This window comes from Lissotriton vulgaris, chromosome 1_1 (assembly GCF_964263255.1).
Source record: "Lissotriton vulgaris chromosome 1_1, aLisVul1.2, whole genome shotgun sequence".
NCBI lineage: Eukaryota > Metazoa > Chordata > Amphibia > Caudata > Salamandridae > Lissotriton > Lissotriton vulgaris.
Genome location: NC_141685.1, coordinates 485,752,274 through 485,896,452, shown reverse-complemented (window position 1 = coordinate 485,896,452; position 144,179 = coordinate 485,752,274). Strand labels below are relative to the sequence as shown.

Sequence of the window (144,179 nt, the reverse complement as noted above, 5' to 3'; positions counted from 1 at the left end):
TGACATACAAAGAACAAAATATTGGCAAGGCCATACAGGCTCATTACATGTTGGTCTTTAATTGTGGGTCCACACTAATATTCGAGATAAACTCAAGGCTAAACTGGACTAAAATCTACAAAACTAAAAATGAATAATTCACATTCAAGCTAAGAATTATGTTGAAAGTCTTGTAAACTTCCACAAATGTCTAGGCTGTATTGCGAATACTTGTGGCCTATTTTATCAGAAAATAGATGATGGTTGTGATATATTGCAAAAAACACAGTTGATGGACAGAATGTAGAACAATGTCATACATTCACCCCAGTACAAGGATCTGGGCCTAAATCCATCGTTTTTTTGCACTCCACACCACCCTGGGTTAGACACTGGCTATATACAAATCAGCTCTGACCCTGTGCCTCATGGGAACAGTCCAGTCCGAACTACCAAGCCATGTCTTTCCCAGACCTGAATCAAGCATCCAAGGACCGGTTTCTGGCTATCAGCCTTCATCAGCCTCGATAGCTTGACTCCAGTGGTGTGGAGAGCCTGGGACTCACGTCTGAGTATACCCAGCACACTCGGGGTGAAAATTGCAAAAAACACAGTTGATGGACAGAATGTAGAACAATGTCATACATTCACCCCACTACAAGGATCTGGGCCTAAATCCATCGGTTTTTTTTTGCACTCCACACCACCCTGGGTTAGACACTGGCTATATGCAAATCAGCTCTGACCCTGTGCCTCATGGGAACAGTCCAGTCCGAACTACCAAGCCATGTCTTTCCCAGACCGGAATCAAGCATCCAAGGAGCGGTTTCTGGCTATCAGCCTTCATCAGCCTGGATAGCTTGACTCTAGGGGTGTGGAGAGCCTGGGACTCACGTCTGTCCATCACCACCCCCTGTTGTTTAATTATTTTGTCCACCATAAGCGTGGAAGGTAATACTCAGACTTGAGTCCCTTGCTCATTGCACCATCAGGATTCAAGCAAGCCGGGCCGAAGACGGCTGAAATGCCAGAAACCGGTCCCCGGAAGCTTGTTTCCTTCCCAGTGAAGGAATTGGCTTGGTAGTTTAGTTTGCCCTGTTCCCATGATACACTGGGCCAGGGACAGACTAATTTGCATATAGCCAGGTTCTGAGCTGGGATGGTGCAGTGAGCTAAAAAACGGTGTTGGATTAAGCCCTGATCTCTTGACTGGGTGAGAGTATTCTGCTTAATTAAGAAACTCTGTCCATCACCACCCCCTGTTGTTTAATTATTTTGTCCACCATAAGCGTGGAAGGGTATACTCATACGTGAGTCCCTTGCTCATTGCACCATCAGGATTCAAGCAAATCGGGCCGAAGAAGGCTGAAATGCCAGAAACCGGTCCCCGGAAGCTTGTTTCCTTCCCAGTGAAAGAATTGGCTTGGTAGTTTGGTTTGCCCTGTTCCCATGATACACTGGGCCAGGGACAGACTAATTTGCATATAGCCAGGTTCTGAGCTGGGATGGTGCAGTGAGCTAAAAAACGGTGTTGGATTAAGCCCTGATCTCTTGACTGGGTGAGAGTATTCTGCTTAATTCAGAAACTCTGTCCATCACCACCCCTTGTTATTAATTATTTTGTCCACCATAAGCGTGGAAGGGTATACTCAGAAGTGAGTCCCTTGCTCATTGCACCATCAGGATTCAAGCAAGCCGGGCCGAAGACGGCTGAAATGCCAGAAACCGGTCCCCGGAAGTTTGTTTCCTTCCCAGTGAAAGAATTGGCTTGGTAGTTTGGTTTGCCCTGTTCCCATGATACACTGGGCCAGGGACAGACTAATTTGCATATAGCCAGGTTCTGAGCTGGGATGGTGCAGTGAGCTAAAAAACGGTGTTGGATTAAGCCCTGATCTCTTGACTGGGTGAGAGTATTCTGCCTAATTCAGAAACTCTGTCCATCACCACCCCCTGTTGTTTAATTATTTTGTCCACCATAAGCGTGGAAGGGTATACTCAGACATGAGTCCCTTGCTCATTGCACCATCAGGATTCAAGCAAGCCGGGCCGAAGACGGCCGAAATGCCAGAAACCGGTCCCCGGAAGCTTGTTTCCTTCCCAGTAAAAGAATTGGCTTGGTAGTTTGGTTTGCCCTGTTCCCATGATACACTGGGCCAGGGACAGACTAATTTGCATATAGCCAGGTTCTGAGCTGGGATGGTGCAGTGAGCTAAAAAAACGGTGTTGGATTAAGCCCTGATCTCTTGACTGGGTGAGAGTATTCTGCTTAATTCAGAAACTCTGTCCATCACCACCCCCTGTTGTTTAATTATTTTGTCCACCATAAGCGTGGAAGGATATACTCAGACGTGAGTCCCTTGCTCATTGCACCATCAGGATTCAAGCAAGTCGGGCCGAAGACGGCTGAAATGCCAGAAACCGGTCCCCGGAAGCTTGTTTCCTTCCCAGTGAAAGAATTGGCTTGGTAGTTTGGTTTGCCCTGTTCCCATGATACACTGGGCCAGGGACAGACTAATTTGCATATAGCCAGGTTCTGAGCTGGGATGGTGCAGTGAGCTAAAAAACGGTGTTGGATTAAGCCCTGATCTCTTGACTGGGTGAGAGTATTCTGCCTAATTCAGAAACTCTGTCCATCACCACCCCCTGTTGTTTAATTATTTTGTCCACCATAAGCGAGGAAGGGTATACTCAGACATGAGTCCCTTGCTCATTGCACCATCAGGATTCAAGCAAGCCGGGCCGAAGACGGCTGAAATGCCAGAAACCGGTCCCCGGAAGCTTGTTTCCTTCCCAGTGAAAGAATTGGCTTGGTAGTTTGGTTTGCCCTGTTCCCATGATACACTGGGCCAGGGACAGACTAATTTGCATATAGCCAGGTTCTGAGCTGGGATGGTGCAGTGAGCTAAAAAACGGTGTTGGATTAAGCCCTGATCTCTTGACTCGGTGAGAGTATTCTGCTTAATTCAGAAACTCTGTCCATCACCACCCCCTGTTGTTTAATTATTTTGTCCACCATAAGCGTGGAAGGGTATACTCAGATGTGAGTCCCTTGCTCATTGCACCATCAGGATTCAAGCAAGCCGGGCCGAAGACGGCTGAAATGCCAGAAACCAGTCCCCGGAAGCTTGTTTCCTTCCCAGTGAAAGAATTTGTTTGGTAGTTTGGTTTGCCCTGTTCCCATGATACACTGGGCCAGGGACAGACTAATTTGCATATAGCCAGGTTCTGAGCTGGGATGGTGCAGTGAGCTAAAAAACGGTGTTGGATTAAGCCCTGATCTCTTGACTGGGTGAGAGTATTCTGCTTAATTCAGAAACTCTGTCCATCACCACCCCCTGTTGTTTAATTAGGTTGTGATATATTAACAAGATTGGAATGCTAGAGCATTTATAGAAGTTAATGTCTAATATGCCCAAATATAGATGGATACATTACCCCTTCTCCGATGTTCCCTGTCCCAGTTCTACCTACATGAGGAGTTCCCGCCACCTGAGACAGGCACCCTCCAAACCTTAAGGAAAGTAAATGAAGTTTACGGGTAAGCAACAAAACATAAATGCATGCATTGACAGCATTATGAGAATGAACAACTAATATAGAGCTGCACATATACTACTAAATTTAATACATGATTTGTCTTGGGAAGACCAATTAAGTATGTGCCATCAGATTGTGGACAGAAGCTGAGGAAAACAAGCATTTACAAATTCAGTTTGTGTGACTTGACCAATCTAGCTCCAATCAGGACTTTGTCTAACACTCTGGCAAAGACGTGCCTGTTTTGCCTCTGACTCCAAACATTCTGTACTATTCCCACTCTTGTGCCCCACACCCCACATGCACACAAAGTAACTATTGATATGACTTCTGTTATTCTTCAAGCACTGCTAGTACTGCATCGGTCTGTTTTCTTGTAGATGTTGGAAAGTGGATTATTAGTAGGGATAAGTAGGGATTCACCACTAGTAATAAGGCCACAATCAGAATAAAAGGACTAGTCAAGGTCTCAATAAATTAATCCCTTGCTCAACCCTTGGTAGTCGGCTGCGAGCAGGCAGGCTTAACTTAGGAGACGTGGCGAATGTTTAAAGATTAAAAGTGAAACTAAAGCTTAGAAGAAAATAGCGCTCAAAGGGTTAAGAAAAGGTTGTGCTGGACCGGGAGAAAGTCCAGAGTTCAGGCCACGCACAATATAACATGTTTACCCTTACTTCCAGAAGTGTTTCTTGATGCAGAAAAAGGGTCAACAGCACGAGCCAAATGCTTAGATCCCACAATGCACCTTGTCAACATATGGAGCTTTTTACAATAGTTGCCCCAAACTTCTGGAACTTCTTCCTAAAGTTCCTCTTGGATTCCAAAGTGTAGTGTCCATAACACAAATCTAAGGGTCTAGAAGATCTGAGATGGTCCTTGGGATGTTGGTACTACGTTTCCGAGAATGCACCTGACCAGTCCTCTGGATGCCTTCTAACTGGGATCTTCTTGGTGGAGATGGTGCAGGTGGAGCTTTTTTTAACCTAGAAGACAGGGAGTCCACTCCTTCACTTCTTCACTTCTTGAATGCTGTATTTCCAGGTGTGCAGCAGTTGCAGTCATTCAGAGAACAATCCTCTGGTGTACAGGTCAGGGTTCCAGCAGCGCCGTCCTTCTGCTCCTTGTAGTTTCAGGCAGGGATCTCTTGTAGCTCTTTTGTATTTATTGCTTTCAAGGAGTCCCTCCTTCATCCTTTTTAAACAAGGCAAAGTCCTCGGGACAGTAGTTCCAAAGTGAGCAGCAGGTGTAGTCCTTACGTGTGTAGCCCTCTTGGGTGCAGACCAGGGGTTCCAGCAAGGCAGTCCTCCTTCTCTTGAATATTCCAGGCAGGGATCTGAATTGCTGGGCAAAGCTACCATATTTATTCACAGTTCCTGGGCGTCAAACAATGGGGCACCCATGACCAATGGGATGCAGGGTGCCACCAAGGTGTATGACCACTTCCTCCAAAGTATGACACATTCCCGACCCAGAAAGCACTATTCTTTCAAAATCCAAAATGGAGAAGCTCTCTCCTGGATGGCTAAATGCCAACCCACATGTTTTGCTAAGTTTCCCAAATACTCCCCTTCTATCCCCTTAATTAATCTAATTACTGGGTGCCTGTCTAGCTGGGGGTGCATCAGGTGGGGATGAGCCTCTGCTACCCAAAACTGTCATTCCCTCTTTGAAGACCACTTTTGGCTACTCCACCCCCATCCTGCATTTTGCTCCGTAGCTCGCAGTTTTCCTCCCACAGGAAAACTTTTGTCTCTAGTCAGGCCACTTTGCACCTCGTTAAGACAACTTGTTTCAGCAGAGGCTGGCAGAGGCTGACCAATCAGAGCAGAGCTGCTGGATTTTTGCTTACAGAAATGAAAGTTCTATAATTTATTTTCTGTGATAGTTATATTACATCTAATAGCTGCAAGTTGTTGGATTTAATCTATCATTGCGATACTTTGAAGTATATTTTTAGCTCCTTTCTTTCGATAGTTACACTTTAGTAAAGTGTTCCCATTTTAGCCTTGGCTCCATTCTGCTACAATGGAGAAAACGAAATTGACAGTTTTTTCCTCACTTTTATAATGTCTCAGCTTATAGTTACAAAGCACGCTACACTTGGGGCACCCAGGGAGACCTCAAGGGTGACATACTTAAAAATAAGGTAATTTGAGACTTTGGAAGTATCTTTGATTCCAAAGTCGAATTTGCATACCATTTAAGTTTAAAAGCAGCCTGCAAGCAGGGCTGGCTTTAAAATTGACAGCAGGCACCACAGTAGTGCACATTTAAGTAAGTACATTATGGGGCTTATTACAATCTTGGGAGGAATGTCTCTGCCCAACACCGTCTCTGACTTGGGTCTGACTGACTTGTGGTTGGCCGTTCCAACCGACTTGCGGTCAGCGGTTCCAACCATCGCATTTCCATTGTTCCCTATGGGAGCTTGTGTTACACCTGAGAACCAGCCGTAACACAGGCTCCCTTTGGGGAAATGGGGTATGTGTGTAAAACCCTGCACCATGTTGCAGGAACCCCAAGGTGCATGCCACACAGTGCAGGTTGTCACAGGTGGGAACCCTAGGTACCCACTCGGCCACAAACGGTAAGCCGTGGGGACCGGGGGCCTTGACAGGGACCTCGGAAGTCACTAACTTGCCATTTGTAGGTCTATTGCCTCCCCACCCCCAACTGCAGCTTACTACATAACGAGAAGTCATCGGTCTCTAAATCTTGTTTCCATTACTTATGAATTCTCAGTCAACGTTTTTCTTTTCTACCCCGCACGGATGATCAGTGCATTTATTCACTGTGTATTAATTCTGAAAATTCAGTCTACTGACGTTTGCTGAAAGAGAGCTTTGTAAGGCTAATGAAAATCTAAAATGTAATGGCTAGGACATTGCCTCGCACTAAGACACTAAGAAATTTTTTTCACGTATCAGGGGTGCAATTGCACTCACTAGGGCTGCCCATTCACAAGCTTCTTATTTCGAAACAGGGTGTAAGACCCACTGGGTTTATTAAGATAAGGAACGAACCAAAGGTTTTGATCAGCAAGTTTGCGTTTTTATCACCCAAATGCAGCATTAAGTTCTGCTTCTAAACTCCTGCTTACAGCACAGTTTTGCTGAACTTTCAATGTGAAGATCTAGCAATAAATTGGGCAATTTAAATTCTTCCAAAAGCTATGACCTAGGACTTTTTCTCCTTGTGTTAATCTTGATTAGCTCATGGACTTGGTGTTTGCGTAGGTTAGCAGCTGTACCCTGCAAAATTGGATTGGGCCCAGAGAGGTGAACATTGCCCCTAATAAATAACTTAATACTCAAAATACTGATAATTTCTTCATGGAGCCTGACATTCCTGCTTCTTACAGACTTATTCTGAAAAGGGGGTGGTGATGAACAGAGTGTCTGAATTAAGCAGACCACTCTTACCCAGTCCAAAGATCAGGGCTTGATCCATCACCGTTATTTATCTCACTGCACCATCCCAGCTCAGAACCTGGCTATATGCAAATCAGTCTGTCCCTGGCCCAGTGCATCATGGGAACAGGACAGACTAAACTACCAAGCCAATTCTTCACCAGAAAGGAGACAAGCTACCGGGGACCGGTTTTTAGCATTTCAGCCGTCTTCGGCCCGGCTTGCTTGAATCCTGATGGTGCAGTGAGAAAGGGACTCATGTCTGAGTATACCCTGCCACACCTATAATGGCCAAAAACGATTCAGAAAAGGGGGTGGTGATGAACAGAGTGTCTGAATTAAGCAGACCACTCTTACCCAGTCCAAAGATCAGGGCTTGATCCATCACCGTTATTTATCTCACTGCACCATCGCAGCTCAGAACCTGGCTATATGCAAATCAGTCTGTCCCTGGCCCAGTGCATCATGGGAACAGGACAGACTAAACTACCAAGCCAATTCTTCACCAGAAAGGAGACAAGCTACCGGGGACCGGTTTTTGGCATTTCAGCCGTCTTCGGCCCGGCTTGCTTGAATCCTGATGGTGCAGTGAGAAAGGGACTCATGTCTGAGTATACCCTGCCACACCTATAGTGGCCAAAAACGATTCAGAAAAGGGGGTGGTGATGAACAGAGTGTCTGAATTAAGCAGACCACTCTTACCCAGTCCAAAGATCAGGGCTTGATCCATCACCGTTATTTATCTCACTGCACCATCCCAGCTCAGAACCTGGCTATATGCAAATCAGTCTGTCCCTGGCCCAGTGCATCATGGGAACAGGGCAGACCAAACTACCAAGCCAATTCTTATACTGGGAAGGAAACAAGCTTCCGGGGACCGGTTTCTGGCATTTCAGCCGTCTTCGGCCCGGCTTGCTTGAATCCTGATGGTGCAATGAGCAAGGGACTCACATCTGAGTATACCCTTCCACGCTTATGGTGGACAAAAACGATTCTGAAAAGGGGGTGGTGATGAACAGAGTGTCTGAATTAAGCAGACCACTCTTACCCAGTCCAAAGATCAGGGCTTGATCCATCACCGTTTAGCTCACTGCACCATCCCAGCTCAGAACCTGGCTATATGCAAATTAGTCTGACCCTGGCCCAGTGCATCATGGGAACAGGGCAGACCAAAGTACCAAGCCAATTCTTATACTGGGAAGGAAACAAGCTTCCGGGGACCGGTTTCTGGCATTTCAGCCGTCTTCGGCCCGGCTTGCTTGAATCCTGATGGTGCAATGAGCAAGGGACTCACATCTGAGTATACCCTGAGTTTAGTCTGCCCTGTTCCCATGATGCACTGGGCCAGGGACAGACTGATTTGCATATAGCCAGGTTCTGAGCTGGGATGGTGCAGTGAGATAAATAACGGTGATGGATCAAGCCCTGATCTTTGGACTGGGTAAGAGTGGTCTGCTTAATTCAGACACTCTGTTCATCACCACCCCCCTTTTCTGAATCGTTTTTGGCCACTATAGGTGTGGCAGGGTATACTCAGACATGAGTCCCTTTCTCACTGCACCATCAGGATTTAAGCAAGCCGGTCCGAAGACGGCTGAAATGCCAGAAACCGGTCCCCGGTAGCTTGTCTCCTTTCTGGTGAAGGTAGTTTAGTCTGCCCTGTTCCCATGATGTACTGGGCCAGGGACAGACTGATTTGCATATAGCCAGGTTCTGAGCTGGGATGGTGCAGTGAGATAAATAACGATGTTGGATTAAGCCCTGATCTCTTGACTGGGTGAGATTATTCTGCTTAATTCAGAAACTCTGTCCATCACCACCCCCTGTTGTTTAATTATTTTGTCCACCATAAGCGTGGAAGGGTATACTCAGACGTGAGTCCCTTGCTCATTGCACCATCAGGATTCAAGCAAGCCGGGCCGAAGACGGCTGAAATGCCAGAAACCGGTCCCCGGAAGCGTGTTTCCTTCCCAGTGAAAGAATTGGCTTGGTAGTTTGGTTTGCCCTGTTCCCATGATACACTGGGCCAGGGACAGACTAATTTGCATATAGCCAGGTTCTGAGCTGGGATGGTGCAGTGAGCTAAAAAACGGTGTTGGATTAAGCCCTGATCTCTTGACTGGGTGAGAGTATTCTGCTTAATTCAGAAACTCTGTCCATCACCACCCCCTGTTGTTTAATTAGGTTGTGATATATTAACAAGATTGGAATGCTAGAGCATTTATAGAAGTTAATGTCTAATATGCCCAAATATAGATGGATACATTACCCCTTCTCCGATGTTCCCTGTCCCAGTTCTACCTACATGAGGAGTCCCCGCCACCTGAGACAGGCACCCTCCAAACCTTAAGGAAAGTAAATGAAGGTTACGGGTAAGCAACAAAACATAAATGCATTCATTGACAGCATTATCAGAATGAACAACTAATATAGAGCTGCACATAATACATGATTTGTCTTGGGAAGACCAATTAAGTATGTGCCATCAGATTGTGGACAGAAGCTGAGGAAAACAAGCATTTACAAATTCAGTTTGTGTGACTTGACCAATCTAGCTCCAATCAAGACTTTGTCTAACACTCTGGCAAAGACGTGCCTGTTTTGCCTCTGACTCCAAACATTCTGTACTATTCCCACTCTTGTGCCCGACACCCCACATGCACACAAAGTAACTATTGATATGACTTCTGTTATTCTTCAAACACTGCTAGTACTGCATCGGTCTGTTTTCTTGTAGATGTTGGAAAGTGGATTATTAGTAGGGATAAGTAGGGATTCACCACTAGTAATAAGGCCACAATCAGAATAAAAGGACTAGTCAAGGTCTCAATAAATTATTCCCTTGCTCAACCCTTGGTAGTCGGCTGCGAGCAGGCAGGCTTAACTTAGGAGACGTGACGAATGTTTAAAGATTAAAAGTGAAACTAAAGCTTAGAAGAAAATAGCGCTCAAAGGGTTAAGAAAAGGTTGTGCTGGACCGGGAGAAAGTCCAGAGTTCAGGCCACGCACAATATAACATGTTTACCCTTACTTCCAGAAGTGTTTCTTGATGCAGGAAAAGGGTCAACAGCACGAGCCAAATGTTTAGATTCCACAATGCACCTTGTCAACATATGGAGCTTTTTACAATAGTTGCCCCAAACTTCTGGAACTTCTTCCTAAAGTTCCTCTTGGATTCCAAAGTGTAGTGTCCATAACACAAATCTAAGGGTCTAGAAGATCTGAGATGGTCCTTGGGATGTTGGTACTACGTTTCCGAGAATGCACCTGACCAGTCCTCTGGATGCCTTCTAACTGGGATCTTCTTGGTGGAGATGGTGCAGGTGGAGCTTTTTTTAACCTAGAAGACAGGGAGTCCACTCCTTCACTTCTTCACTTCTTGAATGCTGTATTTCCAGGTGTGCAGCAGTTGCAGTCATTCAGAGAACAATCCTCTGGTGTACAGGTCAGGGTTCCAGCAGCGCCGTCCTTCTGCTCCTTGTAGTTTCAGGCAGGGATCTCTTGTAGCTCTTTTGTATTTATTGCTTTCAAGGAGTCCCTCCTTCATCCTTTTTAAACAAGGCAAAGTCCTCGGGACAGTAGTTCCAAAGTGAGCAGCAGGTGTAGTCCTTACGTGTGTAGCCCTCTTGGGTGCAGACCAGGGGTTCCAGCAAGGCAGTCCTCCTTCTCTTGAATATTCCAGGCAGGGATCTGAATTGCTGGGCAAAGCTACCATATTTATTCACAGTTCCTGGGCGTCAAACAATGGGGCACCCATGACCAATGGGATGCAGGGTGCCACCAAGGTGTATGACCACTTCCTCCAAAGTATGACACATTTCCGACCCAGAAAGCACTATTCTTTCAAAATCCAAAATGGAGAAGCTCTCTCCTGGATGGCTAAATGCCAACCCACATGTTTTGCTAAGTATCTCAAATACTCCCCTTCTATCCCCTTAATTAATCTAATTACTGGGCGCCTGTCTAGCTGGGGGTGCATCAGGTGGGGATGAGCTTCTGCTACCCAAAACTGTCATTCCCTCTTTGAAGACCACTTTTGGCTACTCCACCCCCATCCTGCATTTTGCTCTGTAGCTCGCAGTTTTCCTCCCACAGGAAAACTTTTGTCTCTAGTCAGGCCACTTTGCATCTCGTTAAGACAACTTGTTTCAGCAGAGGCTGACCAATCAGAGCAGAGCTGCTGGATTTTTGCTTACAGAAATGAAAGTTCTATAATTTATTTTCTGTGATAGTTATATTACATCTAATAGCTGCAAGTTGTTGGATTTAATCCATCATTGCGATACTTTGAAGTATATTTTTAGCTCCTTTCTTTCGATAGTTACAATTTAATAAAGTGTTCCCATTTTAGCCTTGGCTCCATTCTGCTACAATGGAGAAAACGAAATTGACAGTTTTTTCCTCACTTTTATAATGTCTCAGCTTATAGTTACAAAGCACGCTACACTTGGGGCACCCAGGGAGACCTCAAGGGTGACATACTTAAAAATAAGGTAATTTGAGACTTTGGAAGTATCTTTGATTCCAAAGTCGAATTTGCATACCATTTAAGTTTAAAAGCAGCCTTCAAGCAGGACTGGCTTTAAAATTGACAGCAGGCACCACAGTAGTGCACATTTAAGTAAGTACATTATGGGGCTTATTACAATCTTGGGAGGAATGTCTCTGCCCAACACCGTCTCTGACTTGGGTCTGACTGACTTGTGGTTGGCGGTTCCAACCGACTTGCGGTCAGCGGTTCCAACCATCGCATTTCCATTGTTCCCTATGGGAGCTTGTGTTACACCTGAGAACCAGCCGTAACACAGGCTCCCTTTGGGGAAATGGGGTATGTGTGTAAAACCCTGCACCATGTTGCAGGAACCCCAAGGTGCATGCCACACAGTGCAGGTTGTCACAGGTGGGAACCCTAGGTACCCACTCAGCCACAAACGGTAGGCCGCGGGGGACCGGGGGCCTTGACAGGGGCCTCAGAAGTCACTAACTTGCCATTTGTAGGTCTATTGCCTCCCCACCCCCAACTGCAGCTTACTACATAACGAGGAGTCATCGGTCTCTAAATCTTGTTTCCATTACTTATGAATTCTCAGACAACGTTTTTCTTTTCTACCCCGCACGGATGATCAGTGCATTTATTCACTGTGTATTAATTCTGAAAATTCAGTCTACTGACGTTTGCTGAAAGAGAGCTTTGTGAGGCTAATGAAAATTTAAAATGTAATGGCTAGGACATTGCCTCGCACTAAGACACTAAGAAATTTTTTTCACGTATCAGGGGTGCAATTGCACTCACTAGGGCTGCCCATTCACAAGCTTCTTATTTCGAAACAGGGTGTAAGACCAAGTGGGTTTATTATGATAAGGAACGAACCAAAGGTTTTGATCAGCAAGTTTGCGTTTTTATCACCCAAATGAAGCATTAAGTTCTGCTTCTAAACTCCTACTTACAGCACAGTTTTGGTGAACTTTCAATGTGAAGATCTAGCAATAAATTGGGCAATTTAAATTCTTCCAAAAGCATTGACCTAGGACTTTTTCTCCTTGTGTTAATCTTGATTAGCTCATGGACTTGGTGTTTGCGTAGGTTAGCAGCTGTACCCTGCAAAATTTGATTGGGCCCAGAGAGGTGAACATTGCCCCTAATAAATAACTTAATACTCAAAATACTGATAATTTCTTCATGGAGCCTGACATTCCTGCTTCTTACAGACTTATTCTGAAAAGGGGGTGGTGATGAACAGAGTGTCTGAATTAAGCAGACCACTCTTACCCATTCCAAAGATCAGGGCTTGATCCATCACCGTTATTTATCTCACTGCACCATCCCAGCTCAGAACCTGGCTATATGCAAATCAGTCTGTCCCTGGCCCAGTGCATCATGGGAACAGGGCAGACTAAACTACCAAGCCAATTCTTCACCAGAAAGGAGACAAGCTACCGGGGACCGGTTTCTGGCATATCAGCCGTCTTCGGCCCGGCTTGCTTGAATCCTGATGGTGCAGTGAGAAAGGGACTCATGTCTGAGTATACTCTGCCACACCTATAGTGGCCAAAAACGATTCAGAAAAGGGGGTGGTGATGAACAGAGTGTCTGAATTAAGCAGACCACTCTTACCCAGTCCAAAGATCAGGGCTTGATCCATCACCGTTATTTATCTCACTGCACCATCCCAGCTCAAACCCTGGCTATATGCAAATCAGTCTGTCCCTGGCCCAGTGCATCATGGGAACAGGGCAGACCAAACTACCAAGCCAATTCTTATACTGGGAAGGAAACAGGCTTCCGGGGACCGGTTTCTGGCATTTCAGCCGTCTTCGGCCCGGCTTGCTTGAATCCTGATGGTGCAATGAGCAAGGGACTCACATCTGAGTATACCCTTCCACGCTTATGGTGGACAAAAATGATTCTGAAAAGGGGGTGGTGATGAACAGAGTGTCTGAATTAAGCAGACCACTTTTACCCAGTCCAAAGATCATGGCTTGATCCATCACCGTTTTTTAGCTCACTGCACCATCCCAGCTCAGAACCTGGCTATATGCAAATTAGTTTGACCCTGGCCCAGTGCATCATGGGAACAGGGTAGACCAAACTACCAAGCCAATTCTTATACTGGGAAGGAAACAAGCTTGCGGAGACCGGTTTCTGGCATTTCAGCCGTCTTCGGCTCGGCTTGCTTGAATCCTGAAGGTGCAATGAGCAAGGGACTCACATCTGAGTATACCCTGAGTTTAGTCTGCCCTGTTCCCATGATGCACTGGGCCAGGGACAGACTGATTTGCATATAGCCAGGTTCTGAACTGGGATGGTGCAGTGAGATAAATAACGGTGATGGATCAAGCCCTGATCTTTGGACTGGGTAAGAGTGGTCTGCTTAATTCAGACGCTCTGTTCATCACCACCCCCCTTTTCTGAATCGTTTTTGGCCACTATAGGTGTGGCAGGGTATACTCAGACATGAGTCCCTTTCTCACTGCACCATCAGGATTCAAGCAATCCGGGCCGAAGACGGCTGAAATGCCAGAAACCGGTCCCCGGTAGCTTGTCTCCTTTCTGGTGAAGAATTGGCTTGGTAGTTTAGTCTGCCCTGTTCCCATGATGCACTGGGCCAGGGACAAACTGATTTGCATATAGCCAGGTTCTGAGCTGGGATGGTGCAGTGAGATAAATATTGGTGATGGATCAAGCCCTGATCTTTGAACTGGGTAAGAGTGGTCTGCTTAATTCAGACACTCTGTTCATCACCACCCCCTTTTCTGAATCATTTTTGGCCACTATAGGTGTGGCAGGGTATACTCAGACATGAGTGTGGCTCACTGGTTAGAGGCGGCAGACCCGAGAGCAGAGGACGGCCCGGGACCAGGGTTCGATTCCCGGCGCGGCAGGTTTCTGGACCAGGGTCAGCGGACTCGATAATTCTCGCCTCGGTGCCCACTCTGATCAGCGATCACACTCGGCAACTCTGGGCACTAGCTTGCCTCATCTTCACTAACAGCCCCACCAGACCGCCGGGGATGCCTGGTCTCACCCTGGAGATACCCATTAAGGGACCATCTCTCAGGTAAGCCAGGAAGGGTTTCGCAGCGGTCGAAGCGCCTTGGGACCCTACGGGTAAGTAGTGCGCTATATAAATGCCTATACATTACATTACATTACATACACTGCACCATCAGGATTCAAGCAAGCCGGGCCGAAGACGGCTGAAATGCCAGAATCCGGTCCCCGGTAGCTTGTCTCCTTTCTGGTGAAGAATTGGCTTGGTAGTTTAGTCTGCCCTGTTCCCATGATGCACTGGGCTCGGGACAGACTGATTTGCATATAGCCAGGTTCTGAGCTGGGATGGTGCAGTGAGATAAATAACGGTGATGGATCAAGCCCTGATCTTTGGACTGGGTAAGAGTGGTCTGCTTAATTCAGACACTCTGTTCATCACCACCCCCTTTTCTGAATCATTTTTGGCCACTATAGGTGTGGCAGGGTATACTCAGACATGAGTCCCTTTCTCACTGCACCATCAGGATTCAAGCAAGCCGGGCTGAAGACGGCTGAAATGCCAGGAACCGGTCCCCGGTAGCTTGTCTCCTTTCTGGTGAAGAATTGGCTTGGTAGTTTAGTCTGCCCTGTTCCCATGATGCACTGGGCCAGGGACAGACTGATTTGCATATAGCCAGGTTCTGAGCTGAGATGGTGCAGTGAGATAAATAACGGTGATGGATCAAGCCCTGATGTTTGGACTGGGTAAGAGTGGTCTGCTTAATTCAGACACTCTGTTCATCACCACCCCCTTTTCTGAATCGTTTTTGGCCACTATAGGTGTGGCAGGGTATACTCAGACATGAGTCCCTTTCTCACTGCACCATCAGGATTCAAGCAAGCCGGTCCGAAGACGGCTGAAATGCCAGAAACCAGTCCCCGGTAGCTTGTCTCCTTTCTGGTGAAGAATTGGCTTGGTAGTTTAGTCTGCCCTGTTCCCATGATGCACTGGGCCAGGGACAGACTGATTTGCATATAGCTAGGTTCTGAGCTGGGATGGTGCAGTGAGATAAATAACGGTGATGGATCAAGCCCTGATCTTTGGACTGGGTAAGAGTGGTCTGCTTAATTCAGACACTCTGTTCATCACCACCCCCTTTTCTGAATCGTTTTTGGCCACTATAGGTGTGGCAGGGTATACTCAGACATGAGTCCCTTTCTCACTGCACCATCAGGATTCAAGCAAGCCGGGCCGAAGACGGCTGAAATGCCAGAAACCGGTCCCCGGTAGCTTGTCTCCTTTCTGGTGAAGAATTGGCTTGGTAGTTTAGTCTGCCCTGTTCCCATGATGCACTGGGCCAGGGACAGACTGATTTGCATATAGCCAGGTTCTGAGCTGGGATGGTGCAGTGAGATAAATAACGGTGATGGATCAAGCCCTGATCTTTGGACTGGGTAAGAGTGGTCTGCTTAATTCAGACACTCTGTCCATCACCACCCTTTTTTCTGAATCGTTTTTGGCCACTATAGGTGTGGCAGGGTATACTCAGACATGAGTCCCTTTCTCACTGCACCATCCGGATTCAAGCAAGCCGGGCCGAAGACGGCTGAAATGCCAGAAACCGGTCCCCGGTAGCTTGTCTCCTTTCTGGTGAAGAATTGGCTTGGTAGTTTAGTCTGCCCTGTTCCCATGATGCACTGGGCCAGGGACAGACTGATTTGCATATAGCCAGGTTCTGAGCTGAGATGGTGCAGTGAGATAAATAACGGTGATGGATCAAGCCCTGATCTTTGGACTGGGTAAGAGTGGTCTGCTTAATTCAGACACTCTGTTCATCACCACCCCCTTTTCTGAATCTTACAGACTTAGCCATCCACAACACTTCTACATTGCAGCCCCACCAAACACCCATTTTGAGGTCTATGAACTCCCAGCCCTTTGTACACCAATGCAGGAAATCTACGCAATCAGCTAATGTTTTGCCTTTTTTCGCAGGACCAATTTTTAATGGTTTTAGTGCACGAAACCCCTGTTGCATCTGCTCCCCCTTTAACTGTGGTTCAATTGAATCATTACTAATTGGCATATTTACATTGCCTTTAGGTCCCATTCACTAAAATGGCAGCGCAAACATGACTTCAGGCCTACCCTGTTTACCCTGACTGCTGCAGTGTAAAACCTGGAATGAGTTCTGTCAAAATAACCTTTTTGACAGCAGAAAAACTTCCTTTCAAATATTAATGTCAACCCTATGTATGCCTCGCAGCCCACATAGCAGGAGGGTTGGTATTTATAGGTAGGACATGTTGAACTTTAAAGTTGATGTGTCTGTACTGTGATTAGCACCCAAAGTTATTTTCATTGTAAGAAAGCTCTGGCTGGCCCATAGAAGCAAGATTAAATATTAATTCTGCTGTCCTTGGATTTGGACCAGCTAGAAGTGTGATTAAACTTCTCTTTTTTAATATGTAATCATTTTAATATTTATATCTATTTTTAATACTTAATGCGAAGTCAGATCTCATAAATATTCATGAAAACTAACTTTTAGAAAGTTAACTGTTCTGTGCGGAAGCTCTCAAGTAGTAGCCATTGGGTGATAGCCCCGATGAGATGTGAAAACTGCGCCCAAAGTAGAGACAATGGATTGGGAATGGAGAGGTCTTATCCTTTCCTCTGCCATGAAGATCATTTGGGATGTACTCAGGGACTTAATTTACTTCTAAGGACCTACCGTGTCACAAGCAAATGAGAGGTGACACCTGGAAAGGCCCCATTTAGTCCTCCCAGTCATGCAGACACAAAACACATTGGGGGTAAAGCTGCACCTAGAACTGGTTGGAAATGACCACAGAGCGGAGGACTCATTGCCCTGGTCACACCTCTGGTTGGGCACAAAGGCTCTGCATAAGGGGATCCCATCTTAGATTTTGAGAGTGAGGGGCACTGCGGACATTTTTGTAGTAGGGCAAACAGGAACTGCTTCAAAAGTGGGAAGGGCAACCCCAGGGAACATTTACCACATTGATCAGAGAGATGCTAGCTAGTAGAACCCCCCCCAGCTAGTGTCAGAGATAAATGTTGCATCCCCAGGAACCCTCTTCAGAACCCTTTCTGGAACTGCGGGGAATAGAACAATGAATCTGCAATCTGTGACCTGGGAGGAGCCCTAAAAGACTGGACCTGCTCCTAAACGCGGGACAAAGAAGTGGACTCCTATGTGACTACAGGTCTACAAAAAGCTGCAAGAGGCCTTTTCCTGTAGTTTGCAGCCGATTAGTATCATTGGGATAAAACCTGAACCCTGTTGGGGGCCTCTGCTAGAGTGTTGACCCCAAAGTGCTGTTCCTCATGTCTTGGGGCACTAAGCTTTGTTTAACTGGGCTTCTCCTACACTTGAAAGCCAGAGATTTAAAAATTATTTGTACTTCCAGACCACCTTAGGTCCAAGACAAACCCCCCCCCCCCTCCCCCTCCCCCTCCCCCAGCCTATCCTACCAAGGCATACCCTCGCTGGGCTAACAAATCGGATTTCTCTCATTCAGAGCTTTGCAATAGCAGCAAATTCCATTTAGCGGATCCTCTGCAAGGAGATATCTGAAACTCCATGTCAGACACACAGAGCAGCCTTGCCACACTGAAGGATTCTGAGCTTCCAAAAAAGACTAAGTCCAAAGGAACTCCCTGGGTGTGAATTTTGAATTTCTCCTAATCAGAGCTTTTCCCACCAAAACCAACAGCTTCACTGGTCCCTCACACAATTCCTCTGTGACTTTGTGAAGACCTTCTCAAATACAACCTGCTTCCTGAAGGATTTTGACTTAGAGAAGAAATGCTAAGTCCCAACATAAAACATTTTACCAGGCCAAACCTGGGTTGTGTATCCACTCCACGGCTTGGCCTCAAATCATGCATAGGTTTGATTCTACCATGATCACTGGCTACCATTTACACTTAGCGCTTTTTGGTGCCATGTGTACTTAAAACCTAAAAATTCATACCAGTTACTCTCCTCATTGAATTTTAGTCATTTTAGTGTCCTCTTAGTTATTAAATGTTACTCTATGTTTCTAATTCTGTTTGGGTTTGTAATTCATACTTTGCATGATACCCCACGTTAAGCCTGTCCAGTCTATGCCAGGTTGTTAAACCCAGGTTAATTTAGTGACTTTGAGAGTTCACCCTGACAAGAGTTGCAAATACTCCTTCAGGTGGGTAATTTCTCACCTCAAATAATAATTCAATTTCTTACAATTGAGTTCGGACCCAGGTGCCTGAATAAACCACCACCACAGCAAACAGGATGAATTCCATCTGTGGTTAGTACACATGAATTATTCTAGCTTATTTTATGTGCGTTCAATGCTGTCATATCATCTGAGGTTGATGCATTTAATGACTCTTACTAATTCAACACATGGGGGCACAGAAGGAAGTAAAGTGACTTTAGAAATGGGTTAAAGGGAGAGAAAGCGTTGTTTATAAGCAAACATGGACATTTAATATGAAAACATACCTTTTTACTGGAATCTACATATTCTGTACTTATGAAACTGGTATAAAAGTCTACTCTCTTGGGCCTTCAGTTAGAGTTGCTTGCTAATCCAGGACATTTCACTCCAAAGCACTCAGAGCATGACTCCAACTGGGAGGAGTGATATTACCTCTGGGGTTTTTTAGCCCACTAAATGTGGAAAAACGTGATAACTGTATTTTAGTTTCTTCTGCATTCATCTGTTGACAGTCATCCACCATTGCATTCATATTTTTGCAATACATTTTAGCGGTACTACTTATGATCTGCATTTAAAGCACACACGTGTTGTTATACTGTTGCTACGTTTTTCTGCCACCACCAGGGAACTCTTAATAAATGCTAATGTGATGAGGTGATTGGGACGCGTCTGGGGATCCGGCAGCCACAATAGTTATCTTTCTTTACATGTCAACGTAACATTATCTGGCATGTGCCAACCTCCTTCGAACCATATAGGTCGCACTCATAAAATGGTTCAAATATGTTAACATCAGTAGCATCACAAATATTCAACATCTAAGTTCATTCACCTTTATCATAGAGCAAACAGGCATACTTGTCATGGGGCCTGGTTGCAACAATTCCCACTAATTTAGTCTACTATGCAGAACGTTTTTCTAACAAGGAGCAAACTTGATATTTTGTCATAATTTGATCAATCAAGTTCTTAATTTGGACTCAATCTGTGGCGAGGAATCAAAGGAAATAGCTGTGCAATACGTCCATTGATCACATTGTGTAGAAATAAGTAGGAATGACTGCTAAACTTCATAAGGTTTTGTAAGGCACAGGAGCAGAAAATGTCAGGACCATATTACTGTTCTTTAAAAAAAATCTCGCTTCTTCCAGCTATGAATCTCTAAGTAGAGAAACAAAGTGGCAGCTGGTAGCACCTGCTAGCGAAGCCACCTGATTTACAGACAGAGCTGTAAGTGTTTCAGACAGCTTAAGATCAAATATGTTAGATGGTATGCCTGGTATGCCATGCTAAGACTAGGGTTTAGTGTTGCTTCCAAAGGCAAAAAAAAGCACGCTGGGATATTAGACAAAATCTTACAGGGCTCATCTGACAGATGGTCATCCACCTTTGATGGCGTGACAGAGTATATGAGGAGAAAACCCACTCTTTGGAATATGAAAACGCATATGAACAGGTGGTGGACGGCAGCAAAACAACTGTAATCACCAAGAATGTTGTAGTACAAATATTTGTACTCAAAACAAACAACCCCTCATAAGGAAAGCCTTTTTATATTCCGACATGTGTAGTAACTCCAGATACTGCACATACCGAAATGATGATTTTTGCAGCAAATAATGCACCTCTGCAATTTTCCCCAAGGTACATTTCAGCAGATCAAACCTGGTTGGCAGAGATATGCATACTGTCCAATCAGGAAACACCACTCTAGTGAGGGTAAGCTAGATACACACTAAAAGATAACCTGTGGTCACTCTCTGGTAGTTTGGACAGAGCAGGCAGGCTCATCTAAAGAGGCAATGTGTAAAGTACTTGTGCAATCCACATTTACACAATAACACAATGACAAAAATTCAATAAGTAGAACCAGAGGTTATGAATTTTTAAAGAATAAACCAGAAATAGTGCTTAGAAGTCAATAGCACTAAAAGGTTACTTGAGGTCATGCTAGACCAAGGTAAATCCAAAATTCAGACTGACCGCGATTGAGGCAAGGTCAGTTTTAGGAATCAGACAAATCCCGTTGATAAAGTTCCTTGGATGGAGAAAAGCGTCGACGTCGAATACTCGAGCGAGGAGTTGTCGCGTCGCCATCGATTCCGTGAATGGAGGAGAGTGTTGTCGCCGATCCGCACCGTTGATGGAATCTTTGTAGAGAAACACCTGTACGATGCAGGCACCATTTTGTGGTCAAGCTGCCCCGTCTGTCGTGGTACAGCCGCACCAGCTATCAGTCGCAGTCGCTGCGTCAGCAATGAAGGGCGATGCATCAGTTGCAATGGATAAAAAGCTGCTGCTGTGTCAATGTCAATGTAGGAAAAGTTGCAAAAACCCAGTTCAGTGGCCCAGGGCTAGAGAGGGCACCTCATGCAAGGGTAGGATTCACAGCTGGCAGAGTCCAGCAGCACCAACAGAATTGAAATAAGTCATTTATGGCCCTTAGACTTCAGAAAATAGGAGGCAAGCCAGTAAGCTCTTGGAGTCAATCTGGGTTCAAGTGAGATGGGTCCAGTTCTATTCCTCAGCAGGGCAGAAATCAGCAGGACGCAGTTCAGCTCAGCACAGCAGTGAAGTAGTTTCTTAGAACAGTCAGTCAAGGGTTGTGGCAATCGTAGTAGCATAGCAGCCTTTACTCCTATTAGATTTTTTTCACAGGTCCAGTAGTGTACAGATTTGGTAAGGTCAGATGACTTCTACCAAAATGTGCCTTTAAAATGAGGGGGTTACTTCAAAGGAACTCTTTGAAGTGCACACGTCCCCTTCATCCCAGCCCTGTCTACCAGGCTATCTGTGGAGGGTAATTAGTCCTTTGTGTGGGGACAGGACACAGCCTATTCAGACGTGCCAGCCCCCTCTCCCCTTTCTGCCTGGAAAAGCTATCAGAATGCAGAGGAGTTGCACCCACCTTTCCCGAGTTTGTTGCTGTCTGTCGGGAATGCACACAGCGTAGCTGTCACCCAACCCAGACGTGCATTGGAGACAGGCTGCAGGCACATAAAGCTAAGTGAAGAGCAGAGAAACGTCCACTTTCTAAATGTGGAATTTCTAAAGTAGTAATGTTAAATCCAACTTTACCACTAAATAGGATTTCTCATTACTATTGCAAAGATATGAAACATGATGTAGCTACTCTTTTCTAATCAGGCATTACAGCTTAAGAGTGTTTTAAGTAATTCCTAATGCTAGCCTATGAGAGGAGTAGGCCTCACAGTAGTGAAAAACTAATGTAGCTGTTTGTCGCTACCATCACACATGAATGTTATTTGGGAGTAGTCAGGTGTCACAGCTGTGACCTCTAGCTTGCTCTCCGTTACTCCTGGCACTTTCTTTGCAACCCCTGGCCTCAGAGTAGGCAAAGCTTTCATCCCATTGAGGCCAGGGGTCGCAAAGGAAGTGCCAGGAGTAGCAGGGAACAAGCTTGAAGTCACAGCTATAGCCCCGGACTACTCCAAAATGACGTTCATGCCAGTGATGGAGCAATGATTCAAGAAAACTAAACTTGCTCGAAACAAAACCTTCATTAACTTTTACTAACCATTAAAAGTTGTAGATGAGACAAAACTAATATACACCAAACACCCACAGGTGGGAAGAAAGCTTTACGCATGCTTAATTAATGTGGAAGAATGTGCAACGCGACTAAAACTGCTTTAATTTGTCAAACCGTTTTGCGCATGTGCAAACTAGAATTACGTAGAGATAACGTGACTAACTTGCTTTTGGAGGGAAATCTTTGCGCATGCGCAAGAAGGACTAACATGTGGTCCTGCAGAACCGCATGCCTGGCATCTGTTTACCTGAACTAAAAAGAAAGCCTCTTACGTTAATGCTCTTGCCAAGAATAATAATAACATGGAATAGGGTAGAAGTGGGTGGTGAACAGTGAGAATTATATATTTGAGAATATAACATCTGTTTATGATTCTTTTATCAATAGTGTACATTTGGGCCTGTTTCGCATATGACAGGGAGAGAAAGTGGAATCGAATGACAATGATTTATGCATGCTCAGTAGACTTGGAATATGACCCAATGACCAAAGAAATGAACTGCTGCCAAATATCAAGGACAGAAGACATAGGAACGTCAAGACGTGTATGCCTCGTCTGTGGAGACTGCATTGAAATTGTTATTAAAAGGTGCAACAATATATGAATGTGAAAGAAAGCAAAGCATGAATGAGCTAAAGGGGAAGGGTTTGCGAAACAAAGGTACCTTAATAAAAAAAATTAATATGTCAGCATACTGTGATGAAAACTCCCTTAGGCCTGTCCAATCATATGCCATATTTCATTAATATTTGCAACTATTGAGGGTGGAACATGCAGAAATAAAAACTATATCAAGAGTGACTTTAGAATGGTAAGGAGGTTGGTGATGCGATTGCCAAGCCAAGAGAAGCTTGCTGCTGCTGGGTGGGAGACTGGGAAGCTGGGTTGAGCAAGATCAAGAAAAGAGAGGAGAGAGCAGTGTGGGACCATTCAGATTCGGATGCAGTCTGATTAGATTAGAATATTCCGGAAGAACATAGAGGAGGGAGAGAGTGCAAGAAAGGGATACGCCGTGGTACGTCAGGTTTGTAGAGAAGTCTAGTAAGTATCTGTTCTGTTCTGATCCAGTCCTATAGTCTTTGTCTACTGATTCTAACTCAGGGGACCCCACCATTCCTTTTGCCAGAGGGGTGGCCTTCATTATTTCCAATAAGTAAATATTATTCTGACTCATAATTTGCATATTTCTTTGCAAATGTATTTTTGCCTCTGAGCGTTTTTTGTCTCCCAATCAATCCACTCCTTTTGCATTGATTTATTGAATGAGTTTGTGACATTTGCTGTATCTGCTAAATGATTTATCTCTCCCATGTGAAAATGATGGCATTTGCACTGTGAATTTGTATTGAAAGAGCGTTCATCTTTATGTCTGAAATTTAGATAAAACTTATGAATCTTACCCAGAGTCTGTGGTTATTTCACTAAGTTATATGAATTAGTTAGAAAACTGTTAATATCAACTAACTCAACTAATGGTCTATCGACCAGGGGAAAGAGTTTTGATCTGTGAAAGATTAGTTAGGCTATATATTTTGTTTAGAAAATGTTAAGATTACTAAAAACAAACTAATTGACATCCAAATGAATTATAAAAATTGACCCCAGTGGGTTCCGGGGAAAAGTGATAAAAAGAAATTGGGTAAATGTGTATTGGCAAAGTTGAATTGTGAGTGTTTATCCCTGGCGCGCTCGCTGGATCACCAGTACATGTAAAACTTAACAATACATGTCCTAACGTTTAGTTACATAGCGCCCTGCCCATAGATCTACCTAGGGTCAACCATAGCTGGGACCTATGTCTAATAAAAGGAGAGTTTAAGGCTTGCAAAGTGGTTTTCAATGTCAAGTCTAAGGTGCAGTAAACTGCAAACACAGGCTTTGCAATGGCAGGCCTAAAGCAGGTTTGAATGGCTACTTGTGTGAGTGGCTCAACCAGTATTAAAGGCCCACAAGTAGAATTTAGATTACAGACCCTGGTTGTATGATATACCACTTTACAAGCAACTAACAAGTAAACTAAATATGCTGATCAGGTATACACCAATGTCACCATGTTTAGGGAAGAAGCACATGCACTTTAGCATTGGTTAGAAGTGGTAAAGCGCTCAGAGTCCTAAGGCGAACAAAAAGATGAAGCAAAAAGTGGAGTTAAACAGGCAAAATGTTGGGGGAAGACTACCCTAAGGATGAGATCTACCCAACCTCTAGGGAGTTCTCATCACTAAGGCGGAAAAACCTAGATTGACCATCAACATTGCTGTGGTCTACCACTGGTCTTTGTTCCAACCTTAAGACCATACCTTGAAGGGAAATGGACTCCCTCCCGCTGAAGGTGTTCTCATCACTAAGGCGAAAAAATCTAAACAGACCATCAACATTGGCGTGTTCTGAACCAGTGCGGTGTTCCACTAAAAATTCCATTGCCTGTAGGGAGATGAACTAACTCAACAGTTTTGTATTCTCACCCCGCATTTGCATGAGCCACCTGACGGGCCTTTGGCCAGTCTGAATCAGGAAGTGAGTGTCAAACAGGTATGGCCTCAACTTCTTCAGTGCCCAGACAACAGCAGAAGCTTCTCTATCCATAGAACTCCACCATCGTTCTATGGGGAGTAGCCTCCAGGCGATGAAGGCTACAGGTTGGTCAATACCCTCTTCATTTAGCTGTGATAACACTGCCTCTATGCCATGTTCTGAGGCATCTGATTGAATGATGAACTCCTTGGAGAAGCCAGGGGCCTTGAGCAGAGGAGGAGCTGTGCGCATCGCATGCTTCAGGGAGTCAAATGCAGTTTGGCATGCCTTTGTCCAAATCACATTTCTGGGCTGCTTCTTAGAAGTCAGCTCTGTCAAGGGGGAAATACTGGTGCCATATCCCTTGACTCACCTGCTGTAATACTCAGTCAGGCCCAAAAATGCTCTGACCTCAGACCTCAGTCTGGGATAGTCTCTATCTTGGCTTGGAGGGACTATACCCTACTCCTGCCGACCAGATGTCCTGAGACTAGACCCCTGCCCTATCTGGCACTTACTGGCTTTGATAGTCAAGCCTGCCTGTTGCAAAGCTCAAGCACCCCCTGGAGGTGAAAAGGGTGGTCCTTCCAACTTCTACTGAAGACAGCTATGTCATTCAGATAGGCAGCTGAGGATGGCCTCCATACCAGCAAGTCACTGGTTCACCAACCTCTGGAAGGTGGCAGGTGCATTCTTGAGTCCAAGGAGCATCACACGAAGTTAGAAGTGGCCCTCTGGAGTGGAAAAGGCAGACCTCTCCTTGGCATCCTCTGTTAGGGCGATCTGTCAGTACCCTGATGTAAGATCAAAGGAGCTTAAGTACTGGGCAGGCCCTAACCAGTCAAGGTGCTCATCAGCCTGGGAGATGGGATGAGCATCAGTCTTTGTCCCATCATGTAGCCCTCTATAATACATGTAGAACCTCAGGTGTGGTGCCCACTGGGGCAGCTATTGGTGCTAGAGAACCACAGGACTGGACAAGGGGCTACTGGAGGGTTCCATCAACCCCAGTTCCGGCATCTTAGAGACTTCACTCTTGATGCTGGCTCTCACCTTATCCAAGGAACTTTAAGAGTTATTATCAAGAGGAAGGCTGCCCCCTGTGTCAACATCATGGGTACACAGGGGGGTAGTCCCAGGAGTAAGGGAGAAAAGAGAGGAGTACTGCTCCAACATATTGTGACAGTCTCTCTGCTGTTCAGAACTTACAGCGGGGGAAAAAATGACTCCTTCCACAGACCCATCCTTCTTCTTGCATTCCAAGAGGTCAGGGAGAGGTTCACTTTCTTCTTTGTCTTCTCATTCTGAGACAACAGTATGGTGAGCTCAGACCTCTTAAAGTGGGGTTTGAGGTGATTGATGTGAAGCACCCTGAGGGGTTCATGGAGTTCTCAAGGTCCACCAGGTAGGTGGCCTAACCCTTCTCAATCACCTCATATGGCCAAGTCCAGTGGTCCGGGAGAGCCCTGGGTTCCACAGATTCCATTACCCACACTTTCCACCAAGGCTGTAATTCCACAGTGATAGACCTTTGGTCATACCACTTTTTCATTACAGCCTGGCTGGCTTCCCAGTTGTCAGCATCTTGGTTCCACAAATTAGCCATCTGGCTTCTGAAGGCTAGAATGTAGCTCACTACATCCGGGGGAGCCTTCCTGGGAGTTTGCTCCAACCGCTCCTTCATCAGACTCAGAGGTCCTCTAAAAAGGTGCCCGTACAGAAGATCATAGGGGTTGAATTCCACATTCGTCTGTGGTATCCTCCTGTAGTCAAACAACAGTCATGGTAGGGTAATGTCCCACCTATTCCTCAGTACCTCAAGTAGGCCTTTATTAATGCGTTTCAGGGCCTTGTTGAATCTCTCAACAGGCCCATTGGTTTGTGGATGGTAAAGAGTGGAGAAATTGTAGATTACATTGACTGCATGTATTCAGGCATGAAGTTTGTATCCCTGTCAAATACATCTTCCTTGGGGAAACACACTTGGGGAAAAATCCCTATCAGGACCTTTGCCACTGAAGGTGCAGTCATTGTCATCAGTGGGATTGTCTCTGGGTACCTAGTGGCATGATCCATCAGAGCCAGGATACATCTGTTGCCTTGTGCAGTCTGCACAATGTGGATGCCTACCCACTAAAGGGTATGCCAATGACTGGCAAGTGATTAATGAGCTTTCAACCTCTGTCTTGTCTCCCGACTGTCATCGCAGGTTACACAGGTCCAGTAAAAGGAAGTCCTGCCAGGGGAATCTCGTGAGCCATCTCCAGAAGAAGGCCCTGTAGCATCGGAGGACCACCAGAGCCATTGCCGTCCAACGCAGGTGTCTTAGGCTCCCTGTAAGGGAGGTTGTCCTCCCAGTAAATGTGATAACTTCCAGAGAGATCATCTGCTGCTTGGGCTTCATCCTGTTCCTCAAGGGTTGGACACTCCCTCTGGACCTTTTACATGCCAACCAGCAAGTGTAGGCAGGGAACCAAGGGAAGCAGTGCCCTCTTCCGTGGGCTCTGGGGTGGACACTGCAGGAGCCACATCCACCTCAATGGGAATACATTCAGGGACTGGTTTACCACGCCCTCTGCCTTTCCTCTTTTTTAGCAGCTGGCTGGGCCATTGTTCAAGGCTGTAGCCCTTTTCAACTCCCATCTTGGGCATCTATGGACCTTGCTGTTGCACAGATCCATTAAGCTAATTTCAACATCTCCACGTGAGACTTGAGCTCCACTTCTTTCCAGTTAGTCTGCTCCAGGCTATTACCCAACAAACAGTCCACAGGCATGGCAGGGTTCACAGCAACTTTCAGGAGCTCTGTAAACCCTCCCCCCACTCAAAGGGAACAAGGGCCACTCAACAGTGACCCTCTCTGTTTTTGGAACTACCTGCTCTGGGGATACCAGCTGACTCCTTACCATAGTCATGCTGGCTCCTGTATCCCTTAGACCCTCAACACATTGCCCATTGATGATGACCCATTGCCTATACTTAGTAGTTTTTAAGATCAAATGGATCTTAGGAACCATCTCACTGTCACCAGGGCACACTAGGGTAACCCCACCTAACCCTCCCCCATTAACTGTGACAAACTTCTCCCCAGCACTAAACTAGCCACCCCTGAATTCCTTCCCCCTGTTGGAGGCGGTGCTCTTTTTGTAAACTTGGGATCCCCTTGTAATGTCCATACTCATAGCACTTAATGGGTTTGGCTACTGACCTTCGTCAGGTTAGTTATGAGGGCCTTTAGAGAACCCGCTTTATCTCCCCCTCCTTTTTCTGATGGGAAACCTGACCACCCTTTTGGGAGCCCCCTCCAGAGGCACTCTAGTGCTGACACAGATGACCGCCTACTCAGCAAGTTTCCTAGTGTCAGTTAACTTGCTATCCACCAGGTGTTGGTGCAGCTCTGGAAACAAAATATCAAGCATGTGCGCCTTCAAAATCAAGTTGTACAGCCCTGAATAATCATCAACCTTGCTGCCCCTCACCTAGCCCTTCGGTGCCTTGCTGGCTTAATTCAAGAACTACACCCATGTTTGTGAAGAGATCTTGTGGCTGCCCCTGAATCGGAGGAGCCTATACTTCTCAGGGGTCAGTCCAAACATGCTGACTCAGATGGCTTTCATTGCAGTGTAGTATGTCTGGTCCTCTACTTCAGTTTTAAGGAGTGTATCCTTCCCCATCTTGGGCATATACCTCCACAAACTACCACCTGAGAACTCCTCTGGAATCCAGTGCACTTTCAGAGCCACTTCATAGACTGGTAACCGTTTGTCTATGTCATCCCTAGCCATGTACCTGGGCACCAAATCTTTTGGGATCCTGACTCTGGACTCACCAGTGGACACTGCAGATTTGGTGTCACCATTGAAGTTGCTGGACCAATCTCCCAGGGCTCTGATGTCGAGCTCTCTCATGTTGAGCTCATGGGACATTTCCTCTCCTCTATGGCCAGCATTTTCTACTCTAGAGCTTGCTCTCTTTCAATTTTAGCAAGGCCTGCTCCATCTCTAGCTTAGCACGCCCCTGCTCCAATTTCAATTTGGCAACCTCTAGCTTCAGTTTTCTCTCCTCCCACTTGTCCACCTGCTCCTTTGGGGATCGGTTCCTTGAAGACACACTGCTGCCTAGTCTGCTCTAGTCCTGGGAGGATGCTACCCCCCACATCAATAGTCTGCATGTCAAGACCTCAATATTAATCCTGCTCCAATTCCTCCTTCTCAGACTCTGACCCCTCCACCTCATTCTCTTTTTCTAGGTGGGCTGCTGCCCATGCGATCAAGGCTTTCTGAACCTCTGCCTTCTTGGCACTTCCCTGATGGAACACTCTTCTTTTCTGGCAGGACCCTCTCAGCTGGGCCACTGGATATGTCTCCAGGTTGGCCAGCTCGAATTCCATATTGCCAGGTAGGACCACAGACATTGTAGAGAAAATCAGTATGGGGCAACAGGGCTTTTGGAAAAATCAAAGATGTCAATCAGGGAGAATTGAAAAAGATTTGACTTTGTCTTAAGTATAGATTTGCAGTGAGCACTGAACTACTATATGGTACAGCACAAAAACAAGTCGTATCCTCACCGCTGAACACCAGTATGCACCCTGTCCAGGCAGGAACCACCACTCTAGTCATTTAAGCTAGATATAAACTAAAAAATAACCTGTATTCACCCTCTAGTAGCTTGGCACAGAGCAGGCAGGTTTATCTAAAGCGGCAATGTGTTATGTATTTATGCAACACACACAGTAACACAATGAAAATACCACACAAAAACTCCAAGGTTTAGAATAATGGAGAATACTTTTATGAAAAAATCAAGAACAAAACGTCAGAAATCCAATATGTAGTCGGAGTTAAGAATTCTTAAAGAATAAACCAAAAAATAGTGCTTAGAAGTCAGTAGTGCTAAAAGGTTACTTGAGGTGGCGCGATAGGTCAGGCAGACCGAGATGATGGGCAGGCCGGCTACAGGACTCAGACAGGTTCCGCTGAGAAAGTACCTTGGATAGAGCACAGCATCGATGTTGAGGACTCAAGCCGAGGTGTGGTGTGAAGGGCCGGCGTCATCGTCGATCCCTTGGATGGAGGACAGTGTCAGCACCGATCCGCACTGTCGATGGAAGGTTAGTCGACGAACCCCTGTACGATGCAGACACTGTGTCGTCATTGAGCTGTGCTGTCCATCGTTATCGAGCCACGCTGGCTGTAGAGTCGGGATAGTTGAGCAGCCGCTGCTGCGCTGTGTAGGTTCCGATTAGTGCAAAGCCGCTGCTGCTTCAACGCCAATGTAGGAAAAGCTGCAAAAAACCACTTCAGAGCCCAGCAGCGGAGGGACACCTTAAGCAAAGGTAGACCTCACAGATGTCAGAGTCCAACAGCACCAGCATAATTGCAGGAAGTCTTTTATGGCCCAGGGACTTCAGGAAACAGGAGGCAAGCCAGCAAGCCTTTGGAGTTACTCTGGGTTCAAGTGAGATGGGTCCAGGCCTTGTACTCAGCAGGGCAGAGATCAGTAGGCAGCAGGGCAGTGAAGCAGTTTCTTAGAACAGTCAGTCAAACAGAGTGCCAATCCTTGTAGCACATAAGTCCTTACTCCTGGCAGAGTTCTTTACGGGTCGAGTTGTGAACTGATTTGGTAGAGTCAGAGCCCCAGCACTTAAACCAAATGTGCCTTTGAAGTGACGGGGTGACTTCAACACAGGTCCTTGAAGTGCCCAGGTCCCCCTTCAACCCAGCACTGTATGCCAGGCTATCTGTGGAGGGTAATCAGTCCTTTGTGTGAGGACAGGACACAGCCTATTCAGATGTAAGTGTAATTTCCCTGTCCTCCTTCCTTGTCCAGGAAGGCTATCAGATGCAGAGGAGTCCTCTGTCACACCCACCCTTCCTGTATTTGTGTCTGTCTAGAGGGAATGCACAAGGTGTAGCTTTCACCCAGCCCATATGTGTATTGGAGACCAGCTGCAGGCAACCAGGGCTAAGTTAAGAGCAGAGAAATGTCCACTTTATAAAAGTACAAAATAATCAAAACATCTAGCTGACCATTTGATAGGCTGCCAACTTTTTATGCAGAAGCAGACCAAATTCTCAAATGAGTTGGTTAATTTAATGTAATTATTAATTTTCATAAATTTCATTTTTTGAATTCACAAACTATATCAAATCATTGTTATTGGTCATTTGGACACGGTTTCAATCCTTATTTGTCTTGATGGTATGTAAATTGATTTGTGAGGTCATTTGAATTGTTATGTGTATCTGATATCTGTCTTTGTGAATTCTAAAAAATTAAATTCATGAAAATGAATAATTAAATTAAATAGACCAATTTATTTGAGAATTTGGTCTGAGTCTGCATAAAAAGTTGGCAACCTATCAAATGGTCAGCTAGATGTTTTGATTATTTTATATTTACTGGCCCTATCTGAGTGTTGTAGGGCCCATCCCTTGCATTACCAAAATACTTTATGAAAGTGGCATTTCTAAAATAGTAATGTTGAATCCAACTTTACCACTAGAGAGGATTTCTCATCTCTATTCCAAAGATCTGAAACATGATGTAGCTACTCCTTTCTAACCAGGAATTACAGCTTGTTTTAAGGAATTCCCAATACTAGCTTATGAGAGGAGTAGGCCACACATTAGTGAAACATTTATTTAGCTGTTTGTCACTATCAGGGCATGTAAAACTGAACAGTACCTGTCCTACCTTTTAGTTACACAGCACCCTGCTCATAGGGCTACCTAGGGCCGATGGGGTGCCCTATGTGTAATAAAAGGGGAGTTTAAGGATTGCCAAGTGGTTTTAAATAAAAAGTCGAAGTAGAAGTAAACTGCACACACAGGCCTTGCAATGGCAACCCTGAGACAGGTTTGAAAGGTTACTTGAGTGGATGGCACAATCCGTGCTGCAGGCGTAATAGTAGCATTTAGATTACAGGCCCCGAGTATATGATATACCACTTTACAAGGGACAAACAGGTAAACTGAATATGCCTATCAACTATACACTAATGTCACTATGTTTAGGGAAGAAGTGCATTCACCTAACCACTGGTTAGAAGTGGTAAAGCACTTAAAGTCATAAGGCGAACAAAAAGTGGAGGTAAGCAGGCAAAAAGTTAAGGGAAGACAACCTTAAGGATGACAGGTCTAACAGTACCATAATCCCTGTTCCAGTATTTCAAACTAAACCACACATTTAAATTTGGGAGCTGTTTGTAAAATCCAGCGATGTCACCATTTAATACACACCAATAGAAAACCTAGATATCTTAAAAAGATTCTGAAAAATATTTGCATGATTTGTTATGCATACAATTGTGTGTCTTTTATAGCTTACATACTATTTGAATGGGTGCATGAATTTTATTTAATCAGGATGTTTTAAAAAGAAAAAAAGGGCACAGGTAATGTCTCACTGTAAAGTAATTAAACTAACCAAGATTTTATAAGCTACTAAATCTGTATGTAGCGGTCAGCATGGCACTCCTAACCAAAAGAAAAGTCAATACACTTTCAAACTTTCTCCAATCAGAAATCTGCATCCATGGTTTACACTATACCACAGGGTAGCGTCATGTAGAGGCAGACCATGACATATGGTTTGAATGCAAAGTCTAACTTAGACTTTCATCTTCCCCTTTAACCTTCCTGAGTTTTTCATAGTGAATTTTCCCTTTTCACTTCCTCCTTTGCCCACTGGTAGAATAAAACTCTTTACCAGCCTTCTGACAAAAATAGTGTAATATCATTATAAATAGGCCAGGAGAGTCGTTCTGCTACCACCTTGTTGTTGAATGGTTTTAGGGCTTCTTTAAAAATCAAATGTTTTTTAACCACCTCCTCCAACTCCACTACCCATTGCCACTCAGAGTGAAAATATGACATCCTTGCAGGATAAAAAACAATATTTCCCGAACATGCTTTAAAGATGCTTATACAGGAAACTGTCCCATTATATACACAAGTGAGTATCTGTGTAACCAACTGATGAAATGCAACACTTACGTTACTTTATTTTAAATATGCAGTCTTTCTATGACATTTAATTACCAGACTTTTCATGATCATTAGAAGTAGTTTTTACTTTAGCATCTTCAGTCCCAATTGAGGAACTTTCAGTTTAAAATTATACAGAAATAAATCAGGATTATCCAGCATATACAAAATTAAATAATTTTAGATAAGTTCATGATTATTCATTCATGATTTGGAACCGCCGAGTTCTTTCATAATGTCCCAAATCAAACTAAAGTTCAAAATATTTTATATGTACAGCAGCTAAACGATTCCAGCAAACAAAAATGAATTTCTCATTTTCTGCACTTGACAGTGTGGTAATCAGATTGCAATGTGAATTAACAAATACAGAAATTAACATTAGGACTGGCTTACTTCTTAGTACCCGTATTATTTGACATTTATTCTGGCAAATTTAAAGCAGTCCTTTTTTGAGATACAAAATAAAATACAAGTAATGTTTAGGTCTAAAAAACGAAATACTACAACAGCAAGAAAAGTATGAAAGGCAAGAAATTACAAAAAACTGATTCTTTAGAAATGTATACTTTTGTTTGTCCAAGCCAAGATCAAAGTATGGTCAAGTTTTTCTGCAAATTAAATCCCCATTAGTTCCTCTTTATTCTCCTCGAATGAGCTACTGTTGGGAGCATGATAATTCACTTCATATCCTGGAAGTCTAGTTACGAACTTCCACGTTTGGGTGCTGTAATGAGAAAGAAAAGTACCATTATAAACTGTATTGCATGTTTGCTATGCCTCCATTTATTTAGGTACTAAGTCTAAAACAATTCAACTACACAACATCTTATAATAAAGAGCAGCATCAATCCTGCAGTTCAAAGGTGAATATGGACATATAGTTTAAAATTTCATAGTGTGAATACTGTCAAGAGGAAAGGCAAAAATTGACAAAAGTTGAAATGTTAGGAGGAAAATGAAAACAAGGACTCAGATAAAAAAAAAAAGGCAAGCAAAATCAGAAGGTGATGAAGGAAATCCTCACTCCCACCTACAAATGCCTACACAACAACGGACCCAAATACCTGAACAACAGAATCAACTTCAATGTACCCAAAAGAAACCTCCAATCTTTCAACCGAGCCAGAGCAGGAGGAAGATCATATTCTCACATTGCAGCCAAGGCCTGGAAAGAGCCACTGCAGACATCTTCAGAAAGACCCTCAAGACCAGGCTCTTCAGCTAAACAGGTCTGCGGACCCATCCCCCTCCCCCCCTTAGCGCCTTGAGACCCTCATGGGTGGGTAGCACACTTACAATTACCTGATTGATTGATTGATTGAAATAAGAGAAAATAAAACCTAAGAGAAATTAATTTGACGAAAAGACACAAGAAGAAAATTAAAAGAAAATACTAAGAGGAATTAGTGCAAAAAAAAACCTTGATCTACAAAAGGAGAAGAGTATAGGGAAAGAATTTCTAGGGCAGAAAAGTAAATGAGAAAGTTTTTACTCGGAAGGAATGTCTAATATTAAATTGAGAATGACCATGGAGAGAAAGATGAAGCACATATAGGTAGTAGAAAAGGGATTAAGGGATGAATGACTGGGTTGATGGGAATAAAGAAACACTGGAGGATAAAAAAGTGACAAGCGGGAAAGTAGTTTCAGACAGAAAAATTTAAGAGTTTAACACAAGTGAATGGAGGAGGGGAGGACTGAAGAAATGAGGCAGAAAAATAAGTGTCATCAGTTAATCAATTATTTAAATATCTCCTTCAACAGTGAGGGAACCAGTAGGAGTGAGGGAACCAATAGGAGTGAAAAGAAAGGGCATTTGTGGTCAGGCAGAGAAGTGGAGTGGAGGCGGAAGCATATGCCCAAACAGCAAATAGTGTTATTTGAGAGATCAATACTCCACTGGGCAGAGCCAACATGTGATTGACAAAGTTTCCAGACAATGGTTGAAAGAAAAAACTCTGCTATGGTGGAAAGTGGTGGAACCAAAGCTCACTTCATCAATACAGTTAGCAATATGTTTCTTGACTGCTGTGCTGTCAAAACCCAGACCTAAAAAACCAACTCTAACACAATGCATTGCTGCAACTCGTCCCTCTTACAGTTTTTTTCTGGTGTATAGTGTTCTTCGTTTAGCAGTTTTGGACACCCCCTAGGAAATGTATTTCAATTTATATAAAGGAAGTATATAAAATACCCTTTATTCAGACCCTCCAGCTTTTCGCGATTTCGCGATTTGCAAAATAATCGCGAAAATCGACAGAGGAGCGCGATTACCGCGATTTTTACTTTTTTTGCCGCGAAAAAGGTCTCCGGTACACATAAAAAAAAAATTCTACAGCTTATTGGCTGTACGCGCACACGTCACTACGTGGCGCCGTCTAGCTGTAAATACCTGCCTGCTTCTTACTGCGGGATTACAGAAATGAAAAGCACAATCTTGTCAGTGGGCCCTGCCCATTGACATGATTGTACACCTTAAGAGGCTGCTTTCTGAGCTGTGCATGCCTCTCTTTTACCGCTCGCCATGACTGCATCTCTCCCCTTTATGAGGCACCTTCCGACGTCTCTTGCTGTCCCTTCGCCTTAGCCCCCTCCTTCCCTTTCCAGTTCCTATTTGCCCGTGGCAGGAGGGGTGCAGGGGAGGGGATAGAGGAATGGAGGGTGTAAACAATTATGTATGGCTGGCTAGGTCCAGCGTTTCGACTTTGTTTTACTTGGAGGTTTGCACACCATATATGTAGGGAATAAATGTACTTCAGTGTTGATTCCAAACACAAAATAGATTCATCTTCATAAAAATAAATTCTCCAGGTTCGTAAAGAACACAAACATATCTCAATAAAACTCCTGCAGATTAATTTAAAAATATTTGCTTCACCCTGATAGAAAGCAACTCGTGCCAATTCAAGAAAGACAAACATGTGACTTTACGGGGCTAAGGGGATGCTTTACAATTAATACAGGGAGACTAACAAATGATGACATTATGAGTAAAGTCAGTTTGTTGAAAATTATGCACATGACAGCATAAATTATACCAATTACCTATGAACATAGTCCATGTTGACATATGATGGAGTCTAACTCCAAGAGTAACGGTTTCCATAATGTGAATGTGTCAAAGCCGTTAAGAAATATGGTAACTAATCCCACCTTTGTGAGCAAATGGCGTAAAAAGTAAAGAAAAAAACACGAAAAGGAGTAAAATATATTATCTCCTGAATTGAGGACAGAAGAGAAAATTAAGATCACACTTTAGTGATATTCAATGTAAAACCCAAAAAGACTGCTAAAATGTTGTAGCAATCCACCAAAGTGTGAACGTTAACTCCTAAATAATTCAAAGAGAAATAACACGGTGTTGTAAATATGTTTTTTTTTCTGCAAGTACAAGGTAAGAATGTCAGGTAAATATGTGGTACAAGACTGATGTAAAGAATTTTAATATCATGCTAAAGTTGTCAGCCACAAATCATTCCTAGGAGAGGTGCAAATAGGTTAGCAGTTGCCTGGGTGAACAAATAGAAAGCAAGTGCTCACTTTGAATTCATAGGCAAAAGAAGGTTACAGATTAAACGGTGGTCATTTGAGAGCTATGAACAAATGGTATTTTAGTACTACCTAGCTTCCTCCTGGCCAGGCGCCAAGGTGGAGGAGTCCCTCGTTAGTTTCTACTCGAAGGAGGGTCGCATGTAATGTCATCAGGTGGCGCCCAGAACGGCAGCATATAAGGTATCATGAATCATGAGGCCTGCAATTGGCCTCTTTCTCTTTCTGCTGCGCACCAGGATGCAACATACCACATCAACCCTCTCCACCCCCCACCCTCGCCCCCCACTCACTCCCGGAAGAAGGTGGAATTTCTAGACGGGTTTAGGTGCATACATAGAAAAAAGGCCCCCTCTCACGAGGTGCAGATTGGACACTTTAAACATGTCTATTTCGCAGTGGAATGCTCTGCTTAATCAGTTTACATTGATTTAGGGCTGAAAAGGAATTATTCAGAGTAAAATAAAGTGCCGCTAAATTCCCATTTTTGTGCCGCTAAATTTCCATTTTTGTGCCGCTAAATTTGCAAATCTTTGCTACAATATCCTGAGGGGTCTGTTTATTCAAGACAACGCACATGAAAGTTTATTAATAGTACAAAATCACTTACATTGCATAATAACTTCATTTTCATGAGAAACTATGAATTAAAAGTGCGCTGTAATCTTAACTGCAAAAACTTACAGCTGCTTGTAAAGCTTGATGGAGGTCCTCAATGATATCTTCTGTATCTTCCAGACCAACAGACAAGCGAATGAGGGTATCGCTGATCCCCAGAAGTTCCCGGTCCTCTGCGGGCACTGATGCATGTGTCATAATAGCCCTAGGGAAAATAAAGTTACAGTGTACCTCAAGCAAAATATTACAGAAAGAATAAAGACTGAGGCATACTGGGGTGCTTCTTCAAACAAACCTAGATCACAACTTAACATGGGGTCTCTTAACTATTGCCACAACTCTTGTGGGACGTTAGATATTTCGCCTACTTATCCATTCAACTGGCTGCTAACTAAAATATGTTTACATCTTTCATTGACTGGGGTCAGATCTCTGCAGTTTACCTCCTTTACCAGAGGCCCATTAAATAAAGCAACGCTGCCTTGCTTTGAAAACACTGCAAACATCAGTACAACCTAAGCAAGAATAGCACACTGTACTACATTCCACCGTTTCTTTCAACTAAATGGAAAGGACACTTCATTTTAAGATGTGGTAAATAGTGAAATGTGCGACAACAGAACTGATGCACATTTTGTCGGAATACACATACTTAAATGCAGAAATAATGCAAATGTGGTATTTCTAGTAAGAATTAGAGAAACATACTGATTTCAGAATAGGAAAATAACAAAGAAATGCCACAGCTAACTGGTAAGATACAAACAGAAAAATTCTGATGCCACACGCATACAATTATGAAAAACTGCAATTAGAAAGGATGTAATAAATATGCATTTAAATGCTACCAGTGTCTGTCATCACTACAAATCTTGTTAAGTTCAAAAGTTACCATTGTATGTGCATGATTTGCCCCAAGTATTGCATTATCAAATGCATAAATTATGTCCGTTGTGGTGCAAATGCCACAGTGCATTACTGTCACTTCTATTTAATACAGGCCAATAAGTCATTCACAACAAACCCAGAGCTAAATGTAATCACATAACAACTGGAATTGTAGTTCCACCTCACAAACCATGCACGAGGTAAACAACCCTACTGGGCCTCAGACAGCTGCTGCCCATCCATACAGGCGGAGGGGCTATGACCCCACCTTGTTCCCCCAAACGAAGAGCGTATGTCAGGCTGAACAAAGGTTATCCTGACACGACACCCTACTTGGTCAGCTCAGGCAGCCAGGAGCTAGATTTACTTTAAATGTGCAGGCGCCCGGTAGCCTGAGCGGAACTTTGCCAGGCAGACGATTCACAGCCCTTTGGTCACGCTCTCCTCAGCCTGACAAAAGTGTCTCGAGGCCCTCCCCCTTGTGACGAGGGAGGTCGTCACTGAGAGCTTCAGACCTGGGTGCTTCAATTTTAAAAACTTAAGTGCCTAGGGCCGAGTGTCAATAAGTGGCACCTCGTCAAAGAGTGGGGTGGGGTGGGGTCAGCAGACTCACTGACGCCATCCCACTCTGTGACAAGTGAGAGACTGCTGCCTTCCCTCATTGGCTTCCCTTCTGGAGAGCTGCACTGAAGGTACATGTTATATTTTTTAATGTTTGGTGTGTGTGTGTATGTATCAATGCATGTATGTGTGTATGTATGAATACGTATTTGTGAGGGAGTGTTGTAAATGCATGTGTGTGCGCGAGTGTGTGAATGAATGGGTGTGAGTCAGTGTGCCTAAGTGCATGTGACCCCACCCCCTCTCCGCTGAAATTACTGGCCGCAGCGGAGGAATGCACTTTGCAGAAAACAAAAGACGGGCATTTAGGTGTGACATTTGCCATCTCAATGTGTTTCTTTGCAACACTATTGACAAAAAAAGATGCAAAGTGTGTGCAAGCATTCGCTTCTACTCCCTCCCTCTCTTTCTCCGACACCTTACCTTCACCTTTCACCCCATTGTTAGGTATGGAGTGCGGCACAGTTAGCTCAGCTCAGCTGATGTAGCCTTGTGAGTTGAGGACAGGTGTCAGCAAACATAATGTCAGACATGTCAAGAAACACTTATAATCCCGCCCCAGAACTAATTCACACTGCTAGTAGGCATCTCTGTAAAATGGAGAAGGCTCAAAGAAGCAGCATGAGAGTGGTACTGGATAGGTTTTATTATACACTGATTTAAGATTAAACAGGCCCTGGGCACAGCAAACCCTGTTTGAGCACTGTATGAAATAGCCACCTTCAAAAATTAGTAAATATTTTCATACACCCATTTTTTCAAACACAGCTTGGTGAAGGAGGGCTATAGTACAAATTGTTATCACTGATCAACACACAATCGGAATGCCCATACAAAGTAGCTGTCAGTCAATTAGCAAGCAAATCTGACTAAATCACAACTGCAGGATAGTACACATCTGGAGAAGGTGGAAGCAATGATTTGGACAATGAAGGGCAGGTCGCTCAAATACTCTGTCCAAATTGTACATCTTATTGACTGGTGCAAATGTAAGGCCTAAGGAGCCAGGCCAAGCAAGTAGAAGTGAAGAATTATTCACATTACAAAAGCAACATGGGGAGGTAGAGCCTTCTCTACCTTAGCTCCTAGGCTATGGAACTCGCTTCCCCCTGAACTTGCAGGGCAACCCTTCCTTGTGCTTTTCGGTAAAGCTTTAAAGACTTGTTTTTTTGCTGAGGCTTACCCGTGATGGTGCACTAGGGGAATTAGACTGGATGACCTGCTTGGCGCCTTGATGCCCTTGGGCTAAGTTGCGCGGTATAAGTTTTCTTTTATTCATTCATTCACATGACTTACAAGCAAAATCACAGTCTTCAACCCACTAAGAAAGAGTCAGATACGTAACTGAGATACATCCAGATTAGTCTGGCTTTATGCCGGAAAGGAACACTGCCCTCAATTTGCGGAGACTGCATAGTGTCATAGCTCGCATGCCCACAATACAGAAAGCAGCTGCAATTTCATCCTTAGACGCAAGGATGGCCTTCGATATGGTGGAATGGCCCTTCCTTTTGCCACTCTCAAACATCTGGGATTTGGCCCCAAATGATGTGCCTGGGTCCAGCTACTATACACAAACCCCCTTGCTCATGTAGCGGTGAACGGCCATATCTCTCCCGATTTTCCCCTGGGCCGCGGGACGCGTCATGAGTCTGCCCCCTATCACCGCTCCTATTCGCCCTAGTACTAGAGCTGTTCAAAGCATGGATCCGGAGAGACCCGGTTATTCGTGGACTCCACTGGGCAGAGGGATGGGAAAACCGTATATCTTTGTAAGCAGACAATGTACTTATGTATGAGGCATCCCCCAGGCGTTCAATCAACCGTCTCCTGGACATCTGTGCAGTGTATGGCCAATTTTTCGGTTATACCATCAACTGGACTAAGTCAATTCTCTACATCCTACACGGTCCCCCACCACAACTCCCAAAGGGATGTAATGTGCAAATAACTGATGGGTGCTTTAAATATTTAGGGATACATATTACACCACTACCCGAGGTATTCATGGTAAAAACCTCCAACCACCACTTAAAAGACTCCGACAAGACGCAAAGCACTGGCAATCTCTGCCATCGATGCTGTTCGGGGGAGCCGCCCTCTTGAAGATGATGGCACTTCCCAGGTTCCTCTATGCCCTGCAAAATACCCCGTTTCTAGGTCCCCCAACCTACTTTAAGGCCATTGGGACAGAAGTAAACCATCTATTGTGAGACAGAAAACCGTCCCGCATAGCCATGAGCAAACTGATAAAAGGCTGGTATGACGGCGGAATCGCCCTCCCGAATATAGTTATACTATTGGGCTTCCCAGCTAATCGCACTCAACAAGTGGCTTCATGCCCCACATGGACTCAGCGTTTTGCTCAGCTAGACACAGTCTGGGAGAAGGGGGAGTAATGAGGGCACTCAAACTAAAACTAGCAAACCACCACTACTCGGACCCACAGCACACACACTCCAAATTTGGCACATAGCCCTTAAGAAACTGGGATGGAAAGGAATCAACCTCTCTATGAGAAACGCGGACACTAGGCAGACTCAGCGCTAGTAAAGGCTTCAAGCGATGGGAATTCCTCAGAATCTCACCAGTGGTTGACTTGTGGAGTAAGGTAAAAGTGGTTTCCTTTATCCACCTCCAGGACCAGTATGAGATGGCGTTCTCAGAATTCTTTAGGTTTATTCAGATTAGACATGCACTGACAACAACCATTCCAGTAGGCACTGTACTCCCCGAGGCCTCTCCACTAAAGGATAGACTCTTAACAGAATATATGGACAAGAAGGTCATTTTTCTCACTTATCGCAAAATTATCTATAATCAACCAGATTCTACACAGTCACTACATGAAAAATGGCAAAATGATGTGGGAGACCTTGAAGAGACCGACTGGCAAGAGGCGCTCGCCTCTCCACACGAGGTGGCGATACCCGCTAAACTAACATTAGTTCAATTGAAGATATTGCACCGCATCTACTATACTAGAGGAACCCTACACAAGATAGGAAATTCTGATACTGCACTCTGCTTGAGAAAATGCGGGGCAACAGGTACCCTCTATCATACAATTTGGGAATGCCCGGTGATAGTGTCCTACTGGGAAACAGTTATGCAAGTCATTACACAAGTTAGTTGAGAAACTGTCACTCCTGAACCCAAGAGATGTCTCTTAAATATCTGGGAACCTACTGACCTCAACCATGCGGCACAGGATTGGGTGACACTGGGTATGATGTTCGCAAAGCTAGACATAGCCAAACATTGGGGGTTGCAGGTCTCACCGACGTGTTGGGAGTGATGTGGAGACATGGATGGTGCTATGGTGGCTGAAAGGGCGGCATATATACATCGTGGATGCTCCCAAAAAGTGGGACCTATTGTGGGGAAAGTGGAACATATATAGAGGAAACATTTGCACTCCACCTCAGTTCGAATCCGAAATAGACTCAAACTAACTATGTGGGTGGCGAATCAGGTCGGATGTCGTCTCATAATCTCATTGTATTAACTATAGAACCTTTATGGAGGAATCGATTTAACGTGAAGCGTGATTTAATCTGTAACTGTGTTACTGCAAGTTTACTTTGTAACTAATAAAAAGGATTAAAAAAATAGATCTGTAACCAAGCTTAGTGATGAAGAGTACCAGCCCTAGGTTTATCTTCTTGGAATTGTAAATGTCTGTCGGTGGGGGAAGAATGTTCGAAGGAAGAGGGAATTTGGTCACCTTTATTCAAAGCCACTGTCAGTTCCTAAGGAGTTGCCTGTCAACGCTGTGTCTTGCTGTGGGCAGAAGCCATAGGAGATATTTCTTCTAATAATGCCACACATATTGCAGAAGAAGGATGTTAGTATTTTGGGTCCAGCCTAGGCAGCACTTGAGCTGTCTCTTTGAGACATTTTGTATACAATTTGTGAGCTTATAGCCCGCCCATTGCCTTTTTATTTGTTTCTTTGATAGTCCTTTAAAAAGGCTTGTGTACTAGTGGTTAATCTTTCCTCTCTGTCCCTCATTTTTGTGCTTTGTTTCCGCTAACAGAGCACCGCCCAATCACAGGTATCTTTACACTTTGGTGTTCATGTGCTCGCTTAAGGATATATTTTTGTCTTTGTTTCCTGCTCGTGTTTGTCTGTATCTGCACCATCCCCACCTCAACACTTATCAGTCCTCTTTGTGGTGGTTAATTCCCCACAGCCAAAGGACACAATGGAGCTTGGAAGTGTTATTTTTTTAATCTGTTCAGAGCGCGTATAAACTCCCACATCTGTTATTATCGCGAGTGCTTCCCTTGTCCCCAAAACACATATGGTCCCTTCATTGTGAATATGGACTGATGAGAGTGAAATGGATTGCGATAGTTTGGTAAAGTAATGCCATTATTGAGGATGGTAAAATCAGTTCTTTTGCAACGTGCTTAAACACCACACTGCACTAATTTTGAAGCTTTGTTTAATCCCCTACCTGCTGATTAAAAACAAGGGGAATTTGTTATAATAAAAAGAAAGCATTTGCCTTTGTCTGAAATGGTTGCAAAATTAATTTGGCTTGTGAGGTAATTCTGCTAATTATAACTGGACGAACAGTGACCGTCTTTTCTTAATTCCCCTCCTTTGTGAGCTGAACCATCGCTGGCTGTTCCCTTCCATTTGCTGCTCCAAAACTACCAGTTGTGATTTGTTTCTCTGCAAAGAAGCGTTTGCTCCGGTTGTCTTTCGGCCCTTGTGTGATCCTGATCCATAACTGTATTTTTCTTGGCTCTTGAGGGAGGAACCTTTGTGCCCTCGTGGGCCACGCAACCCTTTATAGCAGTGGCTTGGCCCACAGAGGTTACCGGAAGTTGTGGAGCTGCCATGTGGGCGCTTTGTTGCAGGCTCCAGTACACACTGACAGGAGGCACCTTTTGTTTATTATAACTACAGCGACGTGCCATGGAAGCAAACCGAACTGCTTTCCTGTTCCAGGTAAGGGCCCCTCAAGTGACAAGTCAATATTTGAAAATACAAATGATTATTTCTTATGGTGGCGAGGTCAGCGTCCATATACTGCAGAAGAAGAAAATCTGAACTCTGTGATAGTCTGATAGACCTTGGGAGGTGGGCAACATCCGTACCTGCATTTTTTTTTAAGATGCTGTAAAAAATCGTTTTGTCTAACAGAAAGAAAATACAAGCCACTTTATTGTTTCCTCTGCAGAACGTCTGCAGCACTGTTTCCCATCTCTGACTACCCAAATAAATAAAACGTACAAGAGATCACGATTAATTAATCACACCTTTCAACCAGCTGTTCTTCTTCCTGACTATTGCAAAAAATTTAACTATTCAAAATAAGTTGGGGATCCTGTGAATAGGAGTAGACCCAGGTCCATAGCTTATACAAGCGTTTTAGTTAATAATTATCTTGCGCTGCCTCCTCCCCATGATATATTTGCTTTTCCTTTAACAATATCTTTAGTGAACAGTGGGTTTATGTGCATGCCCACCAAAGTGATTTTTCTTTTGTTATTTACACTCCTACAAAAATTATTTTATATTTGATTTAGTATCATCAGTAGATCTACCCCACTCCACTCCCTTCTACTCTATCCCACTCAACCCTATTCTAGCTTACTCCACTCTACCCCCACTCCACTGTACTCCACTCTTCCTCAGTCCACTGCACTCTTCCCCAATCTACCCCACTCCACTTTGCCCTCAATATATCCCATTCCACTCTACATTGATCTAGCCCACGTCAATCTACCCACTCCAATCCACCCCAGTCCAATCCAATATACCCCACTTCACCCCAATCTACCCCAATTTAACCTACCCCACTCCTCTATTCAAATCTACCCCATTTCAATCTACTCCACTCTATTCTACTCCAATCTACCCTACTCTATCCACTCCAACCTATTCCACACCACCCCAATCTACCAACACCACTCCAAATCTACCCCGCCCTCCTCAATCTACTCCACTCCAATCTACCCCAATACACCCCACTCCATTCTACTCCACTCTACACCAATTTACCACACACCACCCTAATCCACTCCACTCCAATCTACCCCACACCACTTCAATCTACCCCTCAACAGTCCAATCTACCCCAAACCACTATACCCCTAATCCATTCTACCTCAATCACCCCACTCTACCCCAATCTACCCCACTCCCCTCCAATCTACTCCAATCCACCCACTCCATTCTGCACCACTCGACACCACTCCACCCCAATCTACCCCGCCCAACCCCAATTTACCCTCATTGTAAATGTAAATCCAGTACTTGTAAAGTGCACAGCTACCCGGAGGCATCCCGGCGCTGGAGGCTGTTGGGAAGATTAAGCAAGCTATTGCCCAGAGTCACATTCCGCCCACTATATTCTACCCACTCTACCCCCACTCCACTCTACTCTACTCTACACCAATCTACCCCACTCCACCCCAATCTACCCCATTCCACTTTACCCCAATCTACCCCACTGCAATCTACCCACCCCACTAACTTTTATCCAAGCTTAACAGCAGCCACCCTGGTGTACATAACAGCTAAAACACATTGTCAAAGCCAATAGCTCTCGCATAGGAGAGGCCTATTGGCTTTGCCAATGCTTGTTGCTGAGTTGTCAGGGGTCCACAGGGTTAAGCTGCCACCAAATCTTGTTTGCTGTGGTGATGGCCTGCTTGTACCCACTTGCATGGTTCGGACAATTTGCTGCAATCTGTTCATAGGGCTTCCCTCTTTCTCAGGTTTATGTGAGGGCTGAGTAATCTCAAGCTGGTCTCCTGTTGGCAGTCTTGCAACGTCATCCTAATTCTCTCCAGGATATAGTAACACATCTGATACTGCAACACATATGGAGGCATGCATGTGTCAATCAAAGACTCCAGTAGGGCGGAAAGAGTCCTGTACATATTATCAATAGTATTAATTATTGTCCCTTTTGAAGATCCCCCTGCGGATTAAGCCCCTAGCATCTATTGATACTTGCTAGTGCCATTCCCTGTGAATTACTCACCTAAGAAGCACATCTTCTTGGGACTCCTTGCTAGTTTAAGCTGTCTTCTGCACCTCACTAACCCACTCTTACTCCTGCCTCACAGCGTCATACCAGGCACAACTGGGACGATTCTCTTTTAAACTACCTAGTATTTTGCTTACCCAATTTCCAGGCTCTTGCACTTTTCCCTTCTATGGATCTGGTTGCCTCTAGACTATTCTCTTGCAATAGGGTCCTTAAGAACTGCCTGTTGTTGTTCTCAATATTGTATTCTATTGAGTCGTACTCAAGTATTCACTCTTATATGTTTCCTAACTTTATTCCTTCAACTAATATCATACTATTCCATCCTATCACTTGCATTGCCTACCTTTAATTCTGCTTTTAGTTATGCATTTTTGGATCTGTATATGCAACGTATCCCTATTTTATATGTATCATTGTTTTACTGTGCACCAATAATTCGGCCTTTAACAGTTAGGAACTTCTTGAGCCTTGTTCAGCTCATGCTACATAAAACCCCAAAACTAGAGAGGTCTTCGCCTGTCCCGATGAGTAGGCAATTCCCACAGAGGAGTTATCTAGCTGTTTTTGTAGATTCCCCTATTGCCATCTGAAACCAGGGCCCTTTGGCAACACTTTTATATAGACAATGATGGTTGGGGAGCTCAAGAAAAACATTCACTCTAGTTCTAGTTGCAGGGGCCATTGACTACAGAGGTTCTGACTATCAAGAATATGACTATTTACCTTGCCCGCCACCAATGCCCTGTGGCAATATGCCACTGAGACGACTAAATGTATTAGGTGGAAGGCTGGCTGTCACTACGTAACCGGATCACATTTGCACTGCATGTTTTTATCGCTCTGACCAGAGCAGAGGACAGTTCGATCTGGCCACGTGAATGTAACTAGTTTTATAACACTAGGTTTGTAATGATTAATTATGCAAGGCAGCAGTAACCCCATGGAATCTTATTAGTATTTTACGCAGCTTCAGATATCAATGGCGTCAGTAGTGGCTCCTTTTCAGTCCTTGTAAAAGTGAAAAGGGTCTACCATGAAACTCAAAATGCATTTATAATAAATTCCACACTCTGACTTTCCAAGTTTTCTTAAACTAACCAAAGTAGTGATGAAAACTCGGTGAGTTGGCTTTGTTTACCACGGCCTTTGCTCTCTGATGTAACAGTACTTTGTAAGCTATATTCAGGACATTGCGTTCCTATTATGAAAAGGCAATTCTTATCTACACTTATAATAGTAAATGAAACAAAGCTCACATAGAGTCCACTTTTAACCCTGTGGCTCATGACTACGTGGTTCCGTCATGAGCAGGGAAGGGGTTAAAAGTCTGTATACAAATACAAACGAAAGCAAACACAGCAACTCTGCCCTTGCATAAGATATTACCCCTCTTATTTGCTAAAACGTTCATTTCTTTTTAGCGAGAAGATCAGCAGTAAACAATGGAGCCCCGGGATATTGCCACATTACTTGGACGTTACGTGCATGCAGTACTCTAGTTCCAGACGGTTTGTCACTTTCAGGTGGCTAGGTGTTCATTGAGGCATTAGACAACCTAGATATAAAATATATGTAAAAACTTGGGGCAGTATTATACAGTGCTCCAGGGGCGCAACAGGCTTTGGCGTCCACTTTGTGCATCCCTGGGGCACTTTGGTATTACAAAAGGGGCCGCAGACGCTTGTGTGGCTCCTTCTGTAATATTGAAAGCGCTGGCACACTTTCAGCGCCTCATTTGAATGGGGCACAAATTCCTTTGCCTCTGCGCCCACGCCCTATTTCAGATCCAGGCGTTGAGTCAAAGAAGCTCTCAGGAGGCGCACTATGAGTGTATCCCCTGATAGCAGCCCTCTGGACCCACCAGATATCCCCTTGCAGTCACTCACTGCACCCACCTGCAAGGTGATCTCTAACTCCCTTTAAAAATGCAGGCAAGTTGCCGCCTGTGAAACACGGAGCAGCAACCTCAAAGCTGCTCCGTATTTCTCTTGAATGCACTGCCCCAAATACAGGACGAGTTTGCAGCTTTCTATATAATAGGACGCACTTTCTCTGTTTGTGCCCGGCGCACGTGTTGTAAGGTGCGCCACAGCTCAAACAGGGAAAGTGCGCCCTGTACATAATAGGGCCCTCGGCTGTGATTCACAAAAGCACTTAAAATAACCGGAAGTACTACTCAGAAGTACTCCTATGTACTCTTGCATTGCCTCTGAGCGTCAGTACCCTATTGTACAATAAATAATAGTCCAACATTTTGACATATCACATGGAAAAAAGAAAATCTTGTGTCAAAGCTAGTTTTTTTTTTGCTATTTATTGTATAATTTTGTTTGAAGCGGATAAACATTTTCCCAATCAAAATGTGTATGGCTTTCTAGCGCACTAGTAGTAGTTAATGTAATTCAATTTACTGAACTGGATACCACCTACAGCTCCAGAAGTTTAAACTGGAGTAAATAAATGACACCATCATCTCATTTAGAGAAAATGATATTCTTCAACATTAACTGGCTTTTTATGACGAAGTTTGGTGTGAACCAGCACTGTGGACCAGGTCTTCCGTCTTCAGCTGATTCAGTGGAGGACCGTGGTGCTAGGCGGAGGCAGCCTGTATGCAGCATTTGTTGATTTGCGGGCTGCCTTCGACCTGGTTCCAAGGACAAAACTGTGGGAAGTTCTTGTGACACTTGGGGTCCCCGGGGAATTGTTGTCCTTAATCATGCGGTTGCATGAGGGCAATTATGCCAAAATTCGCTGGGGTGGGTATGGTAATGACACCGTTGAATTCCCAGTTGAGCGTGGGGTTAGGCAGGGTTGTTCAATGGCGCCTACTCTGTTCACTCTTTTTATTAACGGTGTGGTTTCTTTAATGCAGTCCCAGGCAGTGGATGCTCCTTCTCTTGCAGGTGAAAAAGTTCCAATTTTAATGTTCGCCGATGATACTTTAATTTTATCAAAAACACCAGCTGGGTTGCAAAAAGCATTGGCAATATTTGATGATTTCTGTGTAGCCCACGGACTGGAGGTAAATGGGTCCAAGACAAAACTCATGGCCTTCAATCCTCACAGAAATTTTAAATCTAATATCTCATTGGGTGGTCGTACCCTGGAGGTCGTTAAATCCTTCATCTACCTAGGGATACATATTTCCAACGATAACAGGTGGCGGTCTCACCTTAATATCGCCATATTAAGGTACAAGCAAATAGCCGGCACAATCATTAAAGAGCAAAGGAAATCGTTTACTAAGCCCATCAAACCACCTCTGATAATCCATGAGGCAAAAGCAATAGGGTCTGCCCTGTATGGTGCGGAACTATGGGGGTATGAAAGCCTTCAGGAGCTCCAAACCTCAGAAAATAAATTTTACAGGAATCTGGTAGGCGTCCCTCAGAGCAGCCCACAATTGCCTCTAAGATATGAATTAGGTAGGAGAGCAATTTCTGACAAGGCTAAACTACGTCCGATTTTATATTGGCGTAGGCTTTGGACCACGCCAGAGCTCTCTCACTATGTAAATGGGTTTAAAGACGTTGTCAAAATTGACTGCTACAACAAAATTAAATGGTTTAAATCATTGAAGACCGCCTTGTTCGATATAGGACTTAACGCTCTTTGGGTTGACCCAGCTGGGGCCCTATTCCCTTCCAAATCCACTATAAAAAGTATCTATTGGGAACATGTTGTTAATAAAAGTATGCTTAGTTTAAATAGTGGGTCTATGACCACCAGCTACTTAGAGACCAAGTTGTACCCAATTTATGAAATGTACTGGGATTACATATTAAAGCCCATGGACAGGAAACTGCTTTTCCAACTGAGGGTTGGTTCTTTGCCTTTATCCAACTTAACATCTAAATGGAAAGCAGGGGGCGAGTCAACATGTCCTGCATGTGGGGTAGGTAATGAGACTCTTGGTCACTTTCTGTTCTCTTGTTCAAGGTACTCTATTCCTAGGAGAGTTTGGTTGGCTCCAATGTGTAGGAACCTAGGTACAAAAAATAGCATGGTAGCATTGCGGATTTTAAGAACTACTTCTGCTAACTGGATTATTATTGCCGTTGCAAAGTACCTGGGGTGGGCTTGGGTTATAAGACAGAGAGCGATTAGAGGGCAATAACCCATTCTGTTGTTTACAGGAATTGTTAGCACACGTCTATTCTCTGTAATAATTTATGATATATCCAGAGACTGCTAGGCCATAGTCTATTCTCTGGAAAAAATGATTATTTGGTCAGAGACTGCTAGACTTGTATCTATCTTTTATCTTTTATAACATATCTAATTTTAACGTATCATCGGCTAGAAATTTTATGATATATCATCTTTTTTAAAAATTGTTTATCTATGATCACTATTTTGGCACTTTTTCATATCAATCCTGCTTTTGATAATTCTCTTCCTATGTACTGTGTTTTTTATTAATTGTGTGCTTAAGTCTAATATGACGCTGCAAATTTAATTGTTTTTTATTATATGTATGTTTGTCTGCTTTTATGAGTAATACTCGAAATAAAGCACTTTGAAATTGAAAAAATTGAATTGTATTAAGAATGATGGCTTTCTTTGCCACATCAATGTCTTTACTTTAAATAAGTACTTTGGTTTTATGACGTCTCACACGTTGATGCTATGTATGGTACAACTTCAATAACATTACCTCCAAAACACACAGGTATGGCAGTTACATCCGCCCCCTTCCTTGGTCTCCACCAATAATTTCATTTAAATCAGTACGTGGCAAAGTAACCTTGGACTTATTCTTAGAAAATTATAAAGTTTATCGGTGAGCAGGGCTAACGAAAGGGCTGAATGTGCTCACAAGTGCACCCTGTTCTTCTAAGAATAGCATGAACTATATTTGACGTTTCGTTAATGGTAACTGGGAAAAAATTGCCTTACCTGCAGATCTGAAAATGGCCACGAAGCAACTCTCCTTTTTAACTAATGCAACTCATTCAGAGGGTTTAATATGATTCTGTTTCTGAGTTCAAACTGAGGAGATGAATCCCAGAGTAATAAATCTTGGGGTTCTATACATAACATTTTTCGTGGATCGTTAATGTCTTGAAATGCAGGTTTTTGTCTCGGGTATGCTTTGTTTTTTAAAGGGCGATATCTCTCCCTAATTCTATCTCTAATCCTAAGTGTTCTATTTTCTTTAAAGTTGCGCTTTATATAATCCAAACACTATGTTACCCTAATATAATGGTAACTCTTACCCTATCTCTGTCATCCCCTAAACCAAGCCTTGCACCAGCCTTAAAGCGGTCACCTACCACTGAGGAAGACACAGAACTTAGCAATGAAAAGAACATACAGAGCGTCAAGCTGCCCCTCCCTTTCCAGAGAAAGCTTCCAAAGTCACTCATAGGAAGGGTGTCTCAGTAAAATGATATTGCTTATTTCTACCACTGTGCCTCTAACCTTTTCAGGGTGTGACTTGTTTATTGCCCAGGTTTGTGTTCCACAGAATTGACAAAATACGGACTGCCGCTCAGTGCTGTGATGCGCAACGCAGGATCAGGCTCAGTACTCTGAAGGTTTCTCATGAAAAGTGGGACTTGGCCCTCCCAGAATTTGAATATTACTATATGGCAGCTCTGACGCATTACTTGCTGCTGTGGAGAGTCGAGTGCACCAACAGAGTGCTTAGCCTTCTGGCAGGGAGCTATCCGTTGGATGTTCTCGGAATAATGTATCTGGTGCGGAAGCGGGTAGGCCAGGGAGTCACCTACCTTGTGTTATGGATGCCTCAGATCTGGGATAGGTATTTTAAACGTGGTGGGGGGGGGGGGAGGGGCAGGGGAGACTCCCTTTCCTTTCAAATATGGGAAACCCATTCATCCACAAGCTTGATGGAGGTTGCAAGGAACTAGGTAATCTCTATGAAGGAGAGAACGTTATTACATTTGAGGGAGGCTAGACAGAAGTTCTTTGCGGGCTTAGATCAGTGTTTAACATTTGCTAAAATGACTTCTGCTGCTCAGCGCTGCTCGGGCAGATTTACAGGACATCCGCCGGAATCAATCAAGCTGCAGATGATCATAGAACTTACAGATGGGGGTAGATGGATCTTATCCCTATGTAGGGTGATGTTATGTTATGTTATGTTAATTTTATTTTTATAGCGCACAGATGCCCCAGCCAAGGGGCGTCCTGGCGCTGGACAGGTACTATAACATAACACACAAAGGGAAGAAGAAGAAAATGGCAACTACTCGGAGGCGGGAAACAAAAAAGTTTTGATTGCACGTCTGAAGGTGGACAGATCATTCAGGGCTCGAATGTGCACCGGGAGCGAGTTCCACAATCCCGCAGCAAGCACCCGGTAAGAGCGGCCACCCATTCTGCTAAGTTTAAAACGGGGGCAGACTGCTGTGTGAAGAGCCTCAGACCTTAGTGATCTCGGAGGGATGTAGGGAGTGAGCAGGTTGGACAGTGCCGGCGGTGAAGAGAATTTCATAATTTTAAAGGCCAGACAGAGTGCCTTAAACTTGATCCGCTGTCTGACCGGAAGCCAGTGTAGGGCCGAGATGGTACCTGACACAGAACAATGTCTGGGAAGACCCACAATGGCTCGCGCCGCGGCATTTTGAACCCTTTGGAGCCTGGATGCCTCAGCCTGGTTTACCCCTATCATCAGCGAGCTACCGTAGTCCAGCCGGGATAGAATTGATGCCTGGACCACGAGCTGTCTGGTGGGGGGATCAAAATACTTCAAGACCGGCCTTATGCCACGCAAGATACCGTAGCAGGTAGCTGCAACCCTCTTCGTGTGGTCAGTGAAGGTGAGTGCAGGATCCAGCCAAATTCCTAGGTTTTTCACTCCAGAAGCTGGGATAGGAATAATGCCCAGCTCTGGGGGCCACCACTGGTTTCCCCATAGCTCGACATGTTTCCCTAAGACCAGCACCTCGGTTTTGGTGGCATTCAACTGAAGGCAATTGGTACGAAGCCAACTCGCTACTGCCACAAGTCCAGCTCGGAATTTGGGGGCCTCCACTTCAGGGTCTCCACTAAGTGTCACCGCCAGCTGCGTATCGTCTGCATATGAGGTCATCGTCAGACCCCACAGTTTGACAACTGCAGCTAGAGGCTGCAGCTGCACATAGAGGTTGAACAATGTGGGGCTTAATGAAGAACCCTGTGGGACCCCCAGGTCCAAGGGATAGATGGTGGATTGGCAGGGTGGAATTGCCACTTTAAAGGTTCGATCTGAGAGAAAGGATCGAAACCACTGGAGAGCGGTGCCTGCTACTCCAGCTTCCTCTAGGCGTTGAATCAGTATCTGATGGGACACAGTATCGAAAGCAGCGCTCAGATCTAATAGCAGGAGCACTGCTGTACGTCCGGAGTCAAGCACCAGGCATAAATGCTCGATAATAAAGAGCAAAGCAGTCTCGGTACTGTGTCCTGGCCGGAAGCCATTCTGGCTGGGGTCCAGTATCTGATTACGGGCCAGGTGTTCGGACAAGATCGAGTTTACATGGGCTTCGGTGACTTTAGCCATCCAAGGCAATAAAGAAATGGGGCGGTAGTTTTCTGGCAAAAGAGGATCGGAATTTGCCTTTTTTAGGATAGGAGTGACTACCGCCTGCTTCCATGAAGATGGAACCGTTCCAGTTGATAATGACATGTTGATAAGATTTAGTATGGGATGCTACAAGCTTAGATGTCAGGCCTTTGATTGTTATGCCAGGTGCTCCATTTACAGACCCTGAGTGTACTAGAGTGTTTACAGCACCACAAGACTGTTTCTAGTAACACCCTTTTTGGCCTAGTTCAGTTTAACGACTTGCATCAGGCTTGCCTCACTCCACAAACTCTTAGCAAATTATACCCGACTCAACTGGATGAACGTCATGAATGTCACCGAAATGGGGCCCATTTACTACATATGATTTGGGTATACCCAGTGGTTTCCAAATATTGTGCGATGGGGATGGAAGCCTTGTCCATTGTTCAGAGGGTATGGATAGACTGTTCTTTAGCACACTGCATACAGAGACTACATCCCCAACATGAAAAGGCTAACATTTATGTTAAGTTTCTATCTTTATTATTAGTGCTCGCCAAATATAGGCTCATGATCCACTTGATACAATTGCAGGGCCATTTCAAGCAACTGTCTATTAGAACGTTTCTGAGTGGTCCCTAGAGGAAGAATTTTGGATGAAGATGGTGCGAACAGATGATCAATTGGAATGGTGAGTGGAGAGAGAAGGCAATCCTAACATGTCACATTCCTCCTAAACCTCACAAATTTACTGCTACTTCACTCCTAAGACAGCTTGGCTGTCCATGTATTGAGGTTAGAGCTTTATTGCCTTTGTGATCTTGTTTGTGTTCCTGGTTGATGGGATTAGCATTACATTATTTTACAACTGTGTTCTTTGATATGCAATAAAATACGATTGCAATATTTTTTTTAAAAAACATGTAAGGCCATTTAGCAGAGTCATCACTATCTTCCATTGCAATTTTGCGTGTTTTATGCTAAGATGTGACAGTCATTATAGCAATTTTGGCCAAAAAACTCATTTTTGGAAAACCATCCAACAGGTACTTTTTCAAACCAACAGGCTGGAGGCTACATTACACTAATGTCATTGAAATACAATATTAGACCTTGTAGGTCACTTAAGATCCAATGAATAACCCTGTTTTGTTATAACATGTGAACAGTGAGGTAAATAACCTCAACTCTAAAAAAATAACATCTGAGACACAGAAAAATGTATTTGATGCAGTTCCTAAAATGTTTCATGCTGAAAACAAAGCAAAGCACTTCACATTTGAGGTTCAGATTAAGCTTTGTGTTATCCGTGCTGTTCTTGACACGGCAGGGATCCTAACACTCAGGGACACCAATCTAGTATCACCTTACATAACTAGCAGTGGAGAGACTCCAATTATCAATGAGCCCCTTCCATCCATAGTTTCTCCTATGGAACTTAATATAAAGGCATTAAAAATTAGTTACCTTAATATGCGCTCATTAGTAAAACATTAGCTGGAAATTTTTCAGCTTATTGATTCAGATAGACCCGATATCCTACTTTTAACTGAAACATGGCTCACCGCCGAAACTGTCCCGTATGTTTTGGCAGCAATACCTGAGAATTACTACATCCTTCAGGCTAACAGACCTTCGGGAAAAGCCGGAGGTGGGGTTGCTGCCATCATCCATCAGAACCTCCAGTTTACTACATTAAGGATCGCAGGTATCCCTTCTGTGGACAGTCTTATACTTAAATTTGAATCCCCACAATCCTTTTTCATTTGTGCCCTCTTTTATAGACCCCCAATCACATGCCGACTTTTTCTCAACTATTAGGTGATATGATCTCCTATTTAGCTATAAATCACCCCAGACTAAGCATGGCCAAAAAATCTGTTCCGTTCGCGGATTTTCGGTAAATCCGCAATCTGTGAACTCCCACGAATTTACCGAAAATCCGCAAATCCGCGAGCGGCGGATTTTATTGCTTGCTCGCACTATTCGCGGCTTCCCAGCGCAATTTCGCGCTTATTCGCGCCCGGCGAATAAGCTCTAAATTGCAGAAAAACGATTTTTGGAAAACTGAAACTACTTACCAGGTTCAAAAGTTCAAGCTCATCATTAGTAGCCATTTCCTGTAGTGCTTCCTGAGGGGCCCCTCCAGAGTTCAGTTGCCTACTTGCAACTATTGTGTGTCCCTGCTCTGACCCTCAGAATAGTTACACGTATGCCACAAAGGTCCTGAATTACAGCTAAGGGAGACAAGCAAGAGCCAGGCTGGAAGTTCAAATTCAGTGACACATTAATCCGCCCCTAATTCATTAATGTCAGTTGGGGCAGGGCAGGTGTTGTAACTAATTTTGCAAAAATTAAAGCACTTAGCAGGTGCAAAAGTTCATGCACATCATTAATCAGGAAGCACTAAGGAAGCAGGTGCCAGCTAAAAAAAAATATTCTGTGACACATTAATCAGCCCCAAATTAATTCAGGTCACTTGAGGCGGGGAAGGTGTGCTTTGCCACAATAATGTACACTGGTCAACCAGAGGGTGATGAAACAGAGGGTGGCATGGGGGAGCCAGAGGGTGGCATGGGTGAACCAGAGAGTGGCAGTGGTGACAGAGGGTGGCAGTGATGAAGAAGAGGGTCGCAAACAGGCTGGACACGTAGAAACAACAAGTTCGCAAAACTTGCGACCCGACAGGTAAGTTCGCGTTTGCGAAATTGTACAAAAACTCTTGCGAACTGGCAGAAACCCTTGCGAACACAAAAAAAAAATTCGCGAGAATTCACGGATTTTGCGGATTGCGAGTTTGCAAATTCGCAAAATTCGCGAACGCCAGATTCACAAAATTTGCCCATGCTTACCCCAGACTCCTAATAGTTGGAGATTTCAATTACTGGCCTAATGATGCAAGAGAGAGCGTGAACTCCACAGAATTCACCGATCTCCTCACTGGAATGAATTGCACTCAGCATGTGAAGACTGCCTCTCATATAGAGGGGCACTCCTTAGACCAAGTATGGACTTCCGACTTGGATCTATCTAAATGTACTATCTTACCTTGAACTTGGTCGGATCACCATCTTATCACTTTTGTTATATCCATTACTCCACAAAGGAAAAATGCTCGGATAAAAAATAATCTGGCGAGAAATTGGAATAACGCTAATATGGACGAATTTTGTTCTATACTCACAGCCACAGCTCCTACCCCTGAAGATTCCCTGCATACCCAGGTAGCAGATATTACAATCTGGCTTGAATCTGCTAGCAATCATGTTGCCCCACTCAAGGAAATAAAGACTATGCGACCCCATGATGCCCAACATTGGTTTTCCAATGAGCTAAAATTAAAAAAAGTTGAACGTAGGTGGAGACACGATTACTCCTTGGATAAAAAAGCCTTTTACGCCACCTTGCTCAAAGATTATAAAAAAGCAATTCTCCAGACTAAGGCGGATTACTTTTCTGTCTGCAAAGATCGTTAACTCGGCAAACAAGTCTAAAGACATTTTCTCCATAGTTAATGAACTTATTAATCCAGACAGGGTTATAGCTAAACCTGCCCCCACACAATCTATATGTGACTCGCTCAACTCTTATTTCATTAACAAAATTATCCTGATTAAAACTAGGATTCCGCCAGCCTCCTCTGTTCTAGCCCCTTTACCTCCCGGTAAAAATACATCTGTATTTAACCAAATCCCCCTTCTTCAAAGGAAATCTTCTTTGGTCTTCTAAAAAAAGTTAGCTCTGGCTCTCCCATTGATTGCTGCCCACCGCATATCCTTCGCGAGACTTTCCTTACTTGCCCCGACCCCCCCTTATCACTTCTCAACAACTCGCTAAAATCTGGTATTGTCCTTGACACTTTTAAAAGTGCTGAGATCATCCCGATCCATAAAAAACCTAATTCGGATCCATCGGTGCTCAGTAACTACCGGCCCATCTCTCTGCTGCCCTATCTCGGTAAAATCCTAGAAGCTCATGTGGCAAATTGCCTGAGCTCTTTTATTGAACAATCTCACTTCTTGGACTCTCATCAGGCGGGATTTATGCCGGAACATTCAATAGAGTCTGTCATTCTCGCAGTCATGGATGAACTCAGAGGGGGGATGGATAGAGGGCTTACCCAGGCCCTGGTACTCCTTGATCTGTCAGCTACTTTTGACACGGTTGCCCACGATATTCTGATCGACTGTGTCAGCAATGCCGGAGTACAGGGCATGGCTTTGAGGTGAATATCTTCCTTCCTCACAAATCGTTGCCAGGTGGTTCACCTGGCGATTTTTTCATCCCAGAAAATGAAACTGATATGTGGGGTCCTTCAGGGGTACTCCCTCTCGCCAATGCTGTTCAATCTATACTTATTCCCCCTGATCTTGTCTCTGCGCGAGAGACAGGTTGTCACTTTTAACTACGCTGACGACCTTCAGTTGGTATTTGATATCAGTCCTACCATTTCTTCAGCGCTCTACTTCCAATCCACATTAAGCTTTATTAACGTCTGGATGAACGACAACCAACTGAAGTTAAACCCAAACAAAACTGAGCTCATCCTCACAGGTGGATCAGCTAACCCTTCGAACGCCAATTTGTGGCCCCCTACTCTAGGTAGTGCCCCACTTCCTGCAACGTCCGTTAAGAGTTAAGGAATCATGATTAGCAACGATCTTTCCATGATAGCTCAGATAAGCGCAGTGGTTTTAGCATGCTTCTTCCATCTCCCCAGAATCAGGAAGATCAGTAGATTCTTAACTACTGAGGCCCTAACCTTGACTGTCCTTGCCTTGGTAACGTTGCATATTGATTACGCCAACTCCCTTTACGTTGGCATCCCGCATATCAACCACAACGTTTGCAGCAGGTGCAAAATCACACAACCAGACTCATCGCCCACCAGCCTCTACGACATCTCATTAAACCCCTACTGAGTAGCCTTCACTGGCTTCCGGTGGCTAAACAATGTGCCTTTAAACTGGGATGCACCACATTCAAAGCCCTAATGGGGAATGGCCCTGCCTTCATCTCTTCCAGGATTCAGCGCTATATCTCCTCTCGAGAACTGCGCTCCTCGAATCTGAATTTGCTGACCACCCCCGTATTTAAATGTAAGACACACGGTGGGCTCAGATTCGCGGGATGGGCTCCACAGCTTTGGAATTCACTTCCTGTGGAAATTAGGCTCACAGCCGGTTACCCACAGTTCCGGAAACTACTTAAAACCTTTCTGTTCACTCAGACATCACTGTTGCAGCTCCTCTCTTGTGCGCCATGAAACTGTTTGGTGTATGTGCGCTATACAAATTCATTTAACACAACACATCATTCTGAGATGCTGCTAGCACTCACAGTCAAAGCAACTAATCACAATGTGTCCCTTCAATGGCATGGCTGGCATAGGTGGACCACTGGTCCCATAATACCAGGTATAAAACATGCCTTTGTACCAAATGGTGATGCTATAACACACATAGATATTTAAAAACATCTAAAGTCAGACATTAAAAACCTAAACTCAAGCTTTTATTACAAGGTCTCGGGAATCGTTAAAGCATTTATAAGTTTTGTTCCAAATTAGATGGCAGTAAACAAATAATTTCAATGGGAAATTCATATTCAATGGATTGATAACAATAAAAATTGCTTACGGATGTTCTGCAAGGCTTTCATATCCCCCAAGGCTCTCGGCTAGTGCAAACACCTGAAGTATGTAAAGAAAAAAAAGCAACAATACGAATGGTGAAAAAATGACAAAGGCAAATGTGCCGACGTAAATAAGAAAGCTTAATAAAATTTCGCAACTTTAGTATATGGAAAGGCCAACAATATTTGGAACTAAATACTGTCAAAATACAGGATTTAGTGTCAAAGCGCAAAAAAAATAGCAGTTTAATTTAACTGGAAAGATAGTCGATAATCGATCAAAGTAGCAAACAATAAACAAATGCTATGTTATATGTATGTTGTATCCATTTCGATAGTACAATACATGTAATGGTGATAGCTTATACAAGAACTCCCAAACAAGCAATCTACATAACTCCTTAATTAAAGACACAGCTCATGTTGGCAGACTGTGGATATTTATTTATCCAACAAAAAGGAATGCCATGAAACAAAATGTGTCTGCAAAGCACAGAGTTGAACTAATCAGTTGGTGATCAGCAATTCATGGAATGTGGACAAGACAGGAAAACTAACTTACTATTTCTCTTTTTTAGCAATAGATCCGCTTCAGCATTGTACTGTCTTTTTTCAGAGTGCACGCTGAATGGTTAACTCTTTTTGAGACTGGAGGTAACAAAAAAGCAAAAAACAAAGAGGGATACAGTAATTGTGCACCTGTCCCCTTGCAAAACAAGTCCAATACCATTTTTCAGTCAGTGAGGGCTGACTCAATGGTCCCAGTTCACAAATTTCGCTGGGTGCTTTATTCTAAAGTATGTGTGCAACAAAAACATTTATTTACCCGAGTTACAGAATAGAATGGTGAGATTTTGCACTGCGTTTACGCACATGTACAATTCTGTCAATACGGCGGAAAGCCAACTGGGTAAATCTGCTTTCAGAGGCAAATAGTAGCTTGACATTTTTAGCAAAGTATGCATGCGGGCGGAGTTCAGATGAAGAAACCCATCATGCAACACTGTAGAACAAAAAGCATTGTGAAGCAAGTAACTTCTCTCATCAAGAGATACATGGTTGATTGGGGTACCCATGTTGCACGCTTCCACCCCACAAAGGTTAAGGGATACAAATCTACCCAGGTTTATCCCTACTGGGTGAGAACAGCTATAGAAGCCACGGTTTTGCTGGATAGCTTAAATCCAATACTGACAAAGCAGAAGATTCAACGCATTTTGAAAGGAGGAAAGTTGGGGAGCTGGTCCTGAGCATCAATGTTCAGATATAAATGAATAAACTGTTGTATGCAAGTAAACTAAGAAATACAGTTAAATAAATTAACTTAACGATAGTAAGACATGTAATTACTAGTTCAGGTGATTGAGAACCTATCTCAAATAATACTCATAATCCTTGTTCAATAATCCAGTGGAGCCACTAAATAAGCCTATTCTAAACCTTCTGTTAGCTTTCACAAAGGAGACCGCCTTAAATTAAAGGCAATGTATGGAGTATTTATGCAGCACACAAACAGTAAGAAAATGAAAACACAGCACAAGAAAAATCCCAAATCAATTTAGAAAACAGGAGAATAGTTTAATACATAAAATGACACCACAACAACAAAAAATCCAATAAGCAGAATCAGAGATATTAATTTAAAATTTAAAATAGCACCAAAAAGTAGAAAGCATCAACTGCGGTTATCAGGTCCATATAAAGCAGACAAAAGTTAAGGCCGACTACGATACATGGTGGGATGCATACAGGGACCAGGTTCATCCAAGAGGAAATTTTACTTTCTGACTAAGAAACTTTTATGGAGAAAAAGTGGTCATCAACGAGATATAGACAGGGAAAACTGCAAGCTAGATCCAATACAGGGCTCGACAACAGTGGATTGCTGAAGAGCAGGGTCCTGGTGCAGTCATCGACAGAGGCGGGAAAGCTCAGAGTGGTCACAGTCTGTGCCCATGAAGGCCTTGACAGGTTGCTGCTTGGCATCCATCCTGAGGATACCAACTGGCAATTGGACGTCGATTGATGCAGCTTTGACTGCAGTCTCGGTCTCCAACAATTCTCCAGACAGAATATTGGCAAAAAGTTCCAAGCCCCATATCTTACATTTTGAGGACAGTAGGAGTACACTTTAACACCAGCAAAGAGTCCAAGACCTGGGTGACATCACTTGGGGTTAGGACTCACTCCAACAGAAGCCAGTAACAGAGTCCAACGCAGGTCCAGTTGGTACTTGTGAACTGGGCAGTTCCCAGGAAGGATCTCTGAAAGCTTGTTCTGTCCTGGAAGTTCAAAAGAAGGTCAGCCAACTGACCCTTTTTTTTAATTTATGTTTTTAAAAAAAAAATTTTTTTTAGAGTTTTATATAGCCTGAACTAGACCAGAGACATCAGGTATCAGAGCGCCTAACATGAACCTCAGTTTTGTTACATGGGGACACATTCATTTTTTGTTAGGCATGGGGAGATTAAGTGATTTGCCCTTGGAGTAACTTCTGGGGTTCTGGGTTCAAGGCAAGCAAGCCCAGTTGTCCTTCAGGTTCTTCAGAAAGCCGTGCAGTCTATTTTCAGATTCTTCACATGTCATGGAGTGTTTTTGAGGAGAGGTCTGTGGGGTCCACTTTTATGCCCAGTGCCAGCATGTGCGTGAGAGGTAAGCCTCTACACATTCCCTAAATCAGTTCCTCCCCAGACCTCTGGGTTTAGTGCCAGCCTGACTAGAGAGACAAATTGGAGACGTGCCTAGGTGTGAGTTCCATTTTTTAGTGACAAGCCAGGCATCCTTTGAAGCATAGGATTGGGCTGGGCACAGGCCCCATGCCATTCTTTCAAGGTAGGAATCCCCCTCTCTACACTCATAGCCCTTTGTCCACTATCTAGGAACAAAACATCTCATCACAGGGGAGCCATCAGGGGCCAGGTGACAGCTGGACACGGATAGGAAAGCCTTTTTTTCTTTTTGGCTGAAAAATTACAACTTTCTAAAAGTGTAATTTCCAAAACAGTCATATAAAATCCGACTAGACCACAAGCTGGATTTTAAATTACTATTAAAATGAATCTTTCAAATACTTTTCTAGCTACTCCTAAACGTATTTGATAGGTCAATCTAGCGTGTATTAAAAGTAATAGTGTAAACCATGGTTAATCTATGGGAGAACCAGCCTTTCTACAGTCAAAATTAGATATGGCATATTTTTGTTACTGCCAGGACATGTAAATATTAAATATATGTCCTACTTTTGAAATACTATGCACACTGCCCTATGGGAGTTTGCGCCTACCTTAGCAGTGACTTCTAAGGATTAAGAAGGAAGGTTTAGCTCTGGCAAAAGGTTTATGTCTGTGGCAGGCCTGCAGACATTCTTTTACAGGGCTACTGTAGTGGGTGGAACAGTGAGTGCTGCAGCCCACGAAGAGCATTTACTTTGCAGGCCCTGTGTACAGGTGACACCACATGCTAGGGACTTTCAAACAAATTAAATATGCTAATCGGATGTATACCAATTTTAACAGGTTTGAAAAGAAGAGCACAAGCACTTTACCACTGGTTAGCATAGGTAAAGTACACAGACATTTATGGCCAACAAAAAGGGGTTTAGTAACAGAAGGCAAAAAATTTGGGGTGACCTTGCAAGAAGGGCACATTTCCAACAAAGATCAACAACAAGCTTACGAATAAAGAGAGGAGAAACCTGTAATAGGTAATATTTTACACTAACGATTACACTTGAACCGACGAGACAGATCTTCGCTTTCAGGCAGTACAAAGCCCTGGGAATTCCCTTGTGCATCCAAAGCAATACACTGGAGCTTTTACATTGGATTCTTCTACTTTTTCTACTTGATGTTGTTGAGTTTTTGCATCGCTTTTACTGAAGCCCTGATTACGTTTTCCATGAGAGAACGAAAAGCTTTGGCGGAGCTTATTGTGGTGTTAACGTATGAGAAGTACAAATTGGAAATAAAGACGTTTCATACAACAGGCGTATTTTGGACTTCATTTCCTAGCGCACTCCCGCATGTAGCCGCATTTTCAGGATCTGGGCCACAAAGGCATCATAACGGCTGGTGCCGGGGTATCGGTGAGAAGGACTTTTTGAATAGAGGAAACTGGTGTGATGTGCAGAACCACAGTCCGCCGTTAAAGCTCCGTTGTTTTTATTGATTAATATTTAAAAATGGGTTAAAAGGTAAAGAAATCCAGAAGTCCAAAATAACAGAAGAAAAACATAATAAGCCGACGCATTTATGAATGCACTGTGTAATAAATTCTAAGGCCCAACTTCTTAACTGTTCTGTTGGAGCATGACATATTCAAGGAAGAACCACGTACATTTATGAAATAGAGCTGGAACAACTACCACGAGTGCAGACCAGTACAGCAAATCACTTTCTGTGTACAATACACAAGTGAAACAGCATTTAAATGTCTGTGGGTTAATTCACAGCAACACATCCAACCTTACCTTTAAGCTCTTCAGAAAGATCTTGGCATGTTCAAGATTGCCCTTGATATAGAAAGTGATCATCCCTGGGCAACCAGTGCATTGACGCTTCATTATCTCATACTGAGGGTGTGATTTTAGACCTGAAATGAATCAACCATATTTAAAACTAATCAAGAAATTAAGCCAAATGATAATATGAAGCATATACACCCACAAATTCTCCCGTCTACTACAATTAAAGTTTAGTTGCGTATTCCAACATTAAAATCTATTGGCTATTTTATGAAGTGGGGGCTCAGGAAGACAATATATTAGAAGGCACTTGCAAGCAATACCAAGTGACAAAGATGTGAGGTGTAGAAAAATAGTAGAATGAATTCCATTTTTGAAGCAGACGCAAAGTCATTAGAGTACAATGGTGTCATAAGCAGACTAAAAAGTCTAAGGAAGCATAGATCTTGAAAACAAAATTAGAAAAGAATGGCACATTGCTTGAACCCTCTTTCAATGTAGTCTGGCGAAAGGTATGATAGAGCCCTCCCAGACACACATCAAATCTATGATTGGAGGTCTCTGGGTGGAGACTCGACAGATGTACACCTATTATGTACCAAACTAAATGGGCGTGTGCCTAATTTCTGCCCATGACAAAACTATACCAGTCTTGTGAAATCATAAACCACTTACCAGGAAAAATAACTTTTTCCACACGAGGATCGGTTGCAAGAAAATTAGCAGCCGCCACGGCATTGGTAAAATGCTGCTTCATTCGAAGATGCAATGTCTTCAACCCCCGATTGCACAAATAGCAATCAAAAGGAGAGGGGACTGCTCCGAGAGCTGCACAAAACAAATACCAAGACAGGTCATTTCTGGCACAACAGAAAACAATTGCTTACCAAAAACTGAAATTAAATAAGCAATTTACAAGGTGTGGATACATTAAAAAAAACATCCATACATCAAATACATTGTGTGCCACTTGGGCATTCAGTCCAGGAGGCGTGTCATTTATAAATATTTGTAATCACATATACATTTCTAAGAACACCAGTAAATCTGTGTATAAATTCACACAATTCATTGAAGTCCTATGTAAGGACATGATGCATCAGCTATTAGTATGCCCCAGGTAATACTTTCACCCTTTTAAATGGGTTGAGTGCATTTTGAATGGCCTCACCGGATTCCCACCGGAGGAATAAATTACTGAGAAATACCTAATACACTAGAGAACCAACTCGCCCACTTTAGATCCCAGCGGGTGCCAGGAGTATCACACTTACCAAATTATCTATTTAGGCCATGCTTTCCATGCCACCGGAATGCAAGCCACACTGAGGTTTCATACAACAGAGATCATTCAATGATGTTGTATTTGCGGTCAATCAAGTCCTCTTTAAGGTTCATCTAATTAATCAGATTATGCACCTCTTGCACTGGTCTAAACTTTGCTGTGCATTTGATTCAGCAAAACATTTTAAAATACCCCTGCACTTTCCTCTTAAGTACATTCACTTGTTTTCCTCTTGAGATGTAGAGTGATCAGCCCCTTTCGTGTTTCCACCTGACTTTTGGTATTTATGTTACAGGTGTTGAGGTATATGTGTACACTTTGTGGCTAACAATCAGCATCACAAAAGACCAAGGTAGCTGCACCCATTCTAGTAAAATAGGTTAAACACCAGGGGGTACTATAGCCAGGTACTCTGACTTTCCATCAACTCAGCTAGTAATAATTACCGATGAGCATTTAGACAAATCATACTCTCCCTCCCGTACAAGACCCCTGAAGTAAGAAACAAGTTAATCAATTGCATGAACTAAGTCCCTAACTGGATGAAAGCCAACTGTCTCAAACTCAACACCAACAGGACATAAGTAGTATCTTCATCAAGAACACTTTGCCATGTGACTGCAGTAAATAGGAATATTCAAGACATAAAGCTTTCAACACAGATATCATTGTGGCCAGGCTCTCAATCACTTTACCAGCCATTGGTCACAAAGCCTTAGGGCTCATCATACAAATACTGGACATGGGCAGTCTTGTTTCTTGAAAAAACCGCTAGAGCTGATATTTCTTTCTATCGCTAAAGTTCATCTCATCCTAGATGTTTAACATCGTTTCTGTAACACAAATGTAGTGGTTTTCCAAGTTCACTCAGTAAGTGCACCTGCAACATTGTTTATTCTTTAACTAATCACTTTCTGTATCATTTTGCACAAATATACATACTATATCACACACATTTACAGTGCTATTACACAGTGTAACCAGCATGAAATTGCACAGTTAAAAGCTTGCAACAGGAGCCATAATCAGCGAGTCTGTGTTTCCAACAGAGTGGTGTAACATCCTTCTAGTAGTCCCATTACTCTTCCACTTGTAAAAAGCAATTAAAGGGAGAGAACTCACTGAATCCACATTTGGCCCTTCCTGATCATGATCATGTGGCATACTCACTGTTTGGCTGTACATCTACTACCTGCAAGACCCCATCAGATTTACTGGTGTCTGTCATGGGTGCACCAGCCCTTGGAAGCATTCCCCACCATCACTGCAGAAGAACAACTCATTCACCCAGGAAATTGAGTGGGGGACTGTCTAAAATATTAGATATATTTTCCTTTTTCGACAGACTCAAGACCAAGTTGACAAGCTATCGGAATTGACAAGAGGCAATCGGCCTGGTTCATTAATACATCCTTGAAAGCATGCATAAAGCCTGCCGAGATTGAGCTTATTCCCTTCACCACTTTTACCCAAAACTGCTGTGCAATAGGGCACCCGCTACTGTACTCCTCCCCAAGAGTGATCGAGGCACCCAGGCTCATGATCGGTTTTAATAGTTGTGTAAATAATTGGACAAATCGTTAACTTTTCTTTAACAACCTGTAATGTACTTGTCGAAACCTGAAGTTGCTGAAAATGGTATGTGACAGGAGACCCTCAATTATTCCTCTGTTGACCTTCCCTCAATACTAGCCTCCAATTATGCTTGGCCATGTGTGTCAAGCTAGCCTTGCTGATGTGGGGTGAAACCCTGAAACCGGTCCCAAGATGCTTGATTCTGGTAAAGGGAGGACCAGGCCTGGCAGTTCGGGCTGGGCTGTTTGGGGAGCTGGGTCAAGACTGATTTGCATATGGCTGAGTTCAAACTGGAATGGCATGGTGAGCAAAAAACTATGGATTTAGGCTCAGATCTTTGAATTGCGGTGAAAGTTTGTCATTGTTCAACATTCTGTCAACCAATTGTTATTTTTACATAAGGGATATGAAACAGCAGAAGCAGACATTGTGCAGACGGCTATAAGTACTAGCAATAAAACTGCAACAGAACTCTGTCAAAAAAAGTGAAGTACTGGGATGTAAGTAGGCCAGTGACACAGGCGAGCAAGATCCTCTCTTCGAGTGCTCTGTATATCTGTCCAAGACACATGGTCATCAACATGAAGATAGTAACCTTTCCGTCATCTTTTCTTAGTGATAAATCTACCGCTATCAAACAGCTATTTCAAGGGTTTGATACCACCCCCTCTTGAAATGGACAACGTATGCTGCCTAATTGCAGAAGAGAAATCCATAGCACAACTCTGCATCAGCGCATGGGGTCTATATGGTAATATAATACCAAATAGTTTTATTGTTCACTTCCACTAATCAGCTGCACACTCACCAAGGAACTTTTTGAGAGTTCCTTATGGCCATTTTCAAAATTGTCAGGCCCTGATAAACAGTCTACATGCTGCTTTCCATCTTTATCATCCTTTGACCTATAGAAGATTTTATATTCATTTAAAAGTGCTCAAAGTTTCTTTCTTTCCAAGTATTCAGAGGCTTCCAGATAGCATATTCTGCCTTCAAATCTGCCAACTCTGTAGGAGATACTTCACTGCAATAATTCTTTTTTAATACAACAGTGCCCTTCTGCAAAGACATTCATTTCTATTACCCCTGGACCCTGATTCAAGACTAGTAAAAGCCCAGGGCCAACAGGCTCCTCCATCATGCTCTCCATGCATGAAGGAGAATCAAGCAATGTGGCAACCTGCACAGCCTGCAGGTGGTAGTCCCTGAGACAGCTACACATTCAATATCCTATTGCTTATTGTATCCAGGCTCAGGTGCAGTAACATTTTCAGGACCACTATATCCAACTTTACCAGGGGTGACTCCAGTGATGCACGTGTTAACAAGTTGCAGATTGTGTAAATGGTGGGAACTGATAACAAGCAGAGCCTCTCATTAGACCAACATCAAATGATACCAGCCCAGAACAGCCAACCCCATACCAACTCCTTTTTACTGTGCACAACAAAGCACACATTCTAAGTATGTGATTAAGCAAATGGCTGTGAAGCCATCAGTCGCTCTGATGCAGATTAGGCATGTTGTGCAGTAGTTAACAGAGCATCCCACTTCAGGAGTACAGCATGCACTCCACCAGCTAAGAAGCGCACACAGCTTATTACCATTTTTGACTCCAAAACATTTCTAGAACGCTAGCTCCCTTCAAAAGTGCCACAGAGTTTAGTTTTGCCAGTAAGCCTTGAGGGCAACATAAAGAGTCAATGAAGGAAGTCCTTATTACTTTGTGGTTGTTATCATAGGATTCTTGTTTTGCTAAAATTCGGAAACTGGATTGTAATCCTTTGAGACAAAGTTCCAACTTCAATCACAGCAGAAACAATTGTTCTAAAGCAGCAAATCGACATAAACCATGTCCAGCAGTGACAGAGAGAAATGAAATCTGTCCAGATGTTGTGACCGTGCCCAAAACAGGCGCGGTTGGTACTCTAGTCTGTGATGAACCTGCCAAGTTAAATTTAGAAGCAAGGAGGTTCACGCCAAAAACCAGAGAATACAGTAAAGTGGGCACAACAAACCAATAGTGTAATCTGTAGTTGTAGCACTGGTAGATACAAGGCAGCAAGTCAAACCCGTAGGATACATTTTACGATATGTCTTATGGTTTCTGCAGATCTAAACATCCTCGACCTGGCTCTTCGACTGAACCTCCACACCCAGAAGGATGAGTAGCATTCCCCCACATCCCTCCTCAGCGCCTTGAGATCCTCACGGGTAAGTAGCCACGCTATACAAACTCCTGATTGATTGATTGAAACATCATAGATGAGAATAGCTTTACAAAACTGTGCTGAGCTAAATTACTGCTTCTTGCACTTTTACTAGACATTATCCATAGTATACAAACGTACTTTGAAATAAAGGATACTTTTATACGACAACATGTGATGTATGTTCAACTTTAAAGCTAAATCCAGTACTTTATTTGAGCCGGTGGCTTCCAGTGCTCAACACTGGCACTCTATCATCAAACCCGGCGCTTTTCATGAGCACCAGTTAAGGAGACATTCATTTATGGTAGGCACAGGGGGCGGAATTAAGTGATGTTCTCAAAATCACAGGATGTTGAGCCAACCCAAGACTCAAACCTGGATCCCCAGCTCCTAAGTCGGCAGCAATGTCCATTACGCCAGAGCCCCAGCATTAATTTTTTTACAGATTAAACACTGGCTGAATCTGAAACAACAATAACAAACAAGCCTCTCGTATACCAAATTCAACAAGAAGGCAATCTAAATGCAGATTTTCTTTAATAAATACTTACCATTTTGTAAAAACCTTAGCCTTTCATGGAGATCTTCTCGATTAACCGAAACCAGTCCCATTAAAACATCAGTGTGTCCTACGATTAAAAAGGATTATTTAGCACCTTAAAGTTGTGGTCAGTGAGTTAAACAGTAATTCAGCAAGTGTGTAGCAGTTCTGAGAAAGAAATACAATAGATGTTTCATATGTGCCCCAGTTGAAGAATTTATACTAATAGTTACTTATTTAGAGCAATGTTGCTTGCTGAATGGTTCGTTATGATGAATCTAACAAACAAGTACATCATCAACACATAACTTGCACTTAACAATAAAGTAAAGGTAATGAAAACCTCATTTTAAATTGAGATTTTTTGGGCAGAATTGTGCATGGGGATAATTGATCTTTACCTATCCTTCTGTCCTACCCAGGGCCAGCTCCAGGGAAGTGCGATCGGTGCCACCGCACCGAGCGCTGACTTGGGGTGAGGGCGTCACTTTTACAACTAATATCATTTTAAAAGTACAAACCTGCTAGTGATTTATCATATTCTTAGAAAGAGACTGGAGATTTGTCTAGTGAGCGTTTTGATTCATCCAAAGGTAGCGCAGAGGGTTAAACTGCCTGCTGCTAAGAACGTGAACCATGTGGATAACAAAGTGCATATAATGTAAATGGGTCAGTGAGTTACTGCGTATGTAAGAGAGCTCCTTTTGTTACTTGTTGTTTGTAAGTCAAAATCATAATATAGTTCATTGAGCTATTAACTGTCATCAAAGAGCTGTGTGTAAACATCAAGGTATATGTTAGAGCTATATTTCTTTTTGCCCAGTCTTTCATTATCCTAATCTTGCCAAAAGGGTTCATTTGGGTGGAAAACAATTTTTTTTTTTTAAAGAGAACCCCGAACAATGGTGTTACATTTTAAAATCAGAATTTGTGCTTTTCCAGAATAAGAACTCAAACTATATTGCCTACCAGTATGGACAGCGTTACTCCTACACTACACCTTGTAGTCCCGTCTGATGTAACATTTTCTAAACACCGATTTAGAAACCTACGATTGTCTCTGTGCAATGTGTGTGTGATGCAAAGTGCTCTGACACATTACACTGGTATGAGTGGTCCTATAAAACTACATTTATCAGAGAGGCAGTGGTTCCGAAAACTAAAGGGGCACTGTTGAAGGGCGATGGTGAGGGAATCCATGGCAGAGGTGGTTATTGGGGGGCACCAACAAACACTATCGCACAGGGCGCCACCCGTGCTAAAGCCGGCCCTGGTCCTACCCCGAACTGAAAGGTTCAGGGAAATGACATTTTAGGATCTAAAGAAAGGTTTCATGTCATTTGAACTCCTTCGATGTAGCTGTGTTTGTAGAAGAAAGAAATGTATCCACTGAATTCCAAGTTAGGAACAATAATGTCTTAAACACTTTTAACTGGCAAAATGGATGTCATTTATGTACGAACAGAACATTTCAGAAAATAATAACTAAGCATATGCTATATAGTGTCTTACACTGGCACTTCATTAAGTAGTTACTTTATATAGTTCCCTTTCCACAGTTCCTCCCAATTGACACAGTCCAAATATAGTTTGCCTATAACTGAACTTTCTTAATCTGTAGGATCCAACATGCTTTTCTTGTAAGAACGATATATAATTCCTACATATGCGAGACTCAACTTTAAATTAAGAGCTTGTTTAGCTGCCCTTAATAATTGCAATACAAGTAACCATCTACCAAGTAATTTCATGAGATATTAATATTCCATGATGTTGTACCTGGCAGAGGCATTTTCCATAAAGCCGCCAACAACACTGCTACTTTAAGTGACTTTAGTGGTTTACCATTACAGTGAACCCAGGCAACCATGCTTCTCCTTTAATGTTTTAGATCCCTCCCCTAGGCCGGTGAAAACATATTTGGGCCCTCAACCACAAGTTTCATACATGAAACTTCATCAATACTCCACTGGTTGAAAATAAAATGCAAAGAAAGGAGAGCGTGATATCATTGATGTGGGAAGGACAAGAAGGCCTTAATGCTATAAGACATAAAGAGCAGAGAATTGTCAAGATTTCAACTCACAAAATCCAATAATCTCCATGCGTCATCCACAAAAAATTACATCAATTAGGAGCATACTGATAATGAACATGAGCAAGAGCTCAGGAACTTATTTGGCTGACATTAGCAAGAGATGTCCATGAAAAATAGCCAATAACTAAATTTTGTCAAAATTAGAGCAAGATGAACTACACCAGAGACCCACCTAGACCTATACTTAATCAGTGTAGAAACTGTCTTTTCACTAAAGAGGCTTCTCAGTCAAAAATAGTAACAAGAAATCAAGTTACCCAAATCCATTAAGAGGCATAATAATGAGAATCGGCTAGAGAAACAAGATCTTAAGTGCCTCAAAATACAGCAGATTATCCAGAATTATCACAACCAAGGAATTAAGCAAATTAACCATGATAATCAGATAAAGAATACCAGAGGTCTGGGAAATAAATACAAAGCTAAAGAATTTAAGTGTACTTGGCAATAAATTAGAATGTCCAATTTAAGGATATACTGGGCTAGAAAACTCAGGTATTATGACACTGAAACATTGACGCCAAAAGCACAAAACAGTGCATCTAGTGGAGCAACAGATATTACCCAACACCAATCTCAATGCAAAGAACAGAGGAACACCACAGATAACAGATTTAAAAGAGAATTGATAAGGAGGCACTTGATTGCCTGATATTGATTTCCTTAAAAGAAAGTAATCCAGTACAAGATGCAGTCTCTCACGTCCACTCTGAAGAGGCTGGATGTGAGACAATGTGAACACTGGGGAGAGATTCAGTAGGATCTGAACAGGTTCAACAAATTTGAGTAGCATGTAAAGGTCATTGGTTCTTGAAACGAAAAAAGTCACAAACACAAACGATGATCTGACCCCATACTGATGAGGACATTAAAGCTTGCTAGCCTTGTAAAACATCCAGAGTTAAGAGGGGACAATAGCTTCATTATTATTGCAGGCAAAGGGAGTAGCAAGATCTGTGTGAAATAGGATATGATGCTTGGATTACTATGACAATGTAATACCCGAAGAAAAAAAGTCAGTAATACTGAATATATTAGGGAGTAGGAGCGGAGGAGAAGATATGTCACAATTCAGTACGAGACTTGATATGATTTTAACCAGCTCACATTCTTAAGCAGTCATAAAAGGAGTATGGATTTGGTGGCACAAAGTTTTCAGATTCAAAATGGTGTTAAGCTTAAAATAGAAATTCTAATCTCATACTGATCTTGTTTAAATACATGCTATTGAAATAGATCACCAGTATTGTTTCAACCAATTGCAAAATCAGTTGTATTTGTTAATATTGTGCTAATGTGTGTTTTGAAGCAGATACTATTTTCAATATCAACAGGAATGCTGAGCCGCCTAGAATTCCTAGTAGAAGAGATAGGAGGTTATTTGAGATGCTATATAAATTTTGAACACATTTATGCAACCTGTGCGTTTATTGAGTCAGATTACCATAAAGAAGGGGCTTGCTTGGACAATTGCTCAATTCCTTAATCTGTGTGTTTAATAAATTCTAGATAAGAGGTGTTGACCATGTGTTTGAAAATTGCATAACATCCAAAAGATGGGAAATTGATTAAGGAGAAAAGAAGGGTAGGAGGGGAGGAAAGGGGGGAAAGGGGAAAGAAGCAAAAAAAAAAAAAAAATCTTTTGCACATTTACATTGCTTTCCCCGAGTTTCTCCTCTCTTCTTTTTGTATTCTTTGGATCTCTCAAGTCCTTCAGCATATTTACCAATTTTTTTTTCTCGCAAGGTGTGAACAGCCATAGCCGAAACTCGTCACACCATTTTTTAAGGCGTAGCTAGGTGGCGGAGACTAACTCTTGACTACCATCACTCAGGTTATTCCTGATTGCTCTATGATAGGGGGTGGTGGGAGGAGCGGAGGGGAGGGCGGTAAATTGTTTTGAGATGGTTGAATTGAGGACACTTTTTTTTTTTGCTGAGACACTTGCTAAAAGGATAGAATGTATAAAGTTGAGCATCTTAATGGCTTCAAAAAGGGGAAATAAATGTACAAAAAGAGCGCTAAAATTATGACAATTTGGGGGTTTTTAAGGGCTGTTTTTCTTCTTACTTAAAAACACTAAATGACTAAGATAAACAATCTTAGAATTGTCTCAGTCAACATTTGTGGGCTAAATGAAGCTGCAAAGAGACAAAAAGTAGCACAGGGCTTTTGCTCTTTGGGGGCCGATATAGTTGGCCTCCAAGAAACACACATAGAGGGCTCACAGAAACATTTACTGAATTCACTGGGGTATAAAATTATAGGAGGGTACTACACAAGGCGCAAAAATAAAAGGTGTTCGGGTCTTATCTGATAGCAGATTATCTTTAAGACCTGCCCGAGTGAAATCTGACTCTCTGGGCAGATGGGTAATCGCAGAGTGCCATCTGTCCCTTAACTTTTCTTTTATCCTATGCTCCATTTACGGGAGTAACACAGACGACTCCGGGATTATCAACTGGATTTCTGGGGAACTCGCCCACTGACCCCCTCCAATCATTATCTGCAGTGATCTTAACATTATTGTGCCTTGTAATTGGAAAACGGATAATAAATGGACCTATAATGGCAGGAAGCCCCGTGTATACCAAGCAATAATTAATCTAGTTCAAACTCATTGGCTCCACAATGTCTGGGCCAGCCTTAATTCTACTATGCCAAGGTACACCTACTTCTGTGCCCCACTTCGGTCACTAGCTAGGTTAGATTACTTTTTGATTTCATCTTCTCTACTATGTGACTGCTCCATAGACATCGCTCCGCGCTTTTTGTCAGATCACAATCCACTTATTTTAAACATTGGTGGCTAGTAATTTTTTGTTTAGACCCCACTGAAAGGACTGTTCCTTGACTTCAGCAGCAGCATAGTAAGTGCTAGTACATCTACTGCAGACAGCATAACTTATACAACATTTTATACAATAATGTTCATTAACTGTCAAGCAGCAAACGTTTGCCTTGACTTATCATTATAGGAAAAAGCGTACTTTTGGTTTGTGTATGCGATAACATATCAATTTTGTACTCACTAATGTTTAAGTGTTTTGTATCGTAAATTACATTTTTTTAAAGTTACTGTGTCCCTCAAATAAAATGTCTGACTAATTGAAGTTTTAGAAGAACATTGAACCACATGGGATGCTAGATGGATTTAATATAGATGACACACTCCTATCACTAATTTGAACGGGCAATGACAAAAAAAATTCAATAGCTGAAATAGGTATACAGGGTGGATGATGTGAGCTGTACTGTCTATGCGGTGATGTGCAAGTTGAAAAATGAAGGATATTAATTAAACAAATGAGGTGTGTTACACAAATAATTAGTTCCTCGCAATGGAAGATGTGCACGGTACACCTGTTGACATGTTTATTTCATTGCTACTATTAACAAATCAAAAGCTTTCACTCACGGTTTGTGCATGCAATATGGCCACCATACTAGGCCACACAAGTTGAGTTCTACACATATCTAGGAACAGTGCCAATTTCTGCATGCGCTTCGTTCACTTTAACAATACCACTTTAAAATACCATGAGCAAAAACAACAAGTAAACAGGGTCCTTTTGTATTGTTTCACTGCTTACCATTCATGTATTTGGTTGCTGAACACATGCAGATGTCTGCACCCAGATCTAAAGGACGCTAACAGAAAAAAGACAAATATTACTTTGAAGCATCTAAGACTAGAAGATTTGTTTCACCTGATCAAATTTAGCATGATGTAAGAAGTTTGAGTTTCCCATATGTATTCACAAATCGTACGTTGCTTTTGTTTAACTAATTATCTATAGTGTTCATTTTATATGAACAGAATAGTAATTAATCTACAGGAAATTTAAGATTCTTCCCATTAATTATTAGTTTCTTCACTCTAAACTCATGAGCCTCTGCTGGACTGATTATTTTTCTTCCATCAGCAGTAAGGGATGTCTAGTGATGGTCTGTCTATAAGACATTCGGAGTCGTTAAGCAATTCTTGATTAACCAAAAGCACAACAGTAATTCTTTGTTTGTCATCCCATATTCATTTAATACGGTCATGCATATGACAATGTCCGGTACCTTAAGGACCAGGAGGGATAGACCTTCAAATTGTTGTTCTTATGTAAATCAGTAATGCATGCAATCTCACATCAGATGCAGAATCAGCAACTTCCAACAAATCAAACTAAACTATTTTTTAACTTTATAATCAAGACAGACCATTGATCTGAGTTGAGTGGGGAACACATGAAAGGTACTTCAGTAAAATAAATTTGCAAACCCAATTCAGACTTTCTGGAGGTAAATGTATCTCTTTAACATTAAATGTGGCAATGGTGAACCACCACATGGATTCCTCTTAAATATATCAGTGAATGCCCATGATCTATAACATGATCAAGAATTTGCATCAGATTCAAATATTCCAAATTAGCTTTCAAATTCACAATACAGTGGGAAACCATCTGTACTGCACTCAAACAACGAATCAAAGCATGTAACTTAGCAAGACGTTAGACAGTGGATCCCCCAGTCTCCTGCTACAAGATCAATGTTCTACATCAGGCCCCGAGACAAGGCGGTGACTACATGTTTATACACAGACAGATGTATATAAATGTGCATGCCAGCGGAAAAGTGAGAGACTTGTGTTCAAGAAGCAATAATCAAACTGGATTCACTGGAATATAGCAAGAAGAGTGGATGAATCAATGAGTCGCACCTCTTTGCAACATAAGGAGCGGCATAAAATGCCTAAACAGTTAACGTTAAATGACATCCATTTAGGAGCCAACACTGTTGATGGGGCTGAGAATGGGTATACCTGGCATCCTCAACCAATTATTTGATTTTGCTGAAATTCTAAAAATTGCAGCTTTCTGAGGGAGTTTCTGAGAAATGGTAACAAGTGTCCGGACAATGTCGTCCATGATGATTACATCTTGTTTCATACATCAGATATTTTTACCGTACATGTTTTGCCTCTACTGCATGTAAAGACAGTAAGTATCTACATGTTTGGACACTGGTGCACGTAAGGGCACTGTCTCCCAGAGTGTTCTTGGCTCAATTCCCCAAAACAGCACCAGAGTTTCCCAACTCTTTCCAGTTTGCAGTAGTAGCACTAAATCTGCATTGAATCAGGTCCCCTCTCCCCACCTAATCTCCAGCTAATAAGTGGAGCAGCCTTAATTTCATAATTCTCTTACAGGCAGCGGAAATGCTGTACTGAAGACAACAAGTTGGAACTTTTGTTTCCTTCTTGATGGGGAAAATGCTGAAGAACGGCCTTTGTTCCGTTTAAAGTACTGAGGGCAAACCCTAAATCAGTTTTGAGCTTTGGGCTGTGTGGCACAAAGGGAACTCTTTGTGTGTTTGGGAGGAAATAAAGAAATTATTTACCATTAGTAATATTTAAACAACTGGAGACCACTCTAGATTAATATGCTGTGCCTCAGTCGACTATCTAATGATTTGGCTGAGAGAAACATCTTGTGTGTGTGCAAAAAAAGGCTTTTGGGAGTCTACAATATGTGGAGTAAGTTTGATTCATGAGGATGGAGACATGAAACCCAGCATCATTCCCAGAGCCCCCTATACTGTTAGGTCAATAAGATGTCTCGTCACCGTCATGGTTTCAAAGAAGTCATGATAAATATACATACAGATAAAAAAACATAAATGGGTTTCGGTTAGCCATCTTCATCCACAGGTCCGCAAAACTGTCATTCACACTTTGTTTCAATACACAATGGCTTCCAGGCTCTGGAGGGACCCAACTATGTTTACCATTCCTCACTTGCATTATAACATTTGTTAGCTGGTGTAAAGGATCTAAAAGAGGACCAATAGGACCACACCAGATATTTTTCAGCGGGGGACTGAAGTGCCCTCTAGACGAGCTCTCCCTGGACATTGGCAGTCAAATCAGAATCCTGATACATAAGACTAACTCAGGATCTTCACACTACAACTAGACTATTGCCTATAACCCCACATGCTGAACTAAGCTTGGTGAGCTGAACAGATTAGACAATCTGAAGCATCTAGACTAACCAGTAGAGTAGATTAGCCAGCATGTATTTTCCCTAGTAGCTCCAGAGAAGATGACCATCCTGTGTATTTAATATGTGGCAGTGCGAAGAAGTTGATAGTGCTAAATTAAAGGCATCTGAAGACAACAAAGATTCTCTTCCAGAAAGTTGTAAACATTACTTTTATTGCAGTACAGTTTTCTACACATGAAACAGTTATTCTCTGCCAGTGTTATGACTTGGTCAGAGGTCTAGATTAAATGGTTGGGGTCTACTTCCCTAGGGTTCAATAAATGGTTCTTTACTTTGTGTCAAGATGGTGATATCCATCTCAGACATTGCAATCTGCTTGTACTCACTTCCTATCCCTCTCCACGAAACCTGAAGAGCAGCTGGGTGGGAAAGGCGCAGAGTCACAAAATAGGAATCCCCTACTTGGGTGAAATTCATCCCTCATCTTTTTATAGTGTTTGGTCCATCTCCATTGACAGCTGGAGCAGATGCATGCCTCAATTTTCGGCCAAAACACAAAATATCGGATCAGCTACAAAAAGCTGAAAGTAGTCTTTGGGCTGACACATTTGCAGAATATGGGCTAAAAAAGAAAGACTCAAAACCATTTGTATGTGGTGTCCTCTGGCATCCTGCCATGGCCAACACGGGGTATAAGTACTGGAGCCCTCATCTTAACTGGTTTCTCGCCATCGTCTGGAAGCAGGAAAATCCTGCACACCAATATAGCAGTACATGGCAACAGGACCAAAAGTAGACATCTGCTGTATTCCCACACTCCTACAGTCTGGGCAGAAGTCTTGGAAGACCTTCAAAGTTGCGCTGTTGTTGTGATTAAGGGAGAGAAGACCTTTCTTCCTGCATAGGGACAGAAGACCTGCAAAAGGCTCAGGTGGTTGCAAGGAATGGTTTCTGGACCACTCAGTGGATGGGCCACAACGAAGGACAAGAGGTCTCCAAAGCACAGCTCCTAAGGGAAAGAAGATCATTAGGGTTGAGGAACTGCTCCATTAGCTTCATACTTCAAGAAGCAAGTCTCCAGTGTCCCTGATCCATCCAGATTCCTTTCGGACGCCTGTACCACCAGAGTAATCATGCAGCGCTTCGCCTTCTCATCATTTGCTGTGTGTTGCTGACTGAAGTATATCACCCCCATCCATTCAATCAACCTTTGGAACATACTTCTAACTCTTATGATTCCGGACATCTATCCAGCTAAATTTAGTGAGTATTCAATACTAAAGTGCCAGTCCCCAGTGCGTTGTAGTGTCACCATTAATGGCAGCGGGTGCCCTGACCCTAGGTGTGCCCCTGCCACAGGAAAATATCTGCAAACTGATTTCAAGATACAAACCCCTACTGGAATAGGCACTCTTGTGACTCAATAGCTGGAGCTGGCACACTAATTCCTTAAAGTCCTATTAAGATAACTGTACCCTAAAATAATTTCTGAACTCCAGTTGGCTGGGCACGGGCCCCTAACTGGATCCTAGTGAATGTACACCGGCCACCTAGACATGAGCCCTTTACCCCCTGCCCCTGCAAACCCACCAAGTAGCATCATGACATTAAAACGTTGATGTCTGTGTGTGTGGTTGCTTTTTGAGTTCTACGTTTTTAGGGATGACACCTTTTATTAAGGCCATGACTATTTGTAGATGTGACCATGTTACTCCACTTGTTTGGTACCAGAGTGATAGCAAAGGTCCAGAGATGGCTACCACCTCTTCATCGCTTGCCCTCCTTTTAGATCCATTAGCAAGATGTCAGCTACCACAAAGAACCTGAGAGCTAAGCGCTTCCCAAGCTCCCTGAGTCAGCCTGAACTAAAACCTGTATGACACTGACACAGCACCTATATTTACAGACATATAGCACAAAGAAGCTCTAATAAGGATTTGTGGTGTATGCATGTTCTACAACGCACTGGCACAGTCTGTATTTTTGGTCTGCATCTAGGCTTTAAGTGTTCTTATTTACTTGCGTTTTAATAAAGCTCTTTTCTTTTTCTAAAGTGAAGTAAAGAAGGGACATTGATGTTATTGCTTGCTATAGTCATAAAGCGTGTAAGGTTAACACACACACTATCTTGTGGAGTATGCTGTGATAGCTTCAACATCACTCACACAGGACACTGCCCAGTAACTATTGACTACTTCAAGAGGCCAAGAAAAGGCTGTGCGTGGTGCATGGTTTCCTGAGAATCACAAAGGATTTCAAGTGGCAGCCACCTCAAGTGCACTCTAGGTCACTGTCCAATTTGATTATCTGTGTAAATGATGGTGTATTACCTCTGCCTTATGTACTTTCGCATAGTGAAACATTTCTAGGGTTTCTTAGTCTATTTATGAACAATGACATATTTTAATACTACTCTAACCTAATTCTGGGGATTAAATTAGATCATAAAGATGGCCAGGATCGCATGGACTCCTTGTTGATCATAAATGCATATTTACCCTCGACACATGTTATTCTCATCTATTAAAAGATGTATTCTTTTTTATCTCTTCTACCCCGGAAAGTGAAGACTGCAGGTCCCTATTATTAGGTGGAGATTTGAACTCTAAAGTGTCATCTCATAGTATAAGGGAATTTTCTAACACCGAAAAAAAATGAAGCCCTAAATATCCCCATTGCCCAATTTCCGAACAAAAGCAGGACAGACAAAAGAGGAGTCTTATTACTCGAAGGTTTAAGAAGTTTAGATCTCATAATTGCTAATGGGAGGCTAGAAAAGGATATTCCAGCAAATCACATTCATAAGGCACCAACTGGAAAATCTATTATAGATTATTTATTTGTTTCTGCAGATTTTTTCTGCAAACTTACAAATATGGAAGTCCTGGGAAATGTTTTCAGTGACCATATGCTGATTTGTTTTAATTTTGAATTCACTTGTGCAAAGGTAGGCTCCTGGAACTTCAAAGGCGGCACAGTAGGGTTAAATGCAACAAATGGTAGAATTTACTGGAATACTCAAGGGACCACTAAATTAAAAGCGTACTTAACTGCAATAATAAGAAATTAGCAGCATTTATTATCGGTTGAGTGTGAATCTACCCAATCAGATTTACTTGGAAGCCTTTTTCCATAATATAGGTCTCCTGGCTAAATCCTATAAATTAACACACGCTCCAGTTAAACGGAGATCATATTTCAACCCATTGCTACTATAAATAGGGAAATAAATAAGTTAGTGAGGGCTCAGTTCCTGAATTTTTCATGCGAGCAAAGTAATTTAATAAACCTAATAAAAAGAAAAAGAGAGGAAAAAACGCTCCCTAAGACGAATAAAAGATGGTGCATGGATGCAGCTAAATGAGGCAGCCTTAAAAAATAATTCCAAAAGGTATTGGGAAATAATCACCGACTGTTGTGGCACTAGAGTGAAATTTCTTCCTATACCCATAAAAGAAGAGAAATAGAAACTTAATTTGTTAGCACTGTCTTCTGCAAATTTTAATTCCTTCAAATCAACCATTGGGGCACCCGATCAGTTTAAAACCCCTGTACCCAATCATGTACATTCAATCAATGAAGTGGCTGTAGCTATTAAAATAATGAGATCCTCAGGAGCAATGGGTCCTGGTGAAATTCCCATGACGGTAAAAAAAAAGGATTCACTTTTGTTGGCCACTTATCTAGGTGACGGAGAAGACCGTCCTCTCCATAGAACAAGCAGGTTTTAGGAATAATCATTCCACTCTAGATAATATCTCCATGTTGAAACTAATGGGAGGAGAAATACACAATTTATCATAACTCAAATGTATACATGGCTTTCATAGATTTTTCAACAGCCTTCGATAAGGTAGATCAACCTCTACTATGGAGAAAATTGCAAAACATGGGCCTGCCCTCACCTCTACTATCCTTAATTATTGCACTACATTCACAAACTGGGTGGAAATCAAGGTTTATCAGATGCAATCCCTACAGAAAATGGTTTGAAACAAGGTAGGTTGCTTGTTAGCACTGCTGCTATTTTCTCTATATATAGCAGTTGTACCCGATTGCTTTGATCAAGCAGATGGAGATGCACCAAAGATAAGTAGTCGGCCTTTTGAATGTCTTTTATATGCAGATGATATAGTAGTAATAGACCTAACGCCTATTGGGATGAATAGAAGCTGATATCACTACAGAATTATACAGTGGGACATTTTTTGAAAATAAATGTTTGTAAAAGTAAAATCCTAAATATGCAAAGAAAATCATGTGACTTTAAGTGGCAAATTGGCCCTGAAAAGTTGGAGGTGGTAGATTCATACCTTTATTTAGGGAAACTTTTAACAGATAGTACTAAGAACAAACCTCATATTGAACATAGCACTTGTAAAGCTACATCCCACGCTAATGGTTTGCGTATTTTTTACAGTGCTATGGGCAGAAGAAATATTTTACATCTACTGATGGTTTTTAAGGCAAAAAATTCGCAACACTGCTCTATGAGATTGAATCAATCCCTGTTAAGGACTGGAGTATTTTAGATAGGATTGAAGGTCAGATACTACGTAAAATATGTCCTTTTAACATGTTAGTTCCAACGGCAGCAATTAGACTGGAATTCGGCTTGATAAGATTCCATATCCAAGGTTTATCCAGGGTTTTACGCTGGGGATATCAGCTAAAAAATAGCAAGCCAGATTCATTAAGAGGTTTCATGTGTCATGAAATCTTTGGAGATAAGGCAGGTAATTGCTCTTTTTATTGCGATTTCTCATTGGCACTACAAATCTTTGGTATACAAGAAAAATCAGTGATCACCCTTCCACCATTAGAATTTAAATCTCTTAAAAACCTTAAAATGGCAAAATCAGCTTTAATAGAGATACTAAATTTTGTAACTATAAATAAAGACTAAAGCTAATAACCAGAACAAACTTACAGAAAATCCCACAAAAATACTTATTTTGGAATTTAGAACACGGAACTTGATGTTTGCTTCCTTTAGGTCGTATGAATCTCTTACCTCTAAACGACCTAACAGCAAACTGGTCCCAGAACTTGAAAAATTGAAAAACATGTGATTTGTGTAAGCTGAGCATTCAGACCCTGGACCATGTCTTGTTTGCCTGAGCAGCATTGGCTTCGAGTAGTCATAGTAGGCTTCGGCCGATGTTTTTACAAAATTGTGTTAAAAATGTAGCTCCAGCCCGAGATGATCTTTTTTGTCCAAAAAACGAGCAGTGTGTGTAAAACTTTTTAATTATTTTAAGGAGTTTATGTTTATATTTTAAATCTTTTACATATTCTTTCAATTGGGTGGTTACCCCCGTATTTGTCATCTTCTTACAAAGTATTAGTATTTTCTCCTTTGTCAAATTGTATTTTGCATACCGATTGGCTGCTTTTTACTGCCATTTTGCACAATAGAGATATGTTGTGTTCATTTCCCACTACGTTCTTGTTGTTAACTTTAAAAATTAATTGAAGTGGGATTTTGGATGTATTTTGCACATGAACTGGCTGCTACTGAATTGCTTTGCTACTTATTGTCCCTTGCACATTCTAGGATATGCTCTGTTATTCCTTTCTTCTTGCTGCTAATTCAAAATTGAACTTTATTTTGTATCCGAACAGGCAGCTACTTAATGTCCTTTGCATATCCTAGGATATGCTCGGTTACTCAACCTTTACGCTGCTAGTTTCAAATGCATTTTCTGTCAAAATGGCTATGTGTTGCTGCCCAAATCATTGAAAAATGTGTTCTAAGTACTGATGTTATGCATATTATTTTACTTAAAGTTACCTGCTATTGTTTAATACGGTCCTAAATAAACACTATCTTCTACAGTAGAGGTTTTGGGCCTCTGCTTCTGCTGTGAGCCTGATGGTTTTATTGTTGAAAATCTTATGTATTTTGTGTATTGGGATAATTGACAATATTGACTGATGTTATCTAAAGGAATTCTAGCCTTGCTAATAATGCATGCCTCTGATCATTTTATGATGGTTCGTGGAAAGAGTTCTGTTATGTGTTATTATTAGTTGCGGACATCTTAGGAGTTCCAAATCTTTAATAAAATATTGAATTGAATAAAAAAAAATTTTTTAAAAGACATCGTTTTTGAAAAATTTGAAATTATAATATGTCTTCAGAAGTACGTGGTATATACTTAGATTTTTATCTTTACAGCATCCTGGAGGGGTCAGGCTTCTAAACCAAATATTTTGTTGCATAAGGGTCTTGGTACGCCCTAGTTTTATGTATTGATGATCTTCCAAGTCCAATTCACAAAACCTAATTGAACAAAAATTACTTTTAAATAATAAACTACTGAAAGAAAAATGTTCTCTAGGTGATAGCTGAGACCGATATAGGGTACGTTCCGACATCTCATCTCTAGACACTGATAACAAATGGTAAGTATAACCCACATTGGTTACAATTATTTTATCGGTCTCCTACGGATGGAATGCTGAGTGCACCTGTTGGGATTAAATCATGCGGCCTTCAGACTTACACACAGATCTCTACAATGCGTTCATTAATCTACAAAGCCGTCTTTCACTCTTACTTTTCTTGCATCATCCTGCCTTTTGAAAGGCGCTACATGCACAATCACAATTAAGAAAAATAAATGGTAAGGTTATGATTATTGGCAACCAACGCATGTATATTTTTTGGTTAGGGATGAATAAACATATTTATTTATTTTATTTATTTATATTCTTGTATAGCGCAAGAATCGACCCCTTACGAGGTATCTCCGCGCTTTGCTCGCAGGATGGAATGGCTGCTGTAGACCAGAGATTGAAGGTTGTAGACTGATGTTTGGAATGTTTATTCTTCCTGGAATAGGACGGTTTTTAGTTTCTTCCTGAAAGAGGAATGATTAAGGGTTTGTCTTAGGCCAATTGGAAGATTATTCCAGAGCTTGGGCCCTACCAGAGAAAAGGCTCTGCCACCTTGTCTGGTTTTTTTGACAAGAGGGGTTTTAAGTAGCAGTTGGTTGCTTGACCGCAAGGCTCTGTCAGGTTTATAGAAGGGTAGCTTTTGGGACAGATAGTTAGGGCCTTTCCCGAACAAGCATTTGTGGACAATGCAACAGATCTTGAACTTGGTGCGTTGTCGTATTGGCAGCCAATGCAGTTCTCGCAGCAGGGGTTTAGAGGGGGTTCTGGGGGGGGCATTCAAGACCAGTCTTGCTGCTGTATTTTGGACTACCTGGAGGCGATTAATAGCGCTCTCGTTGGCTTGAATAAGGAGTCCGTTGCAGTAGTCAATTTTGCTTATCACCATAGTATGCACTAAAGTCTTTCTATAGTTGTCTGAAAGGTAGGGGAAGACTCTTCTTAACAGACCGATGGTGTGAAAGCATGCCCCAGCGACTGCGTTAACATGTTCCTTCAAGGTGAGATTTTGATCCAGCTTCACCCCCAGATTTTTTACTGTTAGTTTTGGGGTGGGTACTGGTCCCAAGTCAAGGGGCCACCAGTCAGGGGACCATAGTAAGGACGCTTTTCCAAAAAGCATTAGCTCCGTTTTTCCAACGTTGCATTGGAGGCGGTTGGCAGCCATCCAGTTGGAGATGGCCCTCATGCCTTCCGCGAAGTTGTCCCTAACGTTGGAGTTGAAGGAATGGAAAGGGTAAAGAAGTTGGGTGTCGTCAGCATAGGACACCGGGGTGAATCCATATTTTCTCACAATCTCAGCAAGGGGGGCCACGTACACATTAAACAATGTGGGGCTTAGGCATGAGCCCTGTGGCACCCCCTTCGTGAGCATCCTGGAAGAGGAGCGGTATGGTCCCAGGCTGACAGATTGTGAGCGCCCGGACAGAAAACTCTCCAGCCAGGAGGGGGCTTGACCTCCTATGCCCACTCCCTGTAAACGGCTCATGAGGATCTTATGGGACACAGTATCAAATGCGGCCGACAGGTCTAACAGCACCAGAATCATTGAGCCTCCTCTGTCCTGTGACAGCTTGATGTTATCGGTCACGGAGAGGAGAGCAGATTCGGTGCTGTAGTTGGGCCTGAACCCAGATTGGGAGTGGTCCAGGCCCCCTGTCGCCTCTATGAACCTGGACAAGTGGATGTTAGCATGATTTTCCGCCAGTTTACTCAGGAGGGGCAACAAAGAGATGGGACGGAGGTTAGAGAGCTCTGTCCATGGGGAGGTGGCATTTTTCCGAATAGGATTCACCACTGCCTCTTTCCATTGCTGGGGGAGTTTACCTTCTGTATAAGAAAGGTTCAAAACTTTTTGGATAGAGGGGCAGAGGTCAGTGCAGAGCATGTTCATCACTCTGGGGGGGAGGAGATCAAGGGGGGACCCTGTTTTTGTGGTATTTAGTAAAGATTTTATCTCGTCCTTAGAAATTTCAGGAATCTCAGTGAAAGTTTCAGAATTGGTTTGTGAACAGAGAACGTCAACCGTCTCTGTATTATTGGGATGTTTGGCCAGTATTTTATTGTAGATGGTATCAATTTTTTCCTCGAAGTATAGAGATATTTTGTTGCAGATTGGATCTTTCATAGGTTTACACACATCAGCAGTTAAATCCAGAATTTTCTTTCAAGAGTCCTTCTGTGCTCCAAAATTATGGAACTCACTGTCCAGCCACAACAGGATATCTGATAACCTACTCTGCTTCAGTGGATACCTTAAGCTGTTCTGCTCAAACTCCTGAATTAGATCGATGAACAACCCAGCCCTCTTCCCGACAGCACCATGCTAATGCAGTGGCATAGACCACACCATTCGCTAGTCCTTGTGAGTAACACACATCCAACATACATACAGAGTTCCTTCATATATGTCCCAGACATGATAAAAGCATAGGACACAAGTTAGGGACATGAGCAGACCTTTACTGGTGAGAGCCGGCAGGCAGTCTCCCATAGGGGTAAAGCTACAAAGGCCTGCAAGTATGCACTAAAATATTCCTCCCAGCTCCACAGTCAATGCATGGCCTGAGTGGAGGAGGCATCACCCTCATTCAGAGAGGGTGTACAATTTGGAAGTTTACCAGACCTCGGGATGCAGTTCTGATGTCTACAAAAACCATAATAGACCTGGACCGCCTCCAGTGGGATTGCATGCATGTCACTAGAGGGCAGCCAGGAGGCTGAACCAAAACAAGCATTTGTAATGCAATAGGTCTTGCATTTAAGAGAATTTGAGCTATTGGCAATGCAATAGCCTAAACTCTCGCAAATGAGAGACCTATTGCATTGCAAATATTTATTTTGTTTACTAGCGCCCATGCGGCATTTTTACATTCATGGAGACTGCACCCATTTCTTTAGAAAAGTTGCGTCTAAAGAAAGGCGCATGGCCGACGTTAAAGTGAAACTGAGGCATGTGGCTGTTTGAAAAAAAAAAGCAGTCGGTCAAGGCGACAAACAGATTTTTTGTTTTGTAAAAGCGTCCATGCCGCCCTTTCTCTTTAATAGCAGCTGTGCACCTTCCTTTAGACATGGCTTGTCTAAAGAATAGGGTGCGGCCTCCATGAATGTGAAAGCGCCGCATGGGCTCTAGTAAACAAACAAACAAAAAATAATAAGTAAATGAGCCTGCTTCTAAAAGAAAGAAAGAAACGCGGCCACTATAGTTCAAGCGGACCACCATTAGTAAATAAAATAAATGCGGGTGGCGTGCTGCGACATACTGGGCGGAGTTGGGGCAAATCATTAAACAAAATAGTGCTCACAGCCATGATAAGGCAGACCGTGTACCAAGACAAGTAAAAGGTCCAGTCGTTATGGGAGGTAACAAATGCAGACAAGGCGGTATCAAGGAGGGACTAACAAGCCTAATAACAACTCAGAGGTCAGCGTTTACGAAGGACAATGACACAAGCCAATTAAAACTATGGGCGGAGAGTTTGATGGGCTTCCAAGCCATACTCCAATACTGCATGCCTCACAACAGTGCATGCGCTGCCCAAGCTTGACCTAAAAAGAAAATGTAAAAAGGTAATTTAGCACAGCTTCCTACAGCCACACTGAGAATTTCTGCCCCAACACCTAACCTGAATGGCAAAATTTCTGAATCTGATATACCAATGCCAGCCTAACTGACTTTTATATACATACCTTTTAAAACTTGTAAATTCGTTTTTAAATTAAAAAGCAGGGTTTACTGCGACAAATACAGAAGTACTGATGGGAGAGAAAGAGCACGGGATAGCGTGGACAGGAACCAATCCAAACCGCACTCTGATTGGCCCAGTGACAAGGCAATGTAAATTCGTTGGGGCTACATATGGGAAAATTGACTGTGTGTAAATTAAGAGCCAGATGTACAACAGTTTTTTGCAGTCGCAAATGGCTAATCGGCCAGCTTACGACTGAAAAATAGGTCTTTGCAATGTACAAACTCTATTTTGTGAGTCAATAACCTATTACCGACTCGCAAAATAGCGTTTGTGCCTCGCTATTAGGAAGGAGCGTGCCAAGGGCGTCCCTTCCTAATAGCTAGTCGCACTCCTATCTACAATTGTTTTGCGATCGCAGTTTACTACATATTTCAAAAAGATGGTAAGCCACTCGCAAACGGGAAGGGGTCCCCAGGTTAAGTTATAAAAACTTTCACATTTTAGATTTGCAAGAAAAATGATGATGATTGCTATTAAATACATGATCTCAGTCCAGAGGACAGACCATCTGTAATTTTCAGCAGAGTACTACTGGACTCTTCAGCTATGAGGTTTGTAGCATGGGTAGTAGAAAAAACTACCAACAACTGCTTCTAGGACTTCTTCACTCTGCCAGTAGTTCCGCCATTTAATTCGCAGAGGCTGAACAAATAATTTTTGGCCCAGAGTTTGTCTTTGACACTATTCGTGACAGGAGGGGAGTGACAAACTATACCATACGAAGACGAACAGTTGAAGAGAAATCTACCCGCTCTGTCTAGGGGCAACAAGACACACATTCAAACAGAAAGTGAGTTTGAGAGGTAGAAATATATGTAAAGGAAATAGATGCTGGTGTACAACAGCAAAATTCACTAGACTTTTAATAATGCATGTACATCTGGATGCGCTTCACTTTCCTTTTGACCTTCAGAATATCAAATGTTTCTGGCAGTCATTTGTTTAAGAGCTCGTCTTGAGAGGGTGACGCTGCAGGTTTGATTAAGTAACACTTTTATGGAGAAGCCTACATTCAGAATATCTATAACGTTCTCTACAAGCAATACACCACAGTTTGTACCTTTATCAGTACATAAGCTTCAGAACACACCATGGGTTGGGAGATAACCAGATGTTCTTTTGAATTTAGTGGCAAATCACGTAATTAATTGTTAACCCAACGTATCATACACAGGAAGAAGACTGCAAGTCTCCTCAGTGGAGACAGATTAGATAAGGTCTGTAATATCACAAAAACACTAGCAAAGAAATATGTCGGAAACTGAACAACAAGAATTGGCAGAACCAATACGTCTGGCCTTAAGAAGCTGATGCAATAGTTATTTTTTTCATTTTTGATTGCAAGCAAATGCCACAAAATTGCTACTATCAAGAAACGGCAGCCATATGCTTGAATGTATTTTTTAAACAGCGGTACGAGTGCTTCCTAACAGACAGGTGTACTTAGAACAGGTGTAGAATTCCTCTCAGCACTAATTAACATCGTAGGGTTCTTACTGTGTAAGGAAACACAGTACTATTGGCTTTGAATTACGGTAACAAACACTTAGTTCAAACATAAATGTATAACTAAAACACACAAAAATGATGACGAACGTAAAGGAAAATCATCAGCAAAGTAAATGGTTAGTTATCTCAGCAGCCCTGGAACTGAACCGCAAATCTTTTGAGGTGGATATATATACAGCATTCGTTTTTTGCTTACTTGAGGCTAGTGACACAGCTAAAGCGGCCTTTAGGCCAAACCTAAAAATACTAAGTGACCCACTTTTCACCATAGCTGCAGCAAATAATTTTCTACACTTCTTTGGTTCCAATTGAAGCAAACATGAACTCGTTATTTAATTAGGAACACCTATGGAGTTGTGTAACGTGGCTTGATAGCTATGATGGTTTATGAAAGAAATTGACATTTTGTAGCTTTTCACTGTATTTACTTTCAAAAGCACCATTTGTTCATAGGCAATTTAAAATGGTATGTATGTACCTTTGCAGAGTGTATTCAATATATGTTTGAAACATCTGCAATCCGGTTTTCCAACACTGTGGTTATGAACAGACCCCAGTTAAGGCACTAAAGAGGGCCCGTTATAGTACAATTTAATTTTGGACTACTTTTTTATTGCCACCCTTACACAGTTAGCTATAAGTGGCTCAAAGTGGACGCAAGAACAAGAAATAGCCATAAGCTTATAAACAAAATTAACCACATTTAACGCAGTTTTCATTTTTGTGTATGGGTGACCCTTCCGGCTTCTTACCTGGAAATATGCAGACATGAACGTGTTGTCGACTGCAAGTAAAATGTCCCCTCGTTTGTGCACAATGTCTGCACATTGCTGAATGTCAATGACGGTCAAGGTTGGATTTGTAGGAGTTTCTATCCAAACAAGCTGTCAAAATGCACAATGTCAAATACAAGAGAAATATTCCAAGTTACAACACTACTCAGTTCATAAAGAAGATAAGCAACATATTCTGCACTGATAGAGGCCATGTACTCCATTTAAATGACCGGATACATTTATTTTACACCGACATGAAATTACCACACACTTAAATAAAATAGAACATTTTGAATGGTTTCCCCGGTTTGGGGCTTCAGTGCCTTCATTCGCATTCAGTGCTATCCCCACATCCTCACCACACCCCCTACCACCACTTCCCACTGATCCCTAAAACACACACATACACTCAGTCCTTATTTGATAACTTGGGGCACAGGAGGATTGAAACAAAGGAGAATATTACAACTAACGTGTCTCCTTCCCGTGCTCCAAAACTCTCACAGATTAAGATGAAGGCACTGTTTTTTTGGGGGAGTTTTATAAAGCGTGAACTCGACCCGAAGGTATCAGAGAGCTTTACATGAGCACTAGTTGCGTTGCATCTATTTTGATGGGCACAGGGATATTAAGTGATTTGCCCAGAATCGCAGGATGTTGAGTATCCCGCTTCCCCAGCTTCGAGGTCGACTGCTCTAGCCGTTAGGCCACATCCTCTCCTCTGTTATGCTACTTGCTGCACCGTCGGCCATCACATGTGAAGGTTAGGGAACCAAGACATTGAACTGATACAGACATGCAGTCACTGTAATCTCTAAGGGATGATGTCCTCTGCTATTTACAGGAAACACAAAGAGTGACCAACAATTCTTCTTCTAGCAGACAATCAATGATAGAGAAACAGGTCAAAGAAGAAGCACATCACATTTGGCGAAAAGGACCATAATTCATCTGATTGGGATATCACTTTAAACTCAACAAGAGCAGCTTGCCACTATCTGCCTACAACTAGTAGTTTGTTGTATGAAAAATTACTTTCTAAAACCCAAGTCAGTAAGATGAGCAAGTTAAAACCCCTTTGTTATCATTATTTATCAGGTCTGTTAAATAACACCTACACTTTTAATCAGGCCTGGAGAATATGAGGATTATTTTAGCAACATGGGCAGGATGGTGGAAACAAACAGTGCATGCTCCTGCTTCAGACAGTCAAGAATGATACTTGTGATGTACAAAAGCCAGTGTTCCCTGCTGACTCCTTAACAACCCATCCTCCCAGAGGAAGATTTAAGAGGGCTGGGTCGCTCTGGGTCTCAGACTCTGCAGTAATTACAAACATACATTGAAATGGGTCCCTTTTGGGCCCTTTATTCATGCCTTTTAACTTTTCAGGCAACAACAGTAATTGGTTTTTGAACAAGGAGTGTAAAAAACATTACAGTAACCCACGTAGTTCCTGCTAATATTTCACATACTTTACACAATTGTGTATTCCCTAGGAGTGTTTTACTTTTCCAGGATGTTGTGTTAAGCTTTTTTTCAAGCAACGTAATACTCTTGCCTAGAGCATAATTTGAATTGAGTCATATCCAGGTGTTTAAAAAAGTCACAATGAGATGCGACTGAAGGTAGTGAGAGTTTCTCTCAGTGGGGAAAAAGGTGCTCAAAATACGTAGTCATCCAATCCTTGGCCTCTCTGTAAAGCGCACGGAGCAATAATGGCCATGTATGCCAGTAGCTGCGGTTGTGATTCTATGCAAAACTGTGGGGTAGCAATATATGGGAATTTTAGGTTCTATGTTTAAGCCACGCCCTTAATTATATAGACCCCGCCCCTTCCAGGGATCCCCCAAGTTGTTTATCCCACTTAAAGCCCTGCTCGCTCCTGTATGCTGGACCCGCGGAGGGTGGATTTGGAGTATATAGCAGCTGCCACTAGAGGCTCTTTAGGTTTTTCTTGGCCACATTAGCTGAGCAGGTTGCGGAGTAAGAAAAAGCACACTTCCCTAAGCTGGCACAGTGGCTCACCATAAAAAAAGATAGGTGAATGAGCGTTAATTGGCTGGGAAGAAACACAAGTAAATCTCAAAAATGTGTTAAGCTCAAAGGATAAGATCCTGGTCACCCTCCACGGATCAGACACTGTGAATCAGAACGTAACACAGATGTAAAATAGAAAAACAAGGGGTAAATCCTGAGCTTCAAGACCAAGTTTAAAGTCCATCAATTCCAATAAGACGATTAGTCAACGCATTTAATCTTGATTTATTTCAGTCTTCTTCAAACGAACACACACTAGCCGCCAACACGTGTTTCGTCTTGGTGTTGAAACCAAATGACTTCTTCAGGGCTATGGCTAGTTTCTGTATTTCAAGAAGCACGAGTGATGGGCCTTCTTGAGAAAACGCCAAAGATGTCAGAACAAATGTAAGTGTAAAAATTCCAAAGGTAATACGGAGATCCAGTAATCATTCAATATTAGATGTCACTCTCCAATCTTCTAATATAATTTCTCAGTTCTCAATTATCAGTCTTATCGTGTAAAGACATTCCATAATAAAACCAAATGTTGTCAGCGTCCTCCGAGTACGGGAAAGGCCAATTATAACTTTTCGGATACCGCCGATAACCGAAAAGTTAGTATTGGCCTTTCCCGTACTCGGAGGACGCTGACAACATTTGGTTTTATTATGGAATGTCTTTACACAATAAGACTGATAATTGAGAACTGAGAAATTATATTAGAAGATTGGAGAGTGACATCTAATATTGAATGATTACTGGATCTCCGTATTACCTTTGGAATTTTTACACTTACATTTGTTCTGACATCTTTGCAGTGGCTCACCATGTTGGCAACCTATTAGAAAAACATGAGGGAGTGAGTTTGAATATGGTGATGGTGATATTGTTGTACAAATGAAGTTCCCAGATAGTGTTGAATGTGTCAAAAGTCTATTTTTAATTACGCTATTTCCACCTCGAAGATGGCGGAAAATAAATATGATCCGAGTGTGAAACTCACGTGCTTGCAGGAGGTTTAAATTGGTAGGGAGCAGGAAAAGTGCAGATTAGCTATGGTCCAAGCAAATGTTCTTTCAATGCACTTTTTCTGCTTTTTCTTCCACTCTATGGATGCAATTAATAGATAGATACATTGAATCCCCCTTTCTAAGTCAATGCAGTCATTGTTTAAATATGAGTAAATGTGTGAAGCACTACTGCACTTTACCCTCGTATTTCACCCATTAGCACTGTATTTTCTTGTATATATGAGACTAAATGTGTTTGGGTACTCGATTATTTTATATTTTAAATTGCGCTTGTTCACCAATATCTGTATTAGGATCCTTTACTTTAGAACAAATAGAGACATTAATACACCTTAACAATAATTGAGAAAGAATTATGTGGGTAGGCCTTACAACAGACATATACATTTATACACCTTGGCAGTAATCTTGAACTCAGGGGGCAGGAAGGCTTGGTCATGTCATAATCATCAGGAAGAAAGTTCGTATTTTACATGAGGTCGGAAAAGGAGGGCTTTAAATATCATCTGAAAGAGAAATAAAGCACTTTGGTCCTTAGGTCAACAGGAAGAGAGTTGCTGAAAGCAGCCACGGCTTCTGTTTAATATTGAACTGGAGAAGTTCTAAATCTTGGTACTTCTTACTTTAGAATCTTCTTTCAAAACTTTCGGGTGTATGGGATGAATGGGCGCTCATATAGTAGTTTTCACTTAGTATAGCTTCGTAACACAGATCAGTCTGGTGCATCCAAAACATGGGAAGAGAACACCCTTCTTCCCTAAACTCAATCAGAGATTGAAAACTTTAAGCAATAATTCTTTGAGCACACATGCGCAGTTAAAGTCTCAGTTTGTAAAAATGAAAAGAAATCTGCAAAAAATATCAGTGGGGCTCTTGTTGTTCTTTTCTTTATTTTCACCACACTCCAATCCATTTGTGCCAACGCATTTCGCCGTGGTTAGGTTAGCCTCCGGCTATGTCAGGGCTTTAGATTTTCTCCGGTGTATATCCTCGCTGGAGTTATTATACGTTGTTGACTCCGTCCACATAGTTCCTCAAAGTGAGCAGTTAAATTCCAGATTCTAGTAATAAATTGCCACGGACTACAAGTATTTTGAGTCCAGTGAATTCAAGCGACGAATTCAGTCTTCAGAAAAAAACAAGTAGTCAGTAATCCCAATGTATCCACGCATTACAGTGCCCAAATCCGTCCGTGTCAAGGACTAGACTCTCTGCAGTCTGCTTTTGTCAATAACGCTACAATGTCTCAATAGCCTCGGCCACCTTGCATTCAAAGTGTTCCGGCCTTCCGGTCACGTATAATCCTCGTTATGCCAGAGTACAGGCAAGCAGAATCTTCTTTGTCTACCCAAAATAGTGAGTAGATTAGCCTTAAAGATAGGTTCATATCAGTGCTTAAATTGTGTAAAAAGGAAAAAGAACATTGACCGGAGCCTTCTCAGGAGGCCACTGCAGCTTGCACCACCCATTGCCCATACCAACGCTGCCAATGATAGTATTCAACCAACTACTAACCATAACACTCCTCCAAGTGTAACAATTTATATTATTCCAGGTCCCCAAAGCCATACGTTTGGCTTGGGCAGCAGGAACTAGTCATTTGTGATATATATTAAATTAACAAACCCGTGTTGTTGTGCTCTTCTCTATGTTAGACGAACAGCGCCACCGTGTGGCAGACTGTCCAAGTGCCGGTCCTGACAATTAAGTGCCAGTGCCGAGTACCACAAACCAGGGGCTCAAATGAATCACAGGTACATGTTTAGCTTTATAGAGCAGGTTGCCAAATAAGAGTTTGATTCTTGCTACGGTGTGGAGCCATGTAAGCTGCTTAGGACTGGTGAAGGCAACCTTTCTCGCTAAAGACACAAGTCTGGCTGTGGAGTGTAATATGGTCCTCAGTGGATTGGAGGTCAGGAAGAGGAACAGGTGGGATCTTAAAACAAAATAGTTGTGCCCACGCCATGGACTTTACATTATGATAAAACTAGCATAAGCAGACCAGCATCCCCTGCATTACAAAAAACTGTCTCAACTATTCAAACATACAAACAAAACCAAATAAGATCATAAATAAGGTGGCATCTAGCCGAGTAACAACTTAGGAATTCCAGATCTTTTCACATTTCGATGTCCATTTTTATTTAGAAATATGCTGAAGAAAGTGTAAGCATTGCATACACAATAGTAACTATTCATAGGTACGCCTCAGTTACCTTGGTATTGGGGGTGATAGCAGCTTCCAGGCACTTGGGTTTCGTGCAGTCCACAAATGAAATTTTCAGACCCAATTCAGCAACGACCTTTCTGAAGTAACGATTTGTTCCTGAAAGAAAAAGCAAAAAAAGTATTTCCCCAGAATAGATGAATTAAAGTATCTATAGTACAACGACTATAGCGATCTATAGAATCCAGCTTTTCCTTATTGAATCTTTCAACTTTTAAAGACACAAACTACAGACATAACAATGAAAGGGGGGCATCTTTAAACAGAACACTGTGCAGAATACACAGTACAACTGAGATTATACGATACCCTGGAACCAGCATGCCCATTTATTGGTCTACTCTGCATTTTAGACTTCAGAGACCCAATGGCAGGAACTAGCTGAATATCATCTTTCGTAACAAACAACCCCATTTGAAAAACAGCAGAAAGGTAATGGAATCTGTGGATTTGTTGAGTGCAACTGCTACGCCAGCAGGTTTCATAGTGAAGAAATGCTGACCGACCATAACCAACCAAGTACTGACCTCAAAAAATCAAGGAAGGATTCACACAGATATTTGCACAGGCTGGTGCCAGCGCATATCACAAAAACGCACATATGGATAAGCATCAATTTACAGCAAGAAGAATTTGCACAAGTGCACCATATAAGCCTACTTTGTTTTTCACACACGTCTTTGCACAAATACCACGCTAGGGTGTGTCTGTAGGTGTGCCTGGTGTACATTTCAACACATCCTTCTTTCCCAGAAAGAACTCTGGAAAAGTAGCCTGGGGCACCTCCAGTTTCATTCATGCAGCCATGACTTACCACAGGGATAGGGCATAGGAAACCACAATGCAGAAATGAAACAGACATGTCCTGTGCCTTCATTGTAGACCAGGATTCTCCAATGTCGGTCTCAGAGGGCCAGATCCATTCCTCTTTTTAAGCATATCCATATTTAGGTAAATGTAGTTATCTTAAAAATCTGGCATGGATCTGGCCCTCCAGGACCGACATTGGAGAACCCTATTGTAGACCATGACGGCCACCCCTCATGAATTCGTGAGCAGTGATGTACAATGCACATTAACATTCCCACCCCTGTAATAGGGGTGAAAATATAAGCTGTAACGAGTATGAGTTTTTAGGGCCCATTTCTGTTTCCTTAGATTAACGGAAAGGGGGGGGTACAAACACCATAACTACCTGGCTCAAGAGGACTATTGTATAAAAGAGTTTCCACCCATTGCATTTTTTGCCTAGATTGCCAGTGAAAAATGAAAGTGCAGCATCTGCGCTCACCGCCCATCCCTCGCACCAGTGATCTCATTCGCCAAGCTGGTCCTACAGCCAGAAAACCGCGCTTCTCGTTAGTGATGGGTATTTCGCTTGAAGCAAGTGTACTGTCTCACGTATGTGAATCTGAACTAAATTGTTTTTACCGATTAGTGAAAGGGCAAAAGTTGGAAAGAAGACAATGGAAGAGTGGAAAGAATTTAAATATTTGGGTACTAGGTAAGATACATCGAACTTACAAAATATCGTTTTGCCATTGGTAAGGAAGGCATATTAAAAAGGTGGCCGGAGAGGTGACTGTGACATCTTTACAAGAGCATAGGAGCAGTAGACTTTGCATAGGTGTAATAGCAAGTAGATGGGAACACGAGATAAATGGAGTTTCGCTTGTGAGTGGAAAGAAAATAACAAAATGTAATGCATGTATCGGGGGGAGCAACAGGATAAGTTTATAGTAACTTCTCAAGATAAAAAATCAATAGCACCAAAGTAAACGCAACATCAAGATGGAAACCAACATTCTATAAAAAGGAAATGGGCATCAGAGTTCGAAGGATCACAAGTTAGGACCAAACACCTCCAAAGATCGAGACCATGGTTTTGTCAGGTTTCAACTTGAAAGTACTGGTTGACATTCAGATGGTAATGCCCAAAATCCATGAAACAGTCAGTGACTACGCTCATATACCCATATTCTAATAGAACAATCTGAGCACCATGCACATACTTAAAAACAAATGATTTATAAAATATCATTAACAGTAGGTAAGGAGGGCCAGGCCGGAAATCTAAACATTAAATACAGAGCCAAGAGGCGATATATACAGAATAGTGTATGAGGGAATACATTTATAAAAATATGGAAGGAAGCAGACCAACTTCTGTATGAAAATTAGAGAGAAATCTTGCTTATTCCATTTATTCTGGAAACTTTAAAACGCCTAGGAGTCAAAGGCTTCCACATATCCAAAGTAATCTAAGCAGTGACACTACAACATCCAAACCTCACAGTGGGAATACAGTAAGATCCACAAGGTGGTATCCCTTACTGCAAACATGAGGAAAACACCACAAGCTTCATTAAAGAACCAGCATAGCTCCAAAGAAAGCGGATAGCTGTGATGTCACAGCAATAATTTTCAAACGGGTAGGGAGAGAAGATATAGTGTGAGGGAAGTTTAAAAAAACAAGCGGGTCACATGAGTGTGTTTGATGGCTAATGGGACACTTCCAGGTCTGAAGTGACACTTGTAAACGAGTGGATGGAGCAGTGGGCTCTGTCACTGCTAAGGGGCTGATTCCGATCTCACTCGTAAGGGCTCCGAATGCAATCCGGCTGGAAAAAGTACGAGCCATACGCGCATTCTCTGCCTGACTCGTACAGCTGTTCGAGCAAGCAAGTACGATGTGAAAAACACAAAATCATCTACTGAATCATTTCCAGGTCCGAACAGCTCCGTTCGCCTCGTCGGTAAGCAAACCATGCCGTGCAATGGAGGCGATTTCCGACCGAGCCAGTATGATGCACGCGTCGTACAGCCGGATCGAGCCGAAGTTTCCGGCTCGCAAAATGTCCGGGTAGCTGCCTTTGGGGGTCCACGTCGGACCCCCGTCACCTGCAGCCGTACGACTCAGAGGCAGGGGGAGGTCCAAGGGTCTCCCCAACACAGGCATGTATGGTGCCGATGGCACTGATACGTACCCACTCTAGGGGGCACCCTTGTGCGCGACGTACCCATTCAGTCAATGGGAGCCTATGTATGCGTCATACAACCGGCTCCCATTGACTTCTATGGTAGTCCGACCATACCGAGTCCGGCAGCATGTGGCCGCATCGTACTCGCTTGATCGGACTGCAGGAGTACGGCTCGGTCGGAAAACACTCTGGTTCCAGCTTGGTCAGAAAGCTTTCCGACCCAGTTCGGAAGCAGCCCCAAAGTGTTTGACTGGGCTGTGGTCAGAAGGTGACTTGAATTTGGGTGATGTATTATTAACACCTGCAAATTTCAGATGTGGAACACATAGCATGTAGGACTAGTGAAGTTAAGACAACTACAATACTTGCAGCATCGAAAACACCACAGAGAAAATGAAGAACTGCTTAATTTTAAGTTTTCAGAAAAGTATTGGTAACCTTTGCAATATTTTAAAAAAGCAATAAGAGAGGTCTTTGTAATGCAGAGGTAAGACAGGGAGGTTTAGTTTTAATCCATGGGGAAGGATGAACAGATAGGAATAGAGTTGAGCCTGGAGTAGGGCAGAAACATAACAATATCAGCTTCTAAATAATGCAGAAACTGATCATTTACCTTATAATATTCTCATAAAACTAGTTTAAGATCTAAAATGCCTTTTACAATGAGGCCAGTCAACCTGCCTACCCTTATAAGTGCATTCAAGTACCTGGTCGAAAGGGTAACCACCACTTCAAGATCTCTCTTGCCAGAAATCAGTACATGAATATAGAGCTTCCTTTTACGATGCAAATACAGACCCAATCATCTCAACCAAATATATTCCGTATTACAGTTGTCATGTTATTGATTCTGACTATTGGTTCGTGAGGTTCAATAAAACCTAGGAATAGTGTTAAAATCATTCATGTTAAGTTTCTATATATTTAACACTGCTTTTTTGAGATTAGATAACCCCATTCCACTTCCAAATCAAATATCAATTGAAGAATTCTTGAACTAGGGCATGGATTTTCCCAGGCAACTTTAACACATTTCTTCAGGTTGTAGTCTTGACGATCAAGCAGGGAATACCTTGGTACCTTAGTCTCATAGACAAAATATGCATGACCAAAATATTGAACAGTAATAGCATACAGGGTAATATAGCTTTACTACCCATAACCTCTCATCTACGTTCCTTAATGAGATATATCTCATCACGGAACGTAGATGTGGGGTTATGTATAGTAAAGCAAAGCTATATTTCCCTGTATGCACTTATTGTGGTGAGATTATATATCATCATGGAACATAAATGTGTTTGGTATACAAAATTTAAACCTACCTGTTGATATTTTTGTCCTTGATATTTTGCCTATGATATTAAGGTATAACAATATTATCACTCAATATTCAAATACATATATATATATATATATATATATATATATATATATATATATATATATACATACAAAAGCTGTTGTATATAAAATATGAATTTTATTAGGGTTTCATATTGCCTTCTTTTAAATCTCTCTCAAACAGTGCTTTTGTTGCTGTGAATAAAGATGGTCATTTACAAAGAGATTGATTTGATAGGTGGGATGTGTGCATAACTTCATGTTATTAAGACAATAGATTGTGTGCTGATAAGGTGCTCATTGGACCAGTGCTTCCTCTGCAGAGGAGTGTACAACCTGCAGGTTTAAAGTTGAGATCATAGTAAATCCATCCAGCCTCTCATTCTTCTGATGTAAATCTGTAGATATTATAGATAAGTAACAGTGAATTACAGGAATGTTTTTCACCGAGGGGTTTCGAGTACCCTTCAAATAGACGAGAGTGAAGCTCGGTTTGTCTAGGATGTCACTCAGAGGAGAAAGCATCTTTCAACTGCTATGCAAAAGCAGAGGAGAAAAAGGAGAACCATATGCAACATGGCCTCTCCCCCTGAATCAAATGTGAAAAATAAAGACCTTAACTTCCATACTTAACCAGCTCCCCATCACCTTCCTTGCTTTCCTTACCCTCCTGCAGCAGTGCGTTATGCTTTTATTTAAAGCAGACAAACAAAGCTGCACTCACAGGCTTTAGAGAGCAGAGTTCACTCACCCGGAAAGCCATTATGACTTAGCAATAGTGAGTGACCAGGTTTTTTTTATAAGCTGTTGCTACCTCACAGCAGTGAGTTACCAGATGTAGAATTTAGGTGGTCATAGCTATGTTTGCAGCATTTTCAGACTTATCCACTTCAAAGTACCTGCCCAAAACCTCTAACTGAAAATCTTCCATTCGGCCAGTTACTTCGGATCAAATGGACAGTATCTGATGAACAGACCTACACTGCAACAAGAAATGCATCTCCTTTCAGCCAGAGGTTATTACAATGAGACACAGGTAAAAGCAGTAAACATACATAGGGTGTCATACAGCAAAGCTCTTCAAACTCGCATCAAAAACACAAACGAAAAAGATACCTCGCCCCAGGCAAGCACACAAAATTAATACATTCATTAACAAACACTGGAACATTCTTGCAAACATGTGACTCTGATGCAAGCACTTGGCATTTAATCACTGTTAGATCATGTCAAGCATCTAAACAACATGACTGCACACTAACATTTTTTAGTGAAACTAAGATATGGATTCAGTATTGACCAATAGGGGCATTTCACTTACCACCATACACATCGGTTGTGCATATGATCTCATCACCTGCCTTTAACAAATGAGCAATATTCAGCGTTGCAGCTAGACCCGACGCATACGCTAAACCTAAACAAAAAACAACACAAAAACAGATTATAAACTATTCAATAACAAATGGAAAATTACTTTCAAGAGTTTTGACTTCTTACCCAGCAAACCATGGTTTCATTCACAATCAATAACACATAGCATCTGCTTTGTGTCCTAACAGCCAGAGCTGCTGACTTTGAAAGAGGGGTGCATCAAGTTCTGCGACTTCCTGTGAATCTTGGCAAATCACTGCCCGTCCGCCTAAAAAAATGAATGTGTCTTTGTATGACGTAACTGGTGCTCATGTAAAGCGCTTCAATACCTTCCAGTTGAGTTAGTGTTATAGAAAATTGCAAAAAAATATATAAACTGTTTATTATTTGCCGACTCTGGCCAGATTCTTTGAAGATCACTGAACTGTCATTTATGTTAGCTCCATTCCAAATCGTGAACCGTTCTCATTTATACACTACTCACAGAAAAACTATTGTCAATTTTATTTTGATTACTTTTAAGTAACCGATTTTCACTTGGGTCAAAAACATGTCTTATATGCATTAATGGGTTATTAACATTATCGATAACTTATTGGTTTAACCTAGTACCTAACAAGAGACGACCTGTTATGGCATTAATATAATGAAAGAGTTAGAAAACAATATCACACTTCGCTTTGAAAACTACACGACAGGCCTGGCCTGTTGCATCACACCTAGACCTTCTTTCAGATTTCACATTTCCTCAGTCACTATTTAACTTTAGTCGAGTCGGGAATCCTTTTCCTCTATTTAGATTATTTTTACTTTAATATTCGGCCACTTTTCTCAGGTTTTTTTTTTACACTAAAATTGAAATAATGAAAACAAGTGCTAAGACAAAATTGAAAGGCACTCCGAGCATTGGATATCTACAAATGTAGGAATATTATCCCCTCTTGAACAACTCTGAATTTGGTGCACAATGAGAGAAAGTTGCCATCCATGGAATGGCTTTTAAAAGGGATGTGTGGTTCCCAGATGACCACAGAGTCATATCGCATGCATCCTGCGCAGTCCACCTTGCAAACAGCTTTCTGACAAGGTCCTTTTTCTACCAGGCCCCAGTGTCGAAGGTAAGTCTTAAGGGAATCTTTGATCAGGAGCGGGCCCCCACAAATAATTGGAATGCCCAGAGAAATAGAGATTTTCAATCTAAATTTCAAAGGAGATGTCAAGATAGGTTTGTTGTACTTATTTCTCAGCAAGGCTATTAGTCTAGCCTTACTGGAAAATAAGTAAGGCTAGACCAATAGACGATTAGAGTCAGCTGCCCTCCACATATGTAATGAGACGGTGTGCTGAGCAAGTCATTGACACACTGAAAAAGGTAGGGGAAGTATGGCAAGGTAAAGAGAACAAATGCAGACTTGTACAGAAACTCCGGCTTATATATCAGAATCAAATTACCCGGTACTCCAGTACATGAAGATACTAACATTCAACATGTTTGTCGAATCATGCACATGGTGCATTTCTGTAGAACATTATGCTGTATCAAAAACATTCAGCAAGTGACAATGTGACGGAGAGAATGCTGGACTTAATCTCAGCCACTGGCGATCACTTGGGGCGGCATTCTAGTCCATAGAATCTTTCACCAACTAGAGGATCACTTATGCATATCAGTACTGACCCAGTTCATCATCACAGCTGCCCATGGCAAACTTCCAGGCACCTTATTGTTTTTGAAGTACATGTTCTAAGGGCGAAAGGTATGCCAGGGCATGGGTTTCATGCTCACTGTGCCTTAGGATTCAAGCTATACCTCACTGACGAGTCCTAAGTAGGTCGAAACCGGCCTGATGTCTGTTGTGTTCCCATCTGAAGGGGACCTGATTTGCCAGTTCGGGCTGGACTGGACTCGCCCAAGCCTGGTTTGCAAAAGGCGGGTTGCTGTTTAGAGTAAAAAACAAAGGTCTGGAATGTGGGCCAGAGCGATCACCAATGGCTGAGATTATTTTGGGAATTGTTTCCACCACCATGTTGTTTTTGAAGCAGAAAATGTCATGCAATGACTTGTCTACTGAAAGACTTGCTTTATTAAGCCATCCAGGGGAAAATATTCTTGTTTTAAATACCACTGATTGCCAGCAGCTCGCTAGCAGATTCCTTCAATTTCTGTAGAAAAAAAAAACTAAACATATGTGTATAGTTAGATGCTTAGATGCTACCGGATTTGTTGTACTATCTCAGTAACACATCCATCAAGTGGGAGGAAGCAGGAAGGAGCTTAGATGAAATGGTAAAACTCAAAATGATTTGACATTCCAATGAAGCAGTAGAGCAATTGTCAAACGTTAAGGAGACAACTCGGGAATAGCGTATATTTTGCAAAAGCAAATAAGCATCAATATAGCAGCTGATGTCCATGTGGAGATAAATGAATGATACACGTGAAAATTACACAGCCAAATAAAGAAGACGAGAATGAATGACAAAGAATGTGTAGACATTCTCTATGATCCACAGCAGAGATGTGCTGTCTCAGAGAAACCTACGTGACCCGAGGTATCACATCGCGAGTTGCAAACTTTAGCAGCAGTGGAAGAAAAAGATTTGCCTCCAGTTCTAGAGCAATAGATATGAGAAATATGTGCAAAATGAGCCATTCGTGGATTAGAGATTTCAATAGTACCAGACAAACTGGGATGGAGAAAAAGAGGACATGTGTTATGTAAGACTCGTTAGCAAACACAAACCGTACGTTTATAGATTTCTGCCTAAGCAGCCAAGAGGGTAGCCAGGTGTCCAGAGATATGTTCCTACTTAAAGATTCAGAGAAACAGCCTAGCTGCAGAGTTCTGGATAAGTTGTGTTCTATTGAGTATCTACTTGAGAAGCTCTATATACAAGGGACTGAGACAGTCTGAGCCAGATTAGATCATCGCTTGATCGACAGAGCTGTCGCTGAAACAGCCTGGCTGCAGAGTTCTAAATATGTTGTATTCTACCTGGGAGGCTCTATTTAGATAATTTTGGGCCAGTTTAAGCCAGAGGAGATGATGAGTGATGGAAATGCCATTTTAGCAGTGCAGGGTTATTAAAAGGAGGGCACATGTACAGGTAGACAATTTCCAAATTTTGATCACCCTTTTCTATTTCAGTGCCAAAGTGGAGAGCAGTGACCGCTGCTCCGTGGGCGGAGTCTGCAAAGTTTTGGCACTCCGCGCTCTAAGCGGAGTGCGAAGTTTGACAAAAAAAAAACCAATCACTGCCTGCCACCGGCAGAGCGGAGTTCACCGGCTCTGTATTAGTACATGAGGAGATAAAGGAAGATTGTATCTGTGGTCACTGATGCACGAGGGTGACCAGGGCGCCAGTCTCGCGGCAGTGGCCAATGATATTTGAAGGCAATAAACTGTGCTTGAAACAGAAATATGCAGGTGCAGGGGCACACTATCAGAGCACCTGTTCACCGTCTGAAAATGAGAGGCACTCTCCCATTAACCCCTGCTGAGAAGTCTCTTTCAAATGATAAGTGCCAGTACTTCATACCGGACAGTACTGGCTCATTTTAAAGCACCATATGTAAGCAGGTTTTCAGGGTACAATGGCATACGGTACCAGGCTGAGAGGCAGAGTATGATTCTCCTGGGGCGGTGCAACGTGTTATTGAGGGCTTTGCACTCTAAAAAATACTTGGGCGGCGGTTGACTGTGTTAGACCTCAGTACTCTGTTGATACTCTGAAGGCTCTAGGCTTCCTGTTGAATAATGTCCCCTAACTTCCCTCAAACTCCTGGGTGCTCTGCAGCGTGGACTAATGAGTACAGAGACAAGAAGGGGGTACCAGGGCGGGGGCGACGCAGGGTGTTCAAAGTTCAGCACGGGGTGGCAGATGACTGCAGCCTCTGATGAGACTCTCCAGGACCTGATACCTGTAGGTCAGACAGACTATATGTGACTCAAGGTAGTCAGGTGTTTATCAGTTGACAGAGCTGTTATGAGGGTGGGATCCACCGGCAGTTACTGGAGACAGTTCGTAAAGGCAGGTATTTCGGCCCTGTGGGCTGTTGTGGAGGCAGGTATGTTGGAAGAGGCTGCTTACTGACCCTCAGTGGAGTAAACATTCAGTCCATAACCATATGACGCCTTCAGACATTCCCGTTCTTTTATTCTGTGACTTACCAGATAGATTGCCTCCACACCAGCACTGAAGAACTACACATCCTTGCATGATATGACAGACCCCTCACCCAATGGCAGCTTATCATACTGTGCCCTTCCTGGTCAACCCCGGAGCTTGATACTGAGGGAGGAAGTGAGGTTCAGCACCCCTCATGATAGCGCTGGATAGGGAATTTGCAGCACATGCAGTCTTGGATCGAGACGAGGAAACTGAAGAAGCCAGTTTTTAAGGAGTAACGAAGTCTCTAGGGGCAGCCAGAAGGTAAGGGCTTCTGAGGGGCCCTTGTTGCTGGAGTCCAGGGGGGGAGGTTGGACCTGGGGGATGAGATTACAAGAGCCGGATGCAGAGTGAGGGTGGGAGGCTAATCTGTGTCATAATATAACCACTCAACAGTGAGCTGCTCTACACTGTGAACTTAACGCGAGAGGTTTTATCTAAAATGCTTCAGGGAATGAGAGCGCCTGTGTGCTTTTTAAATGTTGTTTGTTGCTATTCACGCGCCTCTGGTATGATGCCATGACCATTGTGTAAACTACGTTAGTTATGCGGCTAGCCCATATACAGAGTGCACATCTCAGCTAAAGTTATGTGCGCAAATGGCAGACAACTGGACAATTAAACAAAAAAGCATCTAAATTATTGTTCAAATAGCCCTATTTAGTGACCATATTGAAATGCGTTTCTGTCCTTGAAGAGTAACCAATATTGACCCGGACATTTATGATGATGTCTCACACGTAGCCTCGACAACACAACTTGGCAAGTTATTTGTGCACCATGAATCAATCCAGCAGGGCACAGATTCAGATTTTAAAAACTCACAACTGTGCTGTGGCATCATTGTCAAAAAGCAGTATTTTATCTGCGAATCCTTGCCCCCAGATGCAAATGCAGATGCGGAGACCTGCAGAATACCGCAGATTAGGAGGACCGGGCGGCACTACGCGGCACGCGGAACTCCGGAGAATTTCACTGAGTTTTTAGATAACTTTGCCGTTTTCCGCAGAGTTGAACTCCTTGAGCTGCACCCACCCCTGCGGAAAACCCAAAACAGGAACACTTTAAAAACACTTTAAAAAAGACTCATAATGTAAACGAATGTCCTTCCTAGAGAACATTTAATAAACAGAATATCAGAAAACTGAGAAATGAGTGTGTTCTTTCCGTGCTAATATTGTTTAGGAGAGCCCCTTATGTCACTTGAGATACAAAATGAAAGAACCAAATACCAAGCCAACTAATTCAGCACTTGAGGGTGTACAGAAACTGTAACCAAAAATCTAAGTAAAAGTATGACCTGAAGTCACTGATAAAGTGAACAAAAAATAAACAATACATGATTTACCACTTGCTAATTCTATAAACGCTAACCTCCTTGTTCAGTTGTTAGTGCAATTTATCCACAGGTAGTTATCCTCTTGTCTTCTGTAGTATTTAGCCAGTACCTCGTGCTGGATTGAATCTATCATCTGACATGGAATCTGACATGTGTCCGATTCCATGTCGTTGTTTAAAGGGGAGCATTCCAAGGTTGGTCAGTATCCTCTGACCAGCTAGGGAGTGTCCGTAAGTGTGTGTGCTCTGATGATAAACATTGAAGAAACATACCTGCTCATACGTCCCCTTTACAACATCTTCCCAAAGGTTCCACCTTTAAACAGGTTATAACTCCATAATAAATAGTGGTTTCAACAATCTAAAATTCAGACTACAGTAACAGGTACTCTGGTTTATTAAAGAAATAGGGATATAATGTACGCTTACAATATTTGGCTCCATCCAGCGCTGCAACAGCTTTCTCCAAACAATTCCGGGTAGGATTACCACTACGGCTATACTCGAAACCCTATAGGGAAAAGACATTTCTTTAGTATTCCTATGGTGATTTAATTTACATCACTAATGGTAGAAGACCGTTTTGGGAAAGAAAATGTCATATTTTCAAAACACAGAATGGGACAACAAATAAGGTAATTTTGAGATCAGTGCACTGATGGAATTGTCTACTGGATTATTGAAAGCACCTAAAATGAAACCGGTTTGAAATATAATAATGGACAGAGGAGACATATCCCAATCCAATGCAAAATATCAACACCTGCTTAGCTCAATAAACACATCACCAGAGCACAATGTTTAGAAAAAGATAAAAGGACATTCAGAAAAAATAGTTAATTCCAATTAAATCACTTCGCAACATCAGATTTGTAGTTAAGTCTACACATTTCTGGTTAACTAACCATGTTTGACTTTAGCCACATATACAACAAAGACAACAAATCATAACTATTAAAAGGCCAGCTCAAAGCTCACCTATTACTAATATGCATAAAAAATGGTTTGCATGTGCAAATCCACTGAAAACAATCCAAATTTAGTGAGGGTAAAATGACAAATATTTTTACAGAAACTATAGTTCATTTTTTCAAAGCACTATGCACAGCTGGAAGCTGCGACAGTGCACCTTGCATAAGTGTGAAAGGGTTGACAGAGGCGAAACAGTTGTGAATCTGAGTCGACCACTGCAAGAAAGTTGCTTAATTAGGGAGAGTATCCCGAAAACGTCTTCCATGAGAGCAACTAACAGAAGGGGGCAAGATGGTAGCACCTCGATGGAAGACAAACACATTTTATTGAACAAGCCAACATGTTTTAGGAGACACTGCCAGGTCTGTGAAATTTGATAGAAACCTCAACAACTTCCAGATACAATAAGGTATGCTTAACATGTTCAAAGCTTGGCCTACCTTCAGTTTGCATCTTGTAGTGTTGACTCTTTGCTGTCTCTTCCTTCAGATCTTTCAAAAACTGAATGCTAAGTCCAAGAGGTGGAGGGACTTTGACACATCCAGCTTTTGAAAAACCTCATCTGGATTGAGATCAAGCCTGGACAAGTAGAGATAATAAGGTAACAGATCTGGAGCCCATTCCCCTCCTATTGATTGTACCAGTATCAATAGATAGGATCAAGCAGTAAATCTCCTGCTCCAGACCACCAGACACTCTCAGAGGGATGAGGGAGGGCGCACAATTTTATGGCACTCAGGCCATTTCTCTGCAAAGGGACTGAGACTGAGCACCGACGATCAGACCCTTCTACAAATGTTATAAAGGTGGCTGCGCATTCAATCATCTACCCCAGCCAGCAGAGAAACATCTACCTAAAAAGCCATGCAAACAGTTCAACTGTTGACACCTTACTCCAGGTTATTAGAAAACCACTGTCCTGATTTAAAACTGTATTCTAATTGAAGGACCTTCCACATCTGGTGGAAGTATCAACTCCGCAGGAGAATTTACCAGTGTAGTTTTCTCCACTCACAAATTCCAGTAATGCGGAAAATTGCACAAGTGGTCTCTGCCACAAGTCAAAGTTATAACGTGCAAGTCCAATACATGAATATAAAGCAACAATGTAAGTTCCAGAAAACATTAATCCAAATATTAGCACAAGAGTGTAAATATGGTGTAATACAGACATGTGGGGGGCAAGGGGTGATGGCAACCTCAACTCCAGATCCAGTTCCATTTTAAATGTGCTGATGTGGCAAATCAAGACATTCTACTGTTCCACAGTCATGAAGTTTAAACCTTCATATGGCATCAAGCAAAGCTTTTGGTTGCCTCCCCGGGGTATCATTGCCACACATATGCCAGAAATATAAAGTAATAGAGCTTGGGTCTAAGGATTTTCACATGTTGAAATAGGTTTTTGGGCATGGGCGTTGGTTAATCAATCTCCAGATGCATCAGACAAAGCTAGAGCAATATTAACATTTGGAGTTTGCAAAAAAGAAATTGAGCAACACTACTAAATGTATTTCAGATTAGTAAATCATTATTATTTCACATATTTACAGGTTGGAATTTGAACTACCATGAAACCACTGCATTTTAAAGCTAAAAATCTACTATGATATACTTAAAATACTTTTGTTAGTGGGAAGAAGTACTTCAAACCATGCAACTTAAAACACAGACAATTCACCTCCAATGAAATAGAAAACAGAAGTCTGACAAATAGCAGATGAAAAAGATGTACCTTGCTATAAATCCACTCTACCTATAAAACTCCTTTGGATCTAAAGAGGTATATCACAGAGATGAGGGTTCAAAGGTAAACCAGGCCTGAAGAAGACTGAGAACAGATTTTCTGTGTTAAGTAATCAATTACAAAAGATCCTAGAAGACCAGAGTATTTAGTAATGACAAAGAAGGTTATCAGCAGTTTTGAAGAAATATCACAAGGCTCAATGTAAACAAGAAATGGGAATGCAGTCTTGTTGATGGGTTTTAAGAGTTATGCAAAATGATGCAAGCTTAAAGATCAGGTGGGGTAGCCAATTCTGGGCTCTACTCTAGCTTTGTCCCAGAGGCCCAATGTTCTAGGCATCAAAATGTTGCTTTTTTTTTTTTGAACCAACTGTTTATTGTCATCTGAGTGACAATTCAAAAACTAACTGCAGATGTGTAACCAAAAACATTTTTTTGTTACAAAGCACAGGAAGATCTGTGCTTACTTTTACTTTTATTTGCCATCCGCTGTAACGAATTTCAAAGGTGGCCTCATAACTTTTTCAAAGCATCCCCTCTCATCCTTTCCTCCCCCGTGCTGCCAATGAACACTCTCATCACATCCACTCTCTGCATCTCATCTACAAGCTCAGCCCATCATCTTCACACTCATCAGTAGCCACAAATGTGCCCTTGTCTTCTTTCTTACTCCCTTTGTATATCCACTCTCCCACTTTCTAATCTCACCAAAAGAAAAGTCAGCGCTTGGTAGTTGCATAAATGAAACAAAATAATCACAAATGAGTCCATGCCTTTTTGAGGAAAAGAACAGAGTTCGAATGTAAGAAAAAAAAACACGCCAAAGGTTTAGGTACAAACCAGTGTATGAATGAACACCTTAACCACTAAACCTCGTAATCAAGGTGGTAAAGACCGAGGCTTCTACAAACCCGTTTCACTACCGCGCGTTCCTTCGTAGGGTTAACAAGATTTGAAATTAAAACAAAAGTTAATGCAATTGATTGGAAATGTAAAATTGGACATTTGTGGCTCATCTACTTTTCCTTCTCATCTGAAGAATGAAAAACATTTGAGAACTCAGTGTCTTCCCCAGTTACAATATTGCCATTCAGATGCTACGATACCAGAGGGGCCGATTCAAACTGCATTAGAGCTAAACGTGTGAATGGTGTATTACAAACGTTTTAACCACCGATGGTAAACATTCAGATCCGATTATGTAAGCTTACTTTAAAAGTTATCAACTTATTTTTGACGGGAAGGCAATTTTGCATTTGTGGATGGTTAAAAAAGTTATTTCATACACAGTCTTTGAAAAGAATGCTGAATGGATGTTTCCTTACTGTTGCATTGTATTAGACAAAAAATGTGTTTTAACGGCTAGTCCCTTCCGGCTCAGATTGATATGCACCTCTGTGGCTTGCAGAGAATCCGGAGTTTCAAACACAGTCCGAGAGGTTTTGGCAGCATGAGAAGTGGCCGGCCTACCCATGAGGGGGTTCGGGGAGCATGGTTTGGCACACAGAAACAGCCCAATCTTCAGTGGTAAACACTTGCAAAAGAACATCAGTGATTGCTCCAATGGTTAGAAACCGTGCCTGCATTCACCACTAGGGTTCTGCAAGGGTGACAGGGATCCAATCTGGAGCAGACGCCGAGCATTTAAATCCCAATGGAACCCTGACCAATGTGATCTACAAATGGGGTAGGGTTCTGATGTTCTATGTATACATGCCAACATACCCGAGTCATACAGGACACTCACGATTTTAAAGCCAGGAATGGATTTAGTATAGTTGTCTCCACTTTAAAATTGCCTCCACTGAAATGTGAATCAAAGGGGGAAATACATTCTCCAGATTCTATTTAAAAAAAATTCTCTTTCCTGTTCCCAAATTTTGGCCATGAAGGATATGTGAAGGCAAGAATTATGCTATCACTGTCTTTTTTATCACTGCGCCTACTTGTGAAATTGAAGTAATGAAGGATTGAGAAGTTGGACCACATAAAGCGTTAGATGCGGTGTGGTCACTCCATTTTCTACCCGTGAATGGGTAGAAAACTGAGTGCGTGCAGTAAGGCCAATGTGCGAAATGTAGCAAGAACATTCTTACACATCAGTGTATTAGAAAAGTGGTCATGAAAGCCCGCATGATACCCGCCTGTTTTAAATCATTTATTAAATAGATGAACCTACGGTAAGTATAAGCATAATAAGTTACTAAGGGTGAAGGGGTCAAAAGTTATTTCGGTTACTTATTAATTTTTAGACTTCTTAAACGGAGTAATGATACTACGTAAACACTGAGTTGCAATCCTGCATCAACTGTTGTGAATGTTCTGGGGTCCACACAAGAACTGATGAACAACCCAAAGGAATTAAGTAAACCATATGCAAAAACGAATCGGATAAAGAATTATTACTACTGCTGAAATGGAACATTCCAATATGGCTGAAGAGAGCAAAAACAGAAAACAAAGTGCAAGTGAACTGCTCAAGGATGATGCAGCGCCATCGGCCTGTAACACTCTGGGAGAATCCCTGGAAAGGAAAAACGGAAAAAAATTAATCACCTGTGTACTTAAAGAATTACAACAGTACCACATTTTGGAAGTGTACAAATGGTGGGAGAAAGAAATCCTGGAAAAATATATTTAATTTAAACGAATCCCATGGGGGTTGCACATTCTCATCATGCCTACCTTAAATGATTTGGATGCAGATCTAATCAAACAATGGCAGATAGACACCAATGAATGCTCCTTTAAATTGATGAAAACGTTAATTCTGCACGCTGAGAGAAAGCTGGAAAAATTGGTTGCTTTAATTCAGAAAGTGGAAGAAGAATTACAGCAATATTTTGAAAGTGAAGAGAATAAGGCACTAATCGAAAAATTGGAAAAGAAAATTAACAAACATGAAGCAGATGTTGAAAAACGCAAAGCAAACAAGTTCAATAGAGACAGGCTAGATTATGCCCACGGATGCATATACACTTTCGCGCGAAAGTATGACATGTTCAGATATCGGGCAGTTATGGATAAATGTGCGGGACATGAAACCCCTGAAATGATTGACAGCTCAGTCCTAAGCTCTGCTGATGATGAAGCAACTACCTCTAACCTGGATTTTTCTGTGGAAATGAGACTCATGCAGATGATAAAGCGTCAGCGGGGAAGAGGAACAACGTGGGGACGGGTCAATCAAAGCCACAACCATAAGAAAAGGAAAAGGGGGGCAAAAGGCATAGGAGGAAGAGGAAGGACAAAGCAACATCAAAGAGAAATCTTATCATCATCATCTTTATTCGATCATGTTAAAAATGACCATAAAAGCACATATAAATACATCAATAAAAAGATGTTAATACAAAATACTAGTCCTTTAAATTTACAAAAATCTTATCAAAGATAACTTGGTGATCCATATCTCCATCAAGGTCCTTTCTGTAGCACAAACATCATTACTAAGGGACTATCATTCTGCGCCAATAAAAATTTGAATTTACTGAATTTGTGCATTGACCTTTACAAGTTTTGCAGTAAAATTAAATTGAAGAAATACTTCGAGGAAAAAACATCGCTATGCCCACAGCCGTCAACCAACAATTAGGAAATCTCAACTCTGAAGCAAAGAGATATACCCTTATTACGAGCATTAACCATCTTACAAGAAGAACAAGAGTTGGCATCAGAACAACAGAAATCCTCACTAGAATCTGATCGAGAATTGTGTTGAAGGACTGGAATTGAAACAAACAAAGGGGGCAATAGTGGACTAAAAATAAGATCTTTCTGTATGCAATTGCCAGCAGGGAACAAGGTCGACCTATTTCATGAAATCATGGTGGAAGAAATTAACAAGATGGCACATAACACCTATGGGAAAAACATAGATATCTTGAATAAGAATGATGAAAAGAAGAATAAAGGGAAGAAGAAATCCTGGAACTTGTCATCTGGTGAACATCAAGCCCTTAAAAACTTACGGGAAGACACCTCAATAATCATAAAAGCCTCAGACAAGGGCGGAAAAATTGGAATCCAAAATCAAAAGGATTATATAGCTGAAGCTGTAAGACAACTCGGCAACTAAGATCATTATGAGAAATTAACATCAAATCCAATAGAAACTTGGACGGAAGAGCCCCATCAGATGCTGCACACATGGAAAGAAAGAAGTCTAATTGATCTAAAAGACTTTCTATATCTGAAAACTGATCACCCGGTTATGGCCACAAATTACTTTCTCTCAAAAGTCCATAAATCTCTACTGAACCCGCCAGGCAAACCGATAGTCAGCTCCATTGGCTCTATACTCCACATTGCGCCTCCTGGACATCTTCCTAATGAATTATGTCACTACACTTCAGTCATATCTGAGAGATACAATGGATTTTTAGAACAGAATAAAAACTATTAAATGGGAAGACCACTTTTTGATGGCAACAATTGATTGGACACTCTCTGATGTTGTCCAATCACTCTACGATGCGATGCGTGGCAGGGCCCCTGGCCTGTACATCGTCACATCTGACTTGTTTCTAACTGATCGGGAAGCCTGGTCTAGTTGCATCCTCTTAATTCACTAATGTTAGTGCAGCTGGGGCCCCAATCCCCGAGACCTGGAAGGGTGCTATTGTCGTACCAATATATGAAAAGGGAGACACGTCCATACTAAGAAACTATAGGCCAATCAGCCTAATAAATTGCCTACAGAAATTTTGCCAATGTGTTCTAGGGAAAATCCAGGACAGGATGTCTTATCATGACATTCTTAGCCCATTCAAGCTGGATTTCGCAGGAACATTTCCACCATAGACCACGTTTTTTGGTTCTTGTTGTTATACTGGAGAATGGCCACAGTTGACAAGGGCGACCTTCATGCTGCCTTTGTAGATTGAAAGGCAGCTTTTGATTTAGTTCCTGATTGGTCTATGGAAGCTCTCTCGGACTATCCACGTGTCAGGTAGGACGACCAAGGCCAGGTGACAGATAGGATACCTGTATTCAGAGGTTTGCACCAGGGTTGCGTACTGGCGCCCACCTTATTTTCGTTATTCATTACCAACATAGTCCACCTTCAGACCCATGTAGACACAGGTGCTACACTCTTGGCAAAAACTAAAGTATCGATCTCTTTAATCGCGGATCAAAATTTGTTGATCTCTAAGACACTGAGGAGACTATAGAAACTCTTGTTTAGAGATCTACACATCCAAAATAAATTAATGTTGTTCAACTCTCAAAAATCATTTAAATGGAACACTGCCTTGGAAGGATTTCCCCTTGAGTGGGTGAACTCTTATTTAGGAGGGACAATTTCGGGAAGCATGATATGAAAACCACACATTACTATGGAAGCCATTAAACGAAAACAGATTTCTGGCGCCTTAAAAACCGAAATACTCCTCTTCTCACACAAAATCAATTTGCCCGGACCTCCAAATTTACTAGACTAAGGCCTCGAGATCCCCCCTTTATGGTGCAGAATTATGGGGGTTCTCTTATGTTGAGGAGATATCCAAAGTTGAAAATAAATGTGTGAGAAATGTAGCTTTTCTCCCATTGATTACCGACTTTTTATGGACTTAGGCCTTAAAGGATGTATCGCACAAAGCAAGATTGCAGCCTCTCTTGTGATGGAGGCGGCTATGGACTACTCCTGAGTTAGCTCATTATGTAGGAGCCCTTCAGGGTGTGCTGAAAGCAGATCACTTTAGTAAAGTTCCCTGGCTCAGGAGCATCAAAGGTAAGTTGTAGTCTCTTAGCCTGTCTGAGCTGTGGGATCACCCAGAGGCTTCTAATTTTTCACTGAAACCGTTCACGTCCAAATGGTAAAGAATGGGATCAATTGCACGTCCAGCTTGTAATTCCCATAAAGAGTGCCACCCACATGTTTTATCTGTATGTCCAGCTTACACATTCCCTCGTAGAAAGTGCCTGGCCTCCTCATACAGACTCTTAGGTGTCTGCAGACAATTAGTTGCTCTTCGCATTCTTAGGACGGACACCCGACCAGGCCTAGTCATCTCAAATGTCAAGTTTCTCTGCGACATGTGATTTCGGAGGAGAAACACTCTCCTTTTATCTCAAGCAGCCTGCCTACGGCTCATGAGCGAACGTCTACAATTGTTTAGCAGCCATGCCCTGGTAATGAAATGTTTTATGTCATGCATTATGTACTTTCGCTTGTATAACTATATTCCAGCTGAATGTACTTTTAAACCACCTCTTTTACACCTGAGATCTCAGGTGCTGACTTTGTACCTTGTATATGTATCTGTTTTTACAAGAAGCCATATTTATTGAATTGTTTTAACTGTGCTATATATTTGCATGCTTGATTTTACTGTACTGTACTTTTATAGCCATGTGGCCGAAATAAATATTATGAATATAAATTGAACTTGGCCTCCAACGTCTTCTTGATTTGACATGATACTTTATCAGCTTGTGATATCTTCTCTTCACTTCTTTCACTCAATCACCTGCAAAGTTCTTTGAATATTTGATGACCTTTTAGTCGTCTGCTTCCATTGGGCACTAGTATTCTCCTTTTTGGCCGTATCGAAAGGAGAGGGTAGTTTCAGGACTATTCCGGAGGCCTTTCGGTGTATTAGATGCTGCTTGCCACTTTGCACGCATCAGCGGCTCCACCAGGCTGAGCCATCACACCTGATTCGAGGTTGTGTGGTGCTTCCTTCGCTCGTACTGGTAATAACATTTCTGCTCTCTATACCCGGTTGTCACTGCCTTTATCGCTCCCTTATACCTGGTTATCGCTTCCTTTAGCGTTTCTTTGCATCTGGTTGTTCCACCTCTGGCACTTGCACCTCACTATCACTGCTTTTAGTGCTCCTTTTTACCTCGTTGTCACGGTCTTTAGTGTTTCTGCCTTGTATTGGTGCTGGCTCTGTGTTATGCTGTGGCTCAGTGTCTCTTCTTTTGGCCTTACCAGTAGATTTTTGGTAGGCCTATTGACTATGCTGCTCTATCCAGCATTCACCTTCTTCGAGGGCCTCTCAAAAGTTGAAGTTGTGATTTGACTTCACAACAAACCTACAGGGAGAACAGTCCTTTATATTTGGGAGCACGTATCTTGTTGCCAGTTGTAGCTTCCTCCCCAGCCCAGGGGCATGCAACTGACCAGGCCACACACTCTGGTTTGCACGTCTTTATTCTTCACCATGCAACCTTTAACTGAACGCACTAAGTCACCAACTTTATTAATTACACCCAGTCATATCCACTAGAATATGTAATACTTGTAAGGAGTCTGCAGAGGACCACTAGAAGCTTCATAAACATAAACATAGGCCACCGCAACCATCCACAACCAATTACGGAGTTGCGGCCCACAGTTCCTCACCACCCCTCCCTCTGTAACCCCCATTAACCCATCTGCACGAGCAACACTTCAGTGTCTCATGGCATCTGTGCAGGGCAACATTGTATCAGTCAGGGGCACTGGAATTTTGCAGCATTGGAGGACCAACTTATGCAGCAGGGTTGACTAAATTATGCTGTAAGAAAAAGTAAATTGTGAGACCTATTATGGTACATTTTGTGGAAGTATTACTTCAGATTGCTGTGTCTTTCAAAAATATTAATACTGTCTGGGCATAAGTGTCAGCTCTTATGTGCTCATTTAGTATCCAAATGAAGCAATGAGCAAGCAAAAGGTGATTAGTCAAACTTTGCATAGGGACTTCCACTGTGTAGCAACACGTCACCCTGGTTTTAGTAACTTTTGATCAGTTTGAGCTAGAAACAATTTGTTTTTTTATAAAGATGTGTAGACTATGCAGCAGGAGATGGATTATGTGGCACATGGGGCAAACCCATAATTATGTAGGAAAACTGCAGCAACAAATTTGCATAACATCAGTGGCTCTGATCAAGGTGCACACAATAAGCAGATGGTTGGAGAGAGTTAAGATTAGATGAGAGGGTGAACGTTTAGAAAAACTGGTTAGAAAGAAGGTGAGACATAAAAATAGGACTTTGCAAGTGAAGGGGTTGAAGAAATAAATGAGAAAAGAAGTGATTAAGTAATGGGATTTAGAAGAAATGAAAGATAAACGGATGGAATGACAGAGTAGAGAAGGAGGGAGCACACCAGAGGAATTCAGGACAGAAAATAGGAAAGAAAGGTAAACCAGTATTGTCAAAGCCAATAGGTCTGGCTTTAATGAGCTAAAGCATGTAATTACAGGCAGTCGGGAATGCCGTTTACATGAAATGATTATTCAACGGCTGTTAAATCACATTAACACCTGTCCTATTGCCTTTGCAAGAGAAAAAAAAATAATGGTCTCTGCATAGCATACATTTAAGATATAAAGAACTGAGTGACATTAACAGCATGACGATTGGGGGTAAGTTTTAAATGTAAAGTAGTCTCTCATGCATGCCAATGGAGGCACTTTATGGAAGACGGAATGTTACATCAGCAAGCCAAGAGCATGAAGTGCGAGAGAAAATGTTCTTTGGGGAAGCCAACGTTCACTCTAGGTATAATTAAAAGCTTTAGTAACATATAAAAACAATGAAGTGAAATATGCAACACCAATATAAGATTACACATGGTTTCATACTTGCAAGAAAACTGGTTATTAGTGGGGAAGGATGTGAGCCATTCCCAAGTAATATCCAAATCCATTAAGGGGAAGCGGAGACATGGGTTTTTAATGTCTTAGGACACAAAAACACCAAAAACACCAAGAAAAAGTAAAGTACCAATCAGGTCATTATGTATGGTTGACCAGGTCCTAAGCATGATTTCAGGTCAACTGCAAAGGAGCTAAGATCGGTTACATCAAAAAGGTCGTCCAAGGAACAAATTTTACCTTCTGACTTACTCTCTGAAATTGAAATTCTCCAGCAAGCCAAGGGTTCAGGCTTTATCCAGTGAAGTCCTCGTGAAGTCAGGTGGACCTTGGACGAGATACCGAGGAAGCCATTAGTTGAGGCAGGAGCAGCTCAGAGTGGTAAAATTCAAAATCCTCACCTGCCAAAGTCCTCTCATTGATTGGATACTTTTTGCGCCTTTGCCTAGTCACGATTTCTGCTTTCAGGCTTTGTCCCCTTTTTGGAGTTTAAATTCCTCAGTCAGAGCAAATCAGGAAGCTGTATCCAAAGACATCTTCTCAAAGTCAAACACCTTTTCCACAAGTCCCACTGAAACTTAGGAGCTCTTGGAAAACCAAACTTTCCAGATGTTCTGTTGGTCTCTTTTAAAGCTCCAGGATCGCAGGGACAGCATTTAGGGCCAAACCTCACTCCAGCAGAAACACCACCAGGGGCCAGTCCAGGTCCAGTTGCTACAGGGCAGCTGATCTCTCCAGAAAAAGAGTCTCTTGCAGCTTGTTTTGTCCCTGTAGTCACACAGGGACTCAGCTAACTGACCCTTGATGCCTACTTCTTAGTCTTGGCTACAGATGGGAGAAGGCTCGGCTCCTCAGGTCTCCACACAAGTCACAGGCAGGGGGTGCTGTCTTCTTCTGTTCTTCCACAGGTCCAGAAAGTGTTGTGATGCGCAGTGGATCAGTGGCAATTTTTGCAGGATTCGCTAGCCAGAAGCGTTGGGAACTCCTGGACACTCCCTAACCGATGAGAAAAAAGTTCCAATGGCAAACCTACCTTCATTTGTAGCACCTCCTGTGCACTACTCTGGATTAAATCTAGCATGGCAGGTTCCTTCAGCCCATGTAGGTGGCTGGTTTTCCAACCAGGAATGCGTATCTAGGGGAATAAGCAGTCCCCTCCTCCTTAACCACCCTATACTGGTACTGTGTGCAGTTTCCCTTCCACTGGGTTGGTGTCAGGCTGGCTACAGCTGACCCAGAGAACAAAGTCTTCACTTCTCCACGTTTCCCTTTACCACAACTATGAATGGTCAGTTTCAAGTTATCAAGTAATGATAACCGCTCCACACATGCCCTTCCTGAGCTGAGAGGAGTCACATACATCACACCCAGATCTTCCAGCCAAAACGCCTAAGCAATTGTTTCTCCTCTGTGAACATTTTTCAGACCTCATTAAAGGCAAGCACTGACAGGGGCCAGCTTCTGGCAGGGTAAAGCTAATTAGCCCATTTTAGTTTCAGGCAAACACAATCTAACTTTTTTAGGTTACTCTAAAAATTTATCAAACGCGAGCTTCTCCATGGAGTAGGAATTGAAACCAGTGGTTTAAATTATTTCTATAGCTTACCCTGTTTTCCTCACAGGATCAGCTACAGCCCTTTACAGTGAAAATGACTTTTGGGGACTAAAAGCAATAGAAACATGCAAACATTAAACTCTTGCATATACCACTATTAAATACCAGGCGCCATACCCTAGGTGACCTACAAGGCCTACCTAGGGATAACGTATTTAATATTTAAAAATAGGGTTCTTTCCTGACATGGAAGAGTATTGTGCCAAGTTCACCTGTAGGTTTAAATGCTGCAACAGTCTGGCTACCCATGTAGGCCCAAAGTCACTTTTCCCTTGTTATTCTAGTGGATGGCACAATAGGTACTACATTCCACATGTGACATTTAGCTTTCAGTAGCATTGTTGCAAGCCCCAGTACCCTCTAGTATGGCCTTACTTTAAAGTTAAATGTACTATTCAGGGAGTACCGATTTTCACCATATTTCAGGGGTGAGAGCACATATACTGGCGACTAGACAGTAATACCCCAGAGTGCAGAGTTAAAACAACAGCAGTACCAATTGGGAAAAATTAGGGTGATCGTTTAAAAATAAGGATTTTTCTCACACTGTGAAGTGTGCACCAAAAATTATGTACAGCATGTGAGGTAAAGTAACCTGTACATCATCTAGATCTCCAACTGACTGCACCAGCGATGTTCCATATAGCAGCTGCCTCCTCAGGGAATTGTGAACCTGATGTCTGCAGAACTACTGCGCCTCAGTTTGAGTGATTTACTAATAAACAGCCTAAGACCTTCTACTGCTACGGCCAAACAAAGCCCAGCTGAATCAAGGTGCCTCTCACTTTCTTGAAATTCATCAGTAGGCACTAGACGAGGTTAAACAATTGCTGCAAACAGGATTTAATTGATACTTACACAGACATACCAGTAAGCATTGGCGGTGTGGCCCTGCTGCTCCCTTTATCACTACTAACACTATTTTAATGATCATCCCATTTGGATCTCACTATCTTGAGAACTGAAATGCAAGAAAAGCTCCAGTAAGCACTCTGCTCTTCAACCAAAATCATTGCTCATATATTACCAAATTAAATTCTCTCCATGAACATCAAAATATCCCCTATCCTCATACCATTTTTTCAACTTTTTCCTATGTTTTTCTGTAAAGGAGCCATTTTTTACCTACTTTTGTTACACATTAAGCATGATGACACACACTCCTATAGCCTTGAACTTCGCCAAAAGAAAAACTCCTTTCCTAAAGACTTCAATCGATGGGAAAAAAAATCACATTGGCATTCTAGCAGTCAATCATATAATCGTATGGGGCCACAGTCAATTCTTCCAGGGCACTTCTCTTGCCAATACCCTAAAACATCATAGCTACCGACCTCAAGAAAGCATCCAGAGAACAAATGCTGACATTATTTCTGACTTATGTAACATAGCCACAATGATAAAGTAATGCATCTTTCAACATATCCCACACAATAAAGCTATTTCTCCATTCTCGGGCGCCAAGATGCTCCTTGGAGGGCGCCAAGATGCTCCTTGGAGGGCGCCAAGATGCTCCTTGGAGCGATAGTTGCGCGGTATAAATAAATCCTTACATTACATTACATTTGTGGCACTAGCCTAAAGCACATAGGTGTCAGGACAGTATCATTGTATTTACAACTTACGCTTTAAACACGCACTGGAGCCAACAGGCCATTAAAATCTCCCTCTATTCCATGTAAATGATCTTTAACACACCCTGTTCAAGCACCCACTTCCCTTTGTAGTGAGCTTGTTAAGCCTGCGAGGGTATGCAACCGTGTCTGCCAGCACGTGCTATGGCTCAAAGATTTATTTTGGTAACAAGGTGCTAGAAGGAGACTCTCCCCTCAAGATCTGAGGGACGCTGGGTTGCAGATCTGAAGTCAAATTTCCTAAAAAACAAAACAGCTAACCTCAAAGGAAGGGATCGATGTTAGAAATTGGGGTTTCTGGTTGGCAAAGATATGCACCCTGTCCAAGAAGGAACCACAATCCTAGTTATGGTAAGTCACAACAAACCCTAAATTATCTTGTGCTCACCCTCTGGTAGCTTGGCACAGAGCAGTCAGATTTAACATTAAGAGGCAAGGTGTAAAGTATGTGTGCCACACTTCATACAACAACACAGTGAAAACACCACAAAAAGACTAAGGGCCTGATTATGAGTTCGGCAGTGTGGAAGAGGGCCGCCACGCCACCGCCACGCTCCCACACCACCAAACTCATCCGCACACCCCCCACCAGATTACGAGTTAATTCAATGTCTGGCGGGCTGTGCTTTGGCAGTCTCACGCCATTGCGGGCAAAGAACTCCACTCCGCTAGCGAAGGTTGCAGAGATTTTATAACTACGTATTTCATTGAAATCACGTAATTCATGCAATAATTTTGAATCCGCTAAGTAGTGGCGTTAAATACTGCACCCACAACCCTTTGATAAAACAACTTTATCTTTACATGCATAAAAGCATATAACCAATTCACAAAAGAAAACTTTGAAAAATATCAGGCAATGAGAGAGGTGATGATTTTGGGGTACCAACCTCCTAGGACCACCCCAACCAAAGTTATGGGCAAAAATACAATGCCAACCAAAGGCCACACAAAGCATTATGGGGAGAGATTCTAGTTTAGTGAATATTATAGAAACCTTTACTGGATATGGACCTGTGATCTCTATATGTTCGTACTGCATTTGTATCATACTGGAGGCGTTATGTATTCATTTACCGGTACAAAAGGGGGTGGTGATGGACGAAGCATCTGAACTAATCACACTCACACCCAGTCAACAGATCTGGGTTTAATCCATCACCGTTCTTTAGCCCACTCTGCCACCCCAGTTCAGACATAGCCATATGCAGATCAGTCTGACCCTGTGCCTCAGATAAAGGGTGGATCAGCACGCCCGAAATGCATTGGGATTCTTTCATCTCTACAAGAAGCTCGCAATTGTTACTTTCGCATCATTGATTGAAGTTCTCAGAAGGAAATATTACATGTGATTGCTCAAAAAAAAGAAGGATTTTTTGAGCACCAACTTCATTGTACATGGTTTTGATTACTAGGATTCATTTTGGATTCTGATGTTTCATGATTAGTGTGTTCCTATGTTGCATTTGAGTACTTCTGTATAAAGTGATACTCTTTTTCAAATGTCTATGGTTGTGCATTTGGAGGCTATGACCTTTGGCCTAGCTTATAAAACATACTTCTGAGTAGGAGGTGGGCTGTACCTGCTCTTTAGGTCCACACCAAAATTTAAATATTTATATTCTTCTTCTAAATTGAATGCATTTTAGGTTGAGTAGCTGTTTTTTGTTCACTTTCTAAATGTGGCATTTGCTAAACTGGAATTTAAAATCCATCTTCACCATAAGTTGAAATTTTAAATTGTGAGTTCCGTGACAATACACTTGAAAAGTCTGCCTGTTCATGATTGGGAGTTACACTTAAGAGGTAATAAGGTAATCCCAATGTTATCCTATGGGAGAGATAATAGGCCTTTCAGTAGTGAAAAACAAAATTGGGAGTTTTCACTACCAAGACTTGTAAAGTTTAAAAGTACATGTGCTAACTCTTAAGTACACTTCACTGTTTAACCCTGTGGGTTAAACAGTGCCTATTGAAGGAGTGACATATTTATAACAAGCATTTACAATGCAATGGTTTTGCCTTTGTTAGAGTTAGAGCTATTGGCATTGCTCTTGACATTTTTTTTATTTATGTTTTTTTAACATAAATAAATGGCATTGTCATTTACAATAGCAGGGCAGGGCACAGGAAGGGGGGGCGAGGAGAGACGAAGGAGAGCTGCAGGCTCTTGTTGTAATGCTTGCATTGATGAGTTGGTGGATGCATGCATGGGTGCATGCATGGATGGGTGTATGGATGGGTGTATGGATAGATGCATGGATGGGTGGATGGATAGATGCATATATACAGCCAATACCTCAACAATTTATGCAACCCATCCAACAAACAACCCATCCATGCCTCCACCCATACATCCATGCATCATGCATACATACATCCACCCACTGCGTCCCACTCCGACCCCTCTAAATATAACTAATTTTTTCTGTATATAGAGATGACTGTATTCAGTAGTATATGCAGTAGACCTTTCTACTCTAACATTCCTATGTGACTCTTGCAGTACATCCATTCATATCCCTTCCATATGTATATAGAAATAGAACGAGAAACAACAGTCTCTTCTTTGTGTGACTACATCTAGTACATTTCAATTGTTTTACTGTTTGTATCTTTTACTTAACGCATGTAAATCAAAGTCCTTAGGTTTGGCAACTGGTTCTTATGTAAAGCGCTCTGACACCTTCGGGTAAAGTTCGCGCTACATAAAATCACATTAAATAAAACTTTACCCCACAAATCCAACCATCCATTTGTGCCTAGGCTTACATTTTACGGCCTTGAAGCACACAGAGAAGGGACAGTTTACTAAGTCGAGGCTTTGTAGGGTGCATGACAGGGGACAGTTTTAGGCGCCAAGGGAGGGTAGGGAGCAGAGTCAGAGTACTTCACGGAGGTAGGGGGCAGTTTTTTATGGTTCAAGGCAGGGGGCTGTGGAACTTTTTGGAGCATGGCCTTATTTTAAAGGGCTCAGTTCAGGTGGAGGAACGGCACAAAACACCAGGCAGACAGAGGGCAGAAGGACACAAAAATGAGGGGAAACAATTATAACTGAGGGCAGATTGGCACAAAAAAGCAGGCAGACAGAGGGAAGAAGGACACAGCAAGGGTACAGGCACACCTGGCAAAGAGATAATGAATTCTACTCTGAGATTTGCGGGGACGCCCTTTCTCTTGCTTCAGGTTGGTCATGCTCTGGTACAGCCTCATAGTAAGTCAACAGCAGGGAGTCCACGCACACCCGAGAGTGCCCCCCTGCAACTCTCATCTACTCAAACAGCAGGAACAGCGCATTCAAACAGAAGGCATTGGTAGTGGTTAAAACCGTGGGTTTGAAACAGGATTCTGGAGGTGAAAGGCTGATTTCAACAATTTGCATGATCTCAAGCAAACCATCTTTCTTCACCCGTGCCCTCATTTACAAGACAACAGAGTGCTTAGAAGCCCTTTCAGAGGAATATTAGGATCACACAAATACAATTACTACTAATACAGCTGTAGCTCCTACATATCCCTGGCAGTCGATATTAACACCGCCACGGGATAGGAAAACGCCATCCCCGACAGCAGCGAGCGAGCCTGCAGTCAGGCCACGCCCACTTCTTGAGGCCACGCCCCTAAAACTACTTAAAGCGCCGCTTTCCCGCCCTCATTGAAATCCGTACTCCTGAGGCTCAGCCGGGAGGTTTTGCTCTTAAAACGTGTTTTTTTAATGGAAATTGTGTGTGATTGTGATTTTAAAACTGCGCACTTCCCCTCACCTGCATAGCGGTTGGGGCACTTACTCTTACCTCTTGACTCCCTGGCAGTCGATATTAACACCGCCACGGGATAGAAAAACGCCATTCCCGACAGCAGTGAGCGAGCCTGCAGTCAGGCCACGCCCACTTCTTGAGGCCACGCCCAATCTGTGATTTAAATATGTGCTACACCCGTACGCGTAGCGGACGGGTGCAGCGGGCGCGCCGTCAGCGCGCCGAAGGCGCGCCAAAGGCAAGCCCGTCTGGGCCCAGACGGGCCCAGACGGACCCAGGCCCAGAAACGCTGCCGGATACTCCACGCGCGCGTATGATATACACCGGAGACATGCTCTGTGCACTTCAACCGAGAACAATCTTGACCTGTTACCATACGCATACCGTAGGTAAACCTTTCTACTACTGTATGCGCTGCGCTCCTCCCCCTACCGTACCTACTAAACTCGGACTTAAGATTGGACTTCTTAATTGCCGTTCCCTCCCCAAACAAGCAATTGAAATTAATTTACTAATTCTAGACCATGACTTCGATCTGCTCTTTTTTACGGAAACGTGGCTATCAGACAGTACCGACTCGGACATTGTCGTGGCCCTGCCCCCAGGGTATCTCTGTCAAGCACTTCATAGACCCAAAGGGAGGGGAGGGGGGGTAGCCATAATTTTTAAGGATCATCTTACCTGCAGAACCACTGATGCTCAAATCGAGGACTGCGAAAGCTGCCAATTCTCCATTCTACTTCCCCCAGCCCACTCCCTGTCGGGCTTACTGATCTACCGCCCTCCGGGCCCCCCGGGAAAATTCCTTAATGCCCTTATTGAATCAGTCGCCCAATTAGCATTCTCTGTCAGCAATTTTCTCATTTTAGGCGATCTCAACTTACATTTGAATGACCCGACAGATCGGATAGCCGCTGACCTTCTCCAAGACCTGTCGTCACTCAACATCCGACTGGTAAACAATGAACCCACTCATGAGAAGGGACACTTATTGGATCCCGTCCTCACTAATGCGACAGCCATCACCACTAAGCCTCCCTTGATCCCCCCTTGGACAGACCACTTTCTTGTCCCAATTTCCTGGGAAACATCCCTCACCAACCCTCAAACCTCTAAAATTCAGACCACTGACAGACGGTGGCATAAACTTGCACCTAGGGAATGGGCCGCCGTTCTAGCAGAGTCCACTCCTGAGCTCTCCAACGATCCAGCTATGGCTGACGGGCAGGTTAATGAATGGATAATCTCCTCTCTTGACGCACTCATCCCTAAAACCTCCTCTCTTAAACACCTCAAAAGAGTAGCCTCGGCTCCATGGTAAACACCAGAGCTTAAAGCCCTGCGTCAAGAGTGCAAGAGAACGGAACGATCCTGGAGGAAAGTCAAAACAGAATCAAACAAAGATCTATTCAGCTTCTCTCCTTAATTACAAAACCATCATTCGTAAAACCAAAATAGTGTTTTTTCAGGAGAGAATAGAGAAAGTAGTATGCTCCAGCAAGGAATCCTATGCTATCCTAAAAGACCTTCTGAAACCCCAGCATCCGGACCTAAACTTCCCATTGACCCTATAGCTGACCAGACCAAATGCCAACAATTGGCGGATTTCTTTCACGGGAAAATCCTAAAAATCCTCGAGGCGATTCCCTCCGTGATTCCGGACGAGGAACACGATCTCTCGCAACCGTCAACATCCTGCCGTCTCTCTTCTTGGGGCCAAGTCACGACTGAAGAAGTAGAAGACACATTAACATCCATAAAAAGCGGCTCACCTAAGGATCCCGCCCCACTCCGAATTCTCAAAAAGGTAGCCTCCACGATCATCCCTCCCGTGACTCACCTGATTAACACCTCACTCCAACAGGGAGTCGTACCCCTAAGCTGGAAGGCGGCGGTCGTGAAAGCTCTGTTAAAAAAACCTTCCCTCGACCCCGAAAATCTGGCGAACTATAGGCCCATCTCCCTACTCCCAGGAATCAGCAAGATTGCTGAAAAACTGGTGAATAGAAAACTTTCCCAGTTCCTGGAGGGCAATAACATACTAAAAAGCTCCCAGACGGGCTTTCGCCCAGGGCAGGGCACAGACATCGCCCTCCTAGCAGCGGTTGAAGAGGCCAGAACGCTACTGGACGGAGGAGGATCAGTGGCAGTGATCCTCCTCGACCTAAGCGCGGCCTTCGACACCGTTGACCACCGACTCCTTATCAAAAGACTCAAGGGAGCCGGTGTAGAGGGCTCCGCCTTAGCCTGGCTTACATCTTTTCTGGCTCAAAGGACTTATCAAATCTGGGAGAACAACGCCCGCTCCTCCGAAATTCCCCTCCAATGTGGCGTGCCTCAGGGCTCCTCCCTGAGCCCCACTTTATTTAATATCTATATGTCCACATTGGAGGAGGTCATCATTCCATTCGGAGTGAGTGTCGTCAGTTACGCTGACGACACACAACTGGTTGTGTCACTATCCCATCCCAAACAACAACCAGCAGATCTATTTAATTGTCTTGCGCAGGTCCATCACTGGATGAACACTTCTGCCCTAAAATTAAATGGATCAAAAACTGCTCCTGGGCCCAAAAGGACTTACACTGCCCCCGAACATTTGGCCAGCATGCTTGGGCCCTCCTCCAGAACCCAGAGAGGAAGTAAAGAGCCTGGGAGTGTGGCTTGACACCGACCTCTCGTTCAATGTGCAGGCAAAGAAAGTGGCCGGGACCTGCTTTGGTCTCTTGAAGTCATTGAGGAAAGTCCTACCTATCCTGCCCCCCAACTCCCAAAAGTTGCTTATTCAAGGCCTAATCATTTTGAGGCTTGATTATAGCAACGTGATATACCTGGGCGCCCCAGAGATGACTCTGAATAAACTGCAAAGAATTCAGAATATCGCGGCCCGTATCCTTACGAATACTCCTGCCAGAGTGTCGGCCAAACCGGCCTTAAAACTCCTCCACTGGCTCCCTATAAGAGAGCGGGTCAAATTTAAGGCCCTGTGTCTGGCCTACAAACTACGACGAAATCAAGGCCCCCCTGCTCTCAAGAAATTCATCGCCCCCTACAAATCCTCAAGACCTCTCCGTTCCGACACCGAAAACTTCATTGTTGCCCCCAAATTCAAGAGAGCCCGATCGGGAGGAAGGCGTTTCTCAGTCCAGACTGCACGACTTTGGAACTCCCTCCCCCGAGTCCTGCGTCTCGAACCTCAATACCTCCGGTTTAGGAAACTGCTTAAAACCCACCTTTTCCCACAGTGAATCACTCCTGGCCCTTATCTTGTTCCTCTGTTCCGCCCTCCCTGTCCTCCTCCTTGCCCTTCCTTTCCTTTCCCCCTTCCTTGGTCCACTGTACTCAGGAGATAGGATTTTTTTTTAGCGCTGGGATACCTCCGGGTGACTACGCGCTCTACAAAAATAAATAATAATAATAATAATAATAATAATAATAATAATAATAATATCTACAAATCCCGTCACTCCTTCTGCTCTGTAGAGACTGGCTACTTACCTATAACACAGCTACAACCCTATCTCCCATATGTCACCCACCTGTACTGTGGCAATCATCATGTGTACTTGTCTTTGTTGTTGACCTGGCCCTCAACCCATCAGTAACCTGGTGCTGCTGTCCCTCTGACCATTAAAGGGCCTGAACAATGAGCAAGCTGCCACTCTCACCGACTAAATGCATGAATACTCACACATACAAAAGATTTACCTCCACCTGCTTAGAGCAAGCAAATGTGAAAGCACGGTCTGTTCACTCCTTCACGGAGGACAAAAAGTGGACAATGACAGAGATATACAGATGTGAGAAGCCAAATAAATATTCCTGGTACAGGTTATACGCGGCTCTTGTTAACAGCTTAAACTAGTGCTTGCCCCACCACTAGGGTGTGGAAGTTGCCACAAATTTACATTTTCTTTGCTGCTGCGACTGAGAACTCACAGGTGACGCCGGCAACAGAACGCAGGCTTTCAGGAAACATCTCGGTCAGTCCCCAGAGTCTCTCAGACAAAGTTTCGTCAAGCTCGTCATCGTCCTCATCAAGCTCGTCCTCAGGAGGCAGCGCCGCCCGTGGGCTTGGAGTGTCCATTTTAGCGACGGATCGGAGGAGTTTTTTTTTTAATAATGGAGTTGCAAAACAAAGAGCAAATCAAAGAGCCTCGCCGGAGGATCAATCGTTTCAGGGCTTTCCGGCGAGACGGCAGGGCCTTCAGTCTTTCCAGGTGCGCGTGGGGAAGCCCTTAGAGTCGGGCCAATCCCTGCGCGGCCCAGCAATGATGCAGAGGGAGTCCCGGCGGCCGGGACCAATGACAGGGCGGCAATGCTTCTCCGGGGCCGCCAATGGCAGCGCGGCCCTGGATACGGAGGTGGGTGCAGCGCCTCTCCTGCTGACTCCGGGCCGCGGCGGTGATGGGGACAATCTGGTGCAATGCCGGGTGGGCACCGGCTGTAAATGATAGAGCGCCTCCCAGGCGCTAACAGAAACAAAAGCGCTGCGGGACAAGCAACAGAACAGCGGGGAGCAGAAGCGAAACAACCAGAGGCACAGCAAGGAAACACAACGCAACAATTAGGACACAAAAAATGAAACACAAAGGGAACACCCTCCGGACAAGCTGGGATGCGCCGGACCAGATTCGGGGGCGTTGACGAGAACAGGCTTTCGGCTGACGTAGCCAAAAGAGAAAAATTCTCGGGAACGCCCCCGAATCTGGTCCGGGATTGACGGACAGAGCCCTCTCCCAATGGCTAGCCTCCATTTATGGAGCTAGCCAATGGGATGAGGGGGCGGATACCCAACCCCACAGAGAAAAACATAAGGTTTTCCTAGCGCATGCGTACTTTGTACTTCGTACGCATTTGCTAGGCAAAACCTAAAAAGGGAAGGTTTAGGCCTGGCAAAAGTGTTTACTTGCCAGGTCGACATGGCAGTGTGAACCTACACACACAGGCTCTGCAGTGGCAGGCCTGAAACATGGTAGAAAGCTTCTTATGTGGGTGTCACAATCAGTGCTGCAGACCCTCTAGTAGCATTTAATTCATAGACACTGTGCACATGTAATTCACTTTACTAGAAACATACAAGTAGATTAAATGCGCCAATTGGGGATGAACCAATATTACCTTATTTAGGGGAGAGAGCACTGGCACTTTAGCACTGGCAAAGTGTGCAGAGTCCTAAAGTCAGAAACAACTAGGTCAGAAACATGGAGGGAAGCAGGTAAATAGTTGGGGGAAGACCACCCTAAGGCTCTCAGGTCTAACAATCAGGAAATTAAAGTAAAAGTGTGGTTGTTGTAAATATATAGGAGGTGCGACCTTTTTCCTAGCAAAGGTAGACTGACATTGTGATACCAGATTCAACTTGTCCCTCAACAACAGAAATGCATTTACTAAAGAACATCACAACACCCAGAGGTACCTGGCCCAGAAACTGGAACTCTCGTGTGGAAACAGATCGTCTAGGAGTGCCAACAACCTTCTAATGAAGCCTCAAAGAATTGCCAAGAAGAAAACATATAATCGCGCCTTCTCTGGAATTGCTCCAAGGATTTGGAATGCACTACCCCCAGAAACCAGGCTCAACCCATCATCTGCATCCTTCAAAAAATAAGTTAAATCTCTTCTCATGAGGAAATTCATGTGAAAATTATTTCGGACACCTGGAACAATCCAGCTGTAACATGTCTTTATCTCGTAATACTACGTTTCTTTTGTATAATTTTTCTTTTGTTTAACAACCTTACTTGTAAAGCGCTCTGATACCCGCAAGGGTCATGTTCGCGCTATACAAAACCTTTAAATTAAATAAACGTGGAAAACAATTTTACTGCCAAGCCAGACATAAAAACCGCAAAACCGCTTGTAAAAAGGCGCGAAAGAATGATAGGCAAGAAATAAGATGCCCGCAGTGGATGCACACACAACTGTTTCAACCATCTTTAAATAGGATTTGTGAATATAGAAAAAAGATTATTGAAAAATGCCTTCAGCGCACATGCACACACAGACAGTCATCTTTAAATGGTTGAAAAAACACATACCTACCAATAGTGCAGCGGTTAGACAAATATTAGCAAGGGAGATGGGAATGCTCTGTGGTGGATGTGAAAACCGAGGGGTTCAATAAAAGAAGGGGAAGGGATAGAGAGAAAGGGAGTCCCTTGTGTGCACTGCAATGCAAGGTCCGACATCTGCAGAGGTAGGACACATCAGGCGATCAATACAATATGGGATTGAAAGGCTCCTGGTTAGAACAAACACAAACAGGGATGAAAGCCATCAAATAAAGAGCAAGGAAGCGAAACAAACAATAAAGCTATCCAACCCTGAGCAAGGGGCAGACCTAAAGCCCACTATGTATGTGCAACGTTTTGAAAACAATAGCTGACATACAGCTTAGGTTTTGTGCAGCTGAAGCCTAAAAAGGTGAGGGACAGGAATACTGGAAGCAGAAGGGAAACAAATTCCTAGGGTGCAGAGAGCCCAACCCTGTCAGGTGATTCTTGGGTACTGTCAGTAAAACTAATTGCTTTTTGGTGTGCCCACTCCTGGCTGAGCAATAATGAGTGCCCTGTAAGAATCTCAGGGGCCCCTAAAAATAATTTGTACGGGCATCATTTTACACTACACTCATGGCCAGCATTTAGCATGTGCACGCTGGGCCCATGCCCAGGGCGCTGACCACCAGAGGGGCGCTGGAGCTCCTGGCAGCAGTCTCCCTACAACTTAGATCCAAAGAAAAACGTGTTTAAAGACTTTTTCAGAAGGTTGTGGGTGCCCGTCTCTGCTTTTTTCTCATTTTGTTTTATGTTGTACCTTAACCTTCCTCCTACGCCTCCCAAATTGTCAATACATAGATAAAATCGAAGGAGTGGAAGGGGGTGCCAAATGTGGTGTCACCCATAGCACTTTCTGACCAAAGGCCAGCTCTGACTACACAACTGATTGTAGCGCTTGGAAGTTTTTGAAGTCCTGAGTTCAGCAACTGCAGGTTGTTATATTCTCCAACTCTGTAGCAGGCAGACAATAAGGTATGGAGGTAGGAAATGGTTTCCATTCCGTTATGGTCACTTACGCAAAGGAATGTAAGTAATCCAATTAAATCAAGGAGAACTATACTTTGAAAGTGTCTGCACTAGTGGTGCTTCTGACCTTCTGAATGATTATTATGAAAATAACAGTGAATGAGTTTAAGAAAGTAAGAAAACCAAATGAACATTTGAAATGAAAATCAACGAACACAAGCTCATTCAAACATGCAGGAATGTAGGTTTCCTCCCTGAGCCTTACAATGCATGTTAGAACAATTTCAGACATCAAAACTTGCCACCCAGGGTGAGGCCTAAACTGTGATTACAAAATTGTTAGATAAGTCAGGGCGTTGCCACTTGCCCATGGAGCTATAATTAAGGTCATAAGCTGCACCAAGCTACAGAACACCTTTAGTTAAACAAACTACCGAGCAGCATTTCTAGAAAATATCTGAAAATCAACTGAAAACCTGTCTTTGACTTTAAAGGCTGGATCCTGTCCTGGGAAAGGAGGTGCAAACTTAGGAAGAAAAAGTGGAGTTGAATAAGAAATATTTATATATGGCACTCGATACGGAGCATTTTGTCGTTTTATGCACTATAAATAATAGGTGTTATTACCAAACAATAGTACTCCCACAGAGAAAAGAAAGGCTTTGCCTGGCTAACTGGGTTTTGACGGTCACCTGCACGTTCAACAGACATCTGGCAGCATGAGCTTATCTCAATGAGTTATCTTACTGCCTAAAGTATAACACGTGGAACACTGGATAATCTTTGTGTGGAGGAGAGTGCATGCATTTTCACCTCTCCCTGGGACTGTTTTCATCATGCATGCTGCACCTCGCAGGGGCCTGTAGATTGCTTATTCTTCAAGTGGGCATCACATAAGTATTTTAATACAGTATCTGATAACTTCTTTCCCAGACTGTAGGCACATACAAGAGGTTCTAACAACAGGCGCCATCTTCATTTCCCTCTGCATCTGCAGTAGAAGCCCAAAATGAAACAGGTCAGGCACAATTACTATGCCCAGTGGGTTCACCTCCTCCCTCTAGGGACTACCACTTGCTCAAGTTCCACACAGTTTCTTGATTCGTCATGTTCTCCTTTTGTAACTGAACAAATCTCAGCCAGCAATCAGACTCTGCCACTCCCTCCCTCCCAGAAACCTAGCATTCTTATCCAGCAACTACTTCTTCACGCCCTCCACTCCTGCTCAGCCTTTCAAACTTCTTAAATGGGTCCTCCTCCATGGTAGCTCCAACTTTGCAAGTTTATCTTATTAGGATTGTGTTACGGGCCATGAGGTCTGCTGACCTATGGAAGTGGCAACGCCCTTAGTGGCTTTCACCCCTTCCTTGCCCTTCTTGATCCCTGGATTATTAAAATACACTACTAGGTATGTTTGATCATATTAGCGTTGGTATATTCGCCATCATCATCCACCACTCATTTTTCAGTATCAATGCAGTCCCGACACTCCCCATCTTAAACATCTTCTTTTCTCAGCTCCAAATGTCAAAGCTATCTCTTTCTACTATTGCCTCAGCACCCACAAACCTTTAATAAACACCTTTGCTGACTTTCTGGATTTTGAGCCACTGCATATTTACAGACCACGATTACTGGTGACCTCAAGCTTCTATTTCCACCTTTTAACCCCCAACTGCACCATGTCAAATACTGAACTCCCAGCTCTTCTCGCCTCTTTATATCAAATGTCACTGCCTCCATATGGTCTTGATATGGGACATTCCCATTGGGTTACCTTCAGCACATTCTGCACACAGTGGTGGCTGATACAATGAGGAGTTGGTGGGGCGGGTGGAGGAAAAGCATGGGCGGGGTTAATCTTTTTTTTAAACGCATGAAGCTGCCAACCACATCGCTCCTCGGTGTTCTGATGCTTCTTTCTCCTGGCAGGCACTAGGGCAACATCACAGACAACCTGTGCAATCCCCGGGCTGCTCTCATGCTATACAAGCAGCGCAGAGATTGGCCTGAGTGGGCTTGTTTGACACTCTGCACAGAACAGGAAGTCGGTGCTGTTTCTCCAACATGGCTGTTCAAAATATCCAGGTTGCAGAAACCAAAGTGTGCATGTGTGTTTAGCCGCCAAAGATGGCTTCCAAACACAAACACATGAATGCACTTGGAAATGCACAAATCAGTCCTCCTCTGCCCTGTCATAGCTTCGGCTCTACCCCTCACTATGCACAAAATAAAACGATGATAGAACATCAGTTTATATTTCACCTGCTGGCTTTAAGCCAGTGGGACGACGCTCCTCCGCCATTGTGGAGGAGCCGTCCCTGTCTGGACAAATCAGTTCACCCAACACTTCTGCATGAAGGATTGTGCCTTCCCCACCCTCTCTCAAAGTCAAACCCCCCCTAAATTGCTTTACACTAAAATTGAACCTATCAAGCCAAACAAATCCTCAAAGACTTTAGGTGCATTCTATCATGGGACACAATAGCAAACCTTTACTCCTTACTCACCTAGGCAGCTGACACTGAGGCTGATCTTTGCCTAAGATTACCTAAATTGCACTCTTACCTGGAGAACGTTAAAACTCTTGCTCTACACCCAAAATTACTATAATCTCAAATCCCACTGGAAACCCTCCAAGACGACCAGCAGCCTCACATACTTTAATTGGGCTTTCACACCCACAAAAACAATCTGATAGCCAGAATTACTGGGACCTAGAGCAGCCCACTGTTTTTTGGTACTGTTCAAGCATCTGCCAGTTCTTCTGTAACATGTTTCATTTTGCCTTGGCATGAGCTCTACCGTGATCTAATTAATGCATTGATAAAAAAGGTAGTTCAGCATCCAAAGTATTTCCTCCAAGTTGAAAAGCACCGAAGCCTCAGTGCCCTGAGCCAGCTAATTTTACTATGACCTGCACTTTCCTTCCATCTGTACTGCTCCCTAAACCTATCCCAGCTTTTCTCAAAATCTGCACTAAAGATCATGCCAGATCCTCCACCACTGAGTAACCTAGACAAAAACAAATGGATCAAAAGAGCTAGTAGCTCAGGAGAACTGCAATAGTTCTGTTTCTAAAAGGATACAGGCCCAGAGCCAAAAGATGCAGAGGAGAGGAAAGCGACACTGCAGAGATGGAGTGGGCACAGGACATAGTTGGACGAATAAAATATGAACATCCAATGGGAAGGTATTCATTGGAATGATTCCTCTGTGGCAAGAAGGATGTCAAAATACTAAGGGTCAAAAAGGAGAAAAGAGGAATTTGAACAGGATAGGGAGAAAATAGCAACATGTTAGGCCTCAAACCTGTGTGAAGAACTGGTCCAAAAATGAAAGAGACTAAAATGTGATGTTGTCAGTGATCTACCCAGTGCCACTGAAGATCTTAAATACTAACACTGCCCTAAATGCCGGCACATTCTGCCCTTAACAAGAAGTGTAACTACGCTATCTCTTATGTTAGTTTCTTTATTGCGGTCTTCTAATCTGAGGCTTTAACCTCCAAATACCAGTCAGAATGCACTGTATCCCATGTCCTTGTTTCCTTTGTTCTTTCCTATTCCTAGCAGTAAATCTACAAGAATACCCAGGTTGGGAAACCACCTGGAAATGTTAAATAAATGCACATAAACATGCAAGTCTGTGGGTGTAAACAAGTATATGCCGGTTGACACAGACGAACACCCCCAAGTATGCGCTTAAATCAACTATGAGAGCAAATATGCTCAAATGTAAAATCCAACATTTTGGCAGAAATGTCTGCAGAAGCAAATCACATTTCCAAGGGCAAAGTCCTACCATTTCTGATTGGGTTATTCAGGAATGGGATATTACCCAGATGTGAAAATAGATTAGCGAATAAGACCCATGAGTTTTAAGTAGAAGCAGTTTTTGTCAAAAATGTTTGCAGCACTGACCCAGCTTGAGTCAAAGACATTGTGAAGACAGATCGTAATCTATTTATGTATATATATGGCATTTCAATAGAATTTCAATGAACCTAGCCAAGAAGTAGTGGAGCATTGTACGTGGTCAAAGACAAAAACATAAATTCATTTAGTAAAAGGAGAGGAAGCTGGGTTGTGGATGGTTAATGTATTGTAATAAAGTGCTATTTAAAGAGGTGAGTCTTCAACTTTCCTAAATGAGAGCAGCTTTGGGACGGTCCTGATTAATTCATGGATGCTCCTGGGTGCATAGATGGAAAAGGCCCAATGTTTTTTTTTCTTTTTTACACTTTGTATGCATTCTAATGGTGTCCTGGCTGCAAGTGTGCTGAGACCCTCCAGAGATGGTGAACTTTTCGGCAAGGTAAGCAGGGGTGCTGTTCATGATAGCTTTGTAAATGATGCAGCTGGTTTTGAAGATGGTGCAGGATGGCAACCCCAACTGTAATGAACAGAATTGTACATTGGTAAGTTATTGACAAAGGGGCCATTTTCACCAAGGAATTCTAAGTGACATTTGTGACAATAAGATCAAAGCTTGAGTTGCCTGTGTTGTCTTGTTGAACATTGTTGAACATTAAGATAGACTTCTTTGTTGACAGAGCCAGGGACAATATCATGTTGTGTGTGTCTCTCCCAGACAATGAAGGCTTTAAGGCAGTGACATCGAGGGGGGGTTAATGTGAAGAGCTGCAGCCGCTAGAGAGAGGAACAAATGCTTTTAAACAGTTCAGCGCAGGTATGTAAGCAGAGTGATATGATAATTATAGTGAAGGAAATGATTGAGGCTAAAGGTTCGTCATTTGCGCTAAACAATAAAAAGTATTGAATTTCTTGTGAAGTGAGTTTTGAAAGCAAGAGATGTCGAACGTTAGTCTTCTTAACAAGTTGGGAAGAGGGGAAAGGTTAAGCGGCAGCATGTAGCTCGAGCACCAGGTCCACGGTTAAATTATGTTATTTTTTGTCAATGTGATCAGCAAGCCCATAACTAAAGAGATTATGATTAGGCTGCGTGGGTAGTCAATTTGCAGTTTGAGAATGATGAGAAATTAATGGTATATGTGATAGAGTACAGAGTTGCGCATTGTCATTAGGTGTTAGTTTTAATGCATATGTACACAGCAAAGAATTCCATAAAGTGATGATTGTTTACTGTTTTTTCAATAGTGACCCCTGAAGAAGTGCATATAATGCACGAAATGCATTGGGTTTTTTACAAATAAACACTGCCCTGAACGAAGAATGCTTTATTCGTGTTTTTACTAAGAGGTCCGGATGGACACATGGGCAACATGTGAAACCTGGAAAATGGCATGAATACCCCGTTTGAGGAATAAGCAAATAAGTGCAAACAGGATGAATGGATCAAGTGATAATGACGATTAGATGAAAAAAAATGTGGTATACTTGTTGGAAAAATTGCCAGAGGAGGCATGAGAATGCTGTGCGACGAATAGGCGCGTACAAGCGCTTAAAAATGGTGTTCTCTCCCAGACACCACACAGTAAAGGGAAGTCCACAGGACAGTCACAGCCCGGGATCGGATTTACAGTATACCCATATAAAATATGGTCCTTCCTTACACCTAATCTGCATTTTTTTTCTGTTTCGGTATTCAGACAGTTTCTAGTCAATTCTTCCTTTTTGTGATCCGGGCCAAACAGTGTCACGGTGACTGTGGTGAGCCTGTTTGGCTCCGATGTCATTTGACCAGAGCTATCTATACAAGTTCCTCCAAACAAGTTAAGTAACCAATATCTCCAACGCTATTTTACCCCTACTCTCAAGACCTCTGTAGTATTCTTAATACACTGTATCTTTAACTTCTTAGTTTTTTTCCCTGTACATTCCTTTTAGAGTGATTATGTATTCTATTCCTTGGATATTCTGTTCCTCCACGTCAGATTGCTGTTGGTGTTTCCTGCATTGACAACCTCTATCATGGGCTCCCTTTATGGATACTTAATATTGTGGAGAAGTGTGGCTCACTGGTTAGAGCGGCAGACTCTGAAGCAGAGATCGGGTCCGGGACCAGGGTTCAAGTCCCGACGCGGCAGGGTCTTGGGCTCAATGTCTGCGGACTTGATCATTCTCGCCTTGGCGCCTACTCTAACCATGGGTCCCACGCTGCAACTCTGGGCAATAGCTTGCTTAATCTCCACACCGGCCCCTACAACACTGGGATGCCTGGCTTCACCTTGGGGGTGCCCAGGAGGGGCATCTCACAGGGAGAGCCAGGAAGGGTTCCACAGCGTTATACAGCACCGGGACGCCCCGTTTGGGCAGCTGTGCGCTTTACAAAATACACTACATATTGGAATTAAACACAGATATACAAACCTCAAGTCCAGGTGTTCAAGTTAAGGTTGGCAAGGTTAAGCACTATTTCCAGTGGCATCTCCCCAGTTTGGGTTAATAGGGCCTGGAATTAACAGTGGGTTTGAATAACTGCCTTTTCCTTCATCCCCATTCACCCCATTACCATGAGCATCAAATGGGTTGTACCTTTATCGCTGCTTGGTGGACTCTATATGGTAGTCCTTTGGTAGCTTATCGATGCCTCCAATGAGGAGGTACAGAGTTGCATCACGGGGACTCCATACAATACTCCCTTGGTGGAAGAGCGTCCTCCATATGCCCTAGATCATGCAGGTCAATAGCAAAATCTACATCTGATTCAGTACACACTAAAGCTTCTAAGCACCAGCCTGTTCGACAGCAGTGTCTACTCACACATCGTCTGCTACATCCTATGCTTCTGCACAGCGACACAAACTGCCATCACCATGTTGATCAAATCTCAGCCAACATGTCCTGAAGACCAAACTACAAACAACGTCATTTCAATCATGCGCTCAGAAGGGGGCGAGGGGGGTCAGGCATCCGATACAAGTCTAAGCACTTCAGGATTGTGGCGGGAGAATGAAGAGCTATATAAATAATACAATAGGACCACCCAGAAAATGCTTTAGACATTATAGCTACTAAGTGATGCCTGAAAGCCTGTAAACAGCGAACAAAAGGGTTAAAGTTAGTCATTTAAATTGCAGGCACTGCTTAGGTTTTGCATGTACCTTGGCAAATTTTTTACAAATGTATTTACAGCTAATGACCCACAACAAGAGTGTTAAGAAGCCTTATTGCTCGGTGGTCTAAGGTACTCTCTTTGTAAAGGTGGGTGGGGGGCTCAATTTATGAAATCAGTCAAGCAAGGTGTGCTTGCAAGTCCAAATGTATTAGGCATCGCCCCCAAAGACACAGATCATGATTAACGCATTTAAGCAACAACATCTGTAACTACCTCCACCTTTACCAATACCGCTTAGAAGCACTCTAAATCAGATGGCTTGCTGAAAGTACCAGTGTGTAAAAAATACATTCCGAACTTTAGGGATGTTGGTTAAAAAAAAGCATCATTGCCTTTGCCCCACAACCCAGCCCAACCCGTAGCAGTTCCTCCAGGCAGGTCTGTTCCAGCACGTGGGTAGCCTAGCCTGTGCATACATTACAACTGCTGTAAAAGCGCATGGTTTTTTAGAGGCTTCCCTTTGTCACTCTTGTGCTAGAACACCCCACTCCCGGGCATGCTGTGAAACGCACAACACGCGACAGGTTTTCTAAAGACACGTTTCCGGTATTTCCAGGGCTAAACCATGACATTGCAGATTAGATCGCAAGCACTGCGACGTCACAACATCGCTGCCACCAGAGGCGCTTCTTGCATCATTCAGCGGTGACAGCTGCCTCAAACCACAGCCCACCGTGGCCTCGAGCAGCCACAGACTACAGGATGAGGTAAGCGTGGGAGCCTGACCACGCATGCCTACACTGGTGAGCGGCACGCGTGTGTTCATCCGTACACAATAAAGCTGAGTGGAAAGTGCAGCACAGAAAGCCATTAGCGAGGTGGGAACCGATGGGGCGTGTAGAAAGGATGGATACAGAACAAAACTGGCCACTCTCAGGTAAATGGGGCCTACAGCTAACGAGAGGTGCAAAAATAAAGCTGCCGAGTCGCAGAAATACAAAGCCAGCTGTTACTATTAGACGGCAGTGCCAGAGCTGCCGCACTGTGGTGTGAGTTTGGAAGGGTTCCGGGCATGGGACGCTTCAGTGAAGCCAGCCACCCCGTGCAGAGCAATCCCAAAGAGGTTCTGCCAGCGGCCGGGCCAGCCAAGACTACAGCTGAGCAAACGAAGAAGGATTCCTGACGTGTTTACTAACATTAAAATAAAATGTCGACTTAATGAACTGGGGATGTGTGATGTCTCTCTCGTGTTACGCTGTAAGCAGATACATTGGCTACGCACAACATGCCGGGATTGATAGGCGGCATTCTCCTTCCTGGCACGCCGTCTAAACCCCCTGGCAGCCCTGTCTCGGAAGCCACATACCGCATGATCCCCGGGCGCATACTGCTTGAAGGTGGTGGAGAGGGAGATGGGTGGCACGACCGCCATGGACGTCCACTGCTCGGGCTCTTGCCCCGTGTGGATGGCCTGCGTGGCGAAGTTCTTGAACCCGGGCAGAAATCCCCCCTCTGCAGCCATCGTGCTTCTCAGGTCACGGAAATGCCGACGGTCCCCCAGAAGCCGGTCTATAGCAGACTGAGGCTGCACAGGCACGTTGTGTAAAGCAGTATTTCCGCTGTCCCCGCCCCTGAGCCTCTCATTGGCTGCAGGTGGAGGCGTAGTGCTCAGATGACAGGATTGACAATATTTGCAACGCCGGTGCTCTGCCAGATTGGCGCTCGTATGTTTCAGTGGGGCGTTCTTCCGTTTCTCTGCAGCCTCCGCTACATGCAGTCTCAGGGTTTGGGACAGAACACCCTGGCTGGGCTGTCCTAGGATTTTAATCTGATCTGTCATTACTTCCCTCCAGAGCACACACACTTCCTTCCACATGATCTGCTTTACCCTCAACCAAATGTGAAACCCCACAGGGCTCTGACACAGCAATTCTCGATAACATGCCCCTCACAGTCAATAATAGTACCGTGGGCCGAGATCTCTGAACTGGGGTGAGTGTTTGGCATTGTTAAGTATTCTGCCTATCAATTGTTCTTTTCGCATTAGTCTACACTGCACACTTCAGTGTACTGTTGTCTTTTTGTGTTTAGAAGCATTTATCTGTTTCGTGTCTTGTATGTAATCCATTTACACTGAAATCATTATGCAGTGTAAATTGATCTATTGTAAAGCGCTCTGACATCTTTTTGTAAAGTATGTGCTAAATAAAAACACATAAATAAATAAAATCCACCCCCACAGAACTCTAGCGAGTCCTTCACGATGACCAGCAAAGAATATGGTACCCTGCCCAGTGCATTAAATGGAAATGGTACTTACTCTTTATGGTTTAAATCTCTTTTATTGAAATTTCAACACACACAAACATTACCATGCAGGTTTAGCTGTCAAACCACTGACATTGCATAGCATATGAGTTAATAGGTCAGGCCAGGAGCGCAAGCATAACAGATGGCGCGTATCAAAGCAGGAAAACCTTACATAAAATAAAAATAAAAGGGGGAAAAGGATATTGGAAACCCTCCACCCTTCTTCCTCCACCCCTTCCCCGTGTTCCACTACCAAAGCTATCTAAAACCGTACATGACCTCAATCGTTACTCCGCCCGCTGTGGATCATCGAGGCACAGTAAGCGAAGGTACCGGGGACAGGTGACCTCCCGGAAATCAGAGGCTAAGAGGGACAGAAAGAGTTGCCACAATTCAACATACTTGGACCCCTCCCCCTGCCACTGTCAATGTCAGCTTCTCCATTCCGAGAACATGCCACAGGCGATATAACCAGCCTATGAAGGTTGGCATATTGGGAGTACACCAGTGAGTGAGAATATTTTGCAGCGCCAAACCCAGCGCAATTGCCATCTGCCGGCCTCTACGGGATCGCAGAGGTTAAGTCAGAGGATTTAGAAGACCCAAAAGGATATATGCTGGGAAACGTGGACTCTCTGTATTGAAGTGTTTGTCCACCACGTCTATCACCTGAGTCCAATAAGGCTGGATACGTTCACACTCCCATAATAGGTGTACCAAAGTGCCTATCTGGTCACAGCCTCGCCAACATGTTGCTTCCCAAGTATGGTCCATTAAGGCCAGATGTTCCAGGCTATAATACCAGTATGTTACTACCTTTGTGAGGGTTTTAGTGAGCCCCATGTGATATGCTGAATGTCGGGCCCTCTATTATATCCCCTCCCACTCTTTGTGACGGAGTGCACAGTTCCCTCTCCCAACGCACCCGGACGGAATTGTAAGTGGGAGCATGTCTGGCCTGCAGCATCTTGTAAAAATCGGGGAATAGTTTTTTTATCTGACGTGCGTGTAATAAGCCACCGCTCATAAGGGAAAAGACGTCTATCAGCCTCTGCGCGGACTTGGTCATGGAGCACCCAATGCCGTGCTTGCAAATACCGAAGTCTCTCCGTTTCAGGTAACCAATATTCCTGCTTAAATTGATGGAACTGAATAACTCCTTCGGCATCATACATATGGTACAGAAATCGCCATCCAGCGGGCCTTCATCTTGCAAAGGCAACTGTGTCCGTACCCGGGGTGAAGTCAGAGTTGTCCATCAGAGGGGTGAGCGGAGGCAGGAAGGGTGTGAGGTCGTGTTTGATATTAGTGTGGTCCCACACTTCTAGGGGGACTCGTGTAATATATGAGGCGTATAAATTGCGGGGTTTATGGCGCTTGCATAGAAAGGGTATTTCCTGCAAGGGTCTGGCGGCCACTGCCTGGTCTTGAAACAACCAGTGTTTCTCCGACTCCCAGCGACTCCACTCAACCAGATGCCACAGTTGGGCCGCCTGGAAGTAAAGCTGGAGATCAGGGATCCTGAGCCCACCCACTTCCGGAGGGAGTGTCGCTAGTGTCTGCTTCAATCGTGGCTTTCGACCGTTCCAAATGAACTGGGCAAGATCTGATTGCGTCTGCTGTATTCAACCTGGAGGCCGTCGGAGAGGGATAGTACGAAAGAGAAAGAGGATCTGCGGTAAAATGGACATTTTGACCTCCGCTATTTTGCCTAGCTACGAGAGAGGGTAATGTTTCCATTGTCCCAGTTCTCAGCGAATCTTCCGTCGCAGATGCGCATAGTTAGTAGCAACTACTGTCGCAAGAGAGGAAGCCACCTGAATCCCCAAATACGGGATTGTGTCCATCGCCCATTGAATGGGAAGTAAACCTTGAAGATAGTCCCGGGTGGATCGTGTCAGGGAGAGATCTAGGGCTACCGACTTATACGTATTCACCTTAAACCCTGCAGCCTGTGCAAAGATGTCCAAGTCCGCTAGTCATGCCAGTGGCGCACCCCTTGGGTTAGATAATGATATCAAAACGTCATCGCGTATAGGCTGATCGTATGTATATGGCCGCCAAATTTAATCCCAGTAATCGCTGAGTTGCGCCATATCCTCTGGGCTAGAGGTTCCATATAGACGGCAAAGAGAAGGGAGACAGAGGGAACCCTGTCTTGTGCCTCTCTCAATGGGGAATCGGGAGGATGTGTGACCGTTCACGCGTACTGTAGCTGTCGGAAACTTAAAGCAATTCAAGATCTACATGCAAAATTTCTCTACTATCCCCATTCGCTCCAAAACCTGCTCTAAATAAAGCCAGTGGACTCTATCAAAAGCCTTTTCTGCGTCAATAGCGAGCATCATATATTCTTCTTGCGTACATGTGGCTTTCTCGATGAGATGCAGGGCATGTTTTGTGTTGTCTGAAGTTTGGCGTTCCGGGATGAAGCCTGCTTGATCGGGGTCAATAAGACCAGTCATGTGAGGTGCAAGGCGGGCGGCCAGGATCCCTGTATACAATTGAAGATCTATATTAAGAAGGGAGATAGGGCGATACGCGCTATACTTGGTCTTGTCTTTCCCTGGTTTGGGGATCACCGCAATGGAGGTCTCTATGATGAATACAGGCCTCAGCCAGGCCCGTGAGTGTGAAAAGGGTTCACCCTTCTGTACGCAAAGTCCTCAGACTACACAAGAAATTGGCACGGAAACTGGAAAATACAAAGACATAGTTTAATGAACCTTTAAAGGTGGTACTACAGCCCACACAACACTCTACAGTATTGTACAAGGTAGCACAAAGAACTCGAACATGCGGTCCCCTTTTATACATAAAGAAGGAGCTCATAAGTGGGGGGTTACAGCTCAAAAGTATGATTTACGGCCATATAAGGACATTTCTTGAACATGATCAATACATGGGTGGAGTTAACAGTTCATGAAGCCCCCTGAATGCACATTCCGATCCCCTCTAAGCAGAAACAGATGTTACATGTACTGAGCATGCACTAGATAAGCTGGAACTATTTATAGCTTGTTGCTGGGCAAACTCCAGGGGTGACGGTCAGTGAGGTAGGACTTGTCTCGTGGCGAGCACATGGCACAATGTAGCCTACAAGATGGAGGCCAGAAAGCAAAATGGAGTCTGGACGTACATTCAAGTATGAGCGGGAAAACTATACTAAAAACACAATAGCATGTCTTCAGCGAATGCTTAACATTATCGCTGTTTTATTTACAACAGACGACCCTTTCAGCATTTGCTGAAGACATTCGGTTTCCTTGGATAATCTAGATACTCATCGTTTATATCGATGCTCATCATATCCGCTATCTCTCTAGTTATAGAATTTCTTATGGGCAGTGTGAGAAGTTGGCCCGATATGCAGCGTTCGCTATTCTAGCGACCACTATGTATCGTTCCAAACGACCCTTATGGTGATTGGTTGTAAGTCAACCTTAGACCAGCTATCCTAGTAGCGTGGATACGAGCAGTCTTCGAGCTAAACTCTAGAGGGCGTGTTAAGCCAGCTGTAATACCATCACATACCCCTTGAACACCAAGTGAACGGACACCACACAAGTGTTATGAAAATAAACAGTATATTTATTAGAATCACAACAGCCCTGTACTCTTTATGAGGACAGGGTACTAAGCACAGAACCAAAGCTCTTAGAAAATACTTCAAGTGCACAATTTAAAACAAGTGCCCGAGGGCACGGAAAGTTTAGTGGTCTCGGGCGGACCCGATAAGGCAAGTCGGAAGCGAGGGACTCGGGACCCTAGAGTAAGGAGGCTATGCAGGCACCGAAATGCCGAAGTTACCTAGCCACGAGGGCTGCGGCTGCACAAGTCTTACAGGTGTCGGGGGTCTTCGCTGACGAGCCAGGAGCCGGAAGAAAAGGAGTTGCTGGCCGGCGACCA

At 43.0% G+C, this 144,179-nt stretch overlaps 1 protein-coding gene across 1 annotated transcript; it reads right to left on the bottom strand.

Annotated features, from left to right (window-relative positions):
- Positions 1-32,684: 32,684 nt before the first annotated feature.
- CTH (cystathionine gamma-lyase) lies at positions 32,685-139,826 on the bottom strand. Its single transcript, XM_086953855.1, has 12 exons — positions 139,327-139,826; positions 106,065-106,146; positions 100,075-100,170; positions 94,418-94,527; positions 89,125-89,256; positions 74,307-74,364; positions 68,626-68,703; positions 63,677-63,829; positions 63,008-63,129; positions 58,545-58,597; positions 36,929-37,067; positions 32,685-33,419 (listed from the first exon to the last, which is right to left on the bottom strand). Exons 1-12 carry the CDS (start codon positions 139,798-139,800, stop codon positions 33,393-33,395), a joined length of 1,524 nt encoding a protein of 507 aa, XP_086809981.1. The 5' UTR covers positions 139,801-139,826; the 3' UTR covers positions 32,685-33,392.
- Positions 139,827-144,179: the final 4,353 nt, after the last annotated feature.

What these genes read in the sequence shown, in the direction of transcription:
- CTH (XM_086953855.1), bottom strand. Translation starts at nt 139,800, where the DNA reads ATGACAGATCAGATTAAAATCCTAGGACAGCCCAGCCAGGGTGTTCTG. An exon ending in TCATGTCTGCATATTTCCAG is followed by an intron (nt 74,365 to 89,124) that starts GTAAGAAGCCGG and finishes TTTTTCTGTTAG; the next exon opens with CGTCCTTTAGATCTGGGTGC. An exon ending in ATCAAGCTTTACAAGCAGCT is followed by an intron (nt 33,420 to 36,928) that starts GTAAGTTTTTGC and finishes TTCTCATTACAG; the next exon opens with CACCCAAACGTGGAAGTTCG.